Source organism: Lutra lutra, chromosome 14, assembly GCF_902655055.1.
Source record: "Lutra lutra chromosome 14, mLutLut1.2, whole genome shotgun sequence".
Lineage (NCBI taxonomy): Eukaryota > Metazoa > Chordata > Mammalia > Carnivora > Mustelidae > Lutra > Lutra lutra.
The window spans coordinates 51,394,650-51,515,331 of record NC_062291.1 but is presented as its reverse complement, the minus strand read 5'-3'; the positions used below and the strand labels follow the sequence as shown (position 1 = coordinate 51,515,331).

Here is a 120,682-nt window from a genome sequence, read left to right as displayed (position 1 = left end):
AGTTGATACAATAAACATGTAGTTGAAATGAGAAGGTAAAAAGGAAAAAGAAAAAAAAAACAAAAAGCCTATGAAAAAGAAAAAAAAAGAATTTTTTCTGAGAAATAAACAAGTTGTGATGCCACACCTGGAGTTCAATATACAGTTTTCCCCTGGCATTGGGATTTTACAGCCTTAAGAGATCCATAGGATTGTCATTCACCTGTTCTCCCAGCCTGTCTGGGCTACTGTTGCTTTTGCAGGCCAGGTTCCAGATTTTTTCAGGCTATTCAAGAGAAGAGTGGTTATCGACCAGCCCAGTGCATTGTTTATGGTGGTCTGAGCTGAGAGTCCCTTCCTAGGCTTGCTGACTATTACCTGCTAGCTGGATCCACTGCCTGGGCACTGTGCTGGTTCAGGACCCCCACCCCCTTCTGCTCTGCAGTGCATTTTAACCCAAGACCACAGTGCCCTACCTAGAATTCTTCCATTTCATTTCCAGAGCCCCTTTCAGGAGGAACATCTCTCACTGGATCAGATTTCTAAGGGTTCCAATTTTGTGTTCCAGTGTTATATCACTTGCCAGGAGACAGCTTATGGAGGCTCCCTCCTCCTTCTGTTTATCTTCTGATATCTCCCCCCAGATTCATGACTGTACATGTCCTACCTTGCAAAAAGCAGTTGCTTTTCTGCTTGTAGAGATCCAGATATATATTCTTATATATCAGGCTGATTTCGTGGGTGTTCAAAATGGTTTGATAGATACGCAGCTAAATTCATAGGACCTGTTGAACCAGGGTCCCCTCCCTACCCCTTCACTATCTTGCCTCCTCCCCTGTCTCATTCATAGTGTTTTTAAGTTGTCCTGATTAGATCTCATTTCCACCCTTAGAGATTCTGTATTGTCATTTATGCTTTTTTTTCAAGCCTAGCTATTAACTTGATAATTGCTATCTTCAGTTCTGCCTCTGGCATCTTACTTATATGCATATCGATTAGCTCTGTGGCAGAGAACGTTGCCTCTGGTTCTTGCCTTTGTTGTGAATTCCTTCTAGTAATTTTTCCCAGAGTAGGATGGGTGAGCAAAAGAGCAGAGTCCAAAATATCAACCACAACCACAACCCAAGCAAAATACACCCTAGAAAAATCTGAAGTGGTCAGAAGCCACCACAGAAAAGCAAACAAAGCCAAAATGAAACAAAACAATAAAAAAAGGGTAGGGGAAGAGGGACTATAATCTTGCAGGGTGGACAAAGCAGGGTGGTCCACTTGTTCCTGATTGAATTTTGGTGTGTGTGTTAGAAGATACTACATCACAAAATTGCAAAGAAAGCAAAACTTACGTGTGTGTGTGTGTGTGTGTGTGTGTGTGTGTGTGTGTGTAAAACTGAATAAAGTGAAAAAGGACTAAAATGAAGCATGTATCTATAAAATGTAGATGTAAAAAATAAAAGTTGAAAAACAATTTAAAAACACAAGTTGGTAAAATAAGAATCTAGTTGAAACAGGAAAACGTTAAAAAAATGAAATGGAAAATTTTAGACTGAAAGGTAAATGAGGTGTGAGAAAACACCTGGAGCTCAGTATACTATTTTCCCCTGGCACTGGAGTTTTGGTCTTTTTTTTTTTTTTAAGATTTTTTTATTTATTCATTTGACAGACAGAGATCACAAGTAGGCAGAGAGGCAGGCAGAGAGAGAGGAGGAAGCAGGCTCCCCGCTGAGCAGAGAGCCCGATTCGGGGCTCGATCCCAGGACCCTGGGATCATGACCTGAGCCGAAGGCAGAGGCTTTAACCCACTGAGCCACCCAGGCGCCCCTGGAGTTTTGGTCTTGTGGGATCCATGAAGCTGTGGTCCACCTGTTCTTCCAGTCTCTCTTCTGGGAGAAGGACCTGCTGTGCTGCTTCTCAGGTATCTTTGCCTGGTGGTGTTGCCCCACCCCTTGACAGGGGGCTTAGCTCAGTGAAAGCAGGTTCTCTGTGTGGCTTTTGTTTCCTGGAGGCTTTCCACACCTCTTCAGAGGATCAAAGCAGAAATGGTTTCCCCGGATCTCTGGCTCAGAAGTAAAAGATCGAGGTCCCCCCCTCCCTTCAATAAGCCCTCTGTAGCTGTCTCTGAAAAGTGGAAAAGGAAAGGTGGAAGTCCTGCACTCATCTCACACTAGACACTAGACAGTCGGATGAGAAATTGCCTTGTGGCAGCAGTCTCCTGTAACACAGGCGTGAAAAACTGTCTCATGGCAGCTACTTGCCAGGCTTATCTCGCCTTGCTTTAAAGGGAACTGTAGAATGTTCCACCAAGACTCAGGAGATGCACCAGCTCATTAGTGTACCATGGCAGAGCCATTTCTTTACAACTCTACCCCAACCTTTCATGTCAACAGCTAAGATTTTTTTGAAGCATAGGATATCCCATCATATACCTTAATTAATTGTATCTATCCTTTCTATTTGTCTTAGACAACCTTAGATGAACATGATTACCACTTAGCATCAGCAGGATGCTCAGTCCCATTTGAAGGGAAGATTGTAGCCATGTTCCCCATCTACATCTAAGCCAGGTAAATATGTTGTAGATACCATTGAGATTAACTGTGAAGAGCTGTTCTTTCTTAGGTGGGAGATTGATTTGTTTACTTTCCATGTTTGGGAATCCAGCTGAAGCAGTCACACAGACTTTGTCTTGTCTGACCAGCAGGAAATCCTCAATGATGTGATTGTTCATCACTACTCACTAGAAAGTTTATTCTTAGTTGTAGTGACCTCTTCGGGGTCATAGGTCAGGATCCAAATCCTATGTGTCTAAAGGTTGGGATTATAATGCAAGGAATCTTAAGTACCAGGAAGGATTTGTAGGAGGGATGCTACTTTCTAATGTGTACCAGCCCGGGTGTTTAGCAGATGAGAGCCAAGGAAATTTAATAGTCCTCCCACCAGTCCTGGTCTTCTAGGTTCTAAGGTGTTTCTTCCTCAACAGCTGGGGTTTTACCTGTATGACCATGTGATCAGTATAACCAATTCCTGAAGCAACTACTTTCCCTTTTTGTCCCATCCTCAATAATTTTCAACCCTTGCTGTTCAACCAGATATACCATGTAACCATTGAGTAGTTTCTTCCTTGTACATTTTGTACCATCCCAGAACATATCCTTTCCCTATTATGTGCATTACACTAGGACCCATCTTGTGTATTGTTATCTCATGTCTGTGAATGTACCATCAAGATTCAGAGCTTCTCAGATGCAGCAAGTATAACCAGGTGGTAAGAGAAGTACCAGGTTGGAATCTCCCACCATCAGCTCTTTACCACCTATAAGTTCCTACAGTCCATTTTCTCAGAGGTAGGTAAGAGGAAACTAAGAGTAAGAAGGGTTATTTACGTGGTTTGAGTCTCATACCGCTAGTGTGCCTTTTCTTCCCCCATATCCCAACCTCATAATGAAACCTCATAATTTTATCCAGTAGGGATGCACCCATTTGGAAAATTGCCACAGTGAGAGCCCATACTTTCTGTTTAAGTGTATGCTTCACTGGGAGTATTAGCTGTTTGCTTAGCTTTTTAGGTTCTCCTTCAATAGAACATTTTATCTTCTAATGGTAACTGCTTCCTGGGGGTGATATAGAGTGTATGTTCAGTGAATGCTGCGGAGAGTTGCCTGCTGCTGAGTATCCTTGGCAGCAGAGGTGGCATTACTCTTTGGCTGGATGTGTTTGGAAATTAAGGAGTATAAGATAGTCTACTTAGGAGCTCTTGAATAGTATGGCCTGCATCTGCTGTGTGAATGGAGAATTGCTGGGCCATACCTGAATAGTCAATGCCTGGAGGTATCCTCAAAAGAAAGGTAGAGGGTCTGGATAGTCTATCTGCCAGGCCCTGGCAGATCTGGTGCCCCAGGCTATGTGCCTGGAGTTCCTTTGCCATTTGTATTAGATTCCTTGGGGTTCCATAACAAAGTACACAAACTATGTGGCTTACACAACAGAAATTTATTTTCTCTTGTGGAGGTTAGAAGCCCAAAGTCAAGGGGTTGGCACAGCCTTGCACTCTGAAGCATCTAGGGAAGACTCCCTTGCTTCTTCTAGCTTCTGGTAGTTGTTGACTGTCATTAGCATTCCCAGGCTTGTAGATGCATCACTATTCTTATAAGGATACCAGTCATTGAAATACTGAATCCAGTATGACCTTCTCTTAACTTGATTACATCTGCAAAGACCCTATTTCCAAATCAGGTCACGTTCACAGGTACCATGTGTTAGCTCTTAAACATATCTTTTTGAAGGAACACAGTTCAACCCAAAAAAGTCTGCTCTCTAGCACTCTAAAATTCATGTCCTTCCTATGCAAAATACATTCACCAAGTCCCAACATACCCCTCAGATCTTAATTTATTTCAGCTTTAACTGTAAGTCCAAAATTTCATCCAAATATAATAACTCAAAAAACCCCACTCCCAACTTCTGAATCATCTAAATCAGAAATCAGTGAGACTCCAGGTATAGGCTGTTCTGGGGCATAATTATTCTCTGTCTACAGATCTGTAGAACTTGAAAACAAAGTGTTCACAAATTACAATGATAGGGGACATATGGCTAGAGGTAAGGCCACATTTGGTGGGGAGTGAGGGAGGGTGGGCCCCACAAGATCCTCATAGATTGATTGCATTGAACGTTTGATGGTTGATGGTTTATCAGCGATCTCTCACTGCTGTTGACATTTTCATATTTGGCTGTTCCAAACTTTGAAACTAAACCATCTCATGTTTTATGAAATGGACATTCCACACACCCAAGTAGCTGTAACTGATACTGCTAAATGTATTATAAAAATTGCTATTTTAAGGATGTGTCATGCTTCTCTTAATTGTAAGTAATGTTCAGACAGAGGTACTGGGACAAGTGTCCAGCCAGGCTCTTCCAGCCCAGCCATGTAATATCAGTAAAGCCTTACAAGATGGGGGATGGATTAACATCCTGATAAAGAGCTATTTGCCGGGCTGTACGGTATGCTCTCCCACTGGGTCAATCAGTCCTAATAAGCCTTTTGAGCTACAAATGTCAGTGACCAACCACTATGCACACTAGAGCACCAGTCAGGCATCAGTCAAACTTTCCACCCACATGAAGGTGGACATTTACCTCTGCATATGTGCTTTCTCAGAGTTTGGAGTCTGCCAGTACCTTATGCTTCTTGAGGGTGTTGGAATATTGAAGTCTCTGAGGAGGCCTGGACTTCGATGATGAACAGATCAGCTAAGTTGAAGGCTGGTAGTGCACTGAGCCACTATGGCTATGTATCCACAGAGAAAACTGTTACAAACCTTATATGCTAAAGAAAACTCCACCAGTGGTTCGAGTTGTAGGCTGTGGTGCTTGTCCAGTAAAACACTGCCCCAAAATACATCTTGCTACATTTTCACTGACTCATAAGCAATAGCCAACAGGATGGCAGGATGGTACTTTAGTGCCCGGTAGCAGGATCAAGTCCTAAGCCCCTGTGGGGTCACACATTGTGATAACAGAATGTGTAGGATCCCTTACTCCCATGGACTCCAGAGGCAAAGGACCCTTTGACAATGGACATCACTGAAACCAACTGGTGTTATTTTAGGCTGATCAGACCTGAGCCATCCAGATAAGACCATAAACCTCTGGATATACCATGACACAGGATGTGCATCAGTATTCCAGCACTGAGACCGAAGTCAAAGCTTAGTGATTCAGCCTCTGAGGCCAGGAAAACCTGACAAATCTGCTTAAAGTGCCAATTCCACAGTTGAATGGTGTACTAGTATCCTAGAGCTCCTTAAGAAAGCACCACAGCTTTTTGGCTTAAAATAACAGGCATGTGTTCTCTCACAGTTCTGCAGGCTAGAGGTCTGAACCAGTGTTCATCTGCCCCATATATAGCAAGCCAGTAAAGATTGACACAGATTGACACTGAGCTTCTGCAGTGAAGAAAGATGGTGTGGTGCCTCCCAAGAGAATGGGGAGCTAATGCTCAAAGTCTCTTACAGGTGAGGCCTTCTGAGGGCAAAATTGGGGGCAGAGGTTTCCTGAGAAGGTGGATGCTATTGATGGGAGGCCTAGGAAGTACTGTTAACAGATAATAATTACTTCTGGTGCCACTTCATCTGGTTGCACAGAAGTCTGCTCTATCTCAAGAGACTTGGAATCTGCAAAACATCATTATATGGATTAGAGATTTCATTAGGTACATCAGGATTATGAGTTTAGGAGAGTGCTGATCAGCTGCTTGTATCTGCTTGTGTGTGCATAAGCTAGTGGGTTGCTTTCCTTCATGTTCCTTTGAATGATACAGGCATTCCTGTCTCTTGGGCCTGGATCCATGTGTTCCCTGGCTGGTGCAGCTGTGCCTGGAAACAATATGTTTCCTAGTGTTCATTATTTCATCTGAACTAACAAGATGGATGCCAGCTTCAAAATGAGCATGCCAACAGCGTTGTGTCCTATTAGAGGTTCTAAGAGGGAATCTGTTCCATGCTTCTCTCCTAACTCCTGATGGTTTTTGGCAAACTTTGATACCCCTTGGCTTGTAGCCATATCGCTCCAATCTGTCTCCATATTCACAAGGCATTCTCCCATGCCTCTGTCTCCTGTTTTCTCATAAGGACAGAGGTCATCAGGGCCCACCCTAATGCTCATTTTAACTTAACTAATGACCTCTTTGAAGACCCTATTCAAAAATAAAATCACAATCTGAGCCTCTTGATGGACAGGAATTTGGAGGCAAAGAGATACTATTCTTCTCAGTACAATGGCCAAAATGAACCATTTTATATTGTAACCGTATAGTTCATGACTTCCTAGCGGTCCCTGACATGTCCTTTGCAGCTCACTCTCTTAAACTAATTCCTTCAACAACCTCTCTTCAGATTGCATCGTTTTGCAATGCCCTGCTGGCCAGAAAGAACGAGGTCCAGCAGGCGCGTGGGAGAGGCCCGGAGAGCGACCTCGGCCCTCCAGGGAAACTCTTAAGTCGGGGCGTGGTGCCAGGGCTTATGGGAAACGTAGTCCTACGTTTCCTTGCCTCGCACGGCGCAGGTTCGGGAAAAGGGTCTTCCAAGGCTCGTTGTGCGCATGTGTGACTCGGTCGCCAGGTGTTTTCGGCGGGTTTACCCGCCCGGCGGTGGAAATCCTGGATGGGGGCGGGATGAGCTGTGCGAGTGGGAGCGATGGGTGAGCCCAGGCCGGGTGGGCGAGGGCCTGCCGGGGCGGCGGTGGGGAGGGGGGCAGCTGAAGGCTGGTGGGGGAGGCTCGGGAGGGGCGGCTGGGCTGGGTCCCTCCGTCCGGTGGGGGCCGGCGTCCAGGGGGGGCCGCGGTGTCGCCGTGGCTGCGGGAAGGGGACCAGAGCTTTGGATCCTGGTGGAGCCGAGTGTAAGTTGATTCCTGCTGGCAAGATGAGGGCGGTACGTAAGACTAGGTTTCTTCATTTGTAAAGCAAGAATATTATGTCCCACATGGGGTTGTTCTCTGGTTTAACATTTTTTACACACGTTTTAAAGATGCGTATACAGTTTTAATGTTCGGGGCAGAGCTTAGTTAATATTAGCTGTTAAGGTTTTTGGAAGGTATTTTTCCTTTTCGTTGGCTAAATTTTATTTAATCCTAATAACGGCTTTTGTGTAACTGTTTTCAGTCTTGGCAGACGAGAGAACTGAAACTTAGGTGGCTCAAGTAAAATACTCAGGGTCTCACAGATCTGGTGGACAACCCAGTTGAAAAGCAGCATTGTATTTCTCACAGCACCTTCTTTAGGACCCAAGAAAACAACCCCAAAGTGTGTGAGCACTGAATCTCACCTTGTGATCATGCATTATGAGATTTCTTGGCATGTCAGAGCCCTTCGATCAGACTGCAGAACTTATTGCAACTTATTGTCCAACTTTCAGCATCCTCAGTGGCATTAAGTGTTTAGGCAGAGAAGTTCTGTGAGTTTGGATCCCTGAATGAAACTTCTAAATAAATGGTCTTGTCTTTTAAGCCTAGGTTCCAGCTCCCTTGGAAGAAAGCAGCTTTTATGAAGTAGGAAGGAGGAAGCTCCAGGAACAGGAATCTCACCTTGAAGGTTACTCCTCTGACCTCGACTTCTCAACCACAGCTTTAGAGCAGAGGCAGGAAACTGCTGGAAAGGAGCAGGTCCTAGGTTTGCGTAGTCTGCAGTAGCAGTTCTTTATTCTGCTCAGAATGAGCATTGCCTCACTATCACCACATCCAGAGGGCCTCACCATGATGGTGAAAGGTCTGGACCAAGCTTCAGAAAAGATAGGTGAGTGGGACACTGAGTGGTGGGTAAGGAGCAGGTTGTGTGGAAAATATTAATTCATTAGAGGGTTCGTGTCTGCGTGGTCTGAAGGGAGAGATCTGTAGGCGTAATGGAAGGAATTCTATCTCCTGTCTTTAGTAAACATGCCCTGCCTTCAGCCTCCACCCACTTTTTCTAGATTTTGAGCTGCTCTTCTTTGTCTCTCTAGAGGTACGCTACTGCTCCATCTGCCCTGACTTTCTAGAGGCGTAGAGTAGGGTCATCTGTGTCTGCTTAATTTCAGAGCTGAGAAGATTTGACTTTGAGTGTGTAAGTAGCCTGCTCAGAGTCACCCAGTTTGTTAGCAGCAGTGCCAGGACCAGAAAACTCCACGATGTAAGTCATCCACTAGGTTCTATCACAACTTAGTGAGAAAGTTTTTAAAGTAGGCCTGTCAGTTAAGCAACCTCATCTTTTTCTACAGAGTGATTTTCTAACTCTAAGGGTAAGCAGCTCAGTAGGAATGTAAGTAAACAATATTTTGAGTATTTTTCCAACAACATTGATAATGAAAAATAACTATTTGTCTTTTTTTTTTTTTTTAAGATTTTATTTATTTATTTGACAGAGATCACAAGCAGGCAGAGAGGCAGGCAGAGAGAGAGGAGGAAGCAGGCTCCCTGCTGAGCAGAGAGCCCGATGCGGGGCTCGATCCCAGGACCCTGAGATCATGACCTGAGCCTAAGGCAGCGGCTTAACCCACTGAGCCACCCAGGCGCCCCCTATTTGTCTTTTGATCTCTTTGTTAAATTAGTACTGGATTGGTTCTAAAAGAAAAATGAAAAATTTAAATCACTAGGAAATTAATCCAGTGAAAAATTGCTCAGCCAAGCTCTACAGTTCCTGTCAGAGTCACACGTGTGAATTCACCCTGCATATGATTCTTGTTGACTCTCAGGGGCCAAAGAACATTTTCTACAGGGTAATATTTAACTGTCTGATGGGCATTGGGTTTTAGGAGCTGAATCTCAAAAGTCTGTAGCAGCCAAATCTCATATGACCTACTGTTTACTTCTCCCATAGCTGTACATTCAGCCTTCTCTGTACATTCCCAGAAAGAACAGAAAAAGAATAAATGCCAGGTGAGCTCTTTCTCATTTCTCACATTGTTTTCCATTGCATAAGACAATGAAGATAAAACTAATAAACTGTCAAGGGAAAAATACAGAGTCAACACAGAGTTAACAGATTGAAAGCAAGGAAAGGTCAACATGTTAATTATGTGGAGGTAATTGTAATTGTTTTTCTAGTAACATATATATATATTACACATTATATTATGTAACAGTAACTTTTATAATAAGAATTATGTGCAGATTTATCTTTGATACTCTGTCCAAAAGGATAATGCTTTGCCTTGACCATAAAAATAAATAGTTGTGTGTGTGTGTGTGTGTGTGTGTGTGTGTGTGTTCTTCATGGAACACAAAAATTTCCTGGCCTGAAGTCTGAAAAAATTCTCTGTCTTCCTGAAAGTAAGGTAGTTGATAATCTCAATTAACAAGTCTGAGATGAATGCTGCCCATCTTCACCTGATTGTTCTTTAGTGGTACAGAGAGCAGAAGGCCAAAGCATAACTTAGTTGTTTCAAGTTGATTTTTTTTTTTAAAGCTGTATTTATTTATTTGAGGGGGGAAGGGGCAAAGGAGCAGACTCCCAATGATAATGAAGCCCCACGTGGGGCTCTGTCTCATGACCCTAAGGTCATGACCTGAGCGAAAATGGAGAGTTGGATACTTAACTGACTGAGCCACCCAGGTGCCCCTCAAGTTGATGATTTCTTTTGTCCGCTTTACAGTATTGTCCTTTTCCTGTTGCCTTTTAGGGAAACTTATCCTCATGTGATTATCTTTGGTCTATTATAATTCTTACCTTATTACTTTTCTTGACTGATTTCATATTCTGTGGATTTTTATCTATTTCAAAGGATGGACAGCCACTCAATTTGAAATTCAAACTCTGAATGTTGTGCTTATTTAGGTGAGAGCTATTGCCTATCAGATACAGTTTTTCTGAGCAAATTGTTGATTTTCTATATGGTTTTGCAAAGAGTTGGTATATTCATTTCCTGTGGATGCTATAACAAGTTACCACAAATTTGGTAGCTTAAAACAACAAAAATTTATTCTTTCACAGTTCTGGAGGCTAGAAATCTGAAATCAAGGTGTTGTCAGGGATGTGATCCTGCTTAAGCTTCTAGATGGATTCCATCCCCCATCTCTTTCATCTTCTGGTGGCTTTTGGGAGAGAGGCAGGAGATAGAATGGAGAAAAAAACTAAGATGAAGAAGAATAAATATTTTGTAAGCCCTATATCAGTGTTCCCCAGAGAAACAACCAATCAGATGTGTGTGTGTACAGATGGCATATAATGTAGACATACATAAATACACATAGGTATACATTTGTTTTATGGAATTGGCTCATGTGATTGTGGGGGCTGAAATTTGATGAACAAACCAACAAACTGGAAACTCAGGACTGAATGCTGTAGTCTTGAGGCAGAATTCCTTTTTGCGGGGGAAACTTTAGTTATTGCTCATAAAGGCCTTCAACTGTTTGGATGAGGCCAACCCACATTATTGAGGGTATTCTATTTAAAGTCAACCCACTGTAGATATCAGCCACATTTATAAAATACCTTCATGGCAACACTTAATAAGTGTTTTATGAAAGAACTGGATACTGTAGCCTACCACATTGACACATAAAACTAACCATCACAGGTCCTGTAAGAAGATACAACAGCGATCTATTGTGTTGTATGTTTGTGTTGTATGTATAAATATATATGTGGTGTGTATATAAAGAAATACATGTATAAATATAGACATATTTTATGATCATGTGACTTGTAAACAGTACTTGGCTGGATTATATGCATGACATAAGATACTCCTTTTATATTGGGTATTTAACTCATTCACATTTATTGTGGTCACTGATGATGTTTACTTTTAGTTTCTCCATCTTTATTTGTATTTTTATTTATCCCATTTTCTTTCCTTTCCGTAATTTTTTCTCTGTTCATTTTATTTCTCTCTTCCAGTGGTTTGAATATTCACTATTCTATTTTTTTCCATTGGTTCTCCTGGAAACAGTTAACATAGGTTTATATTTGTATTTTTTCCATCAACATCAAGAATTTTTATTTTCTAGACCTGACCTGATCTTTTGCAGGTTTTACTGTCCCTTCCTCCCACATCTCATGTTTTATAGAAGTGATCAGAATCGTTTTTTAATTTTTTAAATTTATTTTTGTAAGATTTTTATTTATTTACTTGAGAGTGAGAGCAAGAGAGATCACAGAGAAAGAGGGAGAAGCAGACTTGCTGGTGAGCAGGGAGCCTGATGCAGGACTCGGTCCCAGGACCCTGGGATCATGACCTGAGCCAAAGGTGGATGCTTAACCAACTGAGCCACCCAGACGCTCCGGAATTATTTTTAAATATAAATTTTTTAAAAATCCTATATAAACAGGTGCAGTATTTAGACATGATAAGTTATCTGGTTATTCTCTATAATTTCCAAGGTAGTTGGGTTGAAATGTCTAGAGACAAGAGGAGTTCAGTGAGCTAACACCTTGATCTTGGACTTCCAGCTTCCAGAACTGTGAGAAAACAAAATACATATGTGTTAAGCCATCTAGTGTGTGGTAGTTTGTTATGGGAGCCTTAGCAAACTAATAACATATGGTAATTATATTTTTAATTCTTTGAGGACACACCATACTGTTTCCTATAGTGGCTGTACCATTTTACATTCCCACAGATGTACACAAGGGTTCCAGTTTTTCCACAGCCTCACCCATGCTTTTATTCTGTTGGCCAATGGAAGTGAGGTGAAGTAATGTTCTTTTGAGTAGTATTAATCTCCAGTGTCTTTAAAAACAGTAGTTTCCTATTCTTGGAATCATAATAATTATATAGTTTTGTTTTCTTACTCAGTTTTTCACTTCATCTGGTGAATGTCTTTTATGTTACTGGTTCTTAAATTTCTAGTGAAATTTCATTGCCTGTTTTTATATGTGAAGACTTGGTTTGATTCATGTAGGTAGCTCTTGTGAGTTATTCAGAAATATAGAATGCTGTTTCTTTATCTGTTTTCTCTCCTTAGTGAAAGAACTGACTTCAAGGATTTATAAAGGAAATTGTTGAAAAGATATAACCTGGTGAATTTCCTTTTATATTATCAGCAGGGAGTATGTAGGCAACCTTAAGGGACTATTGATTTTTCAAGTGGAGATTTCCCATACTATGGATTTAGATCATCATGATCTCTCATCAAAGACCTGCCTTAAAACGAATTCGGTATCTATTTTCTTTCTGGCTGACTTGGCATTGCTAGAGCCCCTGAAGCATTTCCCTAAAACACTTTTTAAAATCTAGTTTATCCTTCAGCCATCAGCTGTGCTTATAAAGAGTAGCAAATGCCCAGAGTGGTCTGACATTCCTTCAGTTAATTCCTCAGCCCGTCAATCAGAGCACTATCTACTTGGAGCTTAGATTAATTTGGTGGTTGTATATACCGTGTACTGAATGTATGCAGACACATGCATGCAACCCATGGACAGTTCTCTTTGTACTGTCGTGTGGGGCTATAAAAATGGGCACATACACCAAAATCATGCAAAGCGATCTTAATCATGGGGGAAGGTGGTAGTTCTGTGATCTTTAAAAATATTTGTCAAAACATTAAAAAATGTATAAAAATGAAAAAATACTATAATATTTAGTACTAAGGACCTCTTCATTAAGATCCTTTGGTTGTAGATCTAGAGTGTCTCAAGTGGAGGCAGTATCAACTTTCCCAGTCAGGTATTTCTTCTAAAATTCCATTTATATTTGATTTGCATTTCACTTCTACTGTAATCACGTCTCATTTCTTTGAGGCTCTCTTTCATCTTTGTTGGTTAGTTCCCTTTTGCAAACCATTTAACTGTTTTTGCAAGATGCCATATTGCCAGGAGACAAGGAAGGAACATGTGTTTTGTTTGTGTGTGGACTGAGTAACATGTGCAGTGATCAGTCACTGGTGGACTTTGAAAAAAAAATGACACGATTGATAATTGTTCGTGATGTTGGTTATTTATGTAGTGATTTGCAGATTGAAGAACAAGCAGCAAAATTTATACTTTATGTGATTACTCACAGTTACCATTGTAACTGAAATCTGTGGTGTTGGGGGACTCTTGTTATAACTAAGTAAATTGTGGTAACTGAAATTCATGCATGTTAGTACCATGCAAAGTATGGACCTCCTGTAGAGACAGTCAGACATATTTATGTATTGCCACAGATTTGTGCCAACTTGATGCTTGAAAGCTTTCCTCTCTTAAAAGGGTGAGTTATCAAATACTTTGAAGAACTCTCGTCTAAATGAGCAATGCCAAAATTACCACAGGTTACGGCATTTTATATCTTTAAATTAAGCTCCAAATTTAGTTCTCTCTTGATCTTCTGCTATTATTTAATTCAGTTTGCATCCATACTAGATTGTAAGCTTCCTGAAAGTAGAACTGTGTTTTATGTATTTTAATATCTACAGAAACCAGGACACTTTTCATGTATGTAACATATTTTGGGCTTGTATGTGTTTGTGTGGGGTTTTTTTTTTTTTTTTGACAATTTTATTTATTTGTCAGAGAAAGAGAGAGCGCACAAGCAGGGGGAGCAACAGGCAGAGGGAGAAGCAGGCTCCCCACCGAGCAGGGAGCCCGAAGTGGGACTTGATCCCAGAACCCTGGGATCATGACCTGAGCCAAAGGCAGACACTGAACCGACTGAGCCACCCGGGCATCCCTGTATGTATTTATTATTATTATTATTATTATTATATTTCTCTTTCTCCCTCCACATATAAAACAAAACAGGGACTATTGTAAGTCTCCTATATAAACTTTTTCTAATAAACTCAATAGTAAACATGGTAAAGGATTGTTCCTAAATATATTTACTCTGTCATATAGTTTTGAGCACTTCTGGTTGATTAGATATGTGTGTTACAGGGATCAATTTCATTTGAGGATGTGACTGTGAACTTTACGCAGGAGGAATGGGGTCAACTGGACTCTGATCAGAGGACCTTGTACAGGGATGTGATGCTGGAGAACTATAACATCTTCCTCTCACTAGGTAAGCAACTTCTCTGAGTAACATCAACATGTCCTTTTGTTGCTACCAAAGCATGTAGATCTTTTTTAGAGTTTAATGATACTTCGGTTTGGACACCAGGATATTATTTTTTCTCACTTCCCCACTGAAACATTCCATTGGGTCCCTTCACTGTGCAGCTCCTGAAGCTGGACTTTGGTTTTTCTTCTGAGTTCCTAAAATCAGGCAGCTTTTCCCGTGTCCTGTATCATTTTTCGTTATCAGAACATTGCATTACCAAACCAGAGGAGATCTTGGAGTTAGAGCAAGAAGCACCATGGGTGTTAGAGAAAGAATCTGCAAGCCAGTGTTACCTAGATGACTAATCCATTAGATCCCAGGTGGTTGTTTCAAGTATATGCATCTTTGGAGTGTTTTTAAGAATCTCTTTTAAGAAGCTCTGTTTGGAAATGACTAAGGATTCTTAGCCTGCTTGCCTAAATTGCCCACAGATACACTCTCACACATATATGTTCTCTTTTTTGGTTGGGTTTTTAGGAGTTTATTCCCTTTTACTTGCACCTTGAAATTCATTCCCATGTCATATTAATATTTTATGTTGGTTAGTCTCCTTCCTCCAGCAGTCTCAGCTTCATAGTCCCTTCATTTTCAAGGACTTCTTTTGTTTTCAGGAATTAATAAATTAGTTTAACCAGTATTAATTGAGCACTGCTCCATGCCAGTCATGTTTTAAATGAAAGAGATAGAGCTAATGGTGAGATTCCTTGATCTCATGGAATTTGTATTAGCAGAAGGGAGATGCAGGAAGCCGATTGCTATGAGAGTTGAGAGTAGAAACAAGGAGACCAGTTAGGAAAAACAATACCCCATAGACTAGTTTTGAGGTAATAGAGTGTGCAAAGTCATGGAATTCTGGCTATCTCTCAAAGGTAGGGTTAACAAAATCAGCACCTAGATTCTAATTCATTCTCTCTGAACACTTTCATTCCTCGTGTAGTTTTTTTGAAAAACAATCTTGTCTTCATGTTTTCCATATCACATTTATTATATAATTTTTTTATTGAGTGTATCTTACTGTGAATCCTGCTCATTGTGATTCATCCACTCTTAAAAAATCCTTTATTTTCATTTTTTAATGTTTATTTTACTCCTATCCATTTTGAAATGAATATTCGCGAAGGACCAAATAAAATATGTGTGTGTTTGTTGCCAATTTTACTTTCCCCTCTTCCACCACAGTATCTTTAATTGGTTGGTTAGTTGTCATCTCTTTCCCCAGCTACTCAGAAAAGTAGAGGGAATGGAAAATATTGATTTAGCTTTCCTTTTATCCCAAAAGACCAGCTCTAAAACCAAAGGGCTGGGTGTATAAAGGAATGTATTTGTGTATTAGACCAATTTTATTAGTAGTCATTTCAGATTCATAAGTTATGTTTTTCTTGTTTCTAGAAGAATCGAAAGTTGATGGCATAATAGAGAGCAAAGAAAACCAAGACAAACATTTATGGCAACATGCATTTATCAATAACAAAAAAGTGACTACAGAGAAAGAGAATGTGTTAAGGAAAACATTTAATCTGTGCATAGACTTTATTCCTTCCAGAAAAACGCCACGTAAATATAATCTAGATGGTATTGGTTCAGAAAATATGTCAGAGTTAACCATTAATAAAAGCTATTCAGGAAAGAAATCTGATGATGGCAACGGTTACAAGAAATTGCTTCCTGATATTAATCATGAAAAAACTCATACTAGAGAGAAGTTTGATGAGTTTGATAAAAATGAGAGCATCTTCTATCATAATGAGAATTTTATTCAGCAACAAAAGATTCACACTGTGGAGCAACTGCCTGAATATAATGATTGCATTAAAACCTCCCACAGTAATGCTCTCTTCATTACACATAAGAAAATTCACACAGGAGAGAAATTATGTGATTATAATAAACGTCAGAAAACTTTCAGGAGTGAGTCAAACCACATGCTACGTCAGATAACTTACTCAAGGAGGAGTCACTATAAATTCAGTGAATGTGGGGAAAGCTGTGAAAAGTCAGTCCTTTGGAAGAAACATCCTAGAATTCACATGGGTGAAGAATGTGAGAAATACCACGAGTGTGATGTATGTGGGAAAACCTTCCTCCGGAAGTCAAACCTCACAATACATCACAGAATACACACAGGAGAAAAACCATATAAATGTAATGAATGTGGGAAATCCTTTTACCAGAAGTCAACCCTCACTGTGCATCAAAGAACTCATACAGGAGAGAGACCCTATGAATGTGTCAAATGTGGGAAAAAATTCTACCAGAACTCAGCCCTCCATCAGCATCAAAGAACACACACAGGGGAGAAGCCTTACAAATGTAGTGAATGTGGAAAATCTTTCTCCCAAAAGTCAGACCTGACTGTGCATCAGAGCTCTCACACAGGAGAAAAACCTTATAAATGTAATAAATGTGACAAGTCCTTTAGTATAAAGTCAAAACTCACTGTACACCAGAGAATACACTCAGGGGAGAAGCCCTATGAATGTAGCAACTGTGGGAAAATGTATCATATGAAGTCAACCCTCATTAAACATCAAAGACTTCACACAGGGCAGAAGATATACGAATGCACTGAATGTAGGAAGACCTTCTGTGGGAAGTCAGTCCTCCTTAAACATCAGAGAATTCATACAGGGGAGAAACCTTACGAATGTGTAGAATGTAGGAAGACCTTTTCTGAGAAGTCAACCCTCAGTAAACATCAGAGGATTCATACTGGAGAGAAACCCTTTGAATGTAACAAATGCGGGAAGTCTTTCTGCCAAAAGTCACAGCTCATTGAACATCAGAGAATTCATACAGGGGAGAAGCCCTTTGAATGTAAAGAATGTAGGAGAACATTTTGCCAGAGGGCATCCCTCAATGTACATCAGAGAACACACACAGGAGAGAGGCCCTATGAATGTAACGAATGTGGAAAATCTTTTTATGATAGTTCGACTCTCACTAAACATAAGAGGATTCATTCAGGGGAGAAACCCTATGAATGTAATGAATGTGGGAAGACCTTCAGCCACAAAGCAACTCTCATCACACATCAGAGAATACACAAAAGAAAAACGCTGTAAAGATGGATGGTGAAACCGTCTTGCTATAACTCAGAACTGTTGGCCTGACAGAAAGTATATCCAGGGAGGTAACCCTATGGTTGTAATGAATGTTGGAAGTCCTACCAGAAGTCATCCTTCAGTTTACATCATAGACCTCATACAGGGGAGATACCCGGTGGTGTTTTTACCAAACTGGGCAGAGAGCAAGTCTTTTTTTCTCTGCTGCTCTTGCATCCAGGTGGGATGATGTGCATGAGATCTGGCCAGTGGGCTGTGAGTGTAATGATGTAATTCACTTCTGGTCTGACACTTAATGGTCTCCATGGCAATTCTTTGTATTCTCTGCTCTCTATGGAGTAGGATGTAGGGTGCTTTCTGTTGAGAGGTCAGCACTCACTGTGTGTTGGTGAACTCACACAAGAGTAGAAATCTCTGTCAACATCTTGGTGTTTAGGAACCTAATCCACAAATGAAACTTATTGTAACTGGAGAAATCAGAATTAAGAAATCTTGAGATTGCAACAAATTTTAAAAAACCTTTACCAAAAGGTATTATCTGGTTGAACCTCAGGTAAACTAATAGACTGAAACCATGTAAGCACATGGTTTTCTGAAAGCTTTCAGCAAAACATATTTTATTGTATTTCAGAGAATTATTATTGAGGGAAACTGGATTTAGAAAATACAGAAATTTTTTTCTTTAGAAAAGATTTTTAAGTTGTAACATAGTAGATACAGAGGCCAAGTATATATTTTTCACGTTTAGCACTACTCTGAGTTTAAGAAAGCTGCTGTGAACAGTAAGCTCATTGTACTTACCACCATAAAATGTGTTCATTAACAAAGCAACCCCATCCCGGAAATGTTTCCTTGGGGAACCGAAGTAGATTTGAGTGCGACAACCCAACTTAGATATAACCTGGGAACTATGTGTATAGCAAAATGCCATATATTGTTCTTTGCCTTTACTTCCTAGTAAAGTATGTGTTGGCAACCATGATATGGTGCAAGGATTGGCAGACATTTTCTGTAGAAGGCCATATAGTAAATACCTTAACCTTAAGGCTACATGTGCTTTCTGTCACTTTTTTTTTTTTTTTTTACAACCTATTAAAAATGTAAAAAATTATTCTTAGCTCATGGGCCATTGAAAAATAGACTTGGCCAGATTTAGCTTATGGACTGAAGTTTGTGGACCCCCGATACAGTGGTTAAAAGCATGGACTCTGAAAGTGTACTTGCTAGGCTCAGGTCCCAGTTCTATTGCACATTAGCTGTGTGGCCTGGGACAAATCCTTTAACATTTGTTCATTTCTTTTTTGCAGAATGATGACACTGCCATTACACTACCACATGGAGTTCTAGTAAGGACTAGGGAAGTTAGTAAATACAAAGTACTAAATCACTGCATACAGTGCTGCAAGTGTTAGCTATTATAGAACTTGCAACAGATTTGTTGGAGCTTTGCAGACTTTTGATTACCTACTCCACTGTTCTTCACTCTAGGCCAGTAGAAGATTCAGGAAATGAATGATGATTGGTCTGACCTAATTTTTTTCCAGCTTATTGAGGCATAATTGATAGACAAAATTGTAAAATATTTAAAATGCATAATGTGATGATTTAAGTATACACTGTAAAAGGATTCCCCCATCAAGTTAATTAACGCAACTATCACCTCACAAATTTATCAGCCACGCCCCGCCTTTTTGGTGAGAATGTTTATGTTCCACTCTCAGCAAATTTCAGTTATATAATACGCTGTTATTAACTCTAGTTAACCAGTAATACATTAGATCCTCATGGTCTCACCTAATCTTGAAAAACGTATCCTGATTAATAATTAATTTGCAATAAGCATCTGACCCAGCTCTGGCCAGTGAGAAGAAACTCTGAAGAATATTCAGTGAGGTATGGGAAAATAGGATTCCCCAGAGGCTAACAAATATTTGATTTTTTTTTTAAAAAAGCCCTTTGATTTTGCTGGATATTTTTATGTCTGGATGTGATATCTGATAGTAGTTTTTGATCCTAAGGTAGTATCTGAAGATGGCAGAACACAAAGCTGGAAAGAGGTTGGGTCAGCAGTGTCTTTTGGGTAGGTGAATCAACCAACCCTAGAGCTTCTTTATATGAGAAAAATTTTTTCTAATTAAACTAGTTGAGTTGGGATTTTCTGAAAATGGTTTAACAAACTTACAGGTATACCTTTTTGAAGAGTTACTAATTCAGAAATACTAACATTCATTAGCCTCCAGAGAGGACATGTTGTGAGAAACTGATTCAGGGGTGGCTGTTTTTCAGTAAATCTCCATATAGTGAGCCTAACCATTAGAAAAACCTATTTGTTTTTACATTATATGAAATGAGTGTCTAATTCATTGAGCTTTCTTTGCATCTATATGAGAAAAGCACTTAGAAAATCATTATCTCATATATACCTTATATTTTTAAAATATGTGAAATAAACATTAAGTTAAATTGAATTATCCATTGATCTGTCTCTCTGTTACTGTTTGATTAGATAAGGTATGAGATAAGGATCTAATGTTTTCCCAAAGGAATAATCCGGTCTCAACACCATGTGATTGAAGTTTGAAGTACCATCTTTACTAAATGTAAGGTGCTAAATTATCATTTGTAGAGGGTACTTTTGTTCAGGACCCCTTCCCTTTATTGCCTTTAGTAACCAGTTTACCCTCATGACATAGGAGCTAGTAGATCTCCTGAAGATTCCATATCCCTTGACTTCACATTTATTCCTGGGAAGTACATTTGATCCAAGTGGGCCAGTAAGTGCCCGACGTGGGATTTTGTAAAAGGAGAACATCATGTTCAGTGGTTGGTGACCTGGAACTTTTAGCAGCCATGAGAAAGTGTCTGCATGAAGAAAAATAGGCATGCAGAAACATTTAAGAGAGACAGAATCTTGATGCTGCACAGGACCAGTCAGTGCTTGACCCCCTTGTTCTACATATTCCAAAGATACGTACTGTTATGTTCTTTGGTTTCATTATTAAGCCAGCAGATGTTAACATCCTCTGTACCATGGTCAGTTGCTGATTTTTGTTTCACTAAACTCTTTGTTTATGCTTATGCCAAAAGTAATGTTTTAATTAGTATGGCTTTTTAATGCTTCTTATTGTAGACCAAGTCCTTTCACCCATAATTATACAATTAATCTTCAGCAAAGGGGGGAAGAATGTGCAATGGGAAAAAGACAGTCTTTGTCGAAAAAAAGAGTTGGGTATAATTTTACATAAAATCAAATTCACCATTTTATAAGTGTATTCTTTGAGTTTTGACAAATATATGGAATTGTGTAACTACCATCATGCTTAGGACAGATCTGGCAGCCACTGATCTGTTTCTGCCCCTACAGTTTTACTTTTTCTAAAAAGTCATGTAAATGGAATCATGGGTTATATAATCTTTTATGTCTATATAAGTGCTTTTGAGGTCATCCATGATATTGCATGCATCTGTAGTTTGCTACTTTTTATTGCTGAGTAATAATCCATTGTATGGATATGCCACAACCTATTTATGCATTCACCTGTTGAAGGTCATTTGACTTATTTTCAACTTTTATTATGAATAAGCCTCTTGTGAACATTTCCATTGAAGTCTTTTTGTGGACACAGATTTTCACTTAGGTAAATACCTATGAGTAGTGGCATTGGATCAGATGATAAATAAATGTATGTTCAGTATTTCTTTATTATTTCGTTCCAGTTTCAGGTAAAAAAAAAAAGTTATGGAAGCACTGTGAACTGGTTAAGATTAATTAAAAAGATCACACATGAATATATCCTAGTAAAAATTTAGTCATTCTAGCTTCTAAACAAAATCAGTCACTTAGAAGGAATAATGAATCATCATGGTGTTTGATTTTTCAAAACCTGTAGGAATATTACAAGATTTAAAAATATTTGACAGAAATGGACTATATGTGAATGATTCAGTATCTGTTCAGAAGTGCCTGTGGGAAGGGAAAAGACAAGACTTGGAAAGTATACTTTAAAAGCGTAAATTTCAGAGGGAATTTCTGAATAAACTTAGCCCAATTAAGTTATATCAAAAACAGTGTGGGGGAAATTGCAAGAGAAAATGAATCTAATAAAAATTAAAAATTTCAAAGGATGATACTAATGATTGCATTATATTTGTAATGTAAGTGTTAAATGATTTATGAAATAGGATTTACCCTAAGGAATATGTTTTAGACAGGATTTTTGTTGTGTGAGGCTCCTTTGAATTGAGTAAGAGCTTAGTTTGCAGATAAGGGAAATTGGAATAAATACTGTGGTGTTGCCCTGTTACCAATGTGAATTTATGGTTTCTAATATTAATAGATAAAAGTAAATATACGAAAGTGCACATGTGAAAGTAAACAAACACATTTCTTAGCTCTGTCCACTAGAGATGGCACAGCAGCAGCAAAAAACCAGTAGAAATAGACATAGCTAGTTCCTGCATTTTGGTTTCTAAATGCATTTTCTGCATTCTTCACTACAAGGAATCAGAGTTCTTAGAGAAATAGCTGATTCCAGGAGTGGTTCAGGGATATTACATGATGAGCCTGGAATTTTTTTTTTTAAGATTTTTTTTTTTATGTATTTATTTGACAGACAGAGATCACAAGTAGGCAGAAAGGCAGACAGAGAGAGAGAGGGGAAGCAGGCCCCCTGCTGAGCAGAGAGCCTGATATGGGGCTCGATCCCAGGACGGGATCATGACCTGAGCCGAAGGCAGAGGCTTTAACCCACTGAGCCACCCAGGCGCGCTGAGCCTGGAACATTTTTTGTGTGAGAAAGTAACGCTAAAAAATAGTCCCACTATGTCAAAAGGACATGGCTTAAAAACAAAGGGACTTACACTGGCAGATTCTGTGACAATATAAAAATTGAAATAATTGTACAACATTGAGCAAAATAGGAATCCAGGAGTCTATACTAAATAAATGGATAAATGGGGGAAAATAATATCTTTTTCCTTACAGAATAATATCAATAAATGTAGAAGGATCGCTTCTCAGCCTTTTGGTTAAGATCAAGTGTAATAAATGTAGAAGGAAATAATAAAACAGGAATTACTGGGGCACCTGGGTGGCTCAGTGGGTTAAAGCGTCTGCCTTCGGCTCGGGTCGTGGTCCCAGGGTCCTGGGATCGAGCCCAGCAGTCAGGCTCTCTGCTCAGCGGGTAGCCTGCTTCCTCCTCTCTCTCTGCCTGTCTCTCTGTCTACTTGTGATCTCTCTGTCAAATAAATAAATAAATAAATAAATAAATAAATAACTTAAAAAAAAAGGGACGGAGGAATCACCATGTGGTTAACACAGTAATGGTGACTTTGGCTAAATATCAGTGGATACTAGAAAAAAACTAATGGATGAAGAATCATATGGTCTCAAAGTATCTCCCTACAAAATATTTAATTATAAAAGGTGAAAAAATAAGAGAAAAACGTGGTAGACACCCTCTTAATCAAGTAATCAACGTTAACCCTTTCAGTAATGGTTTAATCAACAGCATGGGCCACCTGTAAGCAACGTCATGTCCACCTGAGTGGATGCAGTGAGAAAAATCAATATTTCAGTGACAATCCAGCCAATGGATAATCTGGGTCTAGTCCCAAGAAAATACCAGGAAAAGCAAAATTGAAGTACATTCTACAAAGTAGATTATAATCCTCAAAATCCCAAGGTAATCAAAGTCCAGGAAATCGACTGTTTCAAATTGAGGGAGACTAGAAAGATTGGACATGTGAGTAAACTACATGACCCTTGAAGGATCCTTCTTAAAAGGGCATTATTAGAACAATTGGTGAAACTTGAATTTGGTCTTTAAGTAAAATATATACATGGGTTTTTGTACTGTTCTTTCCTAAAGATTAAAAGTTTTTTTTTTTTGTAATTCAAAGAAAAAAATACAGGGGAGTGAACCTTAACATCATGGCAGCCTAAGACATCCCTTGTTATCACCCTTTCAATACCTAAAATTCAGCATCTAGCCATGATCAAAAGTACCTTTGTGGGAGCTGTGAGATTGAGCACAATTGTCCAAGGGACCAAGGAGGAGTCTTCTCCACCTGTGTATCATGTAATAAGCAGATCCCCATGTGGTCCCTGGAACTGACAGGAACCTGTGAAATGATTCTAACACCTCTTGGCTACAGTCCAGGAACACCTGGAAAACACTGAATTGGGCAGACACCCACTGAGGAGCGAGCCTTGGTAGAAGGCTGGGTTTCCAGAGAAGAAATCCCAGTACTCCCTTGCACCAACAAAACAAATGAATTTGGACACATTTGTAAGAGGAAACTTCTTGCCTCACCCTTTTCCGTAAGGCAGCGAAACTTAAAGAGGAGGCTAGGGATCCCTCCCACAGGAGCAAAGGGAGAGGAGCAAGTGAGTACCCAGCTTCCCCAGCTGTGTGGGCTGGGGCTAAAGAAACCCATTTCTCCAGTATCACCCAGAGTAGAGCTCCAAGGCAGGGAGGGAGGAGATCTGGAAAGATGGAGATAACAATATCAAAGGGCATTAAAGGGATGCAGTTCCTACTGACAGCATTCTAGACTTCAGCAAGAAGCCCACTCACGAATCATTGGGAAAGTGTCACCTGAGATTCCCTCAACTGGTGTGTGGGCACCACTAATGCCCCAAGTGCCAAACCCACACCTTCCCTTACTTTGCAGCCAGCTTCTTGTGTGGACTTCGAGGGCAGTAGCAAGAGCAAGCGGCGTGGATGGGGTATGTGCAGAAAACAAGCCAGTGTCCGCAGGTATGGGAGAAACCACAAACTTAAGCTCTTTTGCCACATTTGGGAAAACAAAAGACGTTACTGTCAGCTGAATTGGTAAGTTGTGAGATCAAAAGGAGATATACAGACTTAAGAATTCTGCTACAAGAGGAAGCAAGATGTGTGGAGCAAATGTGTTCATACAAGAGCAGGGAAAGCACCAGAATAAAAACAGGACAAACAAAAAGTACCTTCCATCTAAAGGCAGCTAGTAGACATTGGAGGAGATGACTGCTGCTTCAAATGCAAACACAGCAAAGCAAAACCCCAAGGAATATGAAGAATCAAGGAAACAATATCACCAAAAGATCATAATAATTCTCCAGTACTAAATACAAAGACAAGGAGATATGCAATCCACCAGGTAAAGAATTCAAAATGGCTGTTTTGAGGAAACTCCTTGAACTAGAAGAAAACACAGAAAGACAATTCAAAATCAGGAATCAATACATGAGCAAAATGAGAAATTTAACAAAAATAACAAGAAGGACCAAACAAATTCTGAAGCATCAGAATTCACTGAATGAAATAAAGTAATAAAGAACATCGACAGCAGAACTGGTCAAGCAGAAGCTGGAGGACAGACACTTTGAAATAACCCAATCAGGGGCGCCTGGGTGGCTCAGTGGGTTAAGCCGCTGCCTTCGGCTCAGGTCATGATCCCAGGTCCTGGGTTCGAGCCCCGCATCGGGCTTTCTGCTCAGCAGGGAGCCTGCTTCCTCCTCTCTCTCTGCCTGCCTCTCTGCTTACTTGTGATTTCTCTCTGTCAAATAAATAAATAAAATCTTTAAAAAAAAAAAAAAGAAAGAACCCAATCAGAGGAGAACAAAGGATGAAAAAGGGCAAAGAAAACTTATGTGACCTCTTGGAAACCTGAAAAGAACTAATAACAGAATTGGAATTCAGAAGGAGAAGAGAGGGAGAATGGGAAAATAAGCTTATTTAAAGAGAATAATGGCTGAGGACTTCCCAAACCTGGGGAAAGACTTGGATATCCAGGTTCATAAAGCTAATCCATTAATCTATTATTTCAATTCCAAATGATCTTCTCCAAGACACATAAAACTGTCAAAATTCAAAGAGAGAGACCCGACAAGCAGCTAGGGAAAAAAAAGTTTAGGCTATCAGCAGATATATTCAAAGTGTTGAAAGAACAGTTACCAGTTAAGAATATTCTGTTGGGCAAAGATACCCTTCAAAAATGAAGGAGAAGCAAAGAATTTCCTAGACAAAAGCTGAGGGAGTTCATCACTACTGGACTTGCCTTTTAAGAAATAGTGAAAGGAGATCTTCAAACTAAAATGAAAAGACACTAACATGAAAACATGAACATATACAACACACCGGTAAGGTGTTGTAAGTGACATTCAGAAAACTCTTAATTCTGTAATAGGATGTTGTGTTACTGCTTGACTAATATAAAGGTGAAAGGAAAAGAGTATTAAAATAACTTTAGCTACTATAATTTATTAATGAATATACAACATAAAAAGGTAAATTGTGACATCAAAAACAAAAGAGAATAAAAGAGTAGAAATTTTTTTAAAGAAAAAAAATTTATTCACTCATTCCACACACACACAGAGGGAGAGAGCACAAGCAGGGGGATAGCAGAGGGATAGGGAGAAGCAGGCTCTCCACTGAGCAGGAAGCCCGATGTGGGGCTCATTCCCAGGACCCCGGGACCATGACCTGAGCTGAAGGCAGACGCTTAACCCACCGAGCCACCCAGGCATCCCAATAGCAAAGATAGTTTTTGGTTTTTTGTTTAATTTTATTTCTTTATTTGACAGAGAGATCACAGGTAGGCAAAGAGAGGCAGACAGAGAGACGGGGGCGGGGGGGAAGCAGGCTCCCTGCTGAGCAGAGAGCCCAATGCAGGGCTCCATCCCAGGACCCCGAGATCACGAGCTGAAGGTAGAGGCCCAACCCACTGAGCCACCCAGGCGTCCCCCAAAACTAGAATTTTATTCAAACATTTTCTGCAACTAATGCTAAAATATTTTAAGTTAAATTTTTAAGCAAAATGTTTATTTCTTTAAAGATTTTACTTATTTATTTGACAGAGAGAGACACAGTGACAGAGGGAACAACAAGCAGGGGGAGAGGGAGACGGAGAAGCAGGCTCTCTACTGAGCAGGGAGACAGATGCAGGGCTCGATCCCAGGACCCTGGGATCATGACTAGAGCCAAAGGCAGATGCTTAAAACTGAGCCACCCAGGCACCCAGCAAAATGAGTTTAAAAGGAAATCTGTGGCATTCCTCTGATAAAGAGAAGATCACTAAGAGTTGGACAAAAGCTGCTCTTAGAGCTCACCTCCCCTCAACAAGAGCACTACATTCCTAACCCTAAGGCAGCACATAGAGTCCAAATAAAAGTCTTTGTAAGATCAGACTCCATATTGGCTTAAGACACCTAAAAATCAAACATATGCAGTACAGGCCGCAAATACCTGAGTCTTTGTCCCACAAAGTATAATAATTACATTAAACGAACAAGCCAGACATTAAGATGTGACTTCCACCGATTTATGCCTGCCCCAAACGGTCTTCACCAGGCAGATCTCAAGTGGTTTTAATAGCGGTGGCCTCCCAATGGCAGTGATGCAGACCCTCTTTCTGTCCAAGCAAATCTGTTGTTATAATGCAAGTTTTTGTTGATTCACACAAATACTTTGGCAAGGGTATCAGCCCCGGTACTGGTAATACATGCTTTTGATGGAGAGCAAACAACATATGTTGATTTATCTAATTTCTTCCTATGTACCGTCTAAATTCCACAATCTAATGAAACAGCCATGGCTCCAGACAGCAAATAGATTCTGTTAGGGTCTACTACTAGACTTGTAACAGCATCCAAATGAAAAATCATAGAATGGACCATTTAACCTATTTTATTGTCAAAAATTTGATGTGTTTATCTTCATTAGCAGTTTTTTTTGTAACAGGAGGCATGGGATGACTTACTACTCTGTTAATGTGTTTACTGGATTGTAAAACAATCTATTTGTGATGAAATCATCACCAGTGACTGATATTTCTAAATCATAAGTTATCTGTACTTTCAGTGTTGAAAGAGGTCATCACATGAACTGGATCCTAGCTACTGGGTGAACTGATGTCGGTATTATACACACCTTGTATCTAAGTGAAAATACATGGCAATTTCTCCCAGATTCCATAACCTAACAGTGCCATCTGCTGAACAAGACAGTAACTGATTTTTTTTTTTTTGAAGGATAGAAAAAGTAAGGAACATAACAGCTCAGTGTAAATTAAGAGAGAACAGGAAATTGAGGGATAGTATTGTAAAATGCAAGAGAACAAGGAATTATTCTTCATAAAAATTTGTCAAAGGTTATTCTTATAGCATGAATGAGAGAAATTGATTATAGGGGTATTTAGGAAGTATTTAAAGATACTCTATTATAACATAAAATGTGATGGTTTCTCTTCTAACCTAGCAGTGCATATCTCAATGACCTGGGGAATATATAATCTAAATAATTAAGCCTGAGGTGTCCCTTAGGTTGTTTTAATGAGAATTTCGGATAAAATAATAAGACAGAGAGACACATGGATTGTCAAAAGAAATTAAAACTAAAAAATTAATTAAAATTAAATCAGATAATTTTGATGACTTCCTCCTTAAGTACTATTATTCTAAAAATAGTCACTATAATTTAAAAAATAAAATATCAAGAGTCAAGATCAACCTAGCAACAAGAAAGCATAAAGAAGTAGAACATATAAAATGGATCAGATAATATATAAAATGTAATATAGTACTAACAGAACATATACATTAATATTTTATTGATTTTTGATAAATTATATATATATATATGTAAGATATATTTGGGAATCCAGTCTTCTGTGCTCATGTCTCCAAGGACTGTGATGCCCAAGCTTTCCTCAGCTGGTGAAATCTCGCATTGAAGAGTAAGCTGGTGAGCCTTTTCTGCATACAAGCTGTGTCCTTTCAGGGTGCCTGGGTGGCTCAGTGGGTTAAGTAAGCCTCTGCCTTCTGCTAAGGTCATGATCCCAGGGGCCTGGGATCAAGCCCTGCATCAGGCTCTCTGCTCATCAGGGAGCCTGCTTCCCCTTCTCTCTCTCCCTGCCTCTCTGACTACTTGTGATCTCTGTCAAATAAATAAATAAAAATCTTAAAAAAAAAAAAAAGCTGTGTCCTTTCTCAAACCTACATGTACCTGATCAGATGCCGGGAGACCTAGCCTGCTTCTCTGAGGACCAGAGTGCATTTGGACCTGATGGTGCTCCAGTGCGTAATGGTTGACGATTCAACAACAGAAGTGGCTCATTGCCCAACCTCAGATCTTTGAGTTTAAAAATGTGCAAGGTGTGGAGTTCCAGAACCATCTTACTGCCGCCCCCAACATGTCCCATATGCCAAAGAACAACATATATGTAGGTTTTCCTCCTTCACTGTTGCAGGAGGCAGGGTGCATGATCAGTTCAAAGTGGCCTTTGAATCCATCAGAGATTTGTTTGTTGATTTGCTTTGGTATCATGAAGCATAGTGTTTCTCTTGTGCACACATTTGGAGCTTGCGGGGCTCAGATGAACTGCTGTGTACAGGGCACCCCAAAACCCTCAGAGAACACCTGTGCAGAGCATTCCATAATGTCTACTAATACGAAACAAGGAGACTGATTGCTTTTGTTCTTCTGTTATTTAAGGAGATGAGCACAGTAGATGCGGTCTCAGGCTTTAGGTGCCCGGGTTTGAATTCAGCTTGATCATCTACGTCTGCTGTGATGTGGAGCACGTTACCACTTAGCCAAGCTTCAGTCTCTTGGCTGTAAGATGCAGGTAAAATTTCCAAGAAATGGTGGGTGAAAGAATTAAAGAAGATGCTAAATGGAAAACTGTTAGCACATTGCCCATTGCAAGGTATGCTGTCAAAATAAAATTAACTAAAAATGTTTTCCTTTACAAACATCCTATGACCCTATGAGAGGTGACCTGGCAAAACCAAAACCAATATAGCCACCTCCATGTAAGCCTGTCTGTACTCCCTAATCCTCCCAAGAGATCAGAGAGGGGTAAGAGCTCCTGCCCAGGATGAAGTTGGGCCGTCTACTTTGCTTTTGAAAGGAATACAGTTGAACAAGGTTAACCACGTAGAAAAAACTATTACTGCTTATTATTGGCAAATCACTTATGGAATGGCCCGGTTTATTTGCCATTCCAACCTTCTTTTGCAAGGAGAGGTCTTCAAGGGGGGATCTTAGACTTCATCTAGTCCACATTTTCCTTTTATAAAAAAGAGAACAAGTCCAGAAAGGTCAAAAAACTATCTCAAGTTCATTCACTCCTATTTCCCTGCTTTCCTTGTAATGGAAGAATATATGGGACTAGGAAGCTCAAATGCCCACGCTTGCTTTTCACCCAGGATTTCCTACAGGCCAGGACTCCAAGACCCCATGACCCCTTCCCCAGGTAGTACAATGCTGGGCTTTCGGAGGGAAGGGGTTGAGCAGTGGGAGGGGTGGGGAAACTCAGCACAGTAAACCCTGACCAGAGAATATGGCTTCCTAGTATATTCTTTTGTCTTCTCCCCAGTCTGCTGGTTCAGCATTGGGAAAGGCTGCAGCTAGCAAGTGGGAGCACTCATGGTGTTCTTGGTAGTATTTGAGGGCAGGCCCAGCCTATGGAGCACATTAGTGGACTCCTTCCTGCAGGTGTCCATTCCCTGCTGTGGCCCCGCCCAGTCTGCTGGAATGTGCTCCGGGTGGTGTGGGGGTGTCCCTCCTATATGTCTATGATCTTTACCAGAGCTCCGTCCCCCAGAACTGAAATGAGAGCCTAATAGCAAAAGCACTGTTAACCTGCCTATCAAAAAGCTGAGTTATCTGTAACAAAATCCTGCTCTACAACCATTAGCTCCCTGACCCCAGGAGGTCAGCTCCTATTGCCTGCAGCTGCCAACTTGGTGGCCGCAGATGCTGAAGGCAGAGCCCAACCTGTGCGGAGCATGTGGTGTTTGCACTTGAAACGTTTTTTTCTTTAGCTGGCACTTTTGATTATCGCTTTCTGCTGTATTTGTCCCAGGTCGAGGATTGGGTTCTTTCTTACCCCTTCGGGTTAGAACATGGGGAATGAGATCTGAACTGCAGATCTGTGGGGTCCTTTGGGGGTGCTCTGTGATAGCTCTTCCCACATGGACAGGGGAACACACAGAGCAAAGTGGAGGCATAATGACACAGACTCTGGCTGACACAGAGATTCTGGGATGCAAAAGCAAACTTGACCCAAGCATCTCTTCTGCCAACAAGGCATTAGACTGAAACTTGACTGCTTTTGCCTCAGCTGCTAATTTGTCCAGTCTTCCCTGCTGTTCTTAGGACCCAAAGCCTCACCCCCAGCAAGGCCACTCCACCGTGGTCTTGTCTCCCTGGCACAGAGAGCACCTCTGCCACTCACCCCAGCTCCCTCACTGACTCAGCCCAGCATCTCGGCACTGCCTAAGTCTAAGTGGCTCTCCTGGGTATAAATAGAAACAAAGTATTAAATCAAGGTGACAGATTATTAAGTTTTCCTTGGACTTGGACCTTTTATCACAGAAAGATAGTTTTTTAATTAGATTTTCTGGGGCCCTCATTATAGCCACCAGCACAATGAGATCAACATAAGGTTGGCTCAAATTTCCATCAACTGTGGAAATGAAAGCACACCCTGAAATTTTTGTGAATTCTCGGGGGACTAATGTGCTCACGATCATGTGTGAGAAATGTTCCTCTGGCAAGATCCCTGCACATGCGAGGTTGGAAGGCCACTGGCTCCCACTGTCCCTACACTTGGTGGAGTCCAGCCTCTGCATGGTCAGAACCCACTGTATGGCCCAGAAGGAGTGCTCTGATCTGGGCAGGCCCTGGGCAGAGACACCAGCCTGGACTTGAGAATATCCAAATCCCCCCGTGTGGGATAACTTCGGAAGGTATAGTCGTATTCTGAAGTAGTAGGGATTAGGACTTCCATATATGAATTTTAGAGGGACACAATTCAGCCCATATCAGGGCTATAGGCCCCAGCTTTGGAACAAGCTTATTAATGGTTTCTAAGGATCTAAGTACAAAGCTGGAGATAAATAAAGATCCCCAAATGGAAAGCAGACAGGCTTGAACACTTTAAAATTCTGTACATAGGGATGCCTGGTGCCTGGGTGGGTTAAGCCTCTGCCTTCGGCTCAGGTCATGATCTCAGGGTCCTGGGATTGAGCCCCACATTGGGCTCTCTGCTCAGCGGGAAGCCTGCCTCCCCCTCCACCTGCCTCTCTGCCTACTTGTGATCTCTCTGTCAAATAAAGAAATAAAATCTTTAAAATTCTGTATATAACCTTCAGGCTGTCTGCCTGGGTTAGGGAGAGCTGGAACTGGCTGACACAGAGAATATTTAAAAAGTAAAATCAAGGGCGCCTGGGTGGCTCAGTGGGTTAAACTGCTGCCTTCGGCTCAGGTCATGATCTCAGGGTCCTGGGATCGAGTCCCGCATCAGGCTCTCTGCTCAGCAGGGAGCCTGCTTCCCTCTCTCTCTCTGCCTGCCTTTCTGCCTACTTGTGATCTCTGTCTGTCAAATAAATAAATAAATAAATCTTAAAAAAAAAAAAGTAAAATCAAGAACATCATCAAGGCCTGGTACTATTCACACGTGAAAGGCCCGTGAGGTGATGGGTGCATATGTGGCCAGGAGGGGGCACTGTCCCCTGCTCCCTCTAGACCAGAAAGTATATAGGTATAGTGGGCCTGACAACAGCAGAGGCTCTCCCAAAGCGACCTGCTGTTAAGTCAATGGCTGAACTCTAAGGCACATTTCAAGGCCAGAGTGGTGACGGACCCTTCCTGGGGGCTGCTGCTAGGGGCCAGGTGCTCTCCCCTTCAGGAGTCAAGCAGGGACCCCTGAGTAGAAGCTCCCACACAGGTCTGTCTGGGCAGTCTCTAGATGCTGTAGGACAAGAAGGGCACTGTGGTCACAGTTCTGCCTGGCCCTCTCTGAAGTCTGCCGTTGCCAATAGTGGTGGCATCACCCACCCCTGGAGCTCCCACCCAGGGGGAGAAGAGACCCAGGACTCTGAGGGAAATGGCTCTACAACTTAAGGACATCAGAGTTGAATGGCCCTAGGCCACAGCCATTTTTTTTTTTTTTCATTTTCTTTTTTTTTCTTTTTTTTTTTTTGTTTTTTGTTTTTAATTTTTTATTTTTTCAGCGTAACAGTATTCATTATTTTTGCACCACACCCAGTGCTCCATGCAATCCGTGCCCTCTACAATACCCACCACCTGGTGCCCCCAACCTCCCACCCCCCACCCCTTCAAAATTCTCAGATCGTTTTTCAGAGTCCATAGTCTCTCATGGTTCACCTCCCCTTCCAATTTCCCTCAACTCCCTTCTCCTCTCCATCTCCCCTTGTCCTCCATGCTATTTGTTATGCTCCACAAATAAATGAAACCATATGATAATTGATTCTCTCTGCTTGACTTATTTCACTCAGCATAATCTCTTCCAGTCCCATCCATGTTGCTACAAAACTTGGGTATTCATCCATTCTTTTTTCTTTCTTTTTTTTTTTTTTTTACAGCTTTATAAACATATATTTTTATCCCCAGGGGTACAGGTCTGCGAATCGCCAGGTTTACACACTTCACAGCACTCACCATAGCACATACCCTCCCCAATATCCATAACCCCACCACCCTCTCCCAACCCCCTCCCCCCATCAACCCTCAGTTTGTTTTGTGAGATTAAGAGTCACTTATGGTTTGTCTCCCTCCCAATCCCATCTTGTTTCATTTACTCTTCTCCTACCCCCTCGACCCCCCATGTTGCATCTCCTCTCCCTCATATCAGGGAGATCATATGATAGTTGTCTTTCTCCGATTGACTTATTTTGCTAAGCATGATACCCTCTAGTTCCATCCACGTCGTCGCAAATGGCAAGATTTCATTTCTTTTGATGGCTGCATAGTATTCCATTGTGTAGATATACCACTTCTTCTTTATCCATTCGTCTATAGATGGACATCTAGGTTCTTTCCATAGTTTGGCTATTGTAGACATTGCTGCTATAAACATTCGGGTGCACGTGCCCCTTCGGATCACTACGTTTGTATCTTTAGGGTAAATACCCAGCAGTGCAATTGCAGGGTCATAGGGTAGTTCTATTTTCAACATTTTGAGGAACCTCCATGCTGTTTTCCAGAGTGGTTGCACCAGCTTGCATTCCCACCAACAGTGTAGGAGGGTTCCCCTTTCTCCGCATCCTCGCCAGCATCTGTCATTTCCTGACTTGTTCATTTTAGCCATTCTGACTGTTGTGAGGTGATATCTCATGGTGGTTTTGATTTGTATTTCCCTGATGCCGAGTGATGTGGAGCACTTTTTCATGTGTCTGTTGGCCATCTGGATGTCTTCTTTGCAGAAATGTCTGTTCATGTCCTCTGCCCATTTCTTGATTGGATTATTTGTTCTTTGGGTGTTGAGTTTGCTAAGTTCTTTATAGATTTTGGACACTAGCCCTTTATCTGATATGTCATTTGCAAATATCTTCTCTCATTCTGTCAGTTGTCTTTTGGTTTTGTTAACTGTTTCCTTTGCTGTGCAAAAGCTTTTGATCTTGATAAAATCCCAAAAGTTCATTTTTGCCCTTGCTTCCCTTGCCTTTGGTGATGTTCCTAGGAAGATGTTGCTGCGGCTGAGGTCTAAGAGGTTGCTGCCTGTGTTCTCCTCGAGGATTTTGATGGATTCCTTTCTCACATTGAGATCCTTCATCCATTTTGAGTCTATTTTCGTGTGTGGTGTAAGGAAATGATCCAATTTCATTTTTCTGCATGTGGCTGTCCAATTGTCCCAACACCATTTATTGAAGAGGCTGTCTTTGTTCCATTGGATATTCTTTCCTGCTTTGTCGAAGATGAGTTGACCATAGAGTTGAGGGTCCATTTCTGGGCTCTCTATTCTGTTCCATTGATCTATGTGTCTGTTTTTGTGCCAGTACCAGGCTGTCTTGATGATGACAGCTTTGTAATAGAGCTTGAAGTCCGGAATTGTGATGCCACCAACTTTGGCTTTCTTTTTCAATATTCCTTTGGCTATTCGAGGTCTTTTCTGGTTCCATATAAATTTTACGATTATTTGTTCCATTTCTTTGAAAAAAATGGATGGTACTTTGATAGGAATTGCATTAAATGTGTAGATTGCTTTAGGTAGCATAGACATTTTCACAATATTTATTCTTCCAATCCAGGAGCATGGAACATTTTTCCATTTCTTTGTGTCTTCCTCCATTTCTTTCATGAGTACTTTAGAGTTTTCTGAGTATAGATTCTTAGTCTCTTTGGTTAGGTTTATTCCTAGGTATCTTATAGTTTTGGGTGCAATTGTAAATGGGATGGACTCCTTAATTTCTCTTTCTTCTGTCTTGTTGTTGGTGTAGAGAAATGCAACTGATTTCTGTGCATTGATTTTATATCCTGACACTTTACTGAATTCCTGTACAAGTTCTAGCAGTTTTGGAGTGGAGTCTTTTGGGTTTTCCACATAGAGTATCATATCATCTGCGAAGAGTGATAGTTTGACTTCTTCTTTGCCGATTTGGATGCCTTTAATTTCCTTTTGTTGTCTGATTGCTGAGGCTAGGACTTCTAGTACTATGTTGAATAGCAGTGGTGATAAGGGACATCCCTGCCGTGTTCCTGACCTTAGCGGAAAAGCTTTCAGTTTTTCTCCATTGAGAATGATATTTGCGGTGGGTTTTTCATAGATGGCTTTGATAATATTGAGGTATGTGCCGTCTATCCCTACACTTTGAAGAGTTTTGATCAGGAAGGGATGCTGTACTTTGTCAAATGCTTTTTCAGCATCTATGGAGAGTATCATATGGTTCTTGTTCTTTCTTTTATTAATGTGTTGTATCACATTGATTGATTTGCGGATGTTGAACCAGCCTTGCAGCCCTGGAATAAATCCCACTTGGTCGTGGTGAATAATCCTTTTAACGTACTGTTGAATCCTATTGGCTAGTATTTTGGCGAGAATTTTTGCATCTGTGTTCATCAAGGATATTGGTCTGTAGTTCTCTTTTTTGTTGGGATCCTTGTCTGGTTTTGGGATCAAGGTGATGCTGGCCTCATAAAATGAGTTTGGAAGTTTTCCTTCTATTGCTATTTTTTGGAACAGTTTCAGGAGAATAGGAATTAGTTCTTCTTTAAATGTTTGGTAGAATTCCCCCGGGAAGCCGTCTGGCCCTGGGCTTTTGTTTGTTTGGAGATTTTTGATGACTGTTTCAATCTCCTTACTGGTTATGGGTCTGTTCAGGCTTTCTATTTCTTCCTGGTTCAGTTGTGGTAGTTTATATGTCTCTAGGAATGCATCCATTTCTTCCAGATTGTCAAATTTGTTGGCGTAGAGTTGCTCATAGTATGTTCTTATAATTGTCTGTATTTCTTTGGTGTTCGTTGTGATCTCTCCTCTTTCATTCATGATTTTATTTATTTGGGTCCTCTCTCTTTTCTTTTTGATAAGTCTGGCCAGGGGTTTATCAATCTTATTAATTCTTTCAAAGAACCAGCTCCTTAAAAAAAAAAAAAAAAAAAAAAAAAAAACCAGCTCCTAGTTTCGTTGATTTGTTCTATTGTTTTTTTTTTTTTTGCTTTCTATTTCATTGATTTCTGCTCTAATCTTTATGATTTCTCTTCTCCTGCTGGGTTTAGGGTTTCTTTCTTGTTCTTTCTCCAGCTCCTTTAGGTGTAGGGTTAGGTTGTGTACCTGAGACCTTTCTTGTTTGTTGAGAAAGGCTTGTACAGCTATATATTTTCCTCTCAGGACTGCCTTTGTTGTGTCCCACAGATTCTGAACCATTGTGTTTTCATTATCATTTGTTTCCATAAATTTTTTCAATTCTTCTTTAATTTCCTGGTTGACCCATTCATTCTTTAGAAGGATGCTGTTTATTCTCCATGTATTTGGGTTCTTTCCAAATTTCCTCTTGTTATTGAGTTCTAGCTTTAGAGCATTGTGGTCTGAAAATATGCAGGGAATGATCCCAATCTTTTGATACTGGTTGAGACTTGATTTAGGACCAAGAATGTGATCTATTCTGGAGAATGTTCCATGTGCACTAGAGAAGAATGTGTATTCTGTTGCTTTGGGATGAAATGTTCTGAATATATCTGTGATGTCCATCTGGTCCAGTGTGTCATTTAAGGCCTTTATTTCCTTGTTGATCTTTTGCTTGGATGATCTGTCCATTTCAGTGAGGGGAGTGTTAAAATCCCCTACTATTATTGTATTCTTGTCGATGTGTTTCTTTGATTTTGTTATTAATTGGTTTATATAGTTGGCTGCTCCCACGTTAGGGGCATAGATATTTAAAATTGTTAGATCTTCTTGTTGGACAGTTCCTTTGAGTATGATATAGTGTCCTTCCTCATCTCTTATTATAGTCTTTGGCTTAAAATCTAATTGATCTGATATAAGGATTGCCACTCCTGCTCTCTTCTGATGTCCATTAGCATGGTAAATTCTTTTCCACCCCCTCACTTTAAACCTGGAGGTGTCTTCGGGTTTAAGATGAGTTTCTTGTAGGCAACATATAGATGGGTTTTGTTTTTTGATCCATTCTGATACCCTGTGTCTTTTGATTGGGGCATTTAGCGCATTAACATTCAGGGTAAGTATTGAGAGATATGAATTTAGTGCCATTGTATTGCCTGTAAGGTGACTGTTATTGTATATTGTCTCTGTTTCTTTCTGATCTACTACTTTGAGGGTCTCTCTTTGCTTAGAGGACCCCTTTCAATATTTCCTGTAGAGCTGGTTTGGTATTTGCAAATTCTTTCAGTTTTTGTTTGTCCTGGAAGCTTTGAATCTCTCCTTCTATTTTCAATGATAGCCTAGCTGGATATAGTATTCTTGGCTGCATGTTTTTCTCATTTAGTACTCTGAATATATCATGCCAGCTCTTTCTGGCCTGCCAGGTCTCTGTGGATAAGTCTGCTGCCAATCTAATATTTTTACCATTGTACGTTACAGACTTCTTTTCCCGGGCTGCTTTCAGGATCTTTTCTTTGTCACTAAGACTTGTAAATTTTACTATTAGGTGACGGGGTGTGGACCTATTCTTATTGATTTTGAGGGGGGTTCTCTGAACCTCTTGAATTTTGATGCTTGTTCCCTTTGCCATATTGGGGAAATTCTCTCCAATAATTCTCTCCAACATACCTTCTGCTCCCCTCTCTGTTTCCTCTTCTTCTTGAATCCCAATTATTCTAATGTTGTTTCATCTTATGGTGTCACTTATCTCTCGAATTCTCCCCTCGTGGTCCAGTAGCTGTTTGTCCCTCTTTTGCTCAGCTTCTTTATTCTCTGTCATTTGGTCTTCTATATCGCTAATTCTTTCTTCTGCCTCATTTATCCTAGCAGTAAGAGCCTCCATTTTTGATTGCACCTCATTAATAGCTTTTTTGATTTCAACTTGGTTAGATTTTAGTTCTTTTATTTCTCCAGAAAGGGCTTTTGTATCTCCCGAGAGGGTTGCTTTAATATCTTCCATGCCTTTTTCAAGCCCGGCTAGAACCTTGAGAATCGTCATTCTGAACTCTAGATCTGACATATTACCAATGTCTGTATTGATTAGGTCCCTAGCCTTTGGTACTACCTCTTGTTCTTTTTTTTGTTGTGAATTTTTCCGCCTTGTCATTTTGTCCAGATAAGAGTTTATGAAGGAGCAAGTAAAATACTAAAAGGGTGGCAACAACCCCAGGAAAATATGCTTTAGCCAAATCAGAAGAGATTCCAAATTGTGAGGGGGGAGAAAGGGGATTAAAAAGGGGTTCAAAAAGAAAAAAAAAAAAAGAAACTATTTAAAAAAACAAAGCCGATAAAGAAAAAATATAAAAAGAGGAATATATATATATATATTAGATAAACTATTTAAAAAAACGTTAAAAAAGAAAACGGTAAAAGTTAAAAAAATTTAGCAGAAGAAGAGAAAAAGAAAAAAAAATTGAAAAAGAAAAAAAAATTAAATTAACTGCAAGGCTAAAAAATCATGGGGAGAAAGCCATGAGTTCCGTGCTTTGCTTTCTTCTCCTCTGGAATTCCGCCACTCTCCTTGGTATTGAAACTGCACTCCTCGGTAGGTGAACTTGGTCCTGGCTGGGTTTCCCGTTGATCTTCTGGGGGAGGGGCCTGTTGTAGTGATTCTCAAGCGTCTTTGCCCCAGGCGGAGTTGCACCGCCCTTACCCGGGGCAGCGCTGAGTAATCCGCTCAGGTTTGCTTTCAGGAGCTTTTGTTCCCTGAGCGCTTTACGTAGAGTCCGGAGGGCGGGAATGAAGATGGCGGCCTCCCAGTCTCCGGCCTGGAGGAGCCGAGAGCCCAGGGCCCCACTCCTCAGTGCGCCCTCAGAGAACAGCGTCCAATGACTCCCGTCACCCTGGCCTCCGGCCGCGCTCCCAGCTGACCGAGTCTGCGACCGGTTCAAGGCAACCCCGAGCTGAGAGTCACTCCTCGGCTCTGTCTCTGTAGCCAGCTTCCCCGTTCTAATACCGGTAAGCTCTGCGACACTCAGACACCCCCGATCCTTCTGCGACCCTGCGGGACCTGAGGCCGCGCTGACCCCGCCTGGGCTTCCAGTTAAGCCTCTGGAGCAATGTCCCTCAGCGGAACAGACTTTTAAAAGTCCTGATTTTGCTCCGTTGCTCCGCCGCTCGCCGGGAGCCGGCCCCTCCCCCCGCGGTCTATCTTCCCGTCGCTTTGGATTCACTTTTCCACCAGTCCTACCTTTCAGATAGTGGTTGATTTTCTGTTTCTAGAATTGCTGTTCTTCTTCTCTTCAATCTCCCGTTGGATTTGTAGGTGTTTGCAATCTTTAGATAAGCTATTTAGCTGATCTCCCGCTACCCGAAGTAGTCTCAGCCTGCTACTTCTCCGCCATCTTGACTCCTCCCTCTCCAGGCCACAGCCATTTTATCCTCTTGTGCTCTAAACAAGAAAAGTGAGGCCTAGAGAGGGAAAAAGATGTGCCCAGACCCCATGAATCAGGCTTTCCGGACTGCTCCAGCCCTGGTGCAGAGACCATGCTGGGGGCTGAAGAAAGGCCTCCTTGCTGATGAAGTGGGTTTGGATGGACACACAGGATGTGGTAAGGGATGAGATCAGAGAATGAGCCATGGTGGCTTAAGAGGTAAGAGATCTGATCAGTGAGGGGATGCTCCTTCCAGAACTCTCTAGGTCAAACCACAAATGTTTGCACATGTCAGGGATCACCCTGGGCTCTTCTCTTTTATTGACATTACATCTAATGATTTCAGGAGACACGTCTTGAAAAGAGAAAGAATTAGATTTCCAAAGTGAGTCATAATTATTGTATACGTAATGTGTTACATATAATGGAGTGTATCTAAGATCTAATATGCTCAGAAATGGCCCTTGTGCCAGGTGGTACAATTCTGACTTTCCAGCTGGTCCAGCCCACCTCTCCATCTTGTTGCTTTTCAAGAGAAAGCCCCTCCATCATTATGCACAAACCTCTAGGGCTAGCAAGACTCGAATTCCGTTTCCACAGAATGCTGGGTCTTCTTCTAAATATGGAAAATAACAACAGGAATGCCATATTATTATACATTTTTGCTGTATATAATTTTAAAACCAAAGTTATAAGGTTGAAGGTAAAAGAAGGTAAAGAAGTGGGGGGGGGGTGCCTGGGTGGCTTAGTGGGTTAAAGCCTCTGCCTTCGGCTCGGGTCATGGTCTCAGGGTCCTGGGATCGAGCCCCGCATCGGGCTCTCTGCTCCGCGGGGAGCCTGCTTTCCCCTCTCTCTGTCTGCCTCTGTGCCTACTGTGATCTCTCACTCACTGTCAAATAAATGGATAAAATCTTAAAAAAAAAAAAAAGAAGGTAAAGAAGGGAAGTTGGGAAGCAGCCATTGTGTCTGGAAGGACAGACTAAGGTGCTACATGACTATAACTCTGCATACTTATGTACCCACAATGGTTGCCTGCTCCTGAAACACCTAGTTTGTAAGAGTATCATGTCTACAGGATGGCAAAGAGCACTGGCTTTGGGTTCTGATACTCACAAGTCCTATTACTGGCATGTTTGAGATGTCTATTATACATCCAAATGGATATGTCAGTTCAGTTTCAAAGGTCCCACCATATATCACATCATATACAAACTTCTGAATAGGGGGAGAATAAAATAACTGGCAGAAAAGATTTTAGAAAGTTTTTAAAATTCTTATTTTTATTCTAATTTAAAGTGGGTAATATATTCACATAGTTCAAAATTCAAGAGATTTATAAACGCATGTGTGAAGAGTCCCCATACTTTTGTCCCCAAGCTATTTGGTTCCATTACCAGGACATAACTGATTTATTGTGTATCTTTAAACGATGTGTAAAATTTTCTTTTTTGGCATTAATAATTGGGAGTTTCTATCTTGAACAAAACAAAACAAATGGGTATGTTAGGGAGGAAGCTAGAGTTCAAGAAAGAGGTCTGAATCATTGATATAAATTTGGGAGTTGCTGGCAAATGATGGTGTGTTGTTAAGGGTCCAATCAGGAGAGAGAAATTCACTGTAATTTGAACAGAGAAAGTTTACTTTAAGCATTATTAACTACAACAGGGAATTGGAGCAATGGGTATGGGCTCGTAAGAAGAGAACTCTGAAGAATGTTAAGAATAGCAGACCTGAGGAGCAGCCACTACACTAGGATGGGGATAGAAGGCACAGGAAGAGTCCCCCTCCTCAACTCCCAACCCTATCAGCTGAGATCTAGATCTCATTGAAGGGGTATGGCTACAGCCATACCCCTGGTGACCCCATTGGTGTCAGGGTGGTCGCTGCAGTGCTGCACCACTGGAACTTGTTGGCAAACCCTCTCTGGGTGCTGGACAAAAGGGAGGTGTCTCAGGAGAGTCCCTCCATGACAAAAGTGCTAGGAAATGGGCATAGGGGGACCCTGGAAAAATGACCCACCTGCAGGAGCCTTACCAAGAAGCAGAGCAGAACCAGGCAGAAGGACTGCTTGCTCCTGCAAAGTCTCCCCATTGTCCTCTACTGACAAAACTTGACATATATGCCAGGGTCAGAGGAAGCATTTTTAGAGCAGGCAATTAAGAATGAATTTGTAGCAGAGATACAATAAATTGTTAACTGATACAAATGACATATAAAACTACAAGAAAGAATGAGATCACCCAGGGAAGAAGTAGAGACATAGAAGAGAAGAAGATCAAAGGCAAAATCCTGTGGACTAACTTCAACAGTCAGGTTCGAGTGGAAGAACCTTTAGCAAAGACTACTGAGAAGGTGCCTGCATGGCTGTTGTTAAGCGTTTGGTTCAGCTCAGGTCATAATGCCAGTGTCCTGGGATTGAGCCCCACATCAGGCTCCCTGCTCTGCGGGAAGCCTGCTTCTCCCTCTCCCATTCCCCTTGCCTGTGTTCCCTCTCTCGCTGTGTCTCTCTGTCAAATTAATGAATAAAATCTTGAAAAAAAAAAAAAAGAAAGGAGAAGTCAAGACTGTGAGTGGTGTGCTGGGAGCAAAGAGAATCTAAAAGAGAATAGAAGAGGAACTGGAGACTATTCCTTTGTGAAATTTTGCTACAAAGAGGCACGGAGAAAAGGTGTAGTATCTGTTATAGGAAATGGGCCAAGTGGAGTTTGTTATGAAGATGGGAGAAATAACTACATATTGTACGGTGATGGGAATAGTCCAGTAAAAACTGATGATGTTGGGGGGGAGGGAGCGCCTGGGTGAGTCCTGGGTGGCTCAGTGGGTTAAAACTTCTGCCTTTGGCTCAGGTCATGATCTCAGGGTCCTGGGATAGAGCCCCACATCAGGCTCTCTGCTCCGCAGGGAACCTGCTTCCTCCTCTCTCTCTCTGCCTGCCTCTCTGCCTACTTGTGATCTCTGTCTGCCAAAACCCCCCCCAAAAACTGATGATGTTGGGAGAGAGAATAGACTGGGAGAAACGATACCCTGGAGAAGATAGGATCTTGCACTCAAGAACAGGATTCCTTTAGGTGGACATAGCGGTAGTTCACCTACAGTAACAGGCAGGCAGCAGAGGGGGGCATGAATGGATGTGATGGTGAAAGTCTGACATGGTAGGAGTCTCCAGTTCCATTTTTTTTGGTGAAATCAGAAGCAAGGAAGGGAGAGGTGGTGGGAAGGATTGAAGAGAGAAGAGGAGATGTAAAATACTCACTTGGAAGAATAGCACAGACGAGGCAAAGTTAGCATTACTGAGCTGAGGGTGGTCAGTATGGTTCTGGGTTTCCCCGCAGCCATTCGTTGTAGTGTGCAGTAGATGCAGAATTGGGTTTACCCAGGGCTCTTATTTTACCAAGCAGATATGATGAGGTGACAGAGAGGTGAGGCAGTATACAAGAGACTGACAATGATAGCCCGTGGAGTGTAAGTTAATTTACTAGGGAAGTAAAAGTCATCAAGGGAGAAGGTAGTAAGATCTGGGTTGGAGATACTGGCTGGATTACAGTTGGCTTCAGGGCATTAGAGGAGTAACCCGGTAAGATACGAGGCGGCAGTCAGTGTGGGATGCTTTGGGGATTACGACGCTTGGACCTGACAAGGTCTAGGGTCTGATCACAGGCAGAGTGAGGGGCTGATTGTGAGACAGGACAAGAGTGCGACTCATGGAGTCGAGAGAATGTTGGGATTATCTACCAGTATACTGAAAGCTCCAAGAAGTGAGAGGGATATTGTTGGAGGGAGTTAAATAATTATACACTCTTGACAGATGAGAGAAGTGTGTGCCCTGTAGGGTAGCCTTCCCTAGCACCGCAGAGTAAATACTTGTGGGATATTGAGAGACAGAATGAGCTCACGGTGAAAAGCATGAAGCATAGAGGAGTAAGCCTAGGTTCGTGGGGGTAGAACTGAGTCTCAGGAGCACTGGTGAGATCATACTGAAAAGAAAACCTCCAAGACAGGTGGGAGACATACACTCTGAAAATGTACCCAGCTTTGTAGCCACGAGGACATCCCAGCTCACCTGAGATGGGGGTTAGATGAACTTCAAGGCAGGCCCTCAGGTGGGAATGGGCAGGGCCCTGGCAAAGCAAACCTCTGCGGGAAGAAACTGCAGGAGGCTGCGTTCTTCCAAGGAAAGCCCCCTTCCCATGAACAGAGAACGTGCTGAGTCAGTCTGTCCCTGCCTTCAGTCTTGGTGCGGGCAAAAGAGGGAATTACAGCACTAAAGAGGTCCGAGAATGTCCAGCTCTTTGAGGATGAGCAGGCAGATGAGCCAGACAGACTTCCGACCATCGGATATTCCAAAAGGCCATGGAGGAACCCGACCCCGGCGGCATTCGGAGGGGACGGGTGCCATGACTCCGGTTGACCGAGACTAAATATGTTACTTCGTCTTTCGTCCTACACCAAGGAACGGGCTCCAGGCCGCACTGTCGCCACGGCCTCCAGGGGAACTGGGATGTGCTCGGCGAAACGACTCGGAGTCCCAACGCAAGGTTGGCAATGCCACCTCCGGCCATCGGCCTGGATAAGGCGGGGCGGCGCGCGGCCCTCAGGTTGGCTCGCTTCGCGCAGTCGTCGCCTGCGCCCGTCCTCAACCAATCAGGAGCCTCCTTCTGGCTTTCCCGCGAGTCGTCCTTTGGCCGGTCTCTTTCTTCTGCCTCCTTGTTTCCTGCCGGCCTGTGGAGTCCGCGCGTAGGGTACACTTCCGTTTCCGGCGCTGTCCATGCGGGCCTGAGAAGTAGCAGTTGTGAACCCGGTAACGGCCGCGGTATGGGAGGCGGTGGCGGTGGGGTCCCGGGGACTGGGGCTCTGAGAGTTTTGCGAATCGTGCTTGGCAAGGTCGGCCAGGACAGTCTTTGCCCCTGAAGAGCGCCTCAGGCCTGGCCCAGTCGCACCCAGTACCTGCCGGAGTCTTGCTCCGAGGTCGTTGGGAGCGGCTGAATGAATTCGTGCAGAGAGCCCAAACGGGGTGGGGAGGTGGCAGGGAGAAGAGAGAGGTCGTGTCTTGGCGGGATAATCCTAGCAGGTGACTCAGACCTGGGCCAGATCTGTTGATTCCAAGTTGTGCTTTTCCCATCCCTCTCCCCGCCCCCAAAGAGAGAGAAAAGTGTCAGTACAAGTTTGGAATCAAAATGTCGTAGGGAAGAAAAATAAGGTCCTGAAATCACATAGCTATTTATTTTCAAAGCGGTTCCTAGAACTCGGCTCTCCGAACTCCTGGCTGCTGTTTCATGACATTATGCTGGTATATGCGGGCTTCCTATTTGCGCTGGTGTGTCTCTGACCGATCTAAGTGCAGCCTTCTCCTGTGGTCCCTTTACTGCATGGCATGAAAGATACTATTTGGATCTCCTTCGCTGCCAGATCACAGCTGTTGTCCTCTCTTGGCAAAATGCCTAGTACATCATAGGCAGACACAAATATTTATATAACTGAAATTAATTTAGTACCCTGAGTGAAGTGACCTTTTTTTTTCTCTTTTCTTAGTTTCTTTCTTTCTTTCTTTCTTTTTTTTTTTTTTATTAGCCAAGTACTCAGATTGTATGCAGCCTGGTTTCCTAAGAAAGCTCACTAATTCAGTGGTTCTCAATGTATGGGCTATGACCTCCTGCGACACTCAGAAATCTTTGTCAGGGTTTCTGCAGATCCATGTGATCTCCAGGCATTGTTCACAACCAACCATATCTCACACATCTAGAAGTTACTGTTTTTTAAAATGCATATAAGTGGTTATTATAATTTAAAAGTTTTATAGAATCCACAGGTACTAAAAGTAACACATGCTGTCATGTGGGAGGATTATTAAAATGCTTTAATATGTTAAAATGTCTTAAAGATGGTTTAAGTTTGGAAACCACTTCATTAGTCTAATTGATATTTTGGGCTGAGCAGTCCAGTATGGTAACTACTTGTCACCTATGGCTATTTAAATTTAGAATGGAATTAATTAAAATTATATTCAATTTCAGTTTCTCAGTTTCACTGAGTACATTTTAAGTTCTCAGAAGCCACATGTGGTAAATGGCCACTGTGTTGAAAAGTATAGGTAAAGAGTATTTTCATTATTACAGAAATAATGCTTGATATAGACACTTAAGATGAATAAAAAGTAACTTAAGCAGAAAACTAACAAATCTAATTTATAACATAACAGAAATGAAATTGGGAATAGTATTAAGCAGTTTCTGTCCTTGTTGCAGGAATACCTTATCTCTTCGTAAAGAAAGAAATGAAATTTAATCTTTTTCCTTGGGTGTTTTCTGGATTGTAAAATGCTTCCCATATCCCTGCCTCACCAATGTAGGTTAGAGTTACTTGTGAATTGGTAAAAAGCCACTATGGAGACTAAGGACCAGAAGAAACACAGAAAGAAAAACAGTGGGCCCAAAGCTGAGAAGAAAAAGAAACGACATCTGCAGGATCTCCAGCTTGGAGACGAGGAAGATGCCCGGAAAAGAAATCCCAAAGCTTTTGCAGTCCAGTCTGCTGTGCGGATGGCTCGATCCTTTCACAGGTATGTTTAGCTGGAGTCTAGTTGTTCATTCCATTTATTCTTTTTAAACAGTAGGAACCTCCCCAGATGATGTTTGGATTCATGAGTCTTTAGCAGCTTTAAAGGACATGCTGTATTCCTTTTACTAAAATGTGAGCAGGGCGCCTAGGTGACTCAGTTGATTTAAGGATCCAACTCTTGATCTCTGCTCAGCTCTTGATCTCAGGGTCGTGAGTTCAAGCTCTGCATTGGATCCGTGCTAGGCATGGACCCTACATTAAAAAAAAATTTAAAAATAGATAAAATGTGAGCAAGTAGTCTTTCTGTGGAAGCTGCCTTGCCTCCATTATCTGCCCACCGATTGGCTTTTTTTGTCCAAGAGAAAAAATCTTGAGAGTTTTTCTTTATAGAATTTCTCTGTGGGACTGGTAGGTGGCTCTGTCAGTTAAGCATCTGACTCTTGATGTGAATTCAAGCCTGGCATAGGACCACACACTGTGCATGGAGCCTACTAGAAAGAAAGAATTTGTAAGATTTCAACAGTTTCTATGGTAATAGGTGTGCTTGTGTTTTTTTTCTGGATATGTTTCATGTAATACGTAGTAATAGCTTTATTTAATGAGTTCTTATTATATGCCAGGCAGTGTACTTTAAACATTATTGAATTAAATTCTATTAAGAGAGCCAAATTTAACTCCAGAGCTCCTGCTGTTATTCATTATGATACACTGCCTGCACATTTATCTTTTTTTTAAACTATTACAGTCAGCTAATAAAGCAATCAGATTTAAGCTGTGCAGAGTTTTTGATACTCTGTACTGTTGAAGTCAGTCTGTTACATGTTTACTAAAGGGGTTATTTGGATTGGGTCTAGAAGTTAGCAAGTTAATTGTATCCATATTGTCTGTTCTGCTGTCTTTAAAATCTTTCCTTATAAGAATGATGCCTTTTATATTTTGAAAATGGATTTAGTTTTTCTTTCTTTTTACAAATAGGACTCAGGATTTGAAGACAAAAAAGCATCACATTCCGGTGGTTGATCGAACTCCATTAGAGCCCCCACCAATAGTGGTAGTGGTGATGGGGCCTCCAAAAGTTGGAAAGAGCACTTTGATCCAGTGCCTCATTCGGAACTTCACCAGGCAGAAGCTGACAGAGATCAGAGGCCCTGTAACGATCGTGTCAGGTAGGAGTGTGCTACCCCAGGCTGATAGGGCATATGTCATCTGAGGGATAGGCATGTCTTTGCTGAACATTTTCTTGACTGGTCAATATTAAAGTAATGTTCTCACTTCGTATTACCTCTCTTATAATACTAAATTGGCTATAGCTTCAAAAAAGGATAGATTCCCCAATGTAATAATGATGTAGATATATACCTTATTCTGACTGCTATCTGAATTTGCCAAATGTGTTCCTCTGAAAAGTTTGGCAGGCCTGGGCAGCCTGGGTTGTTCATGGTGACCACCTTCATTTAATAGGTAGTAAGTATCTGCTGTGTGTTAGGCATGCCTTCTTGCCCTCATGAAGCCACATTGTTAGGGAAGTGAGGGAGCTTTCTTTTTCTGTGAGAATTTGTCTGGTCTGGAAGTTGGTGACCTTTCTGTTTGAGGGAAGATGAAACAAATTCCCAAAATGGCAATGGAAGAATCTGAAATTTCTTTCCTTTTTTAAAAAGATTTTATTTTTAAGTAATCTCTCCACCCAACATGGCGCTTGAACTCACAACCACAAGATCAAGAGTTGCATGCTCTATTGACTGAGCCCCTAAAATTTCTTTTTTTTTTTTTTAATTAACATAGAATATATTCTTTGCTTCAGGGGTATAGGTCTGTGAATCATCAGTCTTAAACAGTTCACAGCACTCACCATAGCACATACCATCCCCAATGTCCATAACCCAGTGAAATTTCTGATTATAGCAATAATATAGTTGGATGGAGGCTTTTCTTTTCTTTTCTTTTTTTAATGATTTATTTACTTAGAGAGAGAGCGTGCAAGTGGGGGCAGGGGTAGAGGGAGAGAATCAGCTAGATTCCCCACTGACTGTGGAACCTAGAGCCCAATGCAAGACTTGATCCCACGACCCCAAGATCATGACCTGAGCCAAAACCAGGAGCGAGGTGCTTAACCAACTGAGCCACCCAGGTGCTCCAAGCCTTTTTTTTTTTTTTTTTTTTTTTTTAATCTTAAAGGCATTCCTGTCATTTTGACAGATTTCTTTTTAATTTTTTTTTTTTTTTTAAATAGACTCTTACCCCATTGTGGGGCTTGAGCTCCTGACTTGGAGATCAAAAGTCACATGCTCCACTGACTGAGATAGCCAGGGATTCCTTTGTTTGTTTGTTTATTTATTTATAGTAAACTCCACCCCTAACATGGGGCTTGAACTCGCCACTCTAAGATCAAGAGTCTCAGACTGATTCCTTGTACCTTAAGTTAGAAATAATGATTGTTCCATGAAAATTCTCTTACATCAAGTTAGAGGATATTTTTAGCTTAATGGAAACTTGGGAAACTTTGATAAAGATAGAAGTGTTGGCCTACTGCTGAATGGTAGGATCACGGTCATAATGAATGTGCTTATGTGCTCTTTCCAGTCAGAATTTTACCTGTTTAAGCACTTTATTCATGTGTATAGACTTTCAATATTATTTTAAAATTAGGGAACACAGCAAGAAAACTTTACTGGATAGAACTTAAAATGGTAATTAGAATAAATGGATACATTATTTCAGGATTTTTTAAAAGTAAAATTTGGGGGGGGGGGTGCAGTTCCTGGGTGGTATAGTCAGTTAAGCATCCCAGCTCTTGATTTAGACTCTGGTCATGATCTCAGGGTTGTGAGATCAGGCCCCATGTGGCGCTCCGCTTGAGATTCCCTCTCTTTCCCTCTCCCTCTGCTCTCCTCCTACTAGCATGCTTGCTCTCTAAAATAAATAAATACAGTCTTTAAAAGAAAAATAAAATTTTTGTCTTTTCACTTCCAGGTAAAAAGCGCAGACTCACCATTATTGAATGTGGGTGTGACATTAATATGATGATTGATCTGGCTAAAGTGGCGGATTTGGTAAGTCAGTGGGGGTGGCGTGAGTTTCTCATGAGGACTTAACAGCAGTGTGCTCAATTATTTATCTCATGCTGAAGGAAAGAAAGGCTTATTATTAAAGGGATGGTGAATATAATCAGGGACACCATCGATGTGTTTGAACTGATGATAATAATATGGTTATAATATATAATTATATAATATTGTGATAATTGTATAATATATAATAAAAATGGAATATGCACAATGAAATGTAGTGTCAAATCTAAAAGCAAATTACAGAAAAAAACTTTAACGAACGTAGTTAATTAAGATATACATACAGATATACAAACATGTAAATATATAAGTAGTAAGACTATTTCTTGGACCCTTATTAGGCAATGTGCTAACAACTTTCTAGAAATTTAGTTCATCAAATCTCCCAGTATGCCTTGGAGGTAGTAGGTATTATCTCTAGTTTACAGAGGATGAAACTGAGGCCCTAGAAGTTAAGTAGTTTGTCTGAGAATGGGAACTTGGCTCTTGGTGGTGTCAGAAACTCCAGTTCTTAATGATTATGACAAAATAAGTACATGAATTGCTTTTGAGAAATTGTCAGAGTTTATAACAGAAAATCTAGACAGTGCATAGTGTATGAAAATTGTGCAACTTTGATTGCATTTAATGGTAATGTTCATTAATTACATTTTATTTAATTATTTTTTATTTATTACATTCTAAATTAACAAAAATCTAAGAAAAAAATAAAGCAGTATTGTTTAGGAAGAGTGGGGTAACAAAGGCCGTTATTTGGTTTGTTTTTTGGTTGAACAATTTCTGGAAAGCTGTTTGGTGACATGAGCTACAGGTTTTATCCTTTGGCCCAGGAAGTGTCCTAAAATATAAAATAAAAAGTAATTTAATGTAGATATTATGGCTTTGCCATTCTAATATCAGAAAACTCAATGCCATTCAAATTTTGAACATGTAATGCTACTATTAATAAAAATGTGTCATTGTCAACATAAACTAGTATAAACTAATGTTTTTGAAATGATTTAAATAATTTAGCATATGAGTAATTGGTTTCCTTTTAATGTAAAATATACCAAGTTCCTAATTTTAAAGATTTTATCCAAGTTCCTAATTTTAAAAGCATAGATATATTAAGCAAGATGTCTTTTTTTTTTTTAGATTTTATTTATTTTTTGACAGAGAGATAGCAACAGAGGGAACACAAGCAGGGGGAGTTGGAAAAGGAGAAGCAGGTTCCCCACTGAGCAGGGAGCCTAACTTGGGGCTTGATCCCAGGACCCTGGGCTCATGACCTGAGCCGAAGGCAGACGCTCAATGACCGAGCCACCCAGGTGCCCCAAGAAAGATGTCTTTCATATACATCTTTTTAAGACTTAAAAAGGAACCCATGCGGGGCACCTGGGTGGCTCAGTCATTGAGCATCTGCCTTTGGCTCGGTTCTTGAGCCCAGGGTCCTGGGATCGAGCCCCACATGAGCTCCCTGCTCAGCAGGAAACCTGCTGCTCCTTCTCCCACTCCCCCTGCTTGTGTTTCTCTCTCTCTGTCTCTCTGTCAAATAAATAAATAAAATCTTTAAAAAAAAAAAAAAGGAACACATGGTAAAATAATAAAACTGTATTACAGAGCACAATGCATGTTTTCTGTGCTCTGCTCTGACCCCATCTCTCAATTTCCCTCAAAGCAGTATCCTAGATTTGTGTATAAATACACATGCTACTGGGGCACCTGGGTGGCTCAGTGGGTTAAAGCCTCTGCCTTCGGCTCAGGTCACGATCCCAGGGTCCTGGGATGGAGCCCCGCATCAGGCTCTCTGCTCCACGGGGAGCCTGCTTCCCCCTCTCTCTCTGCCTGCCTCTCTGCCTTCCTGTGATCTCTGTCTGTCAAATAAATAAATAAAAATCTTTAAAAAATAAATAAATAAATAAATAAATAAATACACATGCTACCCTTTTAAAGCATATGCTATACATGTTCCATACTTCGCTTTCTTTTTCACTCAGTATGTCTTATATAAGTACTGTAGCTCAACCTCATTCTTTTAAAGCATTATGTTGCATGTACATTAATTTTTAAACTTTCTTTAAAATGTTGATTGCTCTGCCTTGGGTTGTCGTAAAGCCTAAGTCACAGCAGAGGCATGTACATACATGGATATGTGTCTGTGTGTACGTGTGTGCTTTGAAGGAATAATACAGTCTTCATTTATCTTTATTTGACAAGATTGTCAGCTAAGGGGCTGTTGCTACCTATTCTTCTCTTCCTACAATGAATTGCTTGCCCCTTGGCACTTTGTGGCATCAAATGGGATATTGGGCTATTCCACTGCCAGCTTGCTCACCTTCAGCCTGTTCAGTGGCGTGGAAGAACTCTGTGTACCAGCTTGGCCTGTGGTCTGCAGTGGTAGCTGTGCTTTCTTGGAATGCTCAGTGGCCCACTTTCATGTATTTTTGTGGTTTAGGATTACGAATATTCCTTAATTTAACCAAAGATAAGTGTTTCTGGTTCTGTGTGTGTGTGTGTGTGTGTGTGTGTGTTAATAAGCTACAGAAAGATGGGAACAGAGATGTCTTTAATATCTTAAAACTAGACATATCCAGGAATCAATTCTGAAATTATTTTGTATGTTTAAAGAGTCAGATCTTAAAAATTGGTCTTATATGCTTATATTTTCTTAGATTAGCATTCGTAACTTTACTATTTTTTGGCTCAATTCTAAAGTGGTAGCTTTTTAATTTTTTTAAGTTTCTGAGCAATTGCATGTTACAAATTAACAAATAAGATAGAGTTTACTATATACCTCCCAGCAAAAATTTTTTTTTCCCTGTGAGATAACTGAAACAAAAATACTTGGTTTTCTTACATTTTTGGTACTTTTCATTGATTACCACTTCATCCCATTTTTTGGATGTCAGAGATCTGTTACTTCATTTCTTGTTAGAGACCTGTTATTTGGCCTAAAAATACCTTATAAAAATTTTTATTTCTTGAAGTGAGGACCTTCCACGTGAGGGCCAAATTAGATCCAGCTTTTTCTGAGTTATTTCTAAACATCCAATTTCTTGAAGTGGAAACTTATAGTGTGGTGGATTTTGTCTCATGGCCTTTTAGAGAAAGTGAAAGGGTGGTATTTTCTCTGTCATGACGATCCCTAAGTAATCATTTGATTTAGTCCAGAATAGGAGTTGGCAAACTTTTTCAGTAAAGGGTCAGATGGTAAATTATCTTAAGCTTTGTGGGCCATAGTTTCTCTTGCAACTGCTTAACTTTGTCATTGTAGTGCAAACACAGGTATATGCCATTCATAAATAAATTAATATGGCTGTGTTCTAGTAAAACTTTAGTTATATAACAGGTCATGGGTCAGATTTGGCTCAAGGACCATAGTTTGCTTATGATCTATTTTGAGTAGTTTCCTTGAATAATTGTGTTTTTTTGTTTTAGGTTCTGATGCTTATAGATGCCAGCTTTGGGTTTGAAATGGAAACATTTGAATTTCTAAACATCTGTCAAGTACATGGCTTTCCCAAAATTATGGGTGTCCTCACTCACTTAGATTCCTTCAAGTATAATAAGCAACTGAAAAAGACAAAGAAGCGATTAAAACACAGGTTCTGGACAGAAGTCTACCCGGTAGGAAGAGAATTAATTATTGAATACTAACACTATAATTTAAAAAAAAAGGTTGAATAGGAGAGATTAATAAGCATTCCTTCAGGATTCACCTTTGGAGTTTCTTTTATATATCTGTTCATTGTCCCTGGAATATTTCCTTAAAATAGTCTATACTTCAGTGTGTCTCATTTGTCTCTGTAGCCCCCCAGCACCAGGCAGTACCTGGCTCTAAGTGTTTTAGATTTGGGATTATTTAATAGGGTTTGTCCGAAGTTTCTGCTAGTTACAGGACCAGGGACTGTAGTGCACACATACTGGCACTCCATCGTCCCCTGCATACTGCTGTGGCCCACTGGTCATAGAGTTTTTTCCTCTGCCCAGAACCTCACTGTCCTCTCTGTGCAGTACTCTAGACAGATGCCACTACTTGACTGGAGAGCAGTCCTGAAGCTAAATGTATTTGCACTTCTGCTTGTACTAAGCCCTGCTAAGATGAGTACTGAAAGAAGGCAGAGAAGTTTGGGAAGCACTGATAAGTGGTTTGTTAGAAGTCCCCCTTAGGATTGCTTCTTATTTAGAGCTCTTAATTTTGATGTAGTATTGACAAAAATTTAATTGAAATTTAAGTTTTTTTCTTTTTTAATGTTTAGGGTGCCAAGCTGTTCTACCTTTCTGGAATGGTACATGGTGAATATCAAAACCAAGAAATTCACAATCTGGGCCGTTTTATTACAGTTATGAAGTTTAGGCCTCTTACATGGCAAACCTCTCATCCTTATATCCTAGCAGACAGGTAAAAAGTACATGTAAAGTTTTTCTTTTCTGGCCTGTATATTTCAAAGCTACAAAGGTCATAAAAAGAACATTAATAGAGCTTATTTTGTGCTTATTTTTGAATAATGAGGGAGAAATATAGTTAGTGGAGAATACCTACTTTTTTGTATCGTTACCCAAAGATGCTGTGGCTTCAGAAGTATGAAATGTTTAGAAAAATGTGAGGCTTTTGAAGCATTTAAGGCTATATAATATGGTCCTATCCTGCTTTTTCAATCTTAATCTCAGTGATAACTGCTTTGGACCATGGTGCTCTAGTCACCCAGATGTGCCCTTGTGCATTCTTTCCTTTATGTTTTTTCCATATTGTTTTCTCAGCCTGGAATCCCTTTCTCTACTTGCCAGAATCCAGGACACACCAGAAAACCTAGGTCAAAGCTTACTCCTCTTCCATAAAGGATTTTTCTGCATATGTTTTCATCTCTTCCTTAACCCCAGGTGTACGTTCTTTCCCACTTCTGGTATCTTACTCACAGAAGGTATATTACGTAGAGCCTAAGAGCAGTGCAATCATGTGTTTGCTTCTTTTCCTCTGGTAGATGATGAAATGCACTTCCTTATTTCTATATTTCTTATAATTTTCTCAACAACGTGCTCAGTCTTTGACACTTGAAGAGAGGTACAAAAACATTGACATTTATTTCTGCCATACGATTGGGTTTTATTTTTCTAGGATGGAAGATTTGACAAACCCAGAAGATATTCGAACAAATATCAAGTGTGACCGAAAGGTGTCTCTTTATGGTTATTTAAGAGGAGCACACTTGAAGAATAAAAGTCAAATCCACATGCCAGGTATCCTTTTCTTATGAAATGTACCAAACTTCTGGAACTCTTGGGATGAGTTACTTCATTTCTCAGGAAAACTGAAAAATGGTTAAACAAGATAGAGCCACATTGCCAGAAATTTTAAGACTAACTCAGCTCTGCCTCAGCTAGCAAAGGTGTTGAGTTGACCAAATCCCCTCTGCCCTGATGATGGTGGTTAGCTAGAGAGGCAGAGTGCCAGTGACAAACGATATCCTTGTGGCTGAAGCCTTCCACCTGTGGGCTGTTTTTGTCGACAGCTGATACACTTACAGCTCAAGCCATCGTCCTCTATCTGTCTTCCAGGTGTAGGAGATTTTGCTGTGAGTGATGTCAGTTTCCTCCCGGACCCCTGTGCACTTCCTGAACAACAAAAAAAGCGCTGCTTAAATGAGAAGGAGAAGTTGGTTTATGCACCGCTCTCTGGAGTTGGTGGTGTCCTATATGACAAAGATGCTGTCTATGTCGATCTTGGTGGCAGCCATGGCTTCCAGGAATCGGTAAGAGGAAAGTTACAGGAAGTACTGTAGTCAGCTTTTATATACTGAAACTTTTTAATCTTTATTTGTATTTATGGTAAAAGCTACAATGTATATTTTAAATACACAGAATACTTAATTGCACCAAGAGAAAGTAAAAGTCATGTTCTTCATTCTGTTGCTAAGACATACAGGGGATCCTAGGTCTTTTAGCATGAACGTTGCAAGCGGTTTGGTGTTTGTACTTCCTGTCTGTCTTTATATAGCATACTTCATTTTATTGTACTTTGCTTTATTGCATTTCATCAGTATTGCCTTTTTTATAAATTGAAGGTTTGTGGCAACCGTATATTGAACAAGTGTATCAGTGCCTTTTTTCCAACAGCATTTGCTCACTTTGTGTCTCTGCATCACATTATGTTAATTTTCACAGTATTTCAAATGTTTTCATTATTATTGTATTTGTTATAGTATCTGTCATAAGTGATTATCACTAATGATTAGGATTTTTAGCATAAAGTATTTTTTAATTAAGGTATGTACATTTTTTTAAACATAATGCTATTGCACACTTCATAGTTACAGTATAGTATAAGCATAACTTTTATATGTACCAGAAAACCAAAAAATTCATTTGACTTGTTTTATTGTGGTCGTTTAGAACCAAACCAACAGTATCTCTGAGGTATGCCCATATAATATCAGTGTGTTTTCTAGCTCTCTTTGGTCTTTCTTTTTGTTTTCCTCCCTAAATATATACCTATTTATCCAGATTATATTATGTATATTTAGAATATTATATGTATATTTAGATTATTATATGCATATTTAGATTATTATATGTATATTTAGATTATTAGGTGTTATCCATAAATACCATGTATTTGTGCACATATAGACGATCTTCGTTTGTGTGTTTGAGAGAGAAGTAATTTTTATTTTTTTTATAGAATTTATGTATGTATTTGAAAGAGAGGGAGAGGGCTAGAGAGAGAGCACGAGAGAGAGCATAAGCAGTGGGGAGGGGCAGAGGGAGAAGCAGGCTCCCCTTGAAGCCTGCTCAAGCTGAGGGTCCCAGGATTGTGATCTGAGCCAAGGCAAACAGTGAACCGACCGAGCCACACAGGTGCACCCCATACTTTGTTTTTTTATTTTTTTAAGTGGGCTTTATACCCAGTGCGGAGCCCAACATGGGGCTTGAACTCACAACTCTGAGGTCAAGACCTGTACTGAGATCAAGAGTTAACTGATCTCAAGTTAAGTTAACGCTTAACTGGCTGAGCCACCCAGGCTTCCCATAATATTTCTTATATGGGCTCCAACTTTAAATGCTCGTGCAACTTTTGGAGGGCACCTAAGAATATGTGATTCCATTGTTCCATGTTAGTATTTGTAGAGCTGCTACAGTCTTCTTTATAGCTGTGTGGTATTTCATTGTCTGAATAAATCTTATTTATTGAACCAACCCTTGGAAATCTGTGGGGAGGTTACCCCCAGCTTTCCCTGGTTTGAACATTGCTGCAGTTAGCACCCTCAAGCATACACTTTTGGTCACTGGGAGGGATCTTTCAATGCAATAAATTCCTTGAAGTGAAAAGTTTGAATCAAAAGCAGCAGAATATTTTTTAAATGAACCCCAGATTTTCATTTCTTTATTCTGCAATGGAATTTTATTGGGCAGACTACATGTTTTGTGTAGCAATGGCACTTAAGGTTTTTCTAGCTAAGTAGGTTACCAGGTTGTATACTCCATGAACTTTGAAAAAGTTTAATGAAGAAAGAGGTCAATTTTAGACTTTAAGATTTTTTTTTTGAGGCAATAAGAAATATTTTCTGGAACTATGTTTAGGATAAATTTGAGAAACTGATTGAAACCAGTATGTCTCTCTTCAGAATTCTTGTGTGTTCCTCACTTTCATTTTCTTGGTGGCCTTAACAGGACGAGGTGAGACCAACCCATGAACTGGTACAAAGTCTTATTTCCACCCATTCCACTATTGATGCCAAGATGGCTTCAAGTAGAGTGACACTTTTTTCTGATTCCAAACCACTGGGGTCAGAGGATATAGATAATCAAGGGTAAGTTTACCATTTTTTTGTTTTTCGTAAAAAATATGTTACAGATGATTATTTCACCTATCATTCTGCCATCAACACACATTTTGGTGGGATTCATTCCAGGTTTGGGGGAGTTTTTTTTGCTTTGCTTGATATATACGTAGGTTTCTGAGGGCTTTTCAGTTATGTGACCTTACATGGAAGTATTCTTGAAATATTATACAGGATCCAGTTTTTAGCAAACCCAGAATATTCCTCAGATATCACAAAATTTTTTCTATAGGTTGTTTTTGGTTTCTATAGGTTGCTGAGGCCACTTAGTTTTCTTTTAGTGGCCAAATTCCTAGTACAAGCAGAGTAAGGAAGCTTGTTCAGGTGGCTGTTGAGAAGCTACGTATCTTGTCTCTTAACGTTTTCCTTAGATTATATTGTAGTATGTCCTGGGTCATTACCCACTGATGTGTAGCTTATTTGAATTATTTTTGCTTTGGGTTGGGAACTGGTATATCTTATACATAGTGAGTGTTTTGGTTTTATTTGGTGATTTATATGACTCCCAGTAAAAATAAGTCTGAAAATGATTGAAATTATCTGGTTTATAACTTATTATAAATATATACAAAGGAAAATTTTTTGGAAAAGTTTATTTGCTGCCTTCTAATTAGCAGGTGGTATAGATGATAGTTTAGTACTGTATTCTTATATTAGCTGGCATTCTTTAATAGGAAGCTCTCACTTCCACCCCTTTATTTTAATATCACTGTTAACTACTTGACTTTTTAAAAAATTCCATTTGTTATTATCCCATTACTATCATTCTTTCTGATGCCTTGATTGTCTCTTCAGTCTCTCTCCTGTGTTCTTTTGGCCCTTCCCCTTTAGCCTTTGAGGACTTCCTGTCTCCTGACACAACAGGATGTTCCAGGCTTACCTTTGTATTTTCCTTGCTTTGGATCTGGAATCAGTTATTTAAGGATCATCTATTTCAAGCTTGGAAGTGATCACTTTTCTAAAAGATTGATCAAGCAATCACTTTCATTTAGATAAATTTTTCCCTAATGTTAGACTTTTTGTTTTTTAAAGGTTACCTCATTATTCTCTATAAATTTTTTTGAAGAAAGGTGTTGGGGAACTGTGCATGAGTTTCCTTAGTATCTATTCCAGTATTTATCAAATCGTTCCTTTCTATGCTATGTTATTTAAAATCATTCCTTGATTATTATCTTCTGTTTGCTTAAGTATTGGCTTGCTATGTCTAGAGTAGCCAGTTACTGTATGAATTGAGTTATTTTGCATTTACTTGGTAATACAGAAAGTGGATGCCAAAAGAGGAAAAGCAGATGGATTTGAAAACTGGTCGAGTGCGTCGGAAAGCCATTTTTGGAGATGAAGAAGATGAGTCTGGAGACAGTGATGAAGAAGATGATGAAGAAATGTCTGAAGGCGACAGGTTGGCGGAGAGCTCTAGTGATGACGAAACAGAAGAGGAGGCAGATGCCGAAATGACAGATACGGTGTATGCAACGGGCAAAGGTGTCAAACGGCAGAGACTTGAGGAGATGGAAGAAGACCTCGAGGTGGATTTGCCAGCATTTGCTGACAGCGATGATGACCTTGAGAGGAGCTCAGGGGAGGAAGGAGAAGCAGAGGAAGCTGATGAAAGCAGCGAAGAAGAGGATTCCCCTGCAGGAGGGAGGGGTCTTTCAGAATCTCAAGTTGGAGACAGTAGTAAAGCAGGACTTTTACAAACTAAGGGTTTGAGTAACAGTTTGAATCTGGAGAAAGCAACCCTCACCACTTCAGATTCAGGCCACTGCACAGCTGAAGAGGCATTTGCATCTGAAGATGAAACTGAAGAAAGCTCCTCTCTCAGTACAGAGGAAGAGGGTTCGGAAAATGAAGAGGTTATTAGAAAAAAGTTTCCAAAGTCTTCTCCAGTGGCTGGTGGTCAGAGACTGGGGTCAGAGAACTTTATTGATGAGACCAGTGATGTGGAAGACTTACTCAAAGAGGAAGAAGATTACAAGGAAGAAAACAGCTATTCCACAGAAACTTCAGGTATGCTTAAATCAGTGTAACTGTTGTTATAACTTGGCACTGGAAATGTTCTACAAATAGAATGTCTACATTTGGGAGTCTGCTGTTTTGGAGATTTTGTTACCTTTTCAAATATTGCACTCAGAAGGATTTAGGGATGAATGAGCAGTGAGCTTGAGGCAGAAAGGACTGATAAACACCTTAACCGATGTCGGCGTTGGTCCTTTCAGGTGCCCTCAAGTGGAAGGAAGACCTTTCCAGAAAGGCAGCTGAGGCCTTTCTGAGGCAGCAGCAAGCAACTCCAAACCTTCGAAAGCTTGTTTATGGCACAGGTAAGAGAGCCCCGGTTCAGATCTAGAAACGTTTTGTTTCTTAGACCGTTTTCTGGAAAGGAAATGAGGAAATTGGTTGGAGGATTTTGGTGGTGCTTTTGAAATTCCTATGATATCCTTGGCTGTCGTAGTTTATATGTAGCAGATGTTTTTAATCACCAGCTCATGGGTTTGCCATAAAACTTTTGATGAGAATACTCTCCATTTTGTTATTTTATATCTTCTATACAAAGTGCTTCAAGATATTTTTTTGGGTAGAATTTCATGCCAGAAAAGAACAAAGTGGTGCATTTTATTTTGTATTGTGGTCCTCAGTTACTGTGTGATTAGAACAAGGCCAAAGAAGTATATGGGAGCTAGGAGCATTGAATTGAAGGGTTGGTGTGTACTGATCTCCGTTCAGGTTTGCCTAAGTACTCTTAGTGATTAGAGACTCAGCAGTCTTCAAGAGAAACTCTTTATGCTAATTAAAAGCTTTGTTTTTAAATACCCCCTTTCTTTCCCTAACCCCCAACATTCCGTCTCCTCACTGAATTATTTGCTCCTTCCTTATAGGAGGGCCTAAGTCCTCCAGACACGTTGAGCAGTAGTTCACTGGCCTTTTCTCCATCTATAGCTGATGTGCTCGGGGATACCACCATACCTACCACAAACAGGGACCTGTAGTCTCAGGTCCTTTAGGGTGAAGATTTGTTCTCACTTTTTCATCATGGTGGTCTCTTTAGTGACAGAGGATAATGAAGAAGAAGATGGTGATACGAGGGAAGAACTTGGAGGGTTGTTCCGTGTCAGCCAGCCTTCAAGAGAATGTAAGCACAAGCTTGACTCTTTGGACTGCTCCAGATTTCATGTGGAGGCTCCCCATGATTGGGATTTAGAGGAGGTAAGGCTGAATATGAATTGTATGTTTGACTTCTGAGACAATTAGGGAATTGTTCTAAAAGATTATGTGATTTCAGTATTTCCTGCCTGTTATTAGCTTTTCATTTTTGTGAGATAATAGGACATCCTCCCAGATATTGGACTGGATCCTAAGCAATAATGTATTTTGAGTTTAGGGTGACTGTGTGCGTGTGTTATGGAAAAATGGAAACTGTGCATAGTCGTGTTAATCTTTATTTTGAAGGATTGCACTTAAGTTTTCATATATTTGAAATATCTTGTGTTTTATAACTAGGATATACCTCATGTCCCTGAGTGAGAATTTATAATTGCTACTCTCTATAAACAAAAAAATTCATGACATTGGTAAATTTTCTTCCCCTGCTCACCACTCTTTAGTCACACTGGAATTCATTGAGTTCTCAAAGTTGCCAGGCTTAATCCTATCTTAGACCTCTTGGCTCTCAGGTTTCTCTTCTGGAATGTTCTGACGTTCTTAAGGCTGGCCTCTTCTGATCATTCAGTTTTGGTTAAATATCACTCCTCAGGCCTGGTCACTATCATATTTCTTAATTTAATTCACTGAGTGCACTTATGCACTTTATGAGATTTTATGTAACTTTTTTGTTTGCAGTATAACTTCGTACAGATTATAGAAAACCACATAAAAACAACTGTTTAAGTTAATGGCTTTCTAGGTGAGGACCCATGTAACCACTGTGTGTCCATCACAGTCATAGTCCTGTCCTCCCTGCAGAAGGAACTATGATTCTTATGGTAATCATTTCCTACTTTTCTTCATAATTTCGTCCTCTAAGTTTGTACTGTAGGTTAGTTTTATCAGATTTTGGGGGTTTGTTTTTTCACGATGACTTTTCAGTCTCATAATCTATAGTCCCTTCCACCTGTCTCTTTTTTTCCCCCTTATATTTTATTTGTTTAAGAAACTTAAGTGTTTGATGTGTAGAGTTTCCCATAGTCTGGTTTTTGTGGATTGCATTGCATCTTATGTGCAGTTTATCAGGCTTCTTTCTTCTGTATTTCCTGTAAAATGGTGCGGAGCAATACCAATAGAACTGTGTGTGACGATGGAAATGATCTGTAGATTATTGAGCTGTCCATTGTGGCTACTTGTGTCTGTTGAGTACTTTAAGTACAGCTAGTAAGACAGAAGAATTAAATTTTTAAATTTATTTTAGTTTTATTTTATATTAAGTCTTTAGAATTTAAATAACCATGTAGTTTTAGCCACCCTATGGACAGCACATCTAGAAATTTGATTAGATTTAGGTTTTTTTTATTTTTGGAAAGACTGCTTTCTAGATGGTGGTGTTTGTTCATTAGGAGGCACATAAAATCATCTTATGATAAAATGTTGGTTCTCAATGTTTAGATCCATTAATTTATTAAGGATGTAAAATGGTGAGATTCTGTTCAGTTTGCTCTTTATTACCTGGAATTCCTCTAAAAGAGAAACCTCCCCTCATCTACTGTTTGGTTACTCAGTTCCATATAAGCAGGATAAATACTTGATTCTTTATATTAGTTTTCAGAATGATTTTTTTAAAGTATCATTTTGAACTCCATAGAATTTAATATTGAATGTTTCTTTCCACTGAACTTGTTATCTTTGTGGATACTCATGTTGTCCCATTTCTGGCCAGTTGGAATCTCTTTAAGTTGGTTCCTAAATTCTTTTGCTTCTTTGCCATCTGATATGATGAGGTATTCCAGGATCATCTTCTATATTTCTGATGCCAGACTTGGAAGCAGCCATAAGAAGTCCTGATTTCTTTTAGTACAAAATGGTATTTCAGCATCACAATCTAGTCATAGGATACACACTGTTATGGACTGGTCATTGTTTCTAGGTCTTTCAGTGACCAGAGCTAGAATTCATAGTTCTTTCCAATTCAGATTCAGAACTGCAGAGTTCTTATTTAACCTCTTTTTATTTTACATTTGCATCTCTGTTTTTCCACTGGGAGATTAATTCCGTTTGACCCTGAAGATAATGAAATTAGAGAAGTGTATAATCACTCATTTGCTTTACCCCATTACATACAAAATAATGTCAGAATAGCATTACACATGTTACTGTTAATATGATTACTGAAAACAGAGGTTTTTTCCCCTCATATATTCCCCCATTTCTCTTTTCAAAAGTGGCTACAGGTTTACATTCCTACCAGCAGTGTATGAGGCTCCTGATTTCTCTATATCCTCACCAACACTTGTTATTAGCTGTTTTTATTATTATTGTTATTATAGCCATTTTGTTGGTGTGAAGTAGTATCTCATCTTAGTTTTGATTTGCCTTTCTCTGATTGCTAATGATATTGGGCATCTTTTCATGTGCTTACTGGCCATTTGAAGAAATGTCTATTCATATGGTTTGCCCATTTTAAAAAATTGTGGGTTTTTTGGGTCATTGTTTGTAAGAGTTGATTATATATTCAGTTTGTCACATACATGATTTACAGATATTTTCTCCCATTCTGTGGGTTATCTTTTCTTTAACCTTTTTTTTTTTTAAGATTTTATTTATTTATTTGACAGAGATCACAAGCAGGCAGAGAGAGAGGGGGAAGCAGACTCCCTGCTGAGCAGAGAGCCCAATGCACGGCTCAATCCCAGGACCCTGGGATCATGACCTGAGCTGAAGACAGAGGCTTTAACCCACTGAGCCACCCAGGCGCCCCTTCTTTAACCTTTAAAGTGCAAAATTAAACATTTTTTTAGAGATTTTATTTATTTATTTTATTATTTTAAAAAAACTTTTTTTTTTTTTAAAGATTTTATTTATTTATTTGACAGAGAGAGAGAGATCACAAGCAGGCAGAGAGGCAGGCAGAGACAGAGAGAGAAGCAGGCTCCCTGCTTAGCAGAGAGCCTAATGCTGGGCTCGATCCCAGGACCCTGAGATTGTGACCTAAGCCGAAGGCAGAGGCTTAACCCACTGAGCCATGAAGATTTTATTTATTTATCAGAGAGTGCATGAGAGCATGAGCGGGGTTAAGGGGCTGGAGGGCAGAGGAAGAGGGATAAGCAGGCTTCCTGTTGGACAGGGAGCTTGATATAGGGCTCGATCCCAGGACCCTGGCATGATGATGTGAGCCAAAGGCAGACGTTTAACTGACTGAGCCACCCAATAAAGTTCTAAATTTTAATGAGATTTAACTTACTTATATTTCTGTTGTTTCTGTGTTTGGTATCATATCTAAGAAACCATTGCTAAATCTGAGATCATGAAGCTTCACTCCTATGTTTTCATCTAATAGTTTTATAGTTTAGTTTTTATATTTAGGTCATTAATCCATTTTAAGTTAATTTTAGTATTTGTAATGAGATAAGTTCAACTTCCTTCTTTTGCCTATAGATAGCCAATTGTCCTAGCACCATTTGTTGAAAGACTATTCTTTCTCCATTGCCTTGTCTTGGCACCATGAATGAAAATCACTTAACCATAGATACATGCATTTATTTATGGACTTTTAGTTATATTTCACTGACTTATATCTTCTTTATGCTAATACCTTACTCTTTGATTACTATTGCTTTGTAGTAAGTTTTGAAATTGGAAAATGGGGTCTTCTAGGTTTGTTCTTTTTTAAGATTGGTTTACCTGTATGGATCCCTTGGGTTTTCTGTGTTATAGGATCAGCATTTTCATTTCTACAAAGAAGCCAGTTGGGATTTTAATAAGGATTGTGTTGAATCTGTAGATCACTTTGGATGGTATTGATATCTTAACAATATTAAGTCTTTTGTTCCATTAAAATGGGATGCCTTTCCTTATATTTAGCTCTTTAATTTCTTTCAAGAACATTGTATAGTTATCAGAGTATAAACTTTGTACTTCTTTATTGAATTTATTCCTAGTATTTTAGTGTTTTCAGTGCCATTGTAAAAGGAACTTTTTTTTCAATTTCATATTTGGATTTTCATTGTTAGTGTATAGAAATAAAATTTATTTTTGTATATTGATCTAGTATTTTGCAACCTTGCTAAACTCATTTATTCTGAAAGTATTTCAGTGGATCCCTAGGATTTTCTGTAAACAAGACCATATCATTTATGAGTTGAGTAGAAGTAGTTTTCCTTCCTTTCTTTCTTTTTTTTTTTTTTAAGATTTTATTTATTTATTTGACAGACAGAGATCACAAGTAGGCAGAGAGGCAGGCAGAGAGAGGAAGGGAAGCAGGCCCCTTGCCAAGCAGAGAGCCCAATGCGGGGCTTGATCCCAGGACCCTGAGATCATGACCTGAGCCGAAGGCAGAGGCTTAACCCACTGAGCCACCCAGGCGCCCCTGTAGTTTTCATTTCTAAACTAGATGCCTTTATTTCAATTTCTTGCGTAATTGTCCTGGCTAGAATGTCTAGTACAGTGTTGAATAGAAGTGGTGAGAGGAGACAGTCTTGCCTTACTCCTGATCTTAGGGGGAAAGTCCTCAATTTTAACCATTTAGTATGACACTAGCTGTGGGTTTTTTATGGATGCTGCTTATCAGATTGAGAAAGTTCCCTTCTCTTGGTTTGTTTAGTGTTTTTATCGTGGAGGATCTATTTTTTAATTTTTTTGGTCTTTGGTTCCCCTAAATCAACTGTTAATCCTCAGAAATTAAGGATTTTCTTCTAACAGTTTGCCATCCTTCAGTGCCTACGAAGCTTCTTGGCATAGAGCAGATGTTCAGTAAATATTTAGTGAGTGATTATAGCATGAAGAAATGAGTAAATGAACAGATTTGCTTTTGCATCCATTGTAATCATGCAAGCCTCAAAACTGCTCTTTGAGAGTGAGGTTGTATATGAAAAACATGATTCATGACCAAAATGTGATTGAGGTGAAAGCCAGGACCTATCTGAAGATTTTTGTAAGTGTGCTTTTAAAGCCTTGGCAGTGAATCACGTTTGCTGTCTTCGGTCAGTTTCCCCAGCAAAGAGATTCTGAAACAGTTGTGTACAAGGTTTTACTATATATTTAAGAGGGGCTCCCAGCATCTGCTACATGTATATACTAGATGATTTATCAGGTCTGAGACTGGGAACCTCATCAGTACTTTCTGCCCTGTTGTGCTTATCGAGGACATTTAGCCTTTGTCAGAATATTAACATTGGTCAAGTAATTAAATTTTCAAATAGCCACAATAAGTCAGGATTAACAAATAGTAAAAGCAACTTTCTAAATGCTGGCTACTGCATTGCCTTAGGAATACTAATAACGTTTGAAAATCAGTTGCTCTAGTAAATATCTGTTTACTTATAAGGTCAGTGAGCTAATAGTATTTCCCCATCCACTGCTTAAGTAATGATATTTAAGCTTTTCTCTGTGGTTATACTGTATATATCAAAGATGAACATATCTCATATGTCTACTTGGAATGAGAATTTCCCCCCAAAAAATGTGTCTTAAGAAAGTATTTAAAGGTTAGTTGTCACCTACCACTGTTTCTTAATTTCAGTTGTTTTGTTTGAATGATTGGAGCATGTCAACTAAATGCTGACTTTTCTGTGTAAGGTTATGAACAGTATCAGAGATTGCTTTGTGACTGGGAAGTGGGAAGAGGATAAAGATGCAGCCAAGATTTTAGCAGAAGATGGTAAGTAAAGGGCCATATTTTTCAGAGAAGACTGTCTTCTCTATATTTTAGTCTATATCTTTAAAAGTTGGAAATAATAGACAAATGTGAAATGCTTTGGGGAACACTGATAGGAGTTTATGGGTAATATTCTGGTTCCTCTTTTTATGATGATCTTATTTTCTTCCCCTGGTTAACTGACTTATTAGATATGGTCATGGTGCCTGGGTGGCTCAGTGGGTTAAGCCTCTGCCTTTGGCTCAGGTCACAGTCTCAAGGTCCTAGGATTGAGCCCTGCATCTGGCTCTCTGCTCAGCGGGGAGCCTGGCTTCCCCCTCTCTCTCTGCCTGCCTCTCTGATTACTTGTGATTTCTCTCTCTTTCTCTGTCAAATAAATAAATAATTTTTTTAAAATCTTAAAAAAAAAGATATGGCCCTCAAAGAAAAGTGGGAGGCTTTCCATAAATTTTATCATGTGCTTGTTCAAAATGGATTTTTGTATGTGTGAAAAATAAATAACATATTTTTCTTTTTAGTAATGAAGGTAGTATACATTATAGAACATCTAAAATAAAATGTCATCCCAAGGGTGCCTGGGTGGCTTAGTGGTTTAAGCATCTGCCTTTGGCTCAGGTCATGATCCCAGGGTCCTGGGATCGAGCCCCACATTGGGCTCCTGCTCAGCAGGGAGTCTGCTTCTCCCTCTCCCTCTGCCCCTCCACTCTACTTGCGCACTCTCTCTCTGTCAAATGAATAAATAAAATCTTTAAAAAAAAAAAGTCATGCCATAACCTCTGCCATGTGTTAAAAAACTTTTGTTAATTTTTTGAGGTTATTTACTTCCAGTCATTTTACAAATTTTTAAAATTTCTAATTTAATTTTGAAATTTGAAATTGAAATTTAAAATTTCTAATTATATAAATTGCATCATTAAACTTTTTCAGAGGTTTCGTGTTTACAATTTAATTCTATCATATCCTATATCAATTCACAGTTTCTCATTTAAGCAATTTACCTTGTTCATATTATAAATAACTGCACTGGAGCACCTTGAAATAACTCTAGGATCACATTTTTTATTTTCATAAGTTAGGTTCATAAAATTTAGAATTGTTGGGCGCCTGGGTGGCTTAGTGGGTTAAGCCGCTGCCTTCGGCTCAGGTCATGATCTCAGGGTCCTGGGATCGAGTCCCACATCGGGCTCTCTGTTCAGCAAGAAGCCTGCTTCCCTCTCTCTCTCTCTCTCTCTGCCTTCCTCTCCGTCTACTTGTGATCTCTCTCTGTCAAATAAATAAATAAAATCTTTAAAAAAAAAAAATTTAGAATTGTTGAGTCATTTTTTTTGAACTGCCAAAAGTTTTTCAGAAATGTTATTTTTGGCAATTTGATAAATGAAAATTGTTTCTTATAACTGGCATTCTTTTGATTACTAGTAAGAATATTTAAGGTATGTTGGCTGTTGCATTTCTTTGCTGAATTCTTTGTTCTTTACTCATTTTTCTAATGGGATATTAATGTGTTTTTCTATTGAGTTGTAAAATTATTCTTTAAAGGATATTTACTCTCCTTCATTGGTTGCAAATATTTTTCTGCTTTTAGCCACTCATCTGCTTTATATATAAAATACGGTAGTTTGTACCCTCTAGAATTTTACATAAGTGGAATCATACAGTATGTACTCTTTTCTGACTTCTGCTCAGCATAATTATTTTGAGATATTCCATCCTGTGGCATCTCTATCCCTTTTTATTACTGAATAGTTGATTTCTTTTATTAGTGAGTAGTATTCCATTGTATGATGGAATACTGCACTTTATCTCTTCATCTGTTGGTGACATTTAGGTTATTTCTGGGTTATGGCTGTTGTAAATAAAGCTCCTGTGAACATTCTTGTACAAGTTTTTGTATGAACAACTGCTTTCATTTCTGTTAGGCCCATTACCTCAGAGTGGGCTAAACAGATCATGTGGTAGATGTGTGTTTAATTTTTTAAGAAATAGCCAAATTGTTTTCCTGAGTAGTTGTACCATTTTGTATCGCCATTAGCCTTCATGAGATTTTCAATTATTTCTACATCTTTGCCAATACTTGATATGGTCAGTCTTTAGTTTTAGACAGTCTTTAGGTATAGAATGATATAGCATGGTTTTAATATGTATTTTCCTAATGACTAATGATGTTGAGCATTTTTATGTGCTTATTTTCCATCTGTTTCATTTTTGGTAAAGTATCTGTCAGATCTCTTGCCCAGTATTTTAATCTATTTAATTTACTTAAGTCCTTTATCACTTGTGATTTTAATTATTTTTGCCCAGTATGTGGTTTGTCTTTTCATATATTTAACAGAAACACAGTTGATTTTTTGTATATTGATCTTCTATTGTACAGCCTTGCCAAATCACTCATTAGTTATTTTTTTAGTTATTAGTTTTTGTATATTTCATAGAATTTTCTTCAAAGACATCATTTGTGACCTGTGATTAAAGACAGTTTTATTAAAAAAAAAAAAAAAAGACAGTTTTACTTCTTTCTTTCCTATCTGGATGACTTACTGTTTTTCTTGCCTTGATACAGGCTTTAACTTCCAGTGTAGCATTGGTCAGAAGTCAAATAGACATCCTTGCTTTGTCCTGATCTTGCTTATTTTTCCCTGTGAACTTAAGAATCATCTTTTCTATTTCCAAAAGAAAAATTGGTAGTGTTTTTTCTCTAATAAATTTCCTGTTTTGAGATAATCGTAGACTGAATTAAATTGACATGCGTGTGTAAGAACTAATACAGAGAGATCTCTTGTATATTGTACTGTGTCCTATATAGTACAAGACCACAACCTTTATATTAATGTTGATACCATCTTATATAGATCTTATATCGATTTCCCCAGTTTTACTTGTGCTCATGTTTTGTCTGTGTGTGTGTGTTTAGTTCTACTATTTTTTCACATGCGCTGGTTTATATATTTACAAACAGTTACAATACAGAACATTTCCATCACCATAGGATACTTTGTATTGCTCTTTTTAAAACACATTTAGCTCCTTGCTATCACCCATCTCCAAGTTCCTACCTGGCAACCATTTCCTTTTTTCATTTCTATAATGTTATAATTTTGAATCCTGTTAAACAAACAGGATCATACAGTATGTAATCTTTTATGATTGATTTTTTTTTCTATTCATCATAATTCCCTAGAGAGGTCCATCCAAGTTGTTGCATGTGACTGTGGTTTGTTCCTTTTTATGGCAGAGTAGTATTCCCTGATACGGATGTAGCAGTTTGTTTAACCATTCACTGACCGAAGTATATCTGGGTTGTTTCCAGGTTTAGGCTATTGAGAATTGAACTGCTAAGAACATTTATGTACAGGTTTTTATATAAATATGAACTTCCTATTTTTCTGGGATAAATGCCTAAGAATACAATTGCTGGGTTGTATGGTAATTGCATATTTAGCTTTATAGGAAACTGCCAAAGTAGTTGGGCCATTTTATATTTCCATCAGTAATATATGAATGATCCAGTTTCTCCATATTCTTGCCAATATTTGGTGACCTCACTATTAGTATTTTAACCAATCTTAATTGTGGTATTTCACTGTGGTTTCATTTTATATTTCCTCGATGGCTAATGATGGTGAGCGTTTTATCATTTTTGCCACATTTTATTGTTTGTAGTGTATTTTTTTTTTAAAGACTTTATTTATTTATTTGACCCAGAGAGAGAGAGATCACAAGTAGGCAGAGAAACAGGCAGAGAGAGAGGAAGGGAAGCAGGCCCCTGCTGAGCAGAGAGCCCAATGCGGGGCTCAATCCCAGAACCCCGGGACCACGACCTGAGCCGAAGGCAGAGGCTTTAACCCACCGAGCCACCCAGGTGCCCCTATAAGTGTACTCTTTTATAAAATGTTCATGGATGTCTTTTTGTTCTTTTTCTTATTGGATTCTTTTTTTAATGTTGAATATTGGGAGTTTTTTTATATATTTTGTTCTGTTATTGGATATGTAGTTTGCAGATATTTTCTCCTACTATGTGGCTTGTCTTTTCATTTTCTTCATAGTGCCTTTCACAGAGGAAAAGGTTTTAGTTTTGTTGAGGTCCAGTTAATCATTTTATTGTTTTTAGGGATCATGTCAAATCTAGAATTATTTTCTATTCCTAGATCTTGACCGTTTTCTCCTGTGTTTTCTAAGAATTTTACACCCTTGTTTTCTGTTTATGGCAACAATCTATTTCGATTTCTTTTAAAGATTTAAGATTTTTAAAAAAGATTTATTTAGAGAGAAAGAGAGTGTGTGCACACGTGCAAGTAGGGGCAGAAGGAAAATCTTCAAGCAGACTCCCCACTGACGTGTGGGGCTCTTACAACCCATTAGATCATGACCTGAGCCAAAACCAAGAATTGGCCGCTTAAGTGAGCCACCCAGGCACCCCTATTTTGATTTCTTTATAAGGTGTGAGGTTTAGGTTAATGGTTATATTTTTGCCTGAGGTGTATATTCTTTCAGCAGTTTTTGTTTCATTGATTTGCTTTTGCACCTTTGTCAAAAATTAGTTGAGCCTCTGTGTGGGTTTTTTTCTGGGTTCTTTCTTGCATTCCATTGATTCATGTGTCAGTCCTTCCACCCGTACTGTACTATCTTGGTTACTGTGGTTACATAGTAAACATTAATACTAAGTAGAGTGATTACTCTCACTTTATTCTTCTTTTTCAAGATTGGTTTATCCTAGGGCCTGTGGCTGCATATAAATGTTAGAATAAGCTTGTCTGGATCTACAAAAAAACTCCTGGGATTTTGATAGGAGTTGCATTAAACCTATAGGTCTTTATTATCTTGAGTATTCTAATCCAGGAGCATTTTTTGTTTTAATTTCCTTCATCAGTATTTTGTAATTTTTGGCATCCTAATGGTAAATATATTTTGATAAGTTTATACTAAATTATTTCATTTTGATTGATTTTTATGTGTTTATCTTTTATCTTGCTAAACTCAGTTATTAGTTGGGAGGGGTGTTTGTTGTAGATTACTTGGGATTTTTTTACATAGTTGTGTTATCTGCAGATAGGAACAGTATTATGTTTCTTTTCAACCTTTGTGCCTTTTATTTTTGTTTACTTATTTATAATCATTTTATTTATTTTTTCATCATGTTAAGTGTGCTCTTTAATCCCTATCTTGCCACATGCCTCCTCTCTGGTAATCATCAGTTTGTTCTCTGTAGCTAAGAGTCTGTTTCTTGCTTGTCTCTCTCTTTTTTTCCTTTGCTCATATTTTTGTTCCTTAAATTCCACATATGAGTGAGATCATATGGTATTTATCTTTCTCTGACTGACTGACTTCACTTAGCGTTATACTGTTATACTTAGCGTTATACTAGATCCATCCATGTCATTGCAAATGGCAAAAATTTCATTCTTTTTGATGGCCGAATAATATTCTAGCGTGTATGTGTGTGTGTGTGTGTGTGTGTATGTGTACGTGTGTACACATACACACACACCTCACATCATCTTTATTTTTCTATCAATGGACACTTGGGCTGCTTCTATAGTTTGGCTATTGAAAATAATGCTGCCATAAACAAGGGTGCATGCATCCTTTTGAGTTAATGTTTTTATATTTCTGGGGTAAATACCCAGCAATGCAATTATGATTATATTTATATGTACATTGAATATATTTATATTTAAATTTTTTCTTATATAATGACTAGGATTAGAAAGAGGAATCTTGCCTTGTTCTCAGTATTTTTCACTGTTATATATGATGTTAGTTTGGTTTCTCTGTGGATGCTCTTTATGTGCTCCATTCCTCTGTATTCCTGGTATACTGAGAGGTGTTCTTTCTTTCTTTCTTTCTTTTTTTAATGATGAATGGGTGGTGAATTTTGTCAAATGCCTTTCAGTGTCAGTTGATATGATCCTATGAATTTTTTAGTCTTTACCCTTTTGATATAGTGGATTACATTGTTTAATTTTTGAATTTTGAATCAGCTTTGCATACCTGGAATAAATTCCACTTGGTCATGATATATAATTCTTTTTATATGTTGTTGAACTTTATTTGATGGTATTTTGTTAAGGAATTTTGCATCTAAGTTTATGAGTGAAACTAGTCTATAGCATTGTTGATTTTTTGTTTGGGGGGATTTTTTTGGGTACTGTCTTCATTTAGTTTTGGTTTCAGTAATACTGGTTTCATAAAATGATTCCAAAGTAGTCCCAATTTTTCTGTTTTCTGGAAGAGATTGTGTAGAATTGGAATGTTAATTTCTTTTTTTTTTAAGGTTCTATTTATTTATTTGACAGAGAGAGAGAGACAGCAAGAGAGGGAATACAAGCAGGGGGAGTGGGAGAGGGAGAAGAAGACTCCCTGCCTAGCAGGGAGCCCGATGCAGGGCTCGATCCTAGGACCCTGGGATCATGACCTGAGCCAAAGGCAGCTGCTTAACAACTGAGCCTGAGCCGTCCAGGCACCCCTGGAATGTTAATATTTAAAATGTTTGGTATAATCTCCAGTGAAATGGTGAGGGCCTGGAGATTTCTTTTTTGAGGAGCTTATAATCATGACAAGTTTTTTTTCTTTAATGGCTACAGGATAATTTAAATAATTTAGGTTCTTTATTCTGTCTTGGCTGAATTTTACTTTCTTATGGTTTTCAAGGAATTTCAAAGGCTTTTGGCAAAGTGAAAGTTTCACAAAGTACCTTCTCCAAGAAGCTAGCTTAGGTATTCTGAGTATAATACTCATAGTATTTGTTTAATAACTTTCCAATGGCTGGGGGATCTGTTGTGCTAATCCCATTTTATTCTTGATAATTGGTGATTTGTGTCCTCCTCCTTTTTCTCTTTTCAGTAAGGTTTATTCATTTTGTTGATTTTTTTTTTCCAAATAATCAGCTTTTAGTCTCATTGATTTCTGTGTTCTAGTTTTCAATTTTATTTTCTTTTGCTCTTTATTATTTCTGTTCTTTGCTTGTTTTGGGTTATTTTGTACTTCTCAGTTTTCTTAGATTATTGGTTTGAGACCTTTTCTCATTTCTAATGTGAGCCTTTAGTGCTCACTAAATTGCTTTCTCTGCACTGCCTCCCCCCATATTTTCATATGTTCTATGCATTTTCATTCAGTTCTATGCATTTTTATATTTCCTGTGAGACTTCTTATTGATCCATGCATTATTTAGTGTTTTTTACCTACAAACAAACTACAAAATGTTTAGGAATTTTCTTGTCTTTCTGTTACTCATTTTTAGTTTAATTGCATTATATTCTATACTCATTATGCATGTTTTATATTTGTTTAGATTTGCTTTATTACCCAGACTGTACCCTGTCTTGACAGATGTTCTGTGGATGCTTTAAAAATTGTTTATTCTGATGTTGTTGGGTATCATGTTCTATATATGTCAGATTCTGTTGGGTTGGCTGTATTGTTCAAATCTTCTGTATCTTTGCTAATTTTCTGACTAATTTTATCAGTTCCTGAGAGGAGGATATTGAAGTCACCATGTATTATCTTGGACTTATCTACCCCTTTCAGATCTGTCAGTTTTTGCTTCTTATATTTGAGGCTCTGTTTGGTGCACATATGCTAGTATTGTTATGTCTTCCTGGTGGATTTATCCTTTTGTTGTTGTGTATTATGGTCACCTCCTATTCATGCAATTGGTGAAGGAGTGATTATACGGCTCTACGGTTATAGGGATGGCCTAACATACGATATCTGACACTGGGCAGATGCTGTTGACAGCAGTTTATTAGTCACATACACTCACAGCCTGAGGGAAGAGAACACTGCACACCATGCAGAGACTGAACAATCAGGGGCTTTGGGAGAAAGAGCTTTGTACCTAAATGAGCATAGGATGACCATTGGTTCCTTTGACAGGATGTGATTAATGTGTTTGAATAAATTCATGGGCTGGCAGAGAGGTAAAGTCAAACCTGTTAGGTTGAGGGATAGGTGGGGTGCGGGCGGTCCAACTGAAAAAAGAGCTATCAAGATGGGGATCCTTTCCCATAGGGTGAGGCCATATCTGGCAGGCCTGCTCACAGCTAGACCTTTGGGACCCTGTGAGGCTCAAGGATGTCAAGGTAGCCCATGCAATTTTAGCTCTTACAGTTCAGTTAAGTCCTTCTCTGGCTCTGATAATTTTCTTTCCTCTAAGGTTTATTTTATGAGAGAATAATTTAGCCATTCTTGCTTTTTTAAAAGATGAGTTGCACAGTATATCTTTCCCCTTCTTTTACTTTTGCTTACTTGGGTTGTTAAATCTAAAGGGAGTTTCTCGTTATGTGCCTCTATCCTCTCTGTCAATCTGTATTTTGATTGGTATATTATGCCATTTACATTTAACGTACTTATTGATATGGAATTGTGTAAGTCTGATATTTTACTATTTTGTTGTTTGTTTACTCTTATTCTAATTCTTCTGTCTTTCCTCTGTTTTCATTTTCTTTCTTCTATCTTGATATGTTTACAGCGTTTCTGAGCGTCTCTGTCTAGTTTTTGTAGTCGTCACTTATTGTAATATAATAGCCTACTGGTGCCAGTATTTTATCATTTTGAGTAACATGTGGAAACTTTTCTCCTACTTCGGTCCCTTTGTCTTTCCCCCTTTTAAGTATTACTGGTTTGTGTATTAGATAGTGCTATAATTTTTTTTCAGTCTCCAAATACGATTTTAAAAACTCCTAAGAAAAAGGTTATTTTATTATATATATCTATATTTCTGATCTTTTGTTTGTTTTTTGTTTTTTCCCAGTGGCCCCAGATTTCTTCTTTTATAATTTACTCACTACTTAAGAACTTTCTTGAGCATTTTTTTTTTTTAAGATTTTATTTATTTGAGAGAGAGCCAAGTGAGTGAGCACAGATGTGGAGCAGAGGGAGAGAGAGAAGCAGACCTCCCTGCTGAGCAGGGAGACCAGTGTGGCACTTGATCCCAGAACCAACCCTAAGATTATGATCTGAGCTGAAGTCAGACACTTAACCAACTGAGCCACCCAGGTGCCCCACTTCAGCCATGTTTTAAGAATGGGTATGCTAGTGACGGATTCCTGTAGTTGTTTTCCATCTGAGATTGTCTTTATTTACAGTTCTTCATTTCTGAAGGATAGTTTCACTGGATATAGAATTCACAGCTGACAGTTCTTTCCTGCAGCACATGAAAAATGTACCACTTCCTTCTAGCCTCTGATTTCAGAGGAGAAATGGACTGTCATTTTGAATTGGTGTGAATTTGTCATTTCTTTCTGTCTGCTCTCAAGATTATTTGTTTTTCAGTTTTCAGAAGTTTGATTGGTGAAGATTTCATTGGGTTTACTCGTTTGAAATTTGCTCACCTTCTTGAATCTGTTAAGTTTATGTCTTTTACCAAATTTAGGAAGCTTCAGTCATTACTTCTTTCAAATCAGGTATCCTTCTGCGATCATATAACTGGTGGATCTTTTTCCTGCCTCACAGGTCTATGAGGCCCTGCTCAGTTGTTTTTTGTCTGTTTTCCTCTGTGTTGTTCAGACTGGATAAATTCTGTTGATCTGACCTCAAGGTCTCTGATTCTATCCTCTGTCATCTCTACTCTTACTATTGAGTCCATCTAGCAAGCTTTTAAAATTTCTTCTTGTATTTTTCAGTTCTGTAATTTCTCTTTGGCTCTTCAGGGTTTTTTGCTGAGTTTTTCAATTTTTTGGTTGTTGCCAAAGGATTTGTAGGTGCTTGATGAAACATTTTTGTAATGGCTGCTTTAAGATACCAGTCAGAAAGTTTCATAATCTGATTCATTTTATTGTTCGTGTCATTTGTCTTTTCACTTTTCAGTTAAGATTTTCCTGGATTGGGGTATGACAGGTGATTCTCTCTTGTATCCTACACATTTTGGGTTTTATGTTAGAAGACATTGGGTCCTGTGTAATCTTTTTATTTTAGTCATGCAGTCCTCTTGTTTAGGTTTAGCGTGTAGGTCCTGATATACTTTATGGGCTGTGGTTCCAATGACAATTTAACTTTAGAACCTTTGTGGTGCTATTTTGATCTGCTTAGTACTGGTCTCTGCAGGTGCTGCCTGAGAAGACAGAGGGGCTTCCCTAGTCTGGGCCCCCCGTGTTGTGGCTAGGTGGGGAAAGGTTGTCTCTTGGCCTGTAGGGCTAGTTTTCTTGCTGTAGGGATATCTTCACTGGTCCTGCCAGGGCACACATTGTTTTTAGATGGTGGTGGAGAGCCTCAGGCCTGGCACAGAATCTCCCTTTGCCAATAATCCTTGGCCCCTGGTTTATCTTGGTGGAGGAAAGGAGATTCAGGCTCTTCAGGGAAGGCAAACAGTTCTCTCATCACTTACTGCCAGGGGAGCTTTCAAAGCACCCACTTAATCAGTGCTGCCTGGTTAACCTAGTGTTCCTGCTATTAAGATCTGAGTTTGATCAGAGGGAACATTGAGTCTATCTGGTCTACCTTCTGTTGCTAGTTTTGGGGTTGGCAAGCAGTGGTTCTGAATTGCCTTTCTGTGGGTTGTGGTCTAGTGAGCCACCGGCCATTATGTCATTCCTCTGGTCCTGGGGACCCTCACCAGCCCTTTTTTTCTTTATGCCTTTCAGAGTTCTTTAGTTTCCCTTGGGGTCTTGTGTTTTTTTTTGGAGTTGGTTATACTTAGTTGGGAGGAACAGAAGAAATAAATCTACACTATCTTTTACAGATGAGAAACCTTTGTTGGTATTTTTTTTTAAATTTTAGTTCCAATATGGTTAACTTACAGTGTTGCATTAGTTTCAGATGTACAATATAGTGATTTAACAGTTACATATATTATTCAGTGCTCATCATGACAAATGTACTCTTAATACCCTTGTTTTGCTCATCCCCCCAACCTCCTCCCCTCTGGTAACCATCTGTTTGTTCTTTATACTTAAGAGAGATTTTTGGTTTGTCTCTTTTTTTCCCTTGGTCATTTGTTTTGTTTCTTATATTCCACATATGAGTGAAATCATGGGTTATTTGTCTTCCTCTAACTTATTTTGCTTAGTATTGTACTTTCTAGCTACATTCATGTTGTAGCAAATGGCAAGATTTCATTCTTTTTGATGGCTGAATAATATTCCATTTTATGTACACACACACACACCCACACACACACCCACACACACACACTTTATCCATTCATCTATTGATGGGTCCTTAGGCTACTTCCATAATTTGGCTCTCGTAAAAAATGCTAAATAATAAACATAGGGAGGCATATATCCTTTCAAATTAGTATTTACATATTCTTTGGGTAAATACCCAATAGTGGAATTACTGGATTATATGATAGTTCCATTTTTAATTTTTTGAGAAGCCTCCAAACCATCTTCCTGCATCAGTTTGCATTCCCAGCGACAGTGCACAAAGGTTCCTTTTTCTCCACATCCTCGCCAACATTTGTTTGTTGTGTTTTTTATTTTAGCCATTCTGACAGGTGTGATTTGTATCTCATTGTGGTTTTGATTTGCATTTTCCTTACAATGAGTGTTGTTGAGCATTTTTTTATGTGTCTGTTAGTGGAGAAATGTTTGTTATGTCTTCTGCCCATTTTAAATTGAATTATTTGGGTTTTTTTGGTACTGAGTTATATATATATTTTGGATACTAACCCTTTATTGGGTATGTCATTTGCAAATATTTTCTCCCATTCAGTAGTTTTTTTGGGTCCTTTCTTGGGTCATGTTTTTTATTATAACTGTGATAAAAGGAGAATTGACATCTTTCTGATATTGAGTCTTCTTTTTCAAATACATGGTTATCTTTATTTGTTCAATAGATAGCATTAATCACACCTACTTCATTGGGTCATGTTGAAGAATGTGGTTAAGGCACATAAGATACTTAGAGCAGTGCCTTGTCTGTAAAGCCCTTGTAAGTGTTAGCTAATGTCTATTCCATGTGTTCTTTGGTAGCATATTAAAGTTCTTTAAGTTTTTAAAATAAAGTTTTTTGAGACATTTCTTGTAAGGTTTATTCCTAAGTATTTCATCTTTTTTTGTTTTTCTTACAGATGGAATCTTCCCAACTATTGTATCTTCTTTGGCTCTTTGGTTCTTTGGCTCTTTCTTATATGAAAATGTTCTATCTAAATATTACTTCTAAATATTGCTTCCCAAAGGAGTTTTAGCATCTTTTTCTTTTAAGGATAGGACCCAGAGCTAAACTTAGAGCTCTAAAAAACAAATGGATGAGCAAAGTAATGAGCTCTTCATGTGGTTCAGCATTATTTTGGGTACCACTATTACTCTAAGTCCTGTATTTTATGTAATCCAAGATTTTTCTTAGATATGCCATACATTGTGTTGTGTTGCTCTTACTACTGAGACTCTGTCCTATGTGCTGTTAATCAAATCATGGTTTTTTCATGTCACTGTTGGTCTTGGGGACTCACCTGCAAAGCCATGCATATATCTCTCTGTGCATCCCTGCTGCAAAGTGTCTGCCACCTGCATTGGAAAAATAGCTCTTGGCTAAGTGGGGTATCGAAGTAAAGTAAGGAAATATGGGTTGGGTCCGTGTGCTTCATCTGAACAGATGATGAAATAATGACATTTCAAAGAGGAAAAGAAGCCCGTGTAAGTACAGGATTCTCCTGGAGTGTGTAGCAATAAGAAGGGTAAAAATGAAATTTGGGTTTCAGAGTACACAGTGCACTGGGTGGCGCTATAGTGTCATATGCAAGCCCTATTCATGGAGGACATTTGGTTGTTCTTTTCCCAGAAGAACTCTATGGTGACTTTGAAGACCTGGAAACAGGGGACGTGCACAAGGGAAAACCAGGCGCAGATACTCAGGTATGATTTTTATCATGGCTGGCTGTCAGTCACTGGTCCTTGATCTGTGGTCAATATGTAATGAGAGAGGCCCATATTAAGCAATGTGAATCATACTTATTATCTCTGTAGATTACAGAGTAAATGGATTCCTTCCTAAAAATATGGAGGTTGGGAACAGATCAAAGTTATTGGTTTGTTATTTTTGATCTTTTGGGTTTACTACCTCTTCTTGTCTTTATGATTCTTCAGTCGTTTAAAGTTTAGCTACTGAGTCACCATCTTTCTTTCCACTGTTCCTTTTGCCATCATTCTCCTCTTCTTAAATTTAAGTACCATTTAAAAAAAGTAAATCCCTATTCTCCCCAATATTTCTTTAGAACAGTGTCTGGGGAGAATCTGGATGGGGACACTTGCTTTTACTTTTATGTATATTTGACATTCCCAGCCAGATAAAGGAGTGACAGTGTATCATAATGTAGATGTCTAAATGTCTCGTGTCATTTAGAGCCAAAGGCTGTGTTTTGGTTTGGTTTGTTTTTTGTTTTGTTTTCGTGATGATCATAACCAAGATTTTTACAGCCCAGACAAAACTTTAAAAATCTGCTTTAATGTTTAAAGAAAAGATCTCCACAAACTTACAAAATTTTCTCTTCTGGAAATTTAAGATTGAAGACGCAGAAGAAGTTAAGGAAGAAATTGACCCCAGTGCAGAGGAAAGTGCCAAGAAAAAGCATTTGGATAAGAAGAGAAAATTGAAGGAGATGTTTGATGCAGAATATGATGAAGGAGAAAGCACATACTTTGATGATCTTAAAGGAGAAATGCATAAACAGGCACAGGTGAGAAAACTGGGTTCCTATTAGCTTTATTTCAAGGCTGTAATACAGTATTGTGAATACATAATTTTGTTTAGGTCTCTGCTTCCTGACCTGCTTCTGTGCATCAGGTTTGGACTCCTAGGTCAAGATGCAGATAAGTGTGTTTATTCATGAGTCATCTGATTGTTTTTTCAGTCAGAAATTGACAGAAAGATATGAGTGTCTATTGTATATGAAGCACTGAGGAAGCAAAAATGGCTGAGACAGGCAGCAACTGCTGAGGATCTCTCAGTGGAGTGATTTTTTTTTTTTTAAGATTTTATTTATTTATTTATTTATTTGACAGACAGAGATCATAGGGAGGCAGAGAGGCAGGCAGAGAGAGGAAGGGAGACAGGCTCCCTGCCGAGCAGAGAGCCTGATGTGGGGCTTGATCCCAGGACCCTGGGATCATGACCTGAGCCAAAGGCAGAAGCCCTAACCCACTGAGCCACCTAGGCGCCCCTGATTTTTTTTTTTTAAAGATTTTATTTACTTATTTGACAGAGAGAGAGCACAAGTAGACAGAGAGGCAGGCAGAGAGAGAGGGAAGCAGGCTCCCTGCTAAGCAGAGAGCCAGAGGCAGGGCTCGATCCCAAGGACCCTGAGATCATGACCTGAGCTGAAGGCAGTGGCTTAACCGATTGAGCCACCCAGATGCCCCAGTGGAGTGATTTTTAAATGCAGGCATTGCCTTAGCATTCTGATTACTGCTCCCTGGAACCATAATTAAATAATTTGAATGGGTAGATGATTCTTACATATACTGGTGCTTATGCATATGCCAGTGCTCTCCAGGGAAGCTTTTCTAAAACTTCACCTTGGTCAGAGTTCAGAGGGTATTTCAGGTGTCGGGTCAGATGTGGAGATAAAGGGAACATGTGGATTGCTAAAACGAAGATGGTCTGGCCCCCCTGCCTGAGATGCTGAACAGACTGAGTTGATGAACTCACTCTTAAGGAGACACAAGATATGTATGCAGTCGATGGTGAGTGTTTGAGTTGTGTTTTGACAAGAGGGACACCAATAATTCCTGTAAGCTAGAATATACTTTAATACATCTTATGCAGGTTAAGCATATGATTTCTGAAAATGAGGTTGGTGGACTTTGCCCAACCTAGGCTTTCATCTGTTTAAAGAAAGTATCTCCTTGTTAGTCATTAACATAGTGGTTCTAAGTCTGTACTGATTTTGATAGAAGTAACTAAGACATGTAAAGCTAGTTCTGAAGTCTTTGCTTCAGTCCATTTATAACTTAAAATCACCTAGCATCTTATGTCCTGTTTTAAGGGACTTTGAATTTTTTACTCTGAGTGAAATGGGGACCCATAGGGGGTTTTGAACAGAGAAGAGACATGTATGACCTGCTTTCCTTTGAAAGGATTGCTGTGGCAAGAGTTCAGTAAAATTAAGTTGACTCACCATGGTGGGTGGGGAGGTGTTGGAGGTGAAAGAGAAAGAGTCAAATTCTGGATATACTTTTTAAAGGTAGATCAAAAGTAGATTAACTGTGGGGTGTGTGAGAGGTAGTAAGGATGACTTCTGGAAGGATTGAGTTGTCAGTAAGATAGGAAAGCCTCTGGTTGGTGCAGGTTTGTCTAAAAAGATAAAGTTTTGAGCTTGGGTTTGAGATCTCTTTCAGACAAGTGGAGCTTTGAGTAGTCAGTGAGGAGCGCTGGAGAGAGGTTGGGGCTTAGATGGAAAGTCTTCAGCATCTCGATGCTACCTAAAGCCATGAAATGGATGGGATGCCCTGGGAAGTGAGCATGGTGTCAGGAGAGGAGAGGACTAGGACTGACGGTGGGTACTCCATTGTAGGAGCCTGGGCGGAGAGGATGGAGCAACAGTGGGGATTGAGCAGTCAGTGCTTAGGAAAGAGAAGAAATTGAAGAGAACATGAGGAAGCCACTATAGAAGGAGGGATACATTATTTTAAATCCTGCTAATGTATTAACTACAATGAAGACAATTGACAACTGGATGGAATGTGGAGGCCCTACATGATTTTGGCAAGCATTTTTATGGAATGTGGCTTAAAGTTCAAGTTGGGATTTAAGAGAATGGGAACAGAGGAACTAGAGACTCTGAGTATAGAAAACTTATAAGCCATTTTACTTCAGAGAGAAGCAGAGAAATGGGGCAATAGTTGGAAATAGAATCAAAAGAAGATGTTAAGATGTGAGAAAATAACAGGCAAGACCTCTTGGAATAAAGTTCAGTAAGAATGAATGATATCTAGCATGCAAGTGAAGTTTGGCATAAAATAAATCTATAGCAGCTGCCCAGTAGTACTTTCCGCAATAATGGAAATGTCTGTCTGTGCTGTTTTTTTTGTAGCCATTAGCCATGTGTTGATACTGATCACTTGAAATGTGACTGCTGTGACCAGGGGACTGAATTTAGAATTTTTGTTTAATTTTAATTAATTTCAAAATAAGTAATAAATATAATAATAAGAGTAAAAGGCTGGATGTGAGTGTAAACCCTGGAAGGAGAGATGGCTGTGGAAATTCTTGTAGACTGCTTAGTTTTTGAGTGAATTAAGAAACAGTCAACTGCTGAGTGTGAGGATGAGGGAGGAGGAGATACTGAGTATCGGATATTGGAGAGTAAGAAAAGAAAGTGGACTGGGAAGCTAAGAGTATTGGCTGACCAGCATTAAGGGTTGCTTTCAAAGTTGTTTGCATTTGCTGTACCTTGGAGCAACAAAGGAGGAAAGAGTTGGGACATATCCTAAACAAACTGTACAGATAAGAATGTATGTTATTTTTAAATAGGATAAAGCGTGATCACGTCTGTGTTCCTTTATGAGAAGGTGTTCATTTTTTAAAATGTTAATCTTACATTTATTAAAGACAGTAGCATTGTGAGTTTTTATTTTTCCCCCCCTCTCTCGTATATAGCTTAACCGAGCAGAATTTGAAGATCAGGATGATGAAGCCAGAGTTCAGTATGAGGGTTTTCGACCTGGGATGTATGTTCGAATTGAAATAGAAAATGTCCCCTGTGAATTTGTGCTTAACTTTGACCCCCATTACCCAATCATTTTGGGTGGTTTGGGCAATAGTGAAGGCAATGTTGGATATGTACAGGTAGGTACCCTTTGCTGCATGCTTTGACAGTTGGGGTTCTGGGGACATAACTTACACCACTGATCTTACTGAAATCTCTTCTTCCCTCAGATGCGTCTGAAGAAACATCGTTGGTATAAGAAAATCCTCAAGTCCAGAGATCCAATCATTTTTTCTGTAGGGTGGAGGAGGTTTCAGACTATCCCACTCTATTATATTGAAGACCACAATGGGAGACAGAGACTTCTAAAATATACCCCACAGCACATGCATTGTGGAGCTACCTTTTGGGGTAATACATGATTGGAACAACTTGCTTATAGGTTAATTTAACCCATTATAGTTTTGCTTTTCTCCATGAAATTCCAATTCATAAGATTTTTCTCTTTTTTTTTTTTTTTGATTGAAGTACATATGTAAAACAGAACTCAAAATTTGTGATTCACTGTATTTACTTCTTTTTTTATCTCCTATTGTCTTTAAGGTCCGATTACTCCACAGGGAACTGGATTTTTGGCAGTACAGTCTGTCAGTGGCATAATGGTAAATATCTTGAATGTTTTATTTTCCAGATTGTGTTTGAGAAGTATGTCTTGAATATGGGATATGTACATGAAACTTGAAGTTGAAAATGACTCATTTCTAGTATTTGTAGCAAACTTCTCTTTGCTTTTAATTTTCCTACATCTTTTTAAGTAGGATTTGGGAATGAAGAGGTAGACTTATTATGATACTGATGATATTTTATATTTTTATGTATTTTTTGGACTTTTTTCTTTTTTTTTTTAAGATTTACTTTAGAGAGACTGTGTATGTATGCATGAAGTGGGGAGGGCAGAGGGAAAGAGAAAGAGACAGAAAATCTTCAAGCAGACTCCCTCCTGAGCTTGGAGCCCGATATGGGGCTCGATCCCACAACCCTGAGATCATGACCCAAGCTGAAATTAAGAGTTGGTTGCTTAATCTACTGAGCAACCCAGGCACCCCTTGTTTTTCTAAAAATAAGTAGTGCTCACCATGTGCTAAGCACTGTACTAGGTTCTAAGGATACTTTGGACACTAACTAGACATAAGACTACCCCCCTAGTAATGCTGGTTGAACAAAGTATGTTCACATAGTCTTCATTTGGTCAATCAGAGCAGGTTTTATTTGGCCCTATTTGACAGAAAACAAAATAATGAGCAGATGAAATCTGCCCTGGGGGTACACAATTTAATTCCTCAAACATTGTAACCAATTTTCATATTCCTTTCCATTCCAAATTGGTCATTGTTTTGAAATTATGTTATTGCAAAATCACCCTCCAGAGAATACTCAAGACATCATCATTAGTTTGGCTTACATGTACTATAGCTTTAGATTGCTTTTGTTAAAATACTGCTTTGCAAGTTCAGATATTCTTTCTGGTTGTAAGTGGAAATGCACTTTCGTGATTTATTGTATCATAGAGAAAATTATAGTTTTTCTCTTGCTGATACTATTCCTGTATTCAAATTTTGGGGGTTCTTTCCAGCCTGATTTCCGGATAGCTGCTACGGGAGTTGTCCTCGATCTGGATAAATCCATAAAGATTGTGAAGAAATTAAAGCTAACTGGTTTTCCTTATAAAATTTTCAAGAATACGTCATTCATTAAGGTCTGTATATCTTTATACTCACATATTTTACATGTATATTTTATTGAAGGAGGAATGAAATACTTCTAAAATATAGTCTGATGTTTTCAAAAGAGTGAAATTTTTCATAAACTTGGTCTTTGCAATTTTTGGTTTCTTTGTATTGGTCTCTATGTCACTTAAATGTGCTCAGAAAATTTTAAGGTGACATTAATTGAGATACATACTAATAGAGGCTATTCCTTATGCTGTGTGAGACTGACAGAGCTAATATTGAAAATAACTTAATCTTATTCACTCTTTTTTTTCCTGCTTTTTTGGATTGTGTTAAACAAGGGGGAAAACCATAGGTTTGTTAAACAGCTCAGTAGAAAAATGGACAGAATTTTAAAAAAAAGGAAAATAGACAAAGTATTTTGTAAAATACTTGTTGACAGGGGTATGGAGAAATGGATGCTCTTTATGCACTATAATGTGGGAGGGTAGTTTGAGTGACATTTATTGAAAATCTTATTAGTGGGTATTTCTATAAAAGTACAGAGTTAAGATGATCATAAAATATTCTTGTAATATCAGGTAATAATGTCACCGGCATTTATCCAGCTCTCTTTATTTTCTGAGCATGTACACCTAAGTCATAGGATATGAGCTGCAGCCCAGCCCTGGTTGATGATGGCAAAGGCTCTCTAGGCCAGTTCAGTCCGATAAATATCTTTTTAATCTTTTCTTCTACAAAGATACCAGTGATGAACATGCTAATGAGTCTACAATAGAATCTTGATTAATGTTTTTTTGGGGAAGATGAAATAGAATTGTATTCCATTTGACCTAGTAATTCCACTGTTAGTGGGGGAAAAAACATTTTGATTATTTTATCACTATTAAAGAAGTTTTTTTCTTTTTTTAACCAAGGACTCATTTATGAACTAAAAAGTAAAATACCTGATTTTGTGTGTATTTTTTTTCATATACCTATAGGGAATGTTTAATTCTGCCTTGGAAGTGGCCAAATTTGAAGGTGCTGTGATTCGAACTGTCAGTGGCATAAGGGGACAGATTAAGAAAGCACTCCGGGCTCCAGAAGGAGCTTTCCGGGCCAGCTTTGAGGATAAGTTGCTGATGAGTGGTAAATATAACTTCGTGGTGCAATTTTAACAGCATGTTACCGTTCACTATTGATTTCTAGCCAATGAGGAGTAGAGGTTGTAGTTCAGGTTTTAGAAAATTGGAATTGAGTCCAGCTTTCCCCTGTTGGAGCATCTTAGCAGTATGCTGAGTTATGCTGTGTGTGGAGCCGTGTGATTCACAACCAGTAAGTTTTGTGATATTCAAGAGTAGTTTACTTGGTGAAGTCTTGTTTCAAAAACCATGCCACCAACTAGAGAAGTTAGGGATGATTGTTTTGTTCTTTTGTTTGACAAGATGGTTATAAATCTTCTTCTGAAAATGTTAAACTGTGTCTTTTTCCAGATATTGTCTTCATGAGAACTTGGTATCCTGTGTCCATTCCAGCCTTCTATAACCCAGTAACATCTTTGTTGAAACCAGTTGGTGAGAAAGACACCTGGTCAGGAATGAGGACCACAGGTCAACTCCGGCTTGCCCATGGTGTCAAGCTAAAGCCCAACAAGGATTCTTTGTATAAGGTACAGTCACTTACACATGAGCTCCATAGATGGGGGTCATCCAGATGCTTTGTACATAATGTTTTCTGTGTTAAGAATTTTCAAGTAGGGGGGGCGCCTGGGTGGCTCAGTAGGTTAAAGCCTCTGCCTTTAGCTCGGGTCATGATCCCAGGTTCCTGGGATCCTCTCTGCTCAGCAGGGAGCCTGCTTCCTCCTCTCTCTCTCTCTCTCTCTCTGCCTGCCTCTGCCTACTTGTGATCTCTGTCAAATAAATAAGTAAAATCTTAAAAAAAAAAAAAGAATTTTCAAGTAGGAAATCTACCATTAAATTGAATGAACATGTATATTCATAGAATATTTTGGAAAGAATTCCAGAAAGTGGTAGTAGGGGTTTTCATGGGTTGGAAAGGAGACAAACTTTTCATTATATACTCTTTTAAACTATTTTTTCCCCATCAGATACACGTATTGCTTTAAACAAATTTATGTGCTAATTTTTATTAAAGCAATGAGTGGGTTTTTTGGGAAAATTTTAATAAACTTTGTAGTGAAGTGGTAACATAAATACAAAAAAATACACGGATCACAAGCATACATCTCATGAATTTAACACACCCAAATTGCCATCACCTGGATCAAGCAATAGAGTTACCAGCACAGCAAAAGCCTGCTTATGACTTCTAGTCACTACCCCACCTCCACCTCAAAGATAGGCATTCTCTGGACTCCTGACATGTAAATTAGTTCTGCCTGTCCTTGAGTTTTATAAAATATAGCATATACTATTTGCCTGGTTTCTTCTCCTTCAGTTTTATGAGATTTATTCATGTGTTTGTAGGCATTCAAATGTTGTTACTGTCAAGTAGAAATTTATTATGTTATACTGTCAGTTTATTCATTGATGTACATTACTTCCAATTTTTGGCCATTATAAATGCTGCCCCGAACACTTACATGTGACTTGTTTGGTGTACATGTGCACACATTTCTTTTGCATTGCTCCCCCCAGGTTGGGATTGCCAGGTATGGGGTATGCGTGTGTTCGGCTTTCACTGTATGATGCCTATAGTATTCTGGTATAGTAGATTAGGTTAGACTCCCACCAACAATAGTTGCTAGTAGTTGGCATTGTCAGTATTTTTTTTTTTTTAAAGATTTTATTTATTTATTTGTCAGAGAGAGAGAGCGAGAGTGAGCACAAGCAGATAGAGTGGCAGGCAGAGGCAGAGGGAGTAGCAGGCTCCCTGCCGAGCAAGGAGCCCGATGTGGGACTCGATCCCAGGACTCTGGGATCATGACCTGAGCTGAAGGCAGCCGCTTAACCAACTGAGCCACCCAGGCGTCCCTGTCAGTATTTTTTTAATTTTAAGTTCTCAGTGTCTTTCAAAATCCCATTTCGTTTGGAATTTGGTCTTTGAGAACTTTCATTATTTTCTACACAAGTCAGCAATGCATTTGAAAAGATTTGTTTTAATGCAGGATAAATATAAATTGTTTTATAATAAGAGGGGATTCAGAATATCAGTCTGCCATTCTGCCAGAAACAAATTTTCAGGCATTGCTTTTTTAATAAAGTAATTAATAATGAAATTTTAGGGGCGCCTGGGTGGCTCAGAGGGTTAAAGCCTCTGCCTTCGGCTCAGGTCATGATCCCAGGGTCCTGGGATCGAGCCCCGCATCGGGCTCTCTGCTCAGCGGGAAGCCTGCTTCTCCCTCTCTCTCTCTGCCTGCCTCTCTGCCTACTTGTGATTTCTGTCTGTCAAATAAATAAATAAAATCTTTAAAAAAAATAATGAAATTTTAATCATGTTACATGAATTTCTAATAAAATATAGGACATGGTACCTACAAGTACTACCTCTAAGCTTGTGGTGGTGCTTCCTCTTTTTTTCAGAATGTGATTTCTTCGAGTTCCTTCATTCTAAGCATTTTAGGTTGCTCCTAAATAGAGAATATTGCATATTATTGTGGATGATGTCTTTGATGATAATAAATTTAAAGACATACCAGAAATATTCTCTACATAGTTGGTGTTGACCTTGAGGGTAAAGATCTAGGGCAAGACTTTCCATTTACTATTTTTGAGGCGGTTAAGAATTTTGGTCATCTCAATTTAAGCATGGAAATTAGATTACCTTAAAAATTGAATGTAGAGAGTGTTTGGCCTTTATATGTCATTTAAATCTCATTTTTTCTCAGCTGGCCTTCCATCAGAAACAATAAAGTTAAACTTTTTAATGAGTATCAGGGATGGGAACACTTGAGCTGCTGCTGATTAGAGGAAGTGAATCCACAGAGGTTGATAGTGAAGATGAACACCTAGATGATTATTATTAGCCTAAAAGAAACTATCTCAGTGCCTCCAAAATAAGTCATGGGTGTTTCATTAAAAGAAACTTTGGATATATCCATCTGCTCTGTTGAGATCCCGATAGTTCATACTGTAGACATGGATACAGTTGATTTTTTGGGAGGATTGCAAGTATATTCTGTGTATTTCTCTGTTTTGCCTAGAGCAATGTATATCCATTGAGGCAATCACGTTTGATGGATGATTGAATCCTCATTTCTGATGGTCAGCAGACTCGTGTTACTGATCATGTGGAAAAGTCAATCCATTGAAAAGATTTTAGGCAAGTTTTAGATGCATATAGAGCATAATTTAAATACATCACTGTTTTTATTTTTCCTTTCAGCCAATTGTGAGGCAAAAGAAACATTTTAATTCAGTGCACATTCCAAAAGCCTTGCAGAAGGCCCTGCCATTTAAGAACAAGCCCAAGACCCAAGCAAAGGCAGGCAAGACGCCGAAGGACAGACTGAGACCAGCCGTCATCCGGGAACCTCATGAGAGGAAGGTACTGTCAACAGATGGCTTCCTGTGTGTTGCATTTCAACGTGAAAATAATGCTTTCCGTAGCACAGTTGATATTTTGTTGCGTTCTCATTTTTCTTCAGGAAAGGATAAGAGCCAGACTTATTTGAGGTGCTAGAACCGGAAGTTAGAGGAAGGGCCAGAGTCCATTTCCCTTCTGTTGTTTAGTCATGCTGTGTCTTATGAATTTTAATGGGGATTAATATGCACCCAGCTGGCAAATCACTCTTAGTTGTATGTAGTATCCACAGTGATTAACAAAGGTGGTTTTGTGATGAAGGCCATTATTTAAGTATTTTACTCAGTAAATATGCTCCTACTTATGCTTCCATGCAATTATGATTTCCTAGTTCAGGATAAATTTTCCCTGAGTTAATACTCATTTGGTTCATGGATTGATTCTAGGTTTGATACATGAGCTGAGATGTTTATGTCCCCTGACTCTTAGAAGGAAAGCATGATGTCTGAGTACTCTGATGCTCACTGGGTTTTGTCCTTGTCAGATCCTTGCACTGCTGGATGCTCTGAGTACAGTGCACAGTCAGAAGATGAAGAAGGCCAAGGAGCAACGACATTTGCACAATAAAGAACACTTCAAAGTGAAGCAAAAGGAGGAAGAAGAGAAACTGAAACGACAGAAGGACCTCAGGAAAAAGCTCTTCCGAATTCAGGGTCAGAAAGAAAGGAGAAATCAGAAGGCCAGCCTGAAGGGGCCTGAGGAGCCATCAAAATGAGCTTCAGACAGACAACTGTCATTTGGATCTGCAGAGATGGATGGTTTCAAATATTCCAGTACTTGTAAATGACCACAGGGCATTGGAGCCCAAAAAGATCTCTTTGTTGGATTTATTGCCCAGACTGTGCCTTTGAGAAGAGAAATGGAAACTCTATTGATAGGATACCAGTTCATTCTCAGCATCTAGGTTATGTCAGGATTTAAAGGAGTATTATTTATGGTTTTGTAGATTCCTTCATATTCCTCTTACCTGTCTCAGTTTAATTATTTGTGCTACAAAAATATCATTAAAATACTTTCCTGTTAATTTTGGCTTAATAGTTTTCATTAGGGATGAATGCTTGATGATTGTGGATAATTGCTTATTCTGTCACCTTTATAATGAGTCTTTCCAGTTGCGGGGGTGGATATTGACTTGAAAATTCAACTTTAAAATTTAGAAAAGAGTGTATGGTCCAGTGCACAGCTGAGTTTCCCAGAGGCTCTGTGATGTGCGGTAGTGCAGTAGCCTGACTACAGATGAGAGAATCCAGCTGCTTCTATTAATTTATGTTAGCCATGTAATGGGCTAGTTTGTGTTCTTTTAAAACAAATAATAAAAATACTTTAAAACTTTCATTTTTTACATAATAAAAATTGACAGATACAACCTACTTGAAAAAAAAACTTTGAAGTCCTTGGTCATTTTTAAGAGTCTGGCTCTGTAGTGTAGCAGGTCTGAGAAGGCTTCCTTAAAGGAAGAAAGTGACCTTTGGTGCATGATCTGAAGAAGCAGGTTAACTTGGAAAAAGGTAGGAGTGAGAAGAAGCATGTAATCACCCAGCAGGAATTGAATGTATCTGCAAAGGCCCTGTGGCACAAGGCAGCACAATGACCTGTAAGCCAGTGTGTTTGGAGCCAGGATGGGCAGAGGGTTGTAGGAAGAAACTACAGAGGAAGATAGAGAAGGAAAGGGAGAGGCAGGTGATGAGGCTGCATCTGTCTTTATCTCAAGATACTGGAAGCCCTTTGGAGGATGTTTAGCTGGGAAAACATGGTCAGATTTGTATTTTTGAAAATTCCCTTTACTGGTGAGTAGAGAATAATGTGGAGGAAATCCAGAGGTAAATACTGGAAGGAGGTTGACACAGGAGGGCTAAAAGATGGTACAGAGAGGGAGCTTTAGGAGGTATCATTGGAGGTATGTTGGATCTGAGAGCTGTGAGAACAAGGAGTTTTCAGGAAAGATCCCTGGACTCCTAGGTGTCCAGCTTGCACTGAAGATTTTGGTGGCTGCTCTGCTGGGTAGTGAGGAACTCGATTTTAGGGCGTGGTACCTGTGGGACAGTCACACGGAGACATCTGAAGAGGTCGTTAGGAATACTCTCTGAAGCTCAGGTTGACCTAGTATCTGGGCTTAAATGCATTCCTAAGAGACATCAGCACCTTCCTGGAAGTTGATTGAGTTATTTAAGGAAGAGTCAAAATTGAACACAGGTGGGTCTTAGTCTAGTATGCTTCCCATTGGTTCAGTATTTTCAGATACCTCAAAATCACCAAGTCCAACCCATATAAGCAGAGCAGTGCTGCCCAAGAGGCCCAGTGATTGTGTTGCAGTTCACTTGACTAGAGCTGAGCAGGTCCAGCTCAGCAAGGCTGTGCACAGAAGCCAGACATGTAAGTGACATCAACAAACAGGACAGCCTCTCTTTCCCAGCCTCTTACACTACTGCTGGCAGACTTGACCATCCCAGTGTTGAGGTGTAGGAAGGGTCTGGGTGGTGGACTCCAGGCTCTTCCGGTAACTGTGATAGGTCACAGATAAGTTGCTGAGTATCTCTGAGTTACAAGTTTCTTGTCTGTAAGATGGGGTTAATAACCAATCTTGCAGTATGTAAGGATTTAATGAGATTACATGCAAAGTGACTGGTACAGAACAGAGTTTCAAATTTTTATTTCTCCGCTGGTCCCATTTTAAAGAGGTGTGTAAGTCTCTGTATTTCAGCACAATATACAATATAAATTTTCCTAACCCTGGGTTGAGAAGATTTTCTCCTGTTTTCTTCCAAAAGTTTTAAAGCTTTATAATTTTTATTTTGAGTTTTCTGTGTAAGGTGTAAGATTTGGATTAAGGTTTTTTTTTTTGTTTCTTGTTTTTTTTTAAATTTACAACCAATTTTTCTGATGTCATTTGTTGAAAGACTAACCTTTCTTCAAGGAAATATCTCTGCATCCTTATCAATATATTGTGATTTACAATATAGATTCATGTAACCACTACCACAATTAAGATATCAAACAATCCTCTCTCCCAAGCACTAACTCATGCAAGGAAACCATCCCAACCATCTCTCACCCTACCCTGCTAACTACTGACGTGCTATTCCACACCACAGCTTTGTTTTGAGAGTGTCAGGTAAGTAGAACCCCATAAGACTTGTAACTCATGTAATGGCTACTTTCTCTAAGCATCGTGCCTTTGAGATTCACCCCGATTGTTCTGTGTTATCACTGATGCTTTCCGTTTGATTACTAAATAGTATCCAACTATATAGGTAGGCCACAGTTGGTTATCCATTCACTAACAGAAGGACTGGTTTTTTCCAGTTTTGGGCAATTATGAATATAACTGCCATAAATATTTGTGTGGAGGTAATTATGTAACCATAAGTTTTCATTACTCCAGGGTAAATAGCTAGTCATAGGAGTTGGTCATATGGACTAATAGGACTGTCAGACTTCAAGAATGGCTGTACCATTTTTTAAAGATTTTTTTTTATTTGACATTCTTTTTTTTAAATGAATAAACTTATATGTCTTTATTTATTTTTATGTATTTCTTTTCAGCGTAACAGAATTCTTGTTTATGCACCACACCCAGTGCTCCATGCGATACGTGCCCTCCATAATACCCACCACCAGGCTCTCCCAACCTCCCACCCCCTGCCCCTTCAAAACCCTCAGATTGTTTTTCAGAGTCCATAGTCTCTCATGGTTCACCTCCCCTTCCAATTTCCCTCAACTCCCTTCTCCTCTCTATCTCCCTATGTCCTCCATGTTATTTGTTATGCTCCATTTTTGCTTTCCTACCACCAATGAGAGGGAGAGAGTTCCAGTATTCTTCCTCCTCCTCATCATCACTTGGTACTGCCAGTACTTTTCGTTTTAGCCATTCTAGTGGGTATGTAGTGTTTTTAATTCACATTTCCTTAATGACCAATAATAATGAGTATCTTTTAATATGCTTATTGCCTTTCATATACAGTGACCTCTTTGGTAAAGTTTAGTTTCAAGCCTTTGCCTTCTTTTTATTTGGATTGTTTGTTTTTTTAATGTTGATTTAGAGAGTTCTTTATCTATTTTGGCATAAGTCCTTTGTCATATATGTGATTTGCAAACATTTTCTCCTGGTCTACAGCTGTCTTTTTGTTAGCAGTGTCTTTTGCAAAGTTTTTAACATTTGTCAAGTCTAATTTATTATTTTTTTTCTTTTATGGATTGTGTATTTGGTGTCATGACTAAGAACTCTTTTCCTAACCCTGGGTTAAGAAGATGTTCTCCCGTTTTCTTCTGAAAGTTTTAAAGCTTTATGATTTTTTTAAGTGGTTTTTTTTTTGTTTTGTTTTGTTTTGTTTTTTTTAGAGTTTATTTATTTATTTGACAGAGATCACAAGTAGGCAGAGAGGCAGGCAGAGAGTAAGAGGGAAGCAGGCTCCGCGCTGAGCAGAGAGCCCGATGCGGTGTGCTCAATCCTCAGGACCCTGAGATCATGACCTGGGCCGAAAGCAGAGGCTTTAACCCACTGAGCCACCCAGGTGCCCCGAAGCTTTATGATTGTTATTTTGAGTTTTTTTGTGTGTAAGTTGTAAAGTTTGGATTAAGGGGTTTCTTTGTATATTTTTTGTTTTTTTGTTTTTTTTTAAGTTACAACCAATTTTTCTGATGTCATTTGTTGAAAGACTAACCTTACTTCATGGAAATATCTTTGCATCCTTATCAAAAATCAGTTGGGTTGGGACGCCTGGGTGGCTCAGTTGGTTAAGCCGCTGCCTTCGGCTCAGGTCATGATCCCAGCGTCCTGGGATCGAGTCCCACATCGGGCTCCTTGTTCTGTGGGGAGCCTGCTTCTCCCTCTGCCTCTGCCTGCCACTCTGTCTGCCTGTGCTCGCTCTCTCTCTCTCTCTCTCTGACAAATAAATAAAATCTTTAAAAAAAAAAAAATCAGTTGGGCATATTTGTGAGGGTATATTTCTGGGTTTTCTATTCTGTTCCACTGATTGATGTGTCTAACTCTTGGCCATACAATTGATTATGGTAGCTTTTTTTTTTTTTAAGATTTTTAAAATTCATTTATTTGACAGACAGAGATCACAAGTAGGCAGAGAGGCAGGCAGAGAGAGAGGAAGGGAAGCAGGCTCCCTGCTGAGCAGAGAGCCCGATGCCGGCTCGATGCGGGGCTCGATGCGGGGCTCGATGCGGGGCTCGATGCGGGGCTCGATCCCAGGACCCTGAGATCATGACCTGACCTGAAGGCAGAGACTTTAACCCACTGAGCCACCCAGGCGCCCCTGATTATGGTAGCTTTATATTGTCTCAAAAGGGGTGGTGGGATACCTTTAAATTTATTCCTCTTTTTCAAAATTGTTGGAGCTCATCTAGGACTCTTCCCTTTTGTTTTAAGCTTTAATAAACTTGCCTACATTTATAAAAAATCCTGCGGTAATTTTGATTGCGTTAAGTCTGAATCAATTTGCAGAGTTGACAACTTTGCTCCGTTGAGTCTTCCAGTCTGTGAACTTGCCATAGCTCTCCATTTACTTAGGTCTTCGTTGATTTCTTTCATCACCATTTTATAGTTTTCAGCCTACAGATCCTGTGCGTGTTTTATCAGATTTATGTCAATATTTTTAATAATTTAATAATTAGGAGCCATTGCAAATAATACCAATTATTTAAATTTTGCTTTCAAATTGTTCACTGCTAGTTTTTAGAGAAATGTTTGATTTTGATGTGTTGTATTTATATCCTGCAACTTTACTAGAACCATTTATTAGTTCTAGGCTTTTGTTACTGTTGTTTTTGGATGATTTCTTAGGATTTTATACATAGACCATTATGTTGTCTGCAAATAGGGACAGTATTTTTTCTTCCCAGCTATATGCCTTTTGTTCTTGATATATTGGACTACTAGGACTTATCATATAATGTGGAATTGGAGAGATGAGTGTGGGCATCATTGTTTTATTCCCAGTTTTTTTGTAGATGCTCTTCCCAGTTTGAGGAAATTCCTTTCCATTCTAGTTAACTGGGAATTCTTTTTAAATCATGAATGGGTATTGAATTTTGCCAAGTGCCTTTTCTGCACCAATTTATATAATCATGTGGTTTTCATCTTTAGATTGTTAATATGGTGGATTACATGGATTTCTTTTTCAAATAGTGAACCAACATTGCATTCTTGGGATAAACCCCATTGGGTTATGGCATAGTATTCTTTTACTATTTTGTTATATTTGATGCACTGATGTTTTGTTGAGCATTTTTATATATGTGTTTGTAAGAAATACGGAGTTTTTGTGTCTTTATCTGATTATGGTGTCAGAGTAAGGCTGGCCTTATAAAATGAGTTAGGAAGTGTTCTCTCCCTTTGTATTTTCTGGAAGTGATTAAATGGAATTGGTGTTATTTCTTTAAATGTTGGATAGAATTTGGCTGGACTCTAAGAAGCAAACTGAGGGTTTTTTTGGGGGGGTGGAGTAAGCCTGTGGTGGGTATTATGGAGGGCACATATTGCATAGAGCACTGGGTGTGGTGCATAAACAATGAATTTTGGAACACTGAAAAAAATAAAAAAAAAAAGCAAAAAAAAAGAATTTGGCAGTGAAGCATGTAGGCCTACAGATTTTTAAAAAATGTTTTCAGGGGGGTGCCTGGGTGGCTCAGCCATTAAGCATCTGCCTTCGATTCAGGTCGTGATTCCAGGGTCCTGGGATCGAGCCCCATATCGGGCTCCCTGCTTGGCAGGAAGCCTGCTTCTCCCTCTGCTGCTCCCCTGCTTGTGTTACCTCTCACTGTGTCTCTCTCTGTCGAATAAATAAATAAAATCCTTTAAAAAATGAAATAAAAAATGTATCGGTATCTTTAATAGTTATAAGGCTAGTCTTATAAGTTATCTATGTAGATAAGTTATAACTTATAGATAAGTCTATAAGTTATAGATAACATAGATATAACTAAAACTTATAGATAAGTCTATAACTTATCTATTTCATCTTGAGTGAATTTTTTGATAGATTATGAAATGGAATTAGTTTATTTCATCTAAGTTACCAAATTTATGGGCATAGAATTATTTGTAGGATTCCCTTCCCATCATTTTATCATCTTTTGAGGTCTGTAGTGATAGTATCTCCTTTATTCCTGATATTAGTAATCTGTATCTTCTCTCCTTTTGTTCTTTGTCAGTCTTCTTAGGGATTTATTAATTTTATTGGCTTTTTTTTTTTTTAAAGAATGAGCTTCTAGTTTTGATTTTCTCTGTTACTCTTCATTTTCATTGGTTTTTGTTCTTTATTATTTCTTTTCTTGAGCTTGCCTTGATTTTATTCTGCTCTTCTTCTCTAATATCTTAAGGTTGAAGCTTAGATTAATGATTTGAGACCTTTCTTCTTTTGTAATACAAGCATTTAATGCTATGCATGTTCCTGTAAGTGCTGTTTAGCTGCAAGTCCTAACAAGCCTTCTGTGAGTTCTGACAGTTGTTAGTTCCATTTACAAATCTCTGGTGGTGTTCTTTTGGTCAGTTTCATGTGTGCATTATGCAGTAGCCTATATGGGATCTGGACATTGATCTATCTCTTCAGTGATACACTGTTTAGGGTCAGACCTATACATTCACAGCTCAGGAGGGAGCTCAGGAGTTCATAAACACTGTTCTGAACTTCTCCTACTCCATGATTTCCCTGGTACTTTCCTGTTGCCTGGGGCTCTCCAATTCCTTAAAGGTTAATGATGTTGACCATCCTTTCATGTCCTTATTTGCTGTCTATATATTCTCTTTGGTCAAGTATCTGTTCATTTCTTTTTACAGTTTCAATTTTATTTGTTTAATGTTAAGAGTTCTTCATATGTTCTAGACAGAAATTCTTAGGTATATGATCTTCAAATATTTCATCCTAGTCTGTATTTTGTCTTTTTATCATCTTAACAGGATCTTTTGCAGAGCAATAAAAAATTAATTTTAATGCCGTCCAATTTTGCAATTTTTCCTTTTATGGATTGTACTTTTGGTATCAAGGAATAATTTTGCCTTGTCCTTTCTCTACCTTCTCCTCTCCTCCTCTTCCCTCCCCTTCCTTTACTTCCTCACCTTCTACCAGTGCCTTCATCATAAACTTCCCAGCCTCCACAACTGTGAGAAAGAAACTTCTGTTGTTCAAGCCACCTAGTTAGTTTATGGTATTTTTGTTATAGCAACCCAAATGGACTAAATGGGAGATAAAAAGAAACTCAGGAACTTATTCCTAAAGTCATTCCTCAAGTCCTGTGCCTCCTGGCCAGTCTGCCTTCCTGTTCCTCCTCATAGCATCCTTTTATGATTGCCTGTTAGATTATTCCTAGTGTATTTAGTGATATTAGAGGGAAGAAGCAGACAGGCAAGTCTACACCATCTTATAAGGGAACATCCAGTCTATTTTTTGTCATTTGAATATGTTGCCACAATATCTGGCCCTTGAAGAGTATAACACTTCATACTCCCACCAGCAATGTCTTCATACATCCATTTTCTTTACCCATGAAAACATCTGATGATATGACTTTTGTTTGTAAATTTGCTTCTGATTCCTAATAATAATTAATAATAATAATTAATCAATATGGACTGCTAGCTATCCTATGAGCCCAAACCTTAGAGATGTCACAAAAGGGACATCGAAAATTAATCGATAGACCCAAGAATCTAAGATAAGAAGCCATGAGAAATCCCGAGGGAGATAGAGGATGAGAAGAGTAAATCCGGAGAGGGAAAGACCACAAACTGAACACCAGAGGGAGCAGATAAATAGACAAGACAGAAAAAGCATTTACATGTGCATAATAAATATCCTCAAGAGGATATTGGAAATAGGCTAGAGACAGTTATGAAGAAGAACCAGCTGGGGATATTATGTATGAACAATATAAGTACTGAAATGATAAACTCGAGAAGTTTAAAGAGGAGAAGGAAAAAATGAGCGGGGATCAGGTTGGGGCTCTTCTAGGAGAGATGAGGAAAGGCCATTAGAGACATTCATTAGAGACATTCCTCTCATACAGCTGCCAGAAGGAGAAGAAAAAATCAATAGATAAGAGGAATTACCTGAAAAATAATTGAGAATTTTCCCAATTCCTGCCAGTGGTAAATGTGCTCGATACTTTAAATTTTTGCCAGTCTGTCAGGCACAAGAAATATTTCATTATTGTTTAAATTTGCATTTTTATTAGATAACCAGAAGGCTCCAGCATGTTTTCCAGTGTTCATTTGCCATTCTCATAATCTTCTGTGATTTGTGCATATCTTTTGCTCATTTTTTTGTTGGGTTGCTTTGCCATATTAATTTTGTAAAACCTCCTTATATATTTTGGATATAAATCTTGAGGTTGTTTATAAATCTTGTATTTTTTTCCCTAATATGACACATACTAGTCTTTTGACAAGTCTGCGATTCTTTTCTTTATACAGAGGTTTTAAATACCTGTACAGTCAAATCTAGTATTTTCCTTTATGGCTTTGAGAGTTTTGTGTCCTGAGTGATTCATTCCTACCTCTTTAATTTAAAAAATGATCTTCAACTTTAAATATCCTCCTATTATAAAAGATCTTTCCACATGTTTTCTAAATTTTTAATTTTTATTCTTTAGCCTAAAAATAATTAGTAATTGTTAAACTATTAATTTTCTTGTGACACCTGGATGTCTCAGACCACGGAGCATGCAACTCTTGATCTTGGAGTTGTGAATTCAAGTCCCACATTGGATGTAGAGATTACTTTAAAAAAAATCTTTAAAGACACTATTACTTCTTTCTTCAAGTTACTATTATTAGTTATTAGTTATTAGTTTTATTTACTTGTATTGATTGATTTACACTTAGTTTAATTATTTTGAAAAAAGTAATTATTTTGAAGTAATATATGAATATATTCAGTTTGTAAACATTCCAACAATATAGGAAGAGTGTAAACAGAATCTGTTCTCTCTGTTATTCTCTCCGGAACTCTCATCTCATTATCTTCCCCACAGCTGACCATGCTGATCTGATATGTATCTTCCAGATCTCTTTTAGACACTTAAATTTTCCTGTGTGGAGTGTCTAAAAAAACAAACACATAGAACTGTTTTGTTTGGAAACTTTCTATTTTTGCTAGTATACGTGTCTTGGGAGACCTTCCTACATCATTGCAACGTGTCCCTCTGTGTGTGTATGTGCACAAACGTGTGCTCGCGTGTACGCGCGTATGCAGATGTACGTGTGTGTGTGTGTGTGTGTGTGTGTGTGGTCTTGTAGAAAATGTGTTACTCTTGTAGAGGGAACTGGGAGCTTCCTGTTTTCTCCTGTGGTTTTGTAACTCCGTAATGGCAATCCCCTATCCCTGAAGGCTCAAGGAGCCCCGTAATGCCTTCATTACCTGTTTTGTTCATTCTATGTTTATTGTTCTTTTCAGATTTTCTGCTTCCTGGTAAGCCAATTTTGGTGATTTATGCATTCCAAGAAAATCTTCTACTTCCTCCAGAGAAAACAAAACCAACCACAATGAAGCTGTATCTACTTTTTGTGGTTTAAAATATCTCCTTCATATCTGTAATCATGTCACTTTTTAATCTAATGTTTTCATAGTTATACCTTTTCTTTTTTTCTTTCGCTTGACTTCCCAGAGGTTTGCTTATTTTTTTTTTAAAGATTTTATTTATTTATTTGACAGAGAGAAATCACAAGTAAGCAGAGAGGCAGGCAGAGAGAGAGGAGGAAGCAGGCTCCCAACTGAGCAGAAAGCCTGATGCGGGGCTCGAACCCAGGACCTGGGATCATGACCTGAGCCGAAGGCAGCGGCTTAACCCACTGAGCCACCCAGGCGCCCCAGAGGTTTGCTTATTTTAATGATCTTTTCGAGTAACCAGTTTTGGATTTTATCACGTCTACTTTTATTACGGTTGTTTTTAAGTTAAGTGACTTTGTATCTTGTTTCTTCCGTTTTAAAGAAATTCTTATATTATTTGCTTAATTATACCTTTCTTATACTATTTAGGTACATGCATATATACTTAAGACTATTCATGCATATATACTTAAGACTATTCTGAGTACTTCTCTGGACATATCCAACAGGTCATACTTTTATAGCAGTCTTTTTCTTTTTTTAAGATTTTATTTATTTATTTGACAGACAGAGATCACAAGTAGGCAGAGAGAGAGGAGGAAGCAGGCTCCCTGCTGAGCAGAGAGCCCGTTGCGGGGCTCGATCACAGGACCCTGGGATCATGACCTGAGCCAAAGGCAGAGGCTTAACCCACTGAGCCACGCAGCCGCCCCTATAGCAGTCTGTTTCTAAAGTGTTTTTCACTTTAGGTTCTTTTTTCTACCCATCAGCTTTTTGCCTTCAGCTTTCTCTTCTGTCTCTTTCCATCATGCTTATTACAAATTAATTTAATGATACAAATTTCTCTCTAAATACCAATTTTGTGGAAGTCTATAATTTTTATATGAATACCTTATTGTCATGGAGTTCCAGATGTTTTTGTAATTTCCATTGTGGAAATTAATTTTGTTTCCAAAATGTATTTTTAACCTTGTCTTCTTATTGTTTCTCATTTTATTGAACCTGGCAAGAGACTGTGGATTGTGGAAGGTGTGGTCTCTTTGCTCCCCCAGCACAGGGCCAGTGTTTCCAAAGGCTCAACACGAGCTTGAGAACGAATACATCTTCTCTGTTGGGTAGGAGTTCACATCTTTCTGTAACTCGAGTTAGAGAGATTCTGATTTTTAACAGCTTCATCTGTTTAGTTGGCCCACATCTTTGGAGCTAGTGAATCTTTTAACATATCCACGATGTTTCTCTGTTTGCTTAGGCTGAAGGGAGTGGAGAGAGGCCAGAGATCTGTTTGTCCAGGCCTGGAACATTTTCATCTGCTGTTACTGTGCCTTGCCAGGTAAGTGCTCCCTTCTTCCAGAGAGCACAGAGAGTGCAGCTGGCAGTTAGCTGCATAGCCAGGTGCATTTTCCCTGGGTGGGAGTGGTCCTGCCTCTGTTTGTCATTACTGCTGAGACGCTGTCCACTTCTCTGATAGATTTTGCTGGTCAGCTGCCTTCCCCCTGGCCTGGGCTCCTGGCTAGCCCACTGTGTGAAGATGAGCCTAGCAGGAATGAAGAGGAACACAGGCTTCTGCAAGCTGCCAAGACCCACCCCCCACCTTTGGGGCCGCTGCCATTCTGACACGGAGGGTGTCTCTGGGAGGTAGGCCCCACACCGCTTCCTTAGCAGGCATTCCTCCCCCTGTGGTGTCTCTCAGGGCACCTCCTTGGCCTGCAGCTCTTTCTCTCTCGCACCAGATCTTGTCTGGCTCTCTCACCTCATTTCCTGCCCTTCCATACTGATGCCCATTTACCCCGGGGTTTATGTGAGGTGATTCTGCACGGTGCTAAGAGTGTGCATTTTTTGAAAGCAAGGATATTTGGGGGCGCCTGGGTGGCTCAGTCGGTTAAGCATCCGACTCTTGATTTTGGCTTAGGTCATGATCAAGTGTCATGAGATTGAGCCCCACACTGGGCTCCACACTCAGCAGGGAGTCTGCTAGAGATTCTCTCCCTCTCCCTCTGCCCTACCCCTGCTCTCACACTCTCTCTCTAAAATAAATAATCTTAAAAAAAAAAAGGGTATTTGCACACCCATGTCCATAGCTAAAAGGCGGACACAACCTAAGTGTCCATCAGTGGGTGAATGGATGAACAAAATGTGGTGTATCTAGACAATGGGATATTACTCAGCCTCAAAAAAGGGAAGGAAAATCTGACACATACTACATCCTGGATGAACCTTGAAGATATGCTTAGTAAAATAAGCCAGACTGAAAAGAACAAATACTACATGAGTCCACCTGCACGAGGTACCTAGAATAGGAAAATTCATGGAGACAGAAAGTAAAACAGTAGGTGCTAAGGGCCACAGGGAGGGAGAAAGGGAAGCTCTTGTTTAATGGCTTTGGAGTTTCAGTTTGGGAAGATGAAGTTCTGGAGATAGATGGTGATGATGACTGCAGAACAGTGTGGATATACTTAATAATACCGCTGAACTGTACATTTAAAAATGCCTAAAATCATAAGTTTTATGTGTATTTTACCATAATTTTCTTTAAAAAGGGGGTAGGTTTTGGAACCGATCTGCCTGATTGAAATCCTGCCCTCACCATTAAGTTGTACAGCCTTAAACAGGTTACTAAACCTCCTTGTGCTCCAGTCCTCATGTGTAAAATGGGAATCCTTGGGGGTTCACAGGGGCAGAGGTGTGGGAATGCTCCTGGCCCTGTGTCAGGTGGTGGCAGCTGCTGCCTTCCCTGGGTGCCTGTGTTGGGACTGGGGGAGAAGGAGCTCAGTTCACCATCCTGTTCATCCCTAGCCTTCTTCCAGGGGACTTTGCCCTGCTGCTCCTCCACCTAAGCCCCAGCACTGTCCTCCCTGCCCATTGTGCCCAGCTTGTTTCTTGATCCCCAGTAACATCTTGTTTTTCATGCTCAGCCCCGGAGTCCCCTCCATCATCCCCTGACTGCTGGGTCCTGGTTCCTGTGGGCTCTGCAAAGGTGTCCATCCTTTCTCTCATGATTCTTTGTTGTGTCTGTTTGTTGAGACACCTGCCTCTCCCAGTGGATGCTAAGGTCCTGGACAATGTCCTTACTGGTCCCTGGGTGCTGTTTTCTGAACCGGAAACTCACCACAAATGGCATATTCCTTGCTACCCTAACACCTGGCCCTGGTGCACAGTCAGCAAATGCCGTGTCCTCTTTTGGGGCCTCAGTTTCCCCATCTATACAGTCAACAAATGAAGTCATGGGGTGCCTGGGTGGCTCAGTGGGTTAAGCCTCTGCCTTCAGCTCAGGTCATGATCCCCAGGGTCCTGGGATCGAGCCCCGTATTGGGCTCTCTGCTCAGCAGGGAGCCTGCTTCCCTTCCTCTCTCTGCCTGCCTCTCTACCTACTTGTGATCTCTCTCTCTGTGTCAAATAAATAAATAAAATCTTTAAAAACAAACAAACAAATGAAGTCATCACAGCTCTGATACCATGTGCCTTCCTCATAGTAACAGGTGCCGAGCCGGGTACAAGTCTAGGGGGCCCTCCCATGTGAGAGGAAGAGCACAGGAGTGTGTGCACATACTGTGGCTGGGCGTGAATGTGTGCCTATGTGTGTTCAGGCGGGAGACAACCTCAGCTCCCAGCAGTGCGGAAGACTTGTTTTCTCTCACGATCCTGGAGTAAAGGGGGAGGACCATCCCACCTGTCTGAGTCCAGGGTCCTGGGATAAGCGGGCTGCTGTGCTTGGGCTCCCCTCCTAGCCCTCATCACTGTGAGTTACACGTAGTGGCCAGGAGGGGACACCAAAGACAGTCAAATGCAGAAGGGCGGCAGCCCCACCTGCCTCCTGCCTGACAGGGATGGAGTGGGCCGCCAGTCCGTGTCTCTAGTCCCGGCCTGTGGCTGACAATGACCATAGCAATCATTATTCCCCACAGTTATTGTTTATGTAGCACTTATACTCCCAGGCACTGGGATGACTGCTTAATGTGGATTCTCTCATTTTATTTCCCTGTTACAGAACCCTGTATTTTTGTAAATCTGTGATTAAAAAACACCCAGAGTAGAGCTGAAAGCACTAGAAATCTGGGTCCTGCCACTCAGTAGTTGTGTGACTTGGGACACATCTCTGAGTCTGAGGTTCTTCCACATAAAATAGATGTCTTATCACAACTGTATGTGTTCATACATTTGTGTGGGACTATGTGCATGAATGCTTCTGCACGTGCATGCCTGTGAGTGTGTGAGCTCACACATGCTCATTAAAGCCCCAGAGGATGGCGCTGAGGAGTTGAAGGGGAGAGCCTCACCGGGCAGTCTGGTGCCCAAGAGAAAAGCTGAGATCCAGATGCATCCTGGGGGTTGTGTTTTAGGAGAGAGCACCTTTACAGTTCAGAGAGGGGAGCACGGAGGGCAGGCCTAGGGCAGCCTCATACCTCAGGAAAGGTGGAGCATAGCTGAGAAGATGGAGAAGGAGCTCAGAGAAGGAAGGGAGGACCGGAAGCATCAGGAAATGCACAGGCTGCCAAGAAGGCATCTTGGTGCCTGGGCGGAGACTGTCCACAGGGTGGAGCTCAAGGGATGGACCAGGGCCTTACCAGGAGTACCATGGGGTATGGACCGGTGGGCAGACCACGGTGGTGGTGCCACTTCAAGGCACTACTGAGACAGGAGAGAGATGAGTTATTCAACAAGTGTGCTTGGGACAACTAGTAAGTCCACTGGAAAAACACCAAGTCACTCCTCATACTATAAAATCAATTCCAGCTGATTAAAACGTTAATTATAAGAAAAAGAGAGAGGAAAAAATAGGTGGATCAAGTGTTTGTGAGTGATCCCAGGAAGCAAGGGTGAGGGAGTGGACACAAAGAGGGGTGGATAAGCCTCTGACCTTGGTGCCTCTGTCCGAGGACCACACAGATCATACTGATGGCTGGGGCGGTGGCTTCTCCTGTCGCTACCCCCAGGAATTCCTCTGAGGCATGGATGCCTTGCACATCCAGGCTCCCTGAGTAAAGAGAGAGAGGAGCACAGGTGACACAGAACATCTGAAATCACAGGGACCACTGAGACTGTCCTGGACACAAGCAGCACAGACAGGTTTGGGGAAGAGAGAAAAGTCCCCACTCCCAGCCCCAGGGTCTAAGGACTTCCATGGACTTGCTTAGACCTTCCGTGCTTTTTTTCAGGCCTGCACATTTGTCCTTAGTTGCAGTTATGGAAAGGTGTGCTTCTAAGTAATCTTAACATACCCACTTAATTTTCTTTTTTTAAATTTTTAATTAACATATAATGTATTACTAGCCCCAGGGGTACAGTCTGTGAATTGTCAGGCTTATACACTTCACAGCACTCACCATAGCACATCCCCTCCCCAATGTCCACAATTCAACCACCCTCTCCCTAACCCCCACCCCCAGCAACCCTCAGTTTGTTTTGTGAGATTAAGAGTCTCTTACGGTTTGTCTCCCTCCCGATCCCATCTTGTTTCATTTTTTCCTTCCCTACCCTCCAAGCCCCCAACATTGCCTCTCAAATTCCTCATACCAGGAAGATCATATGATAATTGTCTTTCTCTGATTGACTTATCTCACTCAGCATAATACCCTCTAGTTCCATCCACGTCATCGCAAATGGCAAGATTTCATTTCTTTTGATGGCTGCATAATATTCCATTGTGTGTGTACACACACACACACACACACACACACACACACCACCTCTTCTTTATCCATTCATCTGTTGATGGACATCTAGGTTCTTTCCATAGTTTGGCTATTGTGGGACATTGCTGCTATAAACATTCGGGTGCATGTGCCCCTTTGGATCACTACATTCGTATCTTTAGGGTGAATACCCAGTAGTGCGATTGCTGGGTCATAGGGTAGCTCTATTTTTAACTTTTTGAGGAACCTCCATGCTGTTTTCCAGAATGGCTGCACCAGCTTGCATTCCCACCAACAGTGTAGGAGGGTTCCTACACTGTTCCTACGATTTCTTTCTGGCCAGCATCTGTCTTTTCCTGATTTGTTAATTTTAGCCATTCTGACTGGCATGAGGTGGTATCTCATTGTGGTTTTGATTTGTATTTCTCTGATGCCGAGTGATGTGGAGCACGTTTTCATGTGTCTGTTGGTCATCTGGATGTCTTCTTTGCAGAAATGTCTGTTCATGTCCTCTGCCCACTTCTTGATTGGATTATTTGTTCTTTGGGTGTTAAGTTTGATAAGTTCTTTACAGATTTTGGATACTAGCCCTTTATCTGATGTGTAGTTTGCAAATATCTTCTCCCATTCTGTCAGTTGTCTTTTGGTTTTGTTGACTGTTTCCTTTGCTGTGCAAAAGCTTTTGATCTTGATGAAGTCCCAATAGCTCATTTTTGCCCTTGCTTCCCTTGCCTTTGGCGATGTTGCTAGGAGGAAGTTGCTGCGGCTGAGGTCTAAGAGGTTGCTGCCTGTGTTCTCTTCAAGGATTCTGATGGATTCCTGTCTCACATTGAGGTCTTTCATCCATTTGGAGTTATTTTTGTGTGTAGTGTAAGGAAATGGTCCAGTTTCATTTTTCTGCACGTGACTGTCCAATTTTCCCAACACCATTTGTTGAAGAGACTGTCTTTTTTCCATTGGACATTCTTTCCTGCTTTGTCGAAGATGAGTTGACCATAGAGTTGAGGGTCCATTTCTGGGCTCTCTATTCTGTTCCATTGATCTATGTGTCTGTTTTTGGGCCAGTACCATACTGTCTTGATGATGGCAGCTTTGTAATAGAGCTTGAAGTCTGGAATTGTGTTGCCACCAACTTTGGCTTTCTTTTTCAACATTCCTCTGGCTATTCGAGGTCTTTTCTGGTTCCATATAAATTTTAGGATTATTTGTTCCATTTCTTTGAAAAATGGATGGAATTTTGATAGGGATTGCATTAAACACATAGATTGCTTTAGGTAGCATAGACATTTTCACAATATTTGTTTTTCCAATCCATGAGCTGAGCATGGAACATTTTTCCATTTCTTTGTGTCTTCCTCAATTTCTCTTATGAGTACTTTACAGTTTTCTGAGTACAGACTCTTTTCCTCTTTGGTTAGGTTTATTCCTATGTATCTTATGGTTTTGGGTGCAATTGTAAATGGGATTGACTCCTTAATTTCTCTTTCTTCTGTCTTGTTGTTGGTGTATAGAAATGGAACTTATTTCTGTGCACTGATTTTATATCCTGACACTTTACTGAATTCCTGTATAAGTTCTAGCAGATCTGGAGTGGAGTCTTTTGAGTTTTCCACATAAAGTATCATATCATCAGCAAAGAGTGATAGTTTGACTTCTTCTTTGCCTATTTGGGTGCCTTTAATTTCTTTCTGTTGTCTGATTGTTGAGGCTAGGACTTCTAGTACTGTGTTGAATAGCAGTGGTGGTAATAGATATCCCTGTCATGTTCCTTACCTTAGTGGAAAAGCTCTCAGTTCTTCTCCATTGAGAATGATATTTGCAGTGGGTTTTTCATAGATGGCTTTGAAGACATTGAGGTATATACCCTCTATCCTTATACTTTGAAGAGTTTTGATCAAGAAAGGATGCTGTACTTTGTCAAATGCTTTTTAAGCATCTATTGAGAGTATCATATGCTTCTTGTTCTTTCTTTTATTAATTTATTGTATCACATTGATTGATCTGTGGATGTTGAACCAACCTTGCAGCCCCGGTATAAATCCCACTTGATCGTGGTGAATAATCCTTTTAATGTACTGTTGGATCCTACTGGCTAGTATTTTGGTGAGAATTTTCCCATCTGTGTTCATCAAGGATATTGGTCTGTAATTCTCTTTTTTGATGGGGTCTTTGTCTGGTTTTGGGATCAAGGTGATGCAGCCTCATAAAATGAGTTTGGAAGTTTTCCTTCCATTTCCATTTTTTGGGACATTTTCAGGAGAATAGGAATTAATTCTTCTTTAAATGCTTGGTAGAATTCCCCTGGGAGGCTGTCTGGTCCTGGGCTCTTGTTTGTTGGGAGATTTTTGTTGACTGCTTTAATCTCCTTACTGGCTATGGATCTGTTTAGGTTTTCTATTTCTTCCTGTTTCCATCGTGGCATTAACTTACCCACTTAATTTTCATAGTTGGATCTTTTTTTACTGACGTTGCATGGTCCTGATCCTGCCGTTGCTGGAGTCCCTGATGGCCGGACATTCCACTGTCATCAGCATTCTGTTCTTCATGTTGTGAGCCCCCTTACTACCTCTTTGAGTGGCTGGCACAGACTTTCCTGGTGACTCTTGCTGTGTGCTTTGCTGCCACCTCCATCCCGACCTTCTTCACCCTCCTCACCATCACTGCTGGCCTGGACGGGGAACTTTCCATGCACCAAGCCCAGCTGCAGGTGTTTTATGGGCATGTCCTTTCAGCCCTCTTACCAGAAAGGGAGGCATGGTGTCACCCCACTTGCCAATGAGGCCCTGCAGCTTACAGAGGCTAAGTAACAAGACCAATGGCTCACCATTTCTCTCCTCGCCTCTCCCATTTGCCCCCCAGCCCCACCCTTCTCCCTATGCCCACTTCCCTCTCGATCTTAACTGAAACACCACGGGATGCGTCCAGGGGGCTCAGGATGCTCCATCGGACCCTCAGCTACTGGGCTTCCCTGAGGTACTGGAGCTGAATGGGCTCTCCCAGCTCTGAGGAGGTGACTGCCACACGTCTTGTCTTTGGGGTTTCCACAGGGCCTGGCCCAGAGTCTGATCTCAATAAGGGAGCCAAAATGGCTGTCGAAGAGATACCTGTCCCACTGGCTTTAGGCTTGGGGTGAAGTCCTGGAGAGCTCTTGTTCTGTGAGCCTCACAGTGTCCTTAGCCCCCTGGAACACATGGGCATGCACACACACCCCACAGCCTCTTGGCTCTGCACCTTGAACTACAACCCCCTGCCTGCTTGCCTATCCTTCAAAGCCAACTCAAAACCCATCTCATAATCTCTGGTCCTCTTTCCTTCTCCTCCTCTTAGAAGAAGTGTTGCTCTCCTCAGTCAGCAAGGATTCACTGGGCCCTCCTGTGTCAGGTATGGCTGCAGGGCACCTTCTGAGTGCCACGCCCAGACTCCTCTGTGAATCTGGGACAGATGGAGAAACTGAGGCACAGAGAGGCCATCCAGCAGAGCTGGGTTCACACTCGAGCTCCAGAGCTGAGCCTTCTCCCAGAAATCAGGTGGGGAAGGTTTGGACACACATCAGGGAGGTGTGAGGCTCAGAGGTGTGGGAGCAGACAGCAGGAGGCTGTGGGTGTCCACAAAGGATTCCTGGAGGCCCAGATCTGTATGTGGTCATACATGTGTGTGGGACTTGCAGGAGGAGGGAAGAGAAGAGGTATGAAGGAGGCTGGAGGTGGAGCAGGGCAGGATGCGACTAGTCCAGGTGACAGAGGTTCTGCCGGACAGGATGGGGAAGCTAGGAGTCCTGCCAGGTATGGAGGCCCACAGTGGGTTGCCCCCGTGTACATCAGCAGGTCAGCTCAGCTGCTCTGTGTCATGGTCTTTAGGTGTGTTCTTTCGTCCCTGCATTTGTACATTTGTTCAACAAACCTGTGTTGAGAAACTCTCATATATACTTTCTCTCCATGGCCCAGGGCATAGGGATAGAGTTAGTTGCTCTGGGAGTTATTATAAAATACTCTTAGAAAAGAAAGCAAGGTGTAGGATGTTGGCACTGGGTGTATCCCTTAGTCTTCTGTGGTTGAGGTAGAAGGAGTTATGCCCTGAAAGTACTGAAACTGAAAAGTGAAGGAACAGACTTTGAGATCACCACACATGCCCCAGCCATCACTCTGCTGAGAATGGGCCTGTCTTCTCTTCTTCTCAATAAACTTGGCAATAGCTGCTGTCATCTACTGGATACTTTCTCTAAGCCAGTCTCTGCATTCTGTGCTTTATATATATTCTGTTATTTTGAAACTTAAAACAACCCTATGATTATTCCCATCCCATGGGCAAGGAAACTGAGCCCCAGGGAGGTCAAATAGATTCCTCAAGGTCTCTTAGCCAGTAGGTGGTAGTGTCGAGGTTGGCCCAGCCCAAGGAACTCTGACACTTACAGCCACAGTCCCAAATCCTACAATCTCTGAGCCACAGTTTTCTGTGTTCCGCACAAGAATTTTGACAAGCAGATGTGATTGGTCCTGCCCCACTGAGGCACAGACAGGCCAGAGCTGGGAGCAGGGAGTGGAATTAAAGTTGGCTTTCTCCTTTCCCAGAGCCAGAGCTCATTTCCCCGAGCTGCATGCCCATGTCCTGGTATGAGAGGGCACCTGTCCCCACCTGTAGCACGCAGCTTTTCTAGGCACCCTCCTTACCTGCCAAACTAGGAGGGCCTATGACATGGGGCTTCTGCGGGGAGGAGCTGAGCCTTCATATGCCAGGTCCCTGCCCATGTTGGCTGGGAAATTCTGCCTCCCGGTGAGCACTGTTCATGGACTATGTGCTGCCCACAGGGCATGAGGAGGTGGCCCTCTACCCTTCTGTCCTGCATCCCAGCATGGGACTTGTCTCATCTGCTCTGTCTGGCCCCGGTTGCCCTAATTCTGCCATGTGTGAGCTGCAGCCCTTCTGGAAGCCACGTTCTCCAGGGAGATTTGATTATGTCCTGGTGGTGCCACCTCGTTAATGCAATCAGGAAGTTTCTTCAAGACTTCAGCTGCTTTGCTGGCAGCCGGGCCTGGCTCCCGGGACCTCCATGCTGCTCTTCTGCTTGCAGCTTCTCAGAAACCCTCTGCTGGCCACACCAGGGCCCCGGGGGAAGGGATGGCTGCCTCCCCGGAGTGGCTGCTGTTGCCCTCCTCCCTTCTCGGAGAGAGGCCCTTGGCTTGGATTTTATTCAGAACCATTGAGAATCTTCATCTGTTTAAAAAAAGTACTCAGCAATGAGGAATCAGCGCTTTGGAGAACATTCCAGAAAATGGCCATTTTCCATTAAGGTTAGGCTCTTAATTGAAGATTTTAAGAGGAGAGGAAATTTGAGGACAGTCCAGAAATTCTTTCCATTATGGTAATAAGCTGTAATCAGAACCGAAGAGTTGTGTTAATTCTCGTGGGTTCTCTCCCCAGGATTGCCTAGAGTGTGTCATCAAGAGACACTGGGAGTTGGGGTGAGGGAATTAATGAGGTCAAATATTCCAGGAAACAGATACAGGGAGGGTAGGGGGCACATCTTTCTCCTTCATTTCCTACGTCCCCACCTGTTCACCCCAGGCTGTTCCTGGAAGTGACCTCAGAGGCAGCTCAGTGTCACACAGTTTGAAAACATGGGGTCAGGTCCTTCCAGACAGAGGGCAAGCATGAGTTGTGGCCTGGTGACCGGGGGCACTGGGGACAGTGCAGGGTGGGCAGCGGTCAGAGTCTGGGACTGAGTTGAAGATCTGGGTTTTCCAAATAAGGCAGGGACTAGATGTTGAAGGTCACCACAGGAAAGGAGTCACTGAGGGGAGGCAGGTGGTGGCCAGAAGAAGCACTTCTCCAAGTGCATCTGAATGGCTGGTATGGCTCTTAGGGGCACATGGTGTCTCTCCTACTCCTGTGTGGGTTCAAGTGGAGTTCCTTCTAAACTAGCCTGGCCTCTTTGCCCTTGCACCTTCTGGCTGTTGTCTTGTGGTTTTTGTGAATGGAGTTGTCAGGATGGCAATGCCCAGCCATGTCAGCTGTCCCCATGGGGCTTCATGGAGCCTAGACCCTGGGACTGGATCTGGCCCATGGGCTGAGGGTCCCCAGCCAGGTCTCATTGGCTTCAGCAGAATTCCCTACAAAGTCAGCCCATGGGCCCACTGCCAGACTCCCCAGAGTAGCTATTGGTTGGACGCAGAATTGTTAGGGTCTTAGACGTGGGGGAGATAATGGCAAGGAGGGTGATGAAGACACAGCCACATGGTCATGAGTTTCCTCCTCTTCAAGGCCCACCTGCGACTTTCCTCCCTTTCCTATTTATTACTCCTGAGAGCTCCCCACCTGCAATGAGCAGTTGCTCTCTCTGTTGGGTCAAGGTAATCCAGGAAATTAGAAAAAAAAAAACAAAAAACAAAAAACATTAACACGTGTCGAGGGCCTACTGGGCACCAGGAGCTTTACCTCCCATCAGATCCCTAAAACAGTCTTGCAGGTTATCTGCAATTGGCCCCTGGTGACACAGAAGGAAATGGGGCTCCAGGATGCCCAGTGACTGGCCACAGGTGACTTGTCCCAGATGACACAGCCTACTTGAAATGAGGCTGGGACTGGAGCTAGGTATTTCTGGGCCCCTACCCTCACTCCATGGAGCTGAGCTGGGAAATATGTCTGTAGAAGCCAGGCTGACTCTCTTGGGACAGCCGTGTCCTCGTGTCCTGCCACCCCCTCTCCTTCTTGCTGCCTACCTGAGTCCTCTGGGCACCTTCAGGCCACATGGTGGCAAGGACTTCTGTGACTCAGGAGAGACCAGGATCCCTGAGAGGTAGACATCCCCCCACTTCCTGGCCCAGGAGCCTGGGGGCTCTTTGCTGCTCTTATCATTTCATTCCTCCCTTACCTTCATGCTTATCATGGAACAAAAAAATAAAGCTGTGGTCAGGAAACCAGGGGTGGTAGACAAGAATGCCATCCATTCCTGACAATATTCACTTTTGGAATAATTCAGAAAGTGACCTATCTTGATTACCTTATGTAGTTCGCACAGAAATGGTCAGAGAACCAGAACTTGACAGAGCATTTTGATGAGGCTGGGGTGAGATCAGGTCACACAAAGAATGTTCCTGGATTAGCTGGGAAACCATTGGAAACCCTAAAATGTTTTCAGGACCTTTAGGTGAGCAAACATACAAGTAATAGGTGTCCTGGAATAGGGTTAGGAAAACACTGGTCTTTCCCAATGTATGATTATGGCTTTCTGTTCTGGATAACGAGGGTTATATAATACCCTGTTTTCCTTTTTACCTTGGCTTCTAGGAGGCTGAGTTTTGTGTTCACCTCCAGACCTACTTTCCCTGGGCTGGTTCTCTGATACAGACCCAGATCCCTCTCCCCTCCTTATCATGTGAGCCTGTTTGACTTTTGTACATTTTTCCCATTAGGCTGATGGTGGGACATCCTTTCTGGAGAGAGGAGCACCATCAAGAGTGGGTAAGCTCTATGTGTGTTTGGGTCTTATGCTACCTCTTGTTGGGACCCATTTAGATTATCACTGTTTTTTTCTCCCTGATGAAGATAGTGCTGCAATGAGCCTGTTCATGCATTCTGCTTTTTCCTTCTCTTAAATCCCCCAAATTTAAGGATCCCCAAATGTGGACCCACTGCACTAGAGTGTGAGCGTTTGAAGGGAGTGTGGGGGATGACCCGGATGATCTGGCCAGCGCCCAGGCCACCAGCCCTACATCGTTTTTTCCTGTGCCCCAAACTTGTCATTGTTGGGTTTTCCATGAAGACATTAATTTGCTACAAAACTGTGCCTTATCACTCAATCTGAATTTCTTTGACTGCTAGGTGGTTGAACAGTTTGCTGTACTTTTTGTTGTCTTTTTTGTGTTTGCCTTTTGTGTTTCGTTCTTATGAACTCTGTTCATGCCCATCGTACCTTTATCGGTCAAGGATATGATGAAGTCATCAACATTTGAGGGAATTTTAAAATGCAATAGTAGCTATAGTTTTGTCATGTATAATACAAATATCTTGCTGGCCTGTGTTCCTTCTTATTTTTTTTTTTTCTCTTAGAAGTTCAGATTGTTTCCTAGTCAAATAGTGGCTCTGATTTTGCTGGTGAAAGGAAACTGGCTGGTTGTTGTTCCTCACCCTGAGTTTGCGCATCACTCCGAGAGGCTGCCAAGCCCGGCTGGGAGTGGGCTTTGGGGGCATAGCTTGTGCACATGAGGTCTGTACCTGGACACCACACTGTGATTTATTACCACTTGGGCCCCAGGGGCTGGGAGCTGGGGCAAGTCCAACACCTGGACAAGGGTTTCTGGCAAGGCAGCAACCTTGTGTTTGAAGAACCAGGGTAGGTGAGCTCCCAACTCAGCCCTGGAGGGTGGCCAGAACCAATCCTGTCCTGGGCCTCAGGGCTCTCCAAGACCCACTCGTACCTGAGAAAGGAGGTCCTAAGGACATGTCCCTTCATGGCCATATGCCGCCCTCTATGCTAGTAAGTGCTTGGTGAGCCCCTGGGGGACCTGGTTGTGGCTGCTCTGGGGATGTGATGGGAGCATTCACTTCCTCCCTGCAGAGAGTTTTGTGCAGGTAGAGATAGGGAGGGGCTATGACTTACATGCTCATCAAGACCTCTTCTAGATCTTTGCGTTCTGCAGACCCTTACCTCCAGCATCATCTCAGCCTCCTGCCCACCATGCTGTCCCCCTGGGGTGCCTTGGTCACTTGTTAGTCCCACAGACCATGCACCATCCTCTCCTCCAGGAGCCTTCCCTTGCTGCCTACTGCAATCAATTCCCAGGCCTCTGCACAGCATTTCCTGGAGGGTATCCCGAGGACTTCCTGGAAGAGGTGTCCCCACAGACATAAGCTGGCTGTTACCTGGCCTACAGAAAGGTGCAGTGGATAATTGTCAGACTGAATGTGTTGTTGTCTGATTGGACCCCAGGCTCTGGCAGACAAATGAGGTGTCTGGGAACCCCTGGCCTCCTTCAGATGGGAATGTGGAATCTCAGGATGCTTTGGGGGGTGGGGGGAAGCTGGGAGGTGCTCCCTTCCTGCCTCACGGCAGAGCCTGGGCAAATCTCGGGAAGGCAGCCAGTCGTCCCCTGTCTCCGGCCTCCTTTGTGTGTGAGTCACCATCTGGAAGTCGCCCTCATTTGTTTTAATTTAGCGGGAGTCGGCTCTTCTTGGGAGTACTGCCACCAGCTTGTCCTTCCTTCCACTGTGGCTTCATGATCCTCGAGGAAAGGGGGTGGGGTGCAGAGTGCTTTGCAATAAAGCACTTTCTCCTCATCGTCTTAAAAATTTTTTTCCTTAGCAGAAGCAATGGGAGAAATTTACTGGCCTGTCAGAAAAGCCATTTCTCATCAGACTGGAGAAAGGAAAAGCAGAGGTCATCAATTCATGGGCAATGTCTCAGGAAGGGATTAAATCATTTAGCAACATGTCCTTAAGAAATCATTGAAGCCTCATACTGTCATTCTCTCTCCCTGGGCCTTCCCATCAAATACATTTTCCAAATGCAAAGCGAGTCAGATGCTGATGGTTATCGTCCCGGCGGTTCCGAAGGCTGTGCCTGCACCATTTCTGCCAGGAGACCTGGCACCTGTGTGCGCGGGGGCATGGGGATGACACACACAAACAAAGAGGTGTTTGTGTGAGATGGTTACATAAACAGACACACACAACTGTTGCTTAGTGTGACGGTGTTCGGTTTTCTTACGTTTGTGTTATGTTGGGAATTGCCACCCGTTCATTTAGATAAATCAAGGTAGAAGTATATTCAAGCCCCTGGCTGCAGGATTCCAGAAGACTCATTAGTGTTCCCTGGTATGTGTCATCTGGGTTGTGCACAGGGCTCTGCAGGGCCTGGTGCGATGTCCTCAGGTGCCTGGAGGGACCTGTGAGTGGCCCCAGGCTGCTGTGCCCCTTGGGAGTCCATGGACTAGCAGTTGGGAGATTTGAAGCTGGCTGGACCTGGGTTCACAGGACAATTCCCCACCATCAAGTGGTGTGGCTTCTCCTCTCAGAGCCATCCTCTAGGGCCATGCGAGCTAGAATGTGCAGCGTGTTTAGATGGATAAATGAAGGGTCCTTTTGGTTGTCTATATGCCTGAAATTCTGCAGCCTGTCTCACCAGGACACTCGACAGGACGCATGACATGTAGATAACTAAGACATCATGGTAGTTGATTTTATATGTCAACTTTCCTGGGCCGTAGGGGACCTAGCTTATATATGATTTCTGGGTGCACCTGTGAGGGTGCTTCCAGGAGAGATTAGCATTTGAGTTGGTAGACAGAGTAAAGCAGATTGCCTTTCCCGCTGCGGGTGGGCCTTACACCATCAGTCAAAGGCCTGGATAGAACAAACAGAACAAAAAGTGGAGGAGGGGAGGATTATTTGTTCCATTTCTGCCTGGCCGAGCTATGACTTGTCTTCGGCCCCTGGGCTGGGGATTCTCAGGTTTCTGGCTTCCAAACGGAACGACCCCACTGACCCCACTGGCTCTCCTGATGGCCGATCATGGAGTTCCACCTCTGTAATTGCCTGAGTTGCTTCCTCATAATAAACCTTTTCTTGTGCTGTAGAGAACCTGACTAATACAGCTATGAAGGTGGTCCATACAGCCTGGCCAGTCATGAAAACAGTCAACACAGAGGAAACATCCTTGTTGGAACTCAACAGGAAGACTTTCTAGGCACTAATCATCCCCTTTTGCTCATCTCACAAACACCTGACCAACCTGTGCCCTGTGTTGGGCCTGGGCCAGGGATGCAGGGGTGGACCAGCCGCCTCTCTGGCCTCACGGGCCTGGGGTACCTGTGGGAGATGGCTGCCACTGGTGGGTGAGCAGGAAAGTGGGGGTGGGGGGGCGCTGTGCTGACAACAGCAGGGCTACAGCCGTGGGGGCTGAGGGCAGATACTCCCCTGCACAGGGCATGGAGGCCAGAGCACCGTGGGCACTGCCTACTTCTCAGGGAAGGGGTGCCCAGTGGGCAGGTGGGAGAAGCTCAGCAGGTCTGTAGAATGGCAGGGAGTGGAGAGCTGCCAGCCCCCACTGAGACCAACCCCCCTCCCCACTGGGCCAGGCTGCCAGAGCTTAGCTGGGCTGGTAGGCTGCAACTTCAGAGTCTTACTTCCATCTTATAGAAGATACTGAGGGCTGAGACAGCCCAAGGCAGGAGGGCAGGGCAGGTGTGCACTGAGGCCTCACTAGGACCTGGCACTCTGGCCCCTGGACTCCAAGGGCCTGGAGCTCAGGCTTGTTCTTCCTGGAGTGCCTTCCATTTTCCTCTCCACGGGACAATATCCCACGCCACCCCCACTGACCTTGGAGGGCCCAGCGTATGCTGGGCTGTGCTTCCAGACCTGGTTCCCCCACAGTGTTCCCTGCAGTCTGCCTGGGTGTTGGGGGGTGTGGGCTATACCGAGGGCCTGGTGAGAGATCTATGGCCCCAGCCAATGGGAAACTGAGAGACTGCTAGGGCTGCTGTAGTACTTGGAGATGAGCCTGATGGCCACCCTCGGCTGGTATCACCTGGGGACTGGCCTAGCCCCTAGTCCATGATCAGCCTGGGAGGTTCATGGGGCAGCTCCTGTCCACCCTCCCCTGCCCCCTCCATGCCTCTATCAACTAGTTAAGAAATGAAAGCTGCAAGTGGCCCTCGGGCGGCTGGAAATGGTGGTGGGCGGCCCTATGGCAGGAACTGGAGGTCAGGGTCCTCTGGGATGGCGGGAGCGTTCTCATGACAGAGGACAGTGGGGTTGGTCTGGAGCTGTGGGACTGTGCTTACTCTCTGCAGGGACAAGGGGCCCTCTGTGCTGCCCACAGGCTCCATTCAGGACTGTCCTTGGCTGTGGCCAGGGCAAGAGGGAGAGGATGAGGCCCCTTAGATACACACCCTTTGTCTGGTCCCCCTGTTTCCCCCAGACCTCCTTCTTGGAGCTCTGAGTCACGGAGTGCTCCTGCTCACTGGAGAGGCAGGTGGCTGTGTCCTCTGTGTGTGTGCCTCGCAGACACAGGGACTTAGCAACCCTAAGATACAGGGGCTCCACCCTCAGGCTTTTCACCTCCCCATGCTTTCAGGGGCAGCTGTCATCCTTCAGATCCCAAGCTAAGAGCCTCCTCCAGGGGCATCGCCATTGTCCTTTTCCCCACCTCCCCCTCCCCCTGTAGGTGGATGTAAGTCGTGTGAACCCAGCACTGATCTTTACCACATTCTCTGGGGTTCTGCTTCCTTCAAGAGAGGTTGAGGGCAGAGGTCAGAGAGAAACACACCAGATCTTTGTGCTGTTTTTTTTTTTTTTAAGATTTTATTTATTTATTTGAGACAGAGAAGGAGAAAGTGAGCATGAGCTGGGGGGAGGGGCGGGAGGAGAGGGAAAAGCAGGCTCCCCACAGAGCAGAGAGCCCAACACTGAGCTGAAATCAAGAAATCCAGAGTCGGACTCTTAACCGACTGAGCTACCCAGCTGCCCTAACTTTGTGTGTCTTAAACAAGCTGTAAGTGAGTATCTCCCTGCACCTGCAGGCCAACTAGGTGGGGATGAAATTAATAGCTGTGGTCCCTTTCCGCAGGAGCTAAAGCCTATGGAGGCACGCGCTAAGTGTTCAGGGATGCGGGAGCACACAGGGGCCTTGCCCCTGGGCGGAGTGGGTACCAGGCCCTAGAGCAGCAAGAGCAGGCCTCGAGGGAAGGAGGGCAACAGCTATCACAAGACCAGGGGCAGGGAACATGGTGGGTGTAATAAAATCAGCTTGTCTTTCTGGCCGGGACTTCCCCAGCATCAGCACCAAAGGTCCCACAGGCCAGGAAAGCGCTCCATCCTGGCCCAGCTGGGACTGTTGGTCCTACTGCCAGGAAGGGGGTATGGGTGTAAGAGGAAAGGCCAGAAAAGCAGGCCAGGCTCAGAGCGTGACAAACATGCCCAGGAGCTTAGACTTGGCCCTTTGGGTGGTGGTGGAGCCACAGAAGGGTTTGGTTCAGCCGCCCACAGGGTCAGATTGTGCTTCTGAAAGTTCTGGAAGCTGCACTCAAAGACATGGGCAGGGGAAGGGTGGGGTGAGTCAAGAGGCTTCTGGTGACAGAGGCCAGGGTTTGAAGACTTTTAAACCAGGCTGCATTGGGGGAGGGAAGGCATGGAGGAGGCATGATCAGGAACTCAGGACCCAGTAGGCATTGGGTGAGGCAAGGGCCCTGCCCAGGATCATGGCCTGGGCCTGAGTGTCCAAGGGTGGGTAGGTGGGATCCATTTCCCCAGGGGAGCTGAGCAGTTCTGTTTTGGACCTGTGGAACAGGAGAACCGTAGAGCGGACAACAGATGAAAGGTGTCCTTTAGCTTTGCAAGTTTGCTGCTTTACAAGGGGACGAGTATGAACCAGTGGAGATGGTGGGTGTGGACGTTGGTTTCCCCCATGGATTCCTTGGGTCAGAAGGGCACTATGTGGGACATGGCAGTGAGATCAGTTAAGTTTGGAATACTGAATTTATCTTGCTAAACAAGCCTCCTCGCTGGCTGACCACCCAGAGCTGGACCTTGGCACCACCATGCGCTCCACAAGAGTTGGAGAGTTAGTGTAATCAAGGCACGGGTGGAAAGTGCTGGCACGGACTCTGCTGGAAGTCAGCCACTATAGGATGAGGAAGTGGGAGTCAGAGAAAAATGGGGGACTGAGCAAGGGCCAAAGAGAGAGGAGCGGGCGATAGGGGCACTGAGGCCCCTGCTCCCTTGAGGCCCAGCACAGTCCAAGAGGTGGGGAGACAGGCCAGATGACGGAAGCCACACCTGCTTCAGGGCCTCACGGAGCTCTCCCTTCTCCTGATCTACCCTCTTCAGCTTCCAATTTCATCCCTGGTTTAATCTGTTCATCTTTTCCTAACATCTGGTATAGAATGCAGAACTCATTAATTTTCATTCTATCTTTTCCTTAACATAGCACCTAAGGTTATAAATTTCCCTCCAGTGCCATTTTACCTGTATCCCAGGAGAGTCATATCTGCTGCTTCCATTATTGCTTTGTTTATGTCCTTTGTATTTTTCATTATCATTTCTCCTTTGGCTGATGAATTATTTTGTTTTCCAGATGTATCTGGGTTTGGGGCTTGACCTGTAATTGACTTTCAGTATCATTGTGTCTTAATTAGAAAGCCTGTTCCATGTATCATCTTTGGTATTTGTTGAAGCTTTCTTTGTGGCCAACTACACAGACAATGTTACAAAGATTCCATCCCTGCTGAGAAAATGTGAATGTCCAATACATTGTTTGCAGAGTTCTGTATCTGCCCAATAGGTCAAACGTAAGAATTGTGCATTTCAGATCTCCTTATTTTCATGATTTTTATTCTGCCTGATGTATCACCTTTCCGAGGGTGGTGTGTTAAATCTCCCTACCATGCTGGTGAGCAGGTTAATTTCTCCTAAGTGTGTCATTGTCACTCTGAGGTTCCATTATTGTTTGGTGCTATTATGCCTCCTGGTATGTTATCTGTGTCATCGCCACTTTGCCAATTACTGTGTCACTGGAGCGCTCTTACCCCCTGCTTTTACTTTTTCTGCAATGGCTTTCTTTGGGGTAGCATTGGCTGGGTCCCTTTTCCTATCATCTCACTTTTAACTTTGATAGGTCATTAAATTTCATATGTGACATAGATTTGCTTTAAAAAAAAAATCTAGCCAGGGATGCCTGCGTGGCTCAGTGGGTTAAAGCCTCTGACTTCAGCTTGGATCATGATCCCAGGGTCCTGGGATCAAGCCCCGCATTGGGCTCTCTGCTCAGCGGGGAGCCTGCTTCCCTTCCGCTCTCTCTGCCTTTCTGCCTACTTGTGATCTCTGTCTGTCAAATAAATAAATAAAAATCTTAAAAAAAAAATCTAGCCAGAGTATCTGTTTTTAAATTTTATATTTAATTATTTATTAAATTATTTAATGAATATAAATTTTTATATTTTATAAAAATATAATTTTAAAAATTATTTTTAATTTAGAATTTTTTTTAATATTTAAATGTTTAAAATTATTTTTAAATTAAATTAAATTTAAAAATTTTTTAATTTTTAAATTTAAAAATTTAAAATTTTTAATTTTAAAAAATTTTTAAATTTAAAAATTTAAAATTTTTAATTTTAAAAAATTTTTAAATTTAAAAATTTAAAATTTTTAATTTTAAAAAATTTTTAAATTTAAAAATTTAAAATTTTTAATTTTAAAAAATTTTTAAAAATAATTTAAATATTAAAATAATTAAAAATTAAATAATTTAATTAATAATCATATAGATTTAAAGATTTATTTATTTGACAGAGAGAGAACATGTGTAAGCACCCATGAGTGGGGGGAAGGGCAGAGGGAGAGAATCTTCAGCAGGCTCCACGCCCAGCACGGAGCCTGATGTAGGGCTCCATCATGACCCTGAGATCACGACCTAAGCTGAAACCAAGAATCTGATGCTTAACCAACTGAGCCACCCAGGCATTTGTTTTTTTATTGATATATTTGTATTACTTTTACTCTCTTATTTTCTATCTACCCTACTTTTTAGCACTTTTTTCCCCTCTGTCCCTAGTGGATTCCGGTTTCTTATTCTCTTTCCCTCCGCTGCTGATCTAGAGGTTGTAAAACTATTTCTGTTTTATGCACTTCATTTTTTTGTGTTTAGTGGCTTTCAGGTGTAGAGACTCGAACACTCCGTGGCTCATGGAGTGCATCCCTTTCTCTCCTCCCTCTCCCCTCCTCCCCTCTGCTCCTTCTCCCTCCTCACTATCAGCAGCCCACACCGGGCCCGCTTCAGTACTGGATATTGTTGGTGTTTGTTCCCCTTCGACTCATCATCTCCAATCCCACTCCTCAGATGTCCCAGACACTCTCACGCATTTTGAGTGCCTTTCCAGTCCCCATGCCACATATTTATTTCTATAGATTGGTAGATAAGAAAAATACAAAGTATCATATCATATGTGTGGGCCTCTGTGGTGCACTTTCATGGTTTCGGACCGTAGGTTTCATCCTTTATCGGGGCACTCCTGTGTCCCAACACCCTCCTGCTTGCTGTACAATCTTGGCGCCATGTCTCTCACCACAGGCCTGACGCTGGACTGGGCCTCCCGTGCGGCCTTGAGAGGTCTGAGGGCACTCTTGTTTC

At 40.8% G+C, this 120,682-nt stretch overlaps 2 protein-coding genes and 1 long non-coding RNA gene across 6 annotated transcripts; all 3 read left to right on the top strand.

Moving 5' to 3' along the window:
- Window positions 1–4,082: 4,082 nt before the first annotated feature.
- On the top strand, window positions 4,083–13,969 carry LOC125085246 (uncharacterized). The gene is made up of 4 exons (XR_007122826.1): window positions 4,083–5,993; window positions 7,982–8,266; window positions 9,326–9,384; window positions 13,946–13,969. It is a non-coding gene; the product is annotated as an uncharacterized LOC125085246 (long non-coding RNA).
- An 86-nt stretch (window positions 13,970–14,055) lies between these two features.
- On the top strand, window positions 14,056–22,093 carry LOC125085134 (zinc finger protein OZF-like). Its single transcript, XM_047703343.1, has 4 exons — window positions 14,056–14,104; window positions 14,309–14,435; window positions 15,864–17,725; window positions 17,757–22,093. The coding sequence occupies exons 2-3, from the start codon at window positions 14,402–14,404 to the stop codon at window positions 17,534–17,536; spliced, it is 1,707 nt and encodes a 568-aa protein (XP_047559299.1). The 5' UTR covers window positions 14,056–14,104; window positions 14,309–14,401; the 3' UTR covers window positions 17,537–17,725; window positions 17,757–22,093.
- A 21,800-nt stretch (window positions 22,094–43,893) lies between these two features.
- BMS1 (BMS1 ribosome biogenesis factor) lies at window positions 43,894–89,400 on the top strand. Of its 4 annotated transcripts, none has more exons than XM_047702677.1 (23): window positions 43,894–44,098; window positions 45,647–45,856; window positions 46,831–47,021; window positions 48,826–48,905; window positions 52,344–52,532; window positions 53,165–53,307; window positions 54,022–54,143; window positions 54,462–54,655; window positions 56,574–56,713; window positions 58,005–58,750; window positions 58,960–59,061; window positions 59,787–59,944; window positions 65,462–65,543; window positions 78,258–78,331; window positions 78,979–79,152; window positions 82,074–82,262; window positions 82,353–82,533; window positions 82,726–82,784; window positions 83,756–83,878; window positions 84,836–84,983; window positions 85,328–85,503; window positions 88,179–88,340; window positions 88,861–89,400. In XM_047702677.1, the coding sequence occupies exons 2-23, from the start codon at window positions 45,681–45,683 to the stop codon at window positions 89,089–89,091; spliced, it is 3,840 nt and encodes a 1,279-aa protein (XP_047558633.1). In that variant the 5' UTR covers window positions 43,894–44,098; window positions 45,647–45,680; the 3' UTR covers window positions 89,092–89,400. The 4 variants fall into 4 exon arrangements, with proteins under 4 accessions (XP_047558633.1, XP_047558635.1, XP_047558632.1 ...); XM_047702679.1 differs by having other exon boundaries at window positions 45,543–45,856; window positions 78,261–78,331; XM_047702676.1 differs by having other exon boundaries at window positions 45,543–45,856.
- The last annotated feature ends 31,282 nt before the right edge of the window (window positions 89,401–120,682 follow it).

Excerpts from the sequence above, each read along its gene's own strand:
- BMS1 (XM_047702677.1), top strand. The coding sequence starts at position 45,681 with ATGGAGACTAAGGACCAGAAGAAACACAGAAAGAAAAACAGTGGGCCC. Across the intron at positions 65,544-78,257 it reads CAAGATTTTAGCAGAAGATG|AAGAACTCTATGGTGACTTT; the intron begins GTAAGTAAAGGG and ends TTCTTTTCCCAG. Across the intron at positions 85,504-88,178 it reads ACAAGGATTCTTTGTATAAG|CCAATTGTGAGGCAAAAGAA; the intron begins GTACAGTCACTT and ends TTTTCCTTTCAG.
- LOC125085134 (XM_047703343.1), top strand. The coding sequence starts at position 14,402 with ATGCTGGAGAACTATAACATCTTCCTCTCACTAG. Across the intron at positions 14,436-15,863 it reads TAACATCTTCCTCTCACTAG|AAGAATCGAAAGTTGATGGC; the intron begins GTAAGCAACTTC and ends TCTTGTTTCTAG.